At 42.3% G+C, this 119,042-nt stretch overlaps 6 protein-coding genes and 1 long non-coding RNA gene across 9 annotated transcripts; 5 read left to right on the top strand and 2 right to left on the bottom strand.

Annotated features, from left to right (window-relative positions):
• Positions 1-303: 303 nt before the first annotated feature.
• On the bottom strand, positions 304-7,141 carry LOC139560584 (prostaglandin G/H synthase 2-like). The gene is made up of 9 exons (XM_071377481.1): positions 6,227-7,141; positions 5,888-6,004; positions 5,626-5,769; positions 5,235-5,378; positions 4,799-4,980; positions 4,333-4,663; positions 3,774-4,060; positions 2,679-2,826; positions 304-1,804 (listed from the first exon to the last, which is right to left on the bottom strand). The coding sequence occupies exons 1-9, from the start codon at positions 6,285-6,287 to the stop codon at positions 1,395-1,397; spliced, it is 1,824 nt and encodes a 607-aa protein (XP_071233582.1). The 5' UTR covers positions 6,288-7,141; the 3' UTR covers positions 304-1,394.
• A 23,419-nt stretch (positions 7,142-30,560) lies between these two features.
• On the top strand, positions 30,561-33,194 carry LOC139560196 (uncharacterized). The gene is made up of 3 exons (XR_011671883.1): positions 30,561-30,654; positions 30,999-31,068; positions 33,056-33,194. It is a non-coding gene; the product is annotated as an uncharacterized lncRNA (long non-coding RNA).
• Positions 33,195-36,173: 2,979 nt separating this feature from the next.
• On the top strand, positions 36,174-64,958 carry pla2g4aa (phospholipase A2, group IVAa (cytosolic, calcium-dependent)). Of its 3 annotated transcripts, none has more exons than XM_071377474.1 (18): positions 36,174-36,305; positions 38,232-38,326; positions 38,684-38,768; positions 38,939-39,087; positions 39,308-39,421; positions 39,588-39,625; positions 39,757-39,901; positions 40,160-40,296; positions 40,496-40,721; positions 44,097-44,211; positions 46,294-46,431; positions 46,814-46,903; positions 49,697-49,762; positions 49,894-50,139; positions 50,412-50,596; positions 53,043-53,232; positions 58,607-58,764; positions 59,683-64,958. In XM_071377474.1, exons 2-18 carry the CDS (start codon positions 38,294-38,296, stop codon positions 59,821-59,823), a joined length of 2,256 nt encoding a protein of 751 aa, XP_071233575.1. In that variant the 5' UTR covers positions 36,174-36,305; positions 38,232-38,293; the 3' UTR covers positions 59,824-64,958. The 3 variants fall into 3 exon arrangements, with proteins under 3 accessions (XP_071233575.1, XP_071233576.1, XP_071233577.1); XM_071377475.1 differs by having other exon boundaries at positions 36,229-36,305; positions 38,235-38,326; XM_071377476.1 differs by lacking the exon at positions 36,174-36,305 and having other exon boundaries at positions 38,309-38,326; positions 38,934-39,087.
• Positions 64,959-70,550: 5,592 nt separating this feature from the next.
• LOC139560581 (actin-related protein 2/3 complex subunit 5-like) lies at positions 70,551-73,028 on the top strand. The gene is made up of 4 exons (XM_071377478.1): positions 70,551-70,814; positions 71,327-71,398; positions 71,539-71,715; positions 71,931-73,028. The coding sequence occupies exons 1-4, from the start codon at positions 70,674-70,676 to the stop codon at positions 71,991-71,993; spliced, it is 453 nt and encodes a 150-aa protein (XP_071233579.1). The 5' UTR covers positions 70,551-70,673; the 3' UTR covers positions 71,994-73,028.
• A 13,301-nt stretch (positions 73,029-86,329) lies between these two features.
• Positions 86,330-103,527, top strand: LOC139560580 (plexin domain-containing protein 2-like). Its single transcript, XM_071377477.1, has 14 exons — positions 86,330-86,874; positions 88,745-88,917; positions 89,731-89,874; positions 90,091-90,160; positions 90,537-90,659; positions 91,205-91,323; positions 91,431-91,530; positions 92,696-92,791; positions 93,382-93,463; positions 93,627-93,687; positions 93,785-94,025; positions 101,078-101,116; positions 101,363-101,526; positions 101,815-103,527. Exons 1-14 carry the CDS (start codon positions 86,787-86,789, stop codon positions 102,043-102,045), a joined length of 1,731 nt encoding a protein of 576 aa, XP_071233578.1. The 5' UTR covers positions 86,330-86,786; the 3' UTR covers positions 102,046-103,527.
• Positions 103,521-116,459, bottom strand: LOC139559573 (rab effector MyRIP-like). The gene is made up of 12 exons (XM_071375678.1): positions 116,291-116,459; positions 116,086-116,090; positions 115,230-115,319; positions 114,772-114,852; positions 114,566-114,709; positions 114,049-114,130; positions 113,259-113,590; positions 110,677-110,844; positions 108,584-108,745; positions 105,212-105,307; positions 104,979-105,039; positions 103,521-104,328 (listed from the first exon to the last, which is right to left on the bottom strand). Exons 1-12 carry the CDS (start codon positions 116,457-116,459, stop codon positions 104,315-104,317), a joined length of 1,404 nt encoding a protein of 467 aa, XP_071231779.1. The 3' UTR covers positions 103,521-104,314.
• A 1,117-nt stretch (positions 116,460-117,576) lies between these two features.
• LOC139559572 (putative uncharacterized protein FLJ45035) lies at positions 117,577-118,116 on the top strand. Its single transcript, XM_071375677.1, has one exon. It carries the CDS (start codon positions 117,577-117,579, stop codon positions 118,114-118,116), a length of 540 nt encoding a protein of 179 aa, XP_071231778.1.
• Positions 118,117-119,042: the final 926 nt, after the last annotated feature.

Genomic DNA, 119,042 nt, shown 5'->3' with positions numbered 1-119,042 from the left:
GTAAGCATGTTTAATTTGTTCCATTGTTGTTTAACAATGTAATAATAGTGTCTAGCCTCAAAACATGGTTAAAACTATCATTTTGATCTCATGGATGGTCAGTCCTTGCATCTATAGCCTTATCTATGAATTTAAGACTGGTTATACTTCTCCAGCCCCATCCCTCAGCTGTTTACCAAAAACTGGGGCAGGGTGTCCACTTTGTTGTTGTTTGAACTGCAGATTGCTCCTTTTATAACAGTAAAGTCACAATTTACATTCCAATTAAAATGGTATGGCACTTAAGAAAGCATTAAAAGACAATCAATTTATCAATAATTTTATTAGTGTGATTCATTTGCATTCATTCATTTCACTCTGTAATAATACAGTCTCACAAATATTCACTTCACCCATTTGCAATAACATTATATTTGACCAAAAAAAAGACCGACAAATACACCACAGCTGATTTTCCATGCGGTAGTTCAAGTTCTAGACAGACAAACAACATAAAAGTATTTCGGATAGGTCTTTGCTTCAAGCAAGGAGATACCTAGACAGTTGCACAACTGAATGCATTCCACTGAAAAGTCTTCCGCATTTAACCCAACCCCTTGGAATCAGAGAGTTGCGGGGGGCTGCCTAAATTGACGTCCACATCATCGGCACCCGGGGAGCAGTTGTTGGGGGTTAACTGCCTTTCTCAAGGGCAGAATAACGACTGATTTTTCCTCCTTGCCAGCTCGGGGACTTGAACCAGCGACCTTTCAGTTATTGGCCCAATGCTCTTAACCGCCCCATGTAACTCCAAGTTTCACAGTGTATACAGAGAAAACTAACTTACTTTTGTTCATGTTAAGCATTACAAATTAGTAAACGGTTTTCATATTTAAAAACATAATCATGACTAAATAACTTAATCACAACTAAATAATCAACAATACACTAATAAATATTAAATACATAAATTAATAAACAATAAATAACTAAATAAGTCCCTCAAGGATTCCGCGATCCCAAATTATAATATTTATAAATTTGTCCAATCACTGCACTATTTCCTCATAAAACAGTTAAATCATCGAAATATTATTGCATACAAATTACCCATCACTGCAGTACAAAAAGAGGCCTGGCAATTTCAAATAATTACGCACATTTACCGCATAATATGGTTAAATTTAGCCAAATGTCAAATGTTCTCTCTCGTCAGTGCAGTTTTGCAACAAATTGGACAAAATAATTGCATATTGCCATGCTAAATGTCATAATTGCTGCAGCAAAATAAATCCTTTTTGCTTGCAAATATCACAATAAAATCTTAAATACAGCAAAACGACCTAAAATGAGAGCAACTTTAGAACACTAGACACTGCTAAGTGTATTTGAATAAAACCTATTGCTTTAGCTCTTTAAAGCTCTGAAGTCCTTTCTTTCAGCAGAACACCTGGGTTCACGTCACTCGGGTGTGTCTCGCTTGCGTTGGCTGACGCCTGCTCAAACACTCTAAAAAAATCTGGCACTTGAAAAGACACCATAGGACAAGGACCTTTGACATTGCTGCACACCAGCCTCTCCAATGAAGCAGTGTTGACGATGTCAAAGCCCACAATCCCTCCGAACGTGCTGGGCATCCAGTATTCCGGCGAGCAAATGGGGTTTCCCAGGAGACCTTTCAGGGAATAGGGGGAGCCCATTTCGATCATAGTCTCCCCGAAGACAGAGTTAGGTCTGGGGCGCTCCACCAGAAGGCCTGGGTACAGCTCTACAGCATCCACTTCCCCATATAGACTCTCCAGCTCCGCAGCCAGCTCTTTCTCTCCTGCAACACCCACAGAACAACAAAGGGTTAATAAATCTAGCCTGCTAGTCACCAATGATGTATATAAACCCTGGATTGCTGAAGCTATGTATTGGCCATTATAAGGCTTTGAAGCCACCAGTCGGCCATATTGGCACTATCAGTCATCTAGCGTATATACAAGGCATTGCTAGTCACACACGTCTATTAAATCCTTCACTCACAAAATAAAAAGTAAACAAACAACCCACTGGGCACAGACGTCAATTCAACATTGGTTCAACGTAATTTCATTGAACTTATGTGGAAACAACTTGGATTCAACCAGTGTGTGCCCAGTGGAAAGGTGCATGCTATGACAAGTCTGTGTTTTGGTCTTTATAGGAACTCAATGATGCAAGTATAGACACAGTACAGTTGAACCTTGTGTGAATCTCACGTGAGAGTGTAAATGTATATGTGATTGTACGTTGAAGATTACATGTGCAGACTTCAATAATACACCCTCAGGGTATAATAGGCGGCAGCCACTCCCTGCCCACCCTCTATATCAGCAGCTGCCATGTAGGTAGTAACCATGCCAATAACAAAACAGCTGGGCTTGACTGAACCAATCCTGTCGCTTTATCCAGGGACTACTTCAGTTGCCATGCACCTGTGCTTACTAAATGAAACCTTTCACCTAGTTAGACTGAGGATAAATAAATAGCAATAATAAAGGGACACTTCGGGATTTTGGCAATTAAGGCCTTTATGAGTCAGATGAACTCATGGGGATACCATTTTATGTCTCTGGAAAATGGTATCCACGGGCTCGTTCATCTGACTCTGGGAAAGTAGATACAGGGCTTCATTGACAAAATCCCGAACTATCCCTTTAAGATGTGTGTCTCACCTGTGAGATCCTCGAAAGAGGAGTAGGCCCTCATGTTGAAGCGTTTCCTGTAGGCGTTGAGGGACTGGTAACGCATGTCTCTGCTGTGCTCCAGGGCCTTAGCTGCCACGCCCACTACTGAAGGAGGCAGGTTACGTCCACCAGCCACCTGGGAACCAATAGGAATTAAGATTCATTAGTGGAGCTGTATCAGGAGTTTGGGAATTGTTCACTTAGGAAGGACTACCACGTCTAACATTAGGAAGGACTACCACGTCTAACATTAGGAAGGACTACCACGTCTAACATTAGGAAGGACTACTACGTCTAATGTTTGAAATTGGATGTATACTGAGATTGAAAACACACCATTCCCCAACCAGCTCCGTTTATTTGTGACAAAACAGTTCTCACTTAGGCCTCAATGAAATACTATTGCTGTAAGGATGTTCCAGTGTCGAGTGCCCCCCCCATTCCCACTACTCCCCATCAGTGGTGTAAAGTACTTAAATAAAAATACTTAAGTCCTACTTAAGTAGTTTTTTGGGGTATCTGTACTTTACTATTTATATTTCTGACAACTTTTACTTCACTACATTCCTAAAGAAAAGTATGTACTTTTTACTCCATACATTTTTCCTGGACCGCAAATGTACTCTTCACATTTTGAATGCCCAGCAGGACAGAAAAATTGTCTAATTCACACACTTATCAAGAGAACATCCCTGGTCATCCCTACTGCCTCTGATCTGGTTGACTCACAAAAAACATGCTTCATTTGTAAATGATGTCTGAGTGTTGGAGTGTGCCCCTGGCTATCAGTGAATAAAAAAAAACAAGAAAATGGTGCCGTCTGGTTTGCTTAATATAAGAAATTTTAAATTATTTTTACTTTTGATACTTAAGTATAATTTAGCAATTACATTTACTTTTGATACTTATATTTAAAACCAAATACTTTTAGACTTTTACTCAAGTAGAATTTTACTGCGTTATTTTCACTTTTAATTGAGTCATTTTCTATTAAGGTATCTTTACTTTTACTCAAGTAGGACAATTGGGTACTTTTTCCACCACTGCTTCCCATAGGACACCAATGTACACTAGACAACTCACCCTTCCAGCGATCTGCTTGGTGAAGGACTCCACCAGGTTGTTGATGCCGTGCTCTGTAACCAGGGAGTTGTTGAAGACAAACTGGGGGTAGGTGTAGGCGCGGCCCTCGATGTTGAAGGTGTCAGGCATTAGTGGGTGCCAGTGGTACAGGGTATTGAACTCAGCTGCAATACGGTTCTGGTACTGGAAGCGCTGGTTGAACAGGAGCTCCGGGTCGAACTTGAGCTGGAAGTGGTAGCCGCTCAGGTGCTGGACGTAGTCCTCGATCACGATCTTTATGGTCTCGCCTGCAAGGAAGGAAGGAAGGAAGGAAGGAAGGAAGAGAATGCATGAGAAGGTTGGTGAGATATTGCTCAATAAATATCTGACACCCACTAAATATAGTGTTTTGATCTGTTTTACACAGAGCTGTTTTAATCTGTATGCATTGTACGGTTTCTAAAACACTCAAACATTGCCTCACTTTGATCATATACGATTCCCATTATAAGGACCTGAAGGATCTAAGACAGTACAGTAGGCACAGTAGGTGTGTCCAGTTTTAGTACTGATAACTCACCAATTAGGATGAGGCGTGTGGTCTGGAAAATGCGTTCGTCGTCCCATTCGGGATGCTCCTGCATCATGACGTCACAGACGCGGTTGTGCTCTCTCAGCCAGATGGTGGCGTACATCATGAGACCGGGGACCAGGCCGAAAAGCTCGTGGCCCACAGCGAAGCGGTGCTCCTCGAGCACGTGGGGTGGATAGTGCATCTCGACCCCAACCTCCCTTACCAATGGGGGGTAGACCTCGCCATTCACAACCTGATACTTCAGTTTGCCATTCTTGAACTGCCTCAGCTTGTGCTGTCTCTCCAGAGTGTCTCCATAGACATGGTGTAAGTCCACCTGAAACACAGAGGTAAAGAGTGAGTCCAAACATACACTCCAAGCCTAGAAGTTAAAGTCAACCATGAAACAAAATGGAAAAATATTTTCAGATGACAGACCCACTATTGGTTGTGTATTGTAAATTAGACTTACGCCATGGCCCAAGGCTTTGGTGAAAGCTGGTCCTTTCTTGAAGTCTGATTTGAAGAACTGGTGGGTGAAGTGCTGGGCGAAGAAGGCGAACATAAGATTTGAACCCTGAGGATCCGGAATGAACCGCTTCCTCAACATAACCTTCTCCACCACAAGCTTGGCATCTGGAAGCACGGCTCTTCCTATAAGGAGAAGGAGCGATGTTAGCAAAATACTTGGGGTCCTACCTCAACAAAATCTTTATTCGGTTACTAACGACAGTTACAATTATGTTAATTCGACTGCCATATCGTTCAGCCTCGTCTTGGAAACTTCAGAAGGCTGTGACTTTCGACTGGTGGGAATGATTTAGAAACCGGTCTGAAGTTAATTTCTACGGCTTCCATGCTCTTAGAAAAGGAATCCCAAAAGACTGGTTAGGAGGGAGCTCACTTACCTGCAGTTCCCATAGGTGTAGGACAGCCCTTTGGCAATGGGGGAAGGGTCCGTGTATAGTAAGACAGGTTGGAGTAAGCTTCCCAGCTCTTGTAGCCATAATCAGAATTGTAAGTCGGTGGGCTGTCCACCAAATGTGAGCGGGCTATTAAATAGAGAGGCAGAGAGCAACATTATTTAATTTGTTCAGAAACTGAGCTAATAATGTAATCAGTCAGTTTTTCTTACATTAAATTTAACAGAAAAATATTTATAATGTATTTTTTCACTCATATTTCGTTAATTTCTTTCTTTATCTCCACCCTTCCCATATCAGTAAATATCATACAGGTATATCCAAATAATACATTGACTCAACAGTCTTTCAAAAATGTGATATTATTTCAACTTACATGTCAAGACATAGCTCATGATAGCATTTCTCACGAAAGTGATCTTGTTGATGACATTCCACACCCCTTTGTAGTGTGTAAGGAAGTAGTGCACAGTGTTCGGGGCTGGTTTCAATGATATCTTTATCCATGTTAGGAATTCAGCTGCAGAGTGGAGAGGGAGTAAGAAATATTTATAATAACAATATCGAATACTCCTCGTGAATAATGATATACATAATATCGATGGAATTTGTATTAGACCTAAAAATGTTTCACTTACGAGTTGTGCAGTTCTTTCCATAATATCCAGTTCTTGTGCATTCACACTCATAGTCGTCGAAGCCTTTTGAATTACATAAGCCCCTATTTTCACATGGTTGTGCACAGCAAGGGTCCACTGAAAATATATTGCAAAAGTTTAGAAGGCTATACAATGTTGTATTATTGTATCCATTCATCTCTTTTTTCCATTACAAACATTCGAATTTGTATTAAAGCAATTCAGATAAATCGATAACAGTTTATGTAAAAGTATAATTATAAACTATTATTAATAAGCCATATACAATATTTTCACAATATAATATACTTATAAGAGTATCAAAATAAATATTCTCACCTCCTTCGCAGAAATAGATCCAGACGTTAGAGAGCAAAACAACGCAGATTACTTTATTCATTCCGAAAGATTCTATTGAATCGCAATCCGGTGTAAAAGTCCAGCCGACTACAGCTCACACCTGGTGACAGTGATTCTGAAATTCTTGGATGCCCGCTCCATATTTATGTACGACGCTCATTCCAAGCTCTTGCGCAAACTATTACGCTAATAAAGTCAGGGGAACCGGCCAGGACCAGAGGTGAGCGGAAAAATTGGACCAATCATCTTCCTCATGGAGGAATTTGGACTATTCTGAATACAGTTAACATTGACATCCACACAGTGTGGTCATTTAAACAATAAAATACACGTTTCTGTATTTACAGTGTATTCAATCACTGTAGCCAACATCAGGTTGTCTTCTTTTTTTATCATATTGTATAAAGATTGATAACAAAAGTAACACATTTTCTAAAGACTAATCCAAAATCGATAAGTGAAGGCGCAGGAGGCAAAATAAAAAACAGGAAAAACAGGAAACCGTCTCCACACACTTCTTGTCAGATGCTAATTTCTTACAAAAAGCTTTCGGTCAGTCGACCTCATCAGAGCATATCTCCACAAGCAATAGGGACAGTCTTCCAAGGCAATTACCAGTAAATTAAGGCGATCGTTGTTCGTGCAAACTATATATGGACGGTGGGAAGAATTTATTGTCATTTGGCGCCAACATGTGGCCAAATGTGTCATGGTGTTGTAATTACCGACTGGACAATGAATGAAAGTAGAATGACTGACTGTCGAGGTTACAAAAAAGTATGTAATTTGTCTTTTACGTCCTTAATAGCTAACCTATTTTGTTGTTATGTTATTTTTTGTTATTTGAATACTTACTTGCAAGAGTTAGTAACACCTGTTTATGAGTGAAATATGAACTAAATGCAACATGCAACAATTTCAAAGATTTTACTGAGTTACAGTGCATATGAGGAAATCAGTCAATTGAAATAAATAAATTAGGCCCTAATCTATGGATTTCACATGACTGGGAATACAGATATGCATCTGATGGTAACAGATACCTTAAAAAAACGTTGCCTCACAATGGGCCTCAGGATCTCGTCACATTATTTCTGTGTATTCAAATTGTCTTCGATAAAATGTGTTGTAGCTTATGCCTGCCCGTACCGCAACCCTGGGGCACTCTGTTCACAACATTAACATCAGCAAACTGCTCTCCCATACAACGCCAAATTCTCTAAAACAATGTTTATGGCGTTGGGTGGGCGACAGCTCTGGTGGACATTCCTGCAGCCAGCATGCCAATTGCATGCTCCCTCAAAACTTGAGACATCTGTAGCATTGTGTTGTGTGACAAAACTGCACATTTTAGAGTGGCCTTTTAATTGTCCCCAGCACAAGGTGCACCTTTCTGTTTAATCAGCTTCTTGATATGCCACACCTGTCAAGTGGATGGATTATCTTGGCAAATGAGAAATGCTCAATAACAGGGCTGTAAACAAATTTGGGCACAGTATGAGAGAGATATAAGCTTTTTGTGAGTATGGAACATTTTTTTGTGAGTATGGTAACTTTTATTTCAGCTCATGAAACATGGGACCAACACTTTACATGTTGCGTTCATATTTTTGTTCAATATAGATCAGGGTTTCCCAAACTCGGTACTGGTGGCTCTCTTGGGTGCACGTTTTGTTTTTTGCCCTAGCAGTACACAACTGATTCAAATAACAAACTCATCCTCAATCTTTGATTAGTTGAATCAGCTGTGTAAGGGGGGGGCAGGACCGAGTTTGGGATATCCTGATCTAGTGGACTTAAAGGTCCAATGCAGCCGTTTTTATCTCAATATGAAATCATTTCTAGGTAACAATTAAGTACCTTACTGTTTTCAAGTAAAATGGTCATAGCTTATTTTTGTTAGGACTGTCTGGTAGTGGTCTGAGTAGGGAGGAGAAAACTGAAAAGTAGCTGTTATTGGCAGAGAGGTTTGAAACTCTCTTTCTTATTGGTCTGTTAATACATTTTCCACTAGGTGTTGTCAGCAAAAAAGACAGTACAGTTGGCACAGTAGGTGTGTCCAGTTTTAGTACTGATAACTCACCAATTAGGATGAGGCGTGTGGTCTGGAAAATGCGTTCAGCAAAAAACAAACTATGGATGCAGTGGGCTATAGAACAAAAACACTGGACACTGGGGAATTGTAAAAACATTGTCTGGTCTGATGAATCCCGGTTCTGGTTGTTTCACACTGACGGGAGGACTAGCGTATGGAGAAAACATGAGTACATGCATCCATCATGCCACGTGTCAACATTACAGGCTGGTGGTGGAGGTGTGATGGTGTGGGGTGTGTTTTCATAGCACACATTGGGCACCTTGATAAAAGTGGAGGTACGTTTGAATGCCACCGGATATCTGAACTTCATTGCCAATCAAGTGCATCCCTTCATGGCAGCAGTGTACTGTATGTACTTATCTGTATGTACTGTATCTGCAAATATATTTTTACACACAAATGTGGGAAGCATTGGAGTGGAATTCTTTCGACACCTTGTAGAAACCATGCCCCGACAAATTGAGGCTGTTCTGAGGGCAAAAGGGGGTGTAACTCAATATTAGGAAAGTGTATATACTCAGTGTATATAAAACACAGGAAAATGTGCATTTTAATCATTTAGCAGATGGTTTTATCCAGAGTGAATTACAAGAGCAATTAGGGTTAAGAGCCTTGCTAAAGGGCACATCAGATTTATCACATTGTCAGCTCGGGGGATATCAACTACCTACCTTTCGGTTACCGGCCCAACGCACTTAATGCTAGGCTACCTGCCGCCCTCCATTTTGACTGCACTGGGCCTTTAAGTTAAGAGACTAAATATTGACTGACAATTTAGGCTACTAATAGTGATTGACTACAGTATTAGCAGTTAGTAACCTAACGTAGCAGGCGTGACAAAAAAAAAACTGTTGATGGACCAGTCCAGTAAATGTGTAAGAGAAGTTAAGATGGAGTTTTGCCCAAGAGGCCAGGGTTCCGGTTTAGAAGTAGAAGCACGGTTGACTGCTCCTACAGTTTTGCTTCGGTACTGCAGTTTAACTGACAGCCCTGAAACACTAACTCCACAGACAGCCACAGAGAAGAAGTCAAATTAGAAAATTCCTAATAAGACACTTTAGTCATCACCTTTGTGCACAAAACATCCATTGAATTATTCAAATAATTTTCTTTGAGGCCGTTTTTGTCCCCATCACTCATAGCCAAAGATAATATTTTACATGTATAGTCATCCAATGTCTGCCATGTTTTTGAATGACGTGATGACGTCGTTGCTGCTCCTTGTGCGCACTGAGTGCTAGCATTTGATGTTGGTCCCTATAAACCACATCCAACCCGGATATAGACGTTCCATTAATCGGCGTATGCAAACGTGAGTAGATTATCTTGAAAACAACGGTCGGACATCTTGGATGCAGTCTCCAGTTCTTATTATACCTCAGTAATGTCGCCTTGTTAACGTCCAAAAGTGGAAGTCGCTTCACAGGCTTTCCATTTTCTCTGAAAACCGGACGCATCCGGGTTGTTTTCCGACCCGCAGAGGGTGAATAGTTAGTGGGTGTGTTTGATCGGTAAGCCTAACGAAGCCAACTGTAGACTTGGGACTTCCCAAAACCATTCTCACAAAGTTGGAAGCACAGAATCTTCTAAAATGTAATTGTATGCTGTAGCATTAAGATTTATCACTGGAACTAAGGGGCTTAGCCCGAACCATGAAAAATAGCTCCAGACCATTATTCCTCCTCCACCAAACTTTACAGTTAGCACTATGTATTTGGGCAGGTAGCATTCTCCTGGCATCCGCCAAACCCAGATTCGTCCGTCGGACTGCCAGATGGTGAAGCGTGATTCATCACTCCAGAGAACATGTTTCCACTGCTCCAGAGTCCAATAGCGGCGAGCTTTACACCACTCCAGCCGACGCTTGGCATTGCGCATGTTGATCTTAGGCTTGTGTGTGGCTGCTCGGCCATGGAAACCTATTTCATGAAGCTTCCAACGAACAGTTATTGTGCTGACGTTGCTTCCAAAGGCAGTTTGGAACTCGGTAGTGAGTGTTGCAACCGAGGACAGACGATTCCATTCTTGTAGGCCGGCTAAGGAGTATTTGTGTCTGAGGGGTCTTTGGCCTGGTTTTCTAACTACCTCTCTCAATGAGTGCAGTGTATAAAGTCAGAACATCTGCTGTCTCAGCCACTGCCTGTCACCAAGGGAGTACCCCAAGGCTTGATCCTAGGCCCCTCGTTCTTCTCAATTTACATCAACAACATAGCTCAGGCAGTAGGAAGCTCTCTCATCCATTTATATGCAGATGATACAGTCTTATACTCAGCTGGCCCGTCCCTGGATTTTGTGTTAAATACAACAAAGCTTTCTGAGTGTCCAGCAAGCTTTCTCTGCCCTTAACCTTGTTTTGAACACCTCCAAAACAAAGGTCATATGGTTTGGTAAGAAGAATGCCCCTATCCCCACCGGTGTGATTACTACCCCCCGAGGGCTTAGAGCTTGAGGTAGTCACCTCATACAAGTACTTGGAAGTATGGCTAGATGGTAAACCATCCTTCTCTCAGCACATATCCAAGCTGCAGGCTAAGATTAAACCTAGACTTGGTCTCCTCTATTGAAATTGCTCCTCTTTCACCCCAGCTGCCAAACTAACCCGGATTCAGATGACCATTCTACCCGTGCTAGATTACGGAGATGTAATTCATAGATCGGCAGGTAAGGGTGCTCTCGAGCGACTAGATGTTCTTTACCATTTGGCCATCAGCAATGCTCCTAATAGAACACATCACTGCACTCTATACTCCTCTGTAAACTAGTCATCTCTGTATACCCATCGCAAGACCCACTGTTTGATGGTTATTTATAAAACACTCTTAGGCCTCACTCCCCCCTATCTGAGATACCTACTGCAGCACTCATCCTCCACAAACAACACCCGTTCTGCCAGTCACATTCTGTTAAAGGTCCGCAAAGCACACACATCCCTGGGTGGCTCCTCTTTTCAGTTCGTTGCAGCTAGTGACTGGAACAAAAAAAACACTCAAACTGGACAGTTTTATCTCCATCTCTTCATTCAAAGACTTAATCATGGACACTCTTACTGACAGTTATGGCTGGTTCGCGTGATGTATTGTTGTCTCTACCTTCTTGCCTTTGTGGTGTTGTCTGTGCCCAATAATGTTTGTACCATGTTTTGTGCTGCTACCATGTTGTGCTGCTACCATGTTCTTGTCACATGGTGTTGCTACCATGCTGTGTTGTCATGTGTTGCTGCCATGCTATGTTGTTGTCTTAGGTCTCTTTTTATGTAGTGTTGTGGTGTCTCTTGTCGAGATGCGTGTTTTGTCCTATATTTTTAATCCCAGCCCCCGTCCCCGCAGGAGGCCTTTTGTTCTTAACTGACTTGCCTAGTTAAATAAAGGTTAAATAAAATATTAGCTCAAGTAACGTCATAGTCAGCATAGCTAATAGAACTAACGCGTTAGTAAACCCGCTACAATCAGGCAGTAACTTTATTCTACAGTCAGTAAGCAGTTACACCGGCAGGCCCCGGTGGCAGTAAATTAGTAATACCAAAAACTTAACTTGAGTTGGAAGAGTTCCAGTGTTGTGTTGGAAAGTCATAGCCAGCTAGCTAACATAGCATCCCTCTGTTTGAGCATGGTATTTCAGTAGGCTAAACTAGCTAGCTGCATTAGCTAGCAAAGTAAGTGAAACAAATGACACTCTCTCTATTTCTCTCTTGTTTCTCCTTCATTTTGGAAGAAATGAATTTGTTCAAAACTGTTCAACTATTGTCTTTCTCTCTCTTTGAGTCAACTACTCACCACATTTTATACACTGCAGTGCTAGCTAGCTGTAGCTTATGCTTTCAGTACTAGATTTATTCTCTGATCCTTTTATTGGGTGGAAAACATGTCAGGTCATGCTGCAAGAGCTCTGATAGACTGGAGGACGTCCTCCAGAAGTCATAATTACTGTGTATGTCTATGGAAGGGAGTGAGAACCATGAGCCTCCTAGGTTTTGTATTGAAGTCAATGTACCCAGAGGAGGACGGAAGCTAGCTGTCCTGCGGCTACACCGAGGTGTTACCCTACAGAGTGCTATTGAGGCTACTGTAGACATTCTTTGCAAAATCGTTTGTTTTAATCAGTTATTTGGTGACGTGATTCTATTTAGTATAGTTTTATCTTAAAAGGATAACTTGTTAAATGTTTTACAATTTACATTTTTATGCAATTCACTGACTCTGAGGAGCCTCCACTGGTCCACATACTTTTGTAGATATAGTGGTCCTTAGCATTTTTAACAGCTACGGGATCGGTGTCCCCCACAAGGGACGGTTGAGATAACGTGCGCTAATGTGATAAGCATGACGTTTTAAGTAACAAGAACATTTCCCAGGACAGCTTAAATTCTTGTTAATCATAACTGTCCAATTTACAGTAGCTATTACAGTGAAAGAATATCATGCTATTGTTTCAGGAGAGTGCACAGTTATGTAACAATGGCGCCGGAGAAGAAGGCTGACGTTTTACGTGTCCCCAACCGATTGTGCTTTTTTGTTTGTTTATTTGCGTTGCTTGTAACTTATTTTTTAAAACTTATTTTGTATATAATGTTGCTGCTACCATCTCTTATGACCAAAAATAACTTCTGGACATCAGGACTGCAATTACTCACCATGGACCGGCAGAATCATTTTTTTCCTTTAACAAGTCTGATGAGCCCAACGCGAATGATATACTGCTTTCTCGGGAATAGGCCCAGATCCCCGTGATTTTCGTGAAGAGGTGGCGGAGAAAAAGGGGCCAAATAAACCTACACTTCCTTCCATTCTGCTAGCAAACATGCAATCTTTGGAGAATAAAATAGTTGACCCTTGCAGAAGATTAAACTACCAACGGGACATTCAAAACTGTAATACCATATGCTTCACAGAGTCGTGGCTGAACGACGACACTATCAACATACAGCTGGCTGGTTGCACGCTGTACTGGCAGGGTAGAACAGCGGCGACGGACTTTGTATTTTTGTAAATAACAGCTGGTGCACGATATCTAAGGAAGTCTCAAGCTATTGCTCGCCTGAGGTATCATGATAAGCTGTAGACCCCACCATCTACATATAGAGTTTTCATCTGTATTTTTCGTAGCTGTTTTACATACCACCACAGACGGAGGCTGGCACTAAGACAGCATTGAATGAGCTGTATTCCGCCATAAGCAAACAAGAAAATGCTCACCCAGAAGCGACGCTCCTAGTGGCTGGGGACTTTAATGCAGGGAAACTTAAATCAGTTTTACCAAATTTTACCAGCATGTCACATGTGTAACCAGAGGGAAAAAAACTCTAGACCACCTTTACTCCTCACACAGAGATGCATACTGCCCTACCAAGTATAAAGGCAGTAACTGCTCATAGCGTGGAACTGCTTTTATTTACCATGGCTTCACAGTAGCTTATTGCAGTTACTGCTAAGATGACCTCCATTTTCTCCAAAACGCAATACAATAGAGGCAGGATACTTGTCCACATGATAAAGCATGTATTTAATGTAGCAAAAATGACTAACTCATTTTCAACCAAATGAGAAGTTACTACCTTTTTGCTTGGTAGGGAGGCATACAAAGCTCTCCCCCTCCCTCCATTTGGCAAATCTGACCATAATTCTATCCTCCTGATTCCTGCTTACAAGCAAAAACTAAAGCAGGAAGTACCAGTGACTCGTTCAATATGGAAGTGGTCAGATGATGCGGATGCTACGCTACAGGACGGTTTTGCTAGCACAGACTGGAATATGTTCCGGGATTCATCCAATGGCATTGAGGAGTATACCACCTCAGTCATCGGCTTCTTCAATAAGTGCATCGACGACGTCGTCCCCACAGTGACAGTATGTACATATCCCAACCAGAAGCCATGGATTACAGGCAACATCCGCATCGAGCTAAAGGCTAGAGCTGCCGCTTTCAAGGAGTGGGACACTAATCCGGACGCTTATAAGAAATCCCCCTATGCCAGACGAACCATCAAACAAGCAAAGCGTCAAATACAGGATTAGGATTGAATCCTACTACACCGGCTCTGACCCTCGTCGGATGTGGCAGGGCTTGAAAACTATTACGGACTACAAAGGGAAACCCAGACGCAAGCTGCCTAGTGACGCAAGCCTACCAGACGAGCTAAATGCTTTTTACGCTCGCTTTGAGGCAAGCAACACTGAAACATGCACGAGAGCACCAGCTGTTCTGGATGACTGTGTGATAACGCTCTCAGTAGCCGATGTGAGCAAGACCTTCAAACAGGTCAACATTCACAAAGCCGTGGGGCCAGATGTATTACCAGGACGTGTACTCAAAGCATGCGCGGACCAACTGGCAAGTGTCTTCACTGATATTTTCAACCTCTCCCTGACTGAGTCTGTAATACCTACATGTTTCAAGCAGACCACCATAGTCCCTGTACCCAAGGAAGCGAAGGTAACCTGTCTAAATGATTACCGCCCTGTAGCACTCACGTCTGTAGCCATGAAGTGCTTTGAAAGGCTGGTCATGGCTCACATCAACAGCATCCTCCCGGATACACTAGACCCACTCCAATTCGCATACCGCACCAACAGATCCACAGATGACGCAATCTCAATCGCATTCCACCCTTTCCCACCTGGACAAAAGGAACACCTATTTGAGAATGCTATTCATTGACTACAGCTCAGCGTTCAACACCATAGTGCCCTCAAAGCTCATCAATAAGTAAGGACCCTGGGACTAAACACCTCCCTCTGCAAATGGATCCTGGACTTACTTCATGGTAAGGTCTACACTTGTTGTATTCGGTGCATGTGACAAATAAAGTTTGATTTGATTTTTAATGAGTGCATCTGTTGTACATGACTAATCAAATGACCTGTGAAGTCAGTTAGAAGTGTCAGCAGGGATGGAAATTAAGCTAGCCCGAGGCTAGTACTTTTCAGAGTGGGCTAGTAGACAATGTGCCTGACACATTAGTGAAATTTTGCCTTTACAAACATCGCATGTCACAGATTTAGGACCTGAATGTAGAAATTGTGGTCTGCTGGCCAGTGCCAAAATATGCTTATATTACATCCTTGCATGTCATTCCCTTTCAGAAGATCCCCCTGTCACTGTTGGGCCTCCTCAGTGACCTTACAGCTGAGAGTTTTAACTTTCCTCTTGAGAATTAGAATCAGAAGTATATTCATATAGCTCATCGCAATACTATACCTCTTCGGGGCAAATAGTACCATAGACTGTCCTGATTATCTAGTTGAGCATTCCAGATAATTCCTCCATCCCAGCAGAAATGTCCCATCCACATAGGATTTTAGATGTGCAGATAGACCAAAGCCCAGCCTATTTTACCATTAATATAGTCAAGTCTGTGGGTTATGGCATTTTAATATAGATGTTACCATTTTAGTAATCAACTTAGCTAGCTAGTAAAAGTTTAAAAAAAAGTGTATTTCAGATGGGCGGACCAGAAACTAAGTGACAACACTGTGGTCTGTAGCTGCCATTTTCTGGTGGGAAAGAGAAATGGCCCCGTATTTACCAGAAAAGGTAGCTCATCCACCATGACAGAAGAGGAAGATCCAGACTGTTGATTGGGAAACAATAACAAACAAGGAGGCATGAGGATTGGGTGTTGAGTATGATAAACAATGTGTTTTCTGTCCAGATATAGATGGTGATACAGCATTGAAAAAGACCTACCACTGACCAAATGTCTCTTTGTTTTTCAGTCCAACAGGAGTGCATCCCTCAGGCCATGCTGTGCACGGACATCCTGTGCGAGTGTGATACGGTTATGGAGACTACAGCAGATTGAGCCTTACAGACAGGTCAGTAACTCATCAAATATGATACAATATTGTGTAAAAAACTGAATTTGTAGATGCATCGTCATTTTTACTTTATGTCCCCTTCTCCCCATTCTTTGAACATGAGGAGTTACATGACGAACATCAGGCTCACCCCACGAGAAGCAGTCCATGATCAATGCGACCCCCAGCAAGGAGATCTGCTGGAAGTGATGTCTTACACCCAGAGTGAGAGAGTACATCAGTTAAACATCACAGATATAAATTCCCATTGTGCCCATGATAAAATGCAATGTGAATTGTGTTGAAACTGATGTACTCAGACCAGCCTTTGATTGAACTTATGTTAACTACTTTAGTTGGCTGCTTTGACCAAAACATTCATGTAATATTGTAACGTCTCTCGTCGGAAGGCATGGACCAAAACACAGCGTGGTAAGTGTTCATGATTCTTTATTACTCAAAAACACTCAAACAAAATAACAAAGTGAAAAAACAGAACAGTTCTGTCAGGTGCAGACACTAAAACCGAAAATAACTACCCACAAAACACAGGTGGGAAAAGGCTGCCTAAGTATGATTCCCAATCAGAGACAACAATAGACAGCTGCCTCTGATTGGGAACCACACTCGGGCAAAAACAAAGAAATAGAAAACATAGAAATAAAGAAACTAGAATGCCCACCCTAGTCACACCCTGGCATAACCAAAATAGAGAATAAAAGCCTCTCTATGGCCAGGGCGTGACAAATATAACCTATTCTAGGAGCCTATTGTTTGTGTATGATCTTAATTCATTGTTCACTTGTTTTTCAACAATATTAGGTACAGGCAGGGGTGACGGGACTTCAGCAAGTAAGACCTATTCTGAGAGCCTAGTGTGTGTGTAATATAACCTATTCTGAGAGCCTAGTGTGTGTGTAATATAACCTATTCGGAGAGCCTAGTGTGTGTGTATGAACTATGTGGAATATCTTTGGACCATTGGCTTCCCTGAAAACAGGTACTGACAGGAGCAATATGAATCTGTCAGAGGTTGTCATGCTGATGAGGGTGGTGATGGAGGCTTTGGTGGTCCACACAATGAAGAAGCAGGTGATGTGAAGATGTCCCAGTGATGTGGAGCTGACCTTGGACCTGGTACCAGCAAGGATGGTCTTCACGAAGGCTGTAAAATCCTCCCTCCTTTATATAGAAATGATTTGACTTCACTACCTATTCAATGGTAAGGTCCCTTGCACCATAGGGACACTTGACCTCCACCACTGCTGTGGTGCCCACCAGACCATCCGGTGAGGCACGCAGGATCCCAGACCTTCTGGTGGGGCACCCAGGACCCTTTTTTAGCAGCGATGTAGTAACGGACTTGGCCCTAACCACTGCTCCATAATTGCTGACTGTCAACCTCCCTTTACTCATGGTGTGCCAGTTGGGGTTGGTGCGCTGTCCAACTGTTGCCTGCCGTATAGCCTCCTTCTGCTTGAAGGGGACATGCCATTCCACTGAACTTGCCCCGGAGACGGTTCCATAGCCACTGAAAATCCTCCTCTGTGGGCTCTAGGGACAGAGGGTTGTAGTCTTTGGTTGGGTACAGGTCCTCCACGTGGTTGGGCATGGCTGGCTTCCTCCACTCGCATTCGACATCCGTACAGCCGGTATTGTGAACCGCTAAAATAGGCAGCATGGCTACACTTATGAGCTCCACGGAGGCATTTGTATGTGGTAGAGAGAATCTCCTGGTCACCTATAGAGACCTGCCAAGAGGAAGGATGTTAAGTACCACACGCCTTTCAATTGCAGGAGGTTGGTGGCACCTTAATTGGGGAGGACGGGCTCGTGGTAATGGCTGGAGCGGAATCAGTGGAATGGTATCAATTGTATCAAGCACATGGTCTCCAAACATTATTATGAGCCGTCCTCCACTCAGCAGAATCCACTGCTATCAATGCTTGACTTTGAACAGCTTGAAATACATTCATTGTAAGAAATGTGCTATATAGCTAAAGTTTGATTTGATTGATGACATTACAGCTGTAGAATATTTAATAAACTGTAATTTTCACGAGGACAAGTGCAGTTTTCCCATAAACTTTTAATTGATAACTTGGGATTTTATCACTTGACATATTTTTATTTATTTAACCTTTATTTAACTAGGCAAGTCACTTAAGAACAAATTCTTATTTACAATGATGCCAACGGTGGGCCAATTGTGTGCCGCCCTATGGGACTCCCAATCACGGCCGGATGTGATACAGCCTGGAATCGAACCAGGGACTGTAGTGACGCCTCTTGCACACAGATGCAGTGCCTTAGACCACTGCACACATGAGTTCAGTTTGTGAGTGTGTGATAACATGAATAAATATGTATTGGTCAAGTAAAACATATTTTGCAGATGTTATCGCAGGTGCAGTGAAATACTTATGTTTCTAGCTCCAACAGTGCAGTAATACCTAAGAATACAAACACTACACACAAATATAAAAAATGTAAAGAAAGGAATTAAGAAATAACAGAATGAGCAATGTCCGGAATATAAATATACAGTGGGGAGAACAAGTATTTGATACACTGCCGATTTTGCAGGTTTTCCTACTTACAAAGCATGTAGAGGTCTGTAATTTTTATCATAGGTACACTTCAACTGTGAGAGGCGGAATCTAAAACAAAAATCCAGAAAATCACATTGTATGATTTTTAAGTAATTAATTTGCATTTTATTGCATGACATATGTATTTGATCACCTACCAACCAGTAAGAATTCCGGCTCTCACAGACCTGTTAGTTTTTCTTTAAGAAGCCCTCCTGTTCTCCACTCATTACCTGTATTAACTGCACCTGTTTGAACTCATTACCTGTATAAAAGACACCTGTCCACACACTCAATCAAACAGACTCCAACCTCTCCACAATGGCCAAGACCAGAAAGCTGTGTAAGGACATCAGGGATAAAATTGTAGACCTGCACAAGGCTGGGATGGGCTACAGGACAATAGGCAAGCAGCTTGGTGAGAAGGCAACAACTGTTGGCGCAATTATTAGAAAATGGAAGAAGTTCAAGATGACGGTCAATCACCCTCGGTCTGGGGCTCCATGCAAGATCTCACCTCGTGGGGCATCAATGATCATGAGGAAGGTGAGGGATCAGCCCAGAACTACACGACAGGACCTGGTCAATGACCTGAAGAGAGCTGGGACCACAGTCTCAAAGAAAACCATTAGTAACACATTACGCCGTCATGGATTAAAATACTGCAGCGCACGCAAGGTCCCCCTGCTCAAGCCAGCGCATGTCCAGGCCCGTCTGAAGTTTGCCAATGACCATCTGGATGATCCAGAGGAGGAATGGGAGAAGGTCATGTGGTCTGATGAGACAAAAATAGAGCTTTTTGGTCTAAACTCCACTTGCCGTGTTTGGAGGAAGAAGAAGGATGAGTACAGCCCCAAGAACACCATCCCAATCGTGAAGCATGGAGGTGGAAACATCATTCTTTGGGGATGCTTTTCTGCAAAGGGGACAGGACGACTGCACCGTATTGAGGGGAGGATGGATGGGGCCATGTATCGCGAGATCTTGGCCAACAACCTCCTTCCCTCAGTAAGAGCATTGAAGATGGGTCGTGGCTGGGTCTTCCAGCATGACAACGACCCGAAACACACAGCCAGGGCAACTAAGGAGTGGCTCCGTAAGAAGCATCTCAAGGTCCCGGAGTGGCCTAGCCAGTCTCCAGCCCTGAACCCAATAGAAAATCTTTGGAGGGAGCTGAAAGTCCGTATTGCCCAGCGACAGCCCCGAAACCTGAAGGATCTGGAGAAGGTCTGTATGGAGGAGTGGGCCAAAATCCCTGCTGCAGTGTGTGCAAACCTGGTCAAGAACTACAGGAAACGTATGATCTCTGTAATTGCAAACAAAGGTTTCTGTACTAAATATTAAGTTCTGCTTTTCTGATGTATCAAATACTTATGTCATGCAATAAAATGCAAATTAATTACTTAAAAATCATACAATGTGATTTTCTGGATTTTTGTTTTAGATTCCGTCTCTCACAGTTGAAGTGTACCTATGATAAAAATGACAGACCTCTACATGCTTTGTAAGTAGGAAAACCTGCAAAATCGGCAGTGTATCAAATACTTGTTCTCCCCACTGTATATGTATATGATGGTGTGTATAGACATTATGGGCAGTATATGAATAGAAAAGGTGTGTTCAGCAGTAGTTCTATAGGATGAGCCTTGACGAGAATACAGTACATACAGTGCCTTCAGAAGTATTCATATCCCTTGACTTATTCCACATTTTGCTGTGTTACAGCCTGAATTCAAAATTGATGAAATTGTTTTTTTCCCTCACCCATCTACACACAATACCCCATAATGACAAAGTGAAAACAAGTTTTTAGACATTTTTGCAAATGTATTGATAATGAAATACTGAAATATATTTTTTACATAAGTATTCACACCCCTGAGTCAATACATGTTAGAATCACCTTTGGCAGAGATTACAACTGTGAGTCTTTCTTATAAAGCTATGCACAACTGGATTGTACAATTCTTTTTTAAATTCTTCAAGCTCTGTCAAGTTGGTTGTTGATCATTGCTAGACAGCCATTTTTAGGTCTTGCAATAGATTTTCAAGCAGATTTACACTGCCGTTCAAATGTTTGGAAATTCCCTTGTTTTTGAAAGAAAAGCTTTTTTTTTTGTCTATTAAAATAACATCAGAAATCAGAAATACAGTGTAGACATTGTTAATGTTGTAAATGACTATTGTAGCTGGAAATGGCAGATTTTTTTATGGAATATCTACACAGGCGTACAGGGGCCCATTATCAGCAACCATCACTCCTGTGTTCCAATGGCTCGTGTTAGCTAATCCAAGTTTATCATTTTAAAAGGCTAACTAATCATTAGAAAACCCTTTTGCAATTATGTTAGCACAGCTGAAAACTTGTTCTAATTAAAGAAGCAATAAAACTGTCCTTCTTTAGACTAGTTCAATATCTGGAGCATCAGCATTTGTGGGTTCGATTACAGCCTCAAAATGGCCAGAAACAAAGAACTTTCTTCTGAAACTCGACAGTCTTTTCTTGTTCTGAGAAATGAAGGCTATTCCATGCGAGAAATTGCCAAGAAAGTGAAGATCTCATACAACGCTGTGTACTACTCCCTTCACAGAACAGCGCAAACTGGCTCTAACCAAAATAGAAAGAGGAGTGGGAGGCCCCGGTGCACAACTGAGCAATAGGACAAGTACATTAGAATGTCTAGTTTGAGAAACAGACACCTCACAAGTCCTCAACTGGCAACTTCATTAAATAGTACCCGCAAAACACCCGTCTCAACATCAACAGTGAAGAGGTGACTCCAGGATGCTGGTCATCTAGGCAGAGTTCCTCTGTCCAGTGTCTGTGTTCTTTTGCCCATCTTAATATTTTCTTTTTTATTGGCCAGTCTGAGATATGGCTTTTCTTTGCAACTCTGCCTAGAAGGCCAGCATCCTCTTCACTGGAAGGACGCCTGTGTCGTTGCAGTGACTGGGTGTATTAATACACCATCCAAAGTGTATTTGATAACTTCACCGTGCTCAAAGGTACAGTGGGGAGAACAAGTATTTGATACACTGCCGATTTTGCAGGTTTTCCTACTTACAAAGCATGTAGAGGTCTGTAATCAAAAATCCAGAAAATCACATTGTATGATTTTTAAGTAATTAATTAGCATTTTATTGCATGACATAAGTATTTGATACATCAGAAAAGCAGAACTTAATATTTGGTACAGAAACCTTTGTTTGCAATTACAGAGATCATACGTTTCCTGTAGTTCTTGACCAGGTTTGCACACACTGCAGCAGGGATTTTGGCCCACTCCTCCATACAGACCTTCTCCAGATCCTTCAGGTTTCGGGGCTGTTCGCTGGGCAATACGGACTTTCAGCTCCCTCCAAAGATTTTCTATTGGGTTCAGGTCTGGAGACTGGCTAGGCCACTCCAGGACCTTGAGATGCTTCTTACGGAGCCACTCCTTAGTTGCCCTGGCTGTGTGTTTCGGGTCGTTGTCATGCTGGAAGACCCAGCCACGACCCATCTTCAATGCTCTTACTGAGGGAAGGAGGTTGTTGGCCAAGATCTCGCGATACATGGCCCCATCCATCCTCCCCTCAATACGGTGCAGTCGTCATGTCCCCTTTGCAGAAAAGCATCCCCAAAGAATGATGTTTCCACCTCCATGCTTCACGGTTGGGATGGTGTTCTTGGGGTTGTACCCATCCTTCTTCTTCCTCCAAACAGTGGAGTTTAGACCAAAAAGCTCTATTTTTGTCTCATCAGACCACACTTCTTCCATTCCTCCTCTGGATCATCCAGATGGTCATTGGCAAACTTCAGACGGGCCTGGACATGCGCTGGCTTGAGCAGGGGGACCTTGCGTGCGCTGCAGGATTTTAATCCATGACGGCGTAGTGTGTTACTAATGGTTTTCTTTGAGACTGTGGTCACAGCTCTCTTCAGGTCATTGACCAGATCCTGCCGTGTAGTTCTGGGCTGATCATTCACCTTCCTCATGATCATTGATGCCCCACGAGGTGAGATCTTGCATGGAGCCCCAGACTGAGGGTGATTGACCGGCATCTTGAACTTCTTCCATTTTCTAATAATTGCGCCAACAGTTGTTGCCTTCTCACCAAGCTGCTTGCCTATTGTCCTGTAGCCCATCCCAGCCTTGTGCAGGTCTACAATTTTATCCCTGATGTCCTGACACAGCTCTCTGGTCTAGGCCATTGTGGAGAGGTTGGAGTCTGTTTGATTGAGTGTGTGGACAGGTGTCTTTTATACAGGTAACGAGTTCAAACAGGTGCAGTTAATAAAGGTAATGAGTGGAGAACAGGAGGGCTTCTTAAAGAAAAACTAACAGGTCTGTGAGAGCCGGAATTCTTACTGGTTGGTAGGTGTTCAAATACTTATGTCATGCAATAAAATGCAAATTAATTACTTAAAAATCATACAATGTGATTTTCTGGATTTTTGTTTTAGATTCCGTCTCTCACAGTTGAAGTGTACCTATGATAAAAATGACAGACCTCTACATGCTTTGTAAGTAGGAAAACCTGCAAAATCGGCAGTGTATCAAATACTTGTTCTCCCCACTGTATATTCAGTGTCTGCTTTAAAAAATATATATTTTACCCATCTACCAATAGGTGCCTTTCTTTGCGAGGCATTGGAAAACCTCCCTGGTCTTTGTGGTTGAATCTATGTTTGAAATTCACTGCTCCACTGTGGGACCTTACAGATAATTGTATGTTTGCGGTACAGAGATGACGTAGTCATTCAAAAAATCATGTTAAACACTATTATTGCACACAGAGCACATTTTTACTCCTAAACTTATTTATGCTTGTCATAACAAAGGGGTTGAATACTTACAAAACGAATTCATTTGTAAACATTTCTAAAAACATGATTCCATTTTGACATTAAGTGGTATTGTGTTTAGGCCAGTGCCACAAAATCTCAATTGAATACATTTTAAATTCAGGCTGTAACACAACAAAATTTGGAAAAATATTTCTGATGTTGTAGATGTTAAACATTATTAAAGTGACCAGTGTTCAATGACTATGTACATACGGCAGCAGTTTCTAAGGTGCAGGGTAGAGTACCGGGTGGTAGCTGGCTAGTAATAGTGACTAAGTTCAGGGCAGGGTACTGGGTGGAGGCCAGCTAGTGGTGACTATTTAACAGTCTGATCGCCTGGAGATAGAAGCTGTTTTTCAGTCTCTTGGTCCCAGCTTTGATGCACCTGTACTGTCTCCTCCTTATAGATGGTAGTGGGGTGAATACTGTAGGCCTTGGCTCAGGTTGCTGAGGTGGAGAGCCCTGCTGTTGCGGATAGTGCAATTGCCGTACAAGGCAGTGATATAGCCCGACAGGATGCTGTCAATGGTGCATCTGTAGAAGTTTGTGAAGGTCTTAGGGGCCAAGCCAAATATCTTCAGCCTCCTGAGGTTGAAGAGGCATTGTTGCGCCTTCTTCACCACACTGTCTCTGTGGATGGACCATTTCAGGTTGTCAGTGATGTGCACGCCGAGGAACTTGAAGCTTTTCACCCTCTCTACTGTGGCCCTGTCAATGTGGATGGGGTCATGTCCTCTTTGCTGTCTCCTGAAGTCCACAATCAGCTCCTTCGTTTTGTTGATGTTGAGGGAGAGGTTATTTTCATGGCACCACTCCGCCAGGGCCCTCACTTCCTCGCCGTAGACTGTCTCGTCGTTGTTGGTAATCAAGCCTACCACTGCTGTGTCGTCTGCAAACTTGATGATTGAGTTGGAGACATGCGTGGCCACGCTGTCATGGGTAAACAGGGAGTGTAGCAGGGGGCTGAGCACACACCCTTGTGGGGCTGCCGTGTTGAGGATCAGAGCAGCAGAGTTGTTGTTACCTACCTTCCCTACCTGGGGTTGGCCCGTCAGGAAGTCCAGGACCAGAGGGCAGGGTTCAGACCCTGGGCCCCGAGCTTAGTGATGAGCTTGGAGAGCACTATGGTGTTAAAGGCTGAGCTTAACAGCATTCTTACATAGGTATTCCTCTTGTCCAGATGGGATAGGGGAGTGTGCAGTGCGATGGCGTCATCTGAGTCTCATAACAAAGGGTCTGAATACTTATGTAACTAAAGTATCTTTTTATTTTTTTTGTAATAAATTAGCTAACATTTCTACAAACCTGTTTTTGCTTTGTTATTATGGGGTATTGTGTGTAGATCATCATTTTTATTTATTTAAATACGTTTCAGAATAAGGATGTAACGTAACAAAATGTGGAAAATGTCAAGGGGTCTGAATACTTTCCGAATGCACTGTATCCCAGTCCGCTTAATCGAAACAATCTTGAAGCATAGATTCAGATTGGTCAACCCAACGTTGAATGGTCCTTACCACGGGTACTTTCTGTGTAATCTTGTGCCTATAGGAGGTGAGGAGCAGAATGGAGGCGTGATCTGATTTGCCAAAGGGAGGGTCGGGGAGGGCCTTTTAGCTGAACCGGAAGGGGGAGTAGCAACGGTCAAGAGTTCTCAATGAGCGAGTGGTGCAGGAGATGTGTTGATAAAAACTTTGGTAATGTTTTCCTCAGATTTGTTTTATTAAAGTCCCCAGCTACAATAAATGTGGCCTCAGGATATGCGGTTTACAGTTTGCACAAAATCCAGTGTAGTTCCTTGAGAGCCATTGCGATGTCGGCTTGAGGGGGATTATACACGGCCGTGACGATGACCGAAGAGAATTCTCTCGGAAGGTAATGCGGTCTGTATTTGATGGTCAGCTATTCCAGATCAGGAGAACAAAAGGACTTGAGTTCCTGTACGTTACCACAATCACACCATTAGTAGTTAATCATAAACCTTACACCTCCACCTTTCTTTTCCCTGGAGAGTTATTTTGCTGTATGGAGAACCCCGCTGGCTGTATGGACAAGGATAGTATATCTGGAAAGAGCCATGATTCCGTGTAACAGAGTATGTTACAGTTCCTGATGTCTCACTGGAAGGAGATCCTCACCCTGAGCTTGTCTACTTTATTGTCCAGGCACTGAACATTAGCGAGTAATATACTCGGAAGCGGTGGATGGTATGCACGCCTCCTGAGTTGGACTAAAAGCCCACTTTGTTTACCTCTTCTCTGTCGACGGCATCTTGGAGCAGCCCCTAGGACGAGTGGAATTGCCTCGGGGACTACAAACAAAGGAACCAATTCAGGAAAGTCTAATATCTGGTCGAGTGACCACTGATCTAATATCCCAAAGTTATTTTTGCCTATAGGTAATAATGCAAAAATCTTTCTGAGCAAATAATGTAAGAAATAACACTACGCAAAACAAAATACTGCAAAGTTAGCTAGGAACAGGGTGACCATGTCTGTCGGGCCATTTTGTTTCAACATTATGAAGAATGGCAACACTGCCATGTTGACCTGAGCCTTGCTGTTGGAAAACCACATTAATGTCCGACTTTTGGGTGTTGAACATGCAGTCGGTTGCTTTCCCCTTACCACTCAAACGTGCCCAATGGGGACACACTCTTTTCACGCCATTTTGCCCGATGGGTAGTGCTATATGTCATGGTGAACGTGGGTTTCAATGTTCAAGGACCATAGAATTAGGAATTAGAATAATAATTTAATAGGATCTCTATGGCACATTCAACCGAGAACCCTCCACCTTGGACCTCATTCATAACTTTTTCACCGACATCGCTATGGTGGGTTTATACATTATAGTTTACAATTGCACTTTCATATTAGTACATAATTATGCTTTATTTGAACTAATGATAGGTATCTACCAAGTGGCTGAACCAGTTTTCCCAAAAGTGAACGATTTTTAACGTCAAGTTTTGCTTGCTAGCCAACCTACAACATCATTGTCGCTATCAAGCCAATCTTGATGATGGTCAGTCCATTTGCCTTCAAGTGTAAAGGTGGTGGGGCACATTGTCAAGCAGTGCACAAAGAAGAGCATGTCAGTAACGAGTCCAATACCACACAAGCTGCTAGTGTGCAGGAAAACTAGCATCCTCGGTTGCCGGGAGCAGGGCAATTCGGGGGAAATCTGTAGGCTTACGCGACGTACTTGTAGACGTGACAGGTTTCTTGAGCACGCAGTGGGCAAATGTCCAGTTGTAGATCTCAAGATTTGGGGGGGTCGTCGTAAACTGTTTGCTGGATACCGGGAGCCAAGTCAGCACTATCCATGAGTCATTCTTCAGAGAACACTTATTAGGGGAAGAGGAAGACATGCTTTCTACAGCAGGATGGCTTAAGATAACAGCAGCTAATGGGTTGGACATTCCTTACTTAGGTTACCTTTGGTTAGACGTAGAGACCATGGGGATAACTTTACCCGGGTGTGGGTTCCTGGTAGTCAAAGATCCTCCGCAGTCACAGACTACAGTACCAGGTCTCCTTGGAATGAATATCATCAGCAGATGTAGACAACTAGTCCATGCTGAGTTTGACACAACTCTAGACTGTGAGTTGGATTCTGATTAGAGAGAATCCTTTCAGCGAGTACTATCAAGCCAATCTACTAAGCTTACCTGAATGAAATTTATGAAACGAATCAACAAGATTTCATTTCACCGCAATTGGTTAGTCAACATGCAATAATACCTTTATGCTGTTAATCACGGAATTATTTGCGTTTAGATTAAGAAGATCCTATTAACTTCTAGTTGCACACAATCCTGGATCCGGGAGCACCCCCATCAGTAAAAAAGCTGACTAGCATAGCCTAGCATAGCGTCACAAGTAAATACTAGCATCTAAATATCATTAAATCACAAGTCCAATACACCAGATGAAAGATACACATCTTGTGAATCCAGCCATCATTTCTGATTTTTAAAATGTTTTACAGGGAAGACACAATATGTAAATATATTAGCTAACCACGATAGCAAAAGACACAACTTTTTTTCCCACCATTTTTTTCCTGCATAGGTAGCTATCACAATTTCGACCAAATAAAGATATAAATAGCCACTAACCAAGAAACAACTTCATCAGATGACAGTCTGATAACATATTTATTGTATAGCATATGTTTTGTTAGAAAAATGTGCATATTTCAGGTATAAATCACAGTTCTACATTGCAGCTGCAATCTGAAATAGTGCCGAAGCAGCCAGAATAATTACAGAGACCAACGTCAAATACCTAAATACTCATCATAAAACATTTCTGAAAAATACACAGCGTACAGCAAATGAAAGACCAACATCTTGTGAATCCAGCCAATATTTCAGATTTTTTAAATGTTTTACAGCGAAAACACAATATAGCATTATATTAGCTTACCACAATAGCCAGAAACACAAGCCGTTTACCAGCAGCAAAGGTTAGCGATCCTAACAAACCAGCAAAAGATATATAATTTTTGACTAACCTTCATATACTTCATCAGATGACAGTCCTGTAACATCATATTACACAATGCATATAGGATTTGTTCGAAAATGTGCATATTTAGCGGCACAAATCGTGGTTATACAATGTGAATTGTAGCCAAACTTGAAGCAATCTGTCCGGCGCCATCTTGGAGAGGCACCTAATCTAATCGATAACTAATCGTAAACTTGACAAATAAATACAGGTTGGACAGCAAATGAAAGATACATTAGTTCTTAATGCAACCGCTGTGTTAGATTTTTAAAATTAACGTTACTCGACATACAGCGTCCGTTACAGCGAGACCATGCCGAAATGAATGGCGGACTAATAATTTTACATTTTTCCACAGAAATACGAATTAACATCATAAATAGCTCTTACTTTTTGATGAGCTTCCATCAGAATCTTGGGCAAGTGGTCCTTTGTCCAGAACAATCGTCTTTTGGTTGAAAGATGTCCTCTACTCCTGTAGAATTAGCTGCTAACGCCAGCGATGTACCGGAGAGGTGCCCAACTCGCGATAACGCCTGACAAAGAAACTCCAGAAAATCGCAATAAACTGATATAAACTGCTATAAGTCGGTTTAAATTAACTACCTTATGAAGTTTTTAAGACAAAAAAAACAAATTAAATCAGAGCCGGAGATATAGAACTGCTAAACCGAAAGCTTTTCAGGACGCCATGCTGGTGTCCCTCCTGCGTCAGGCCCCGCGTCGAAAAGGTCGGTCCTTCCGTTCCAAGAGGCTTTATACTCCCCCAGATGGTGCTATCCACTCCATTCAAAGTCTCACCGCTTACTGACATCTAGGGGAAGGCGTATGCAGTGCATGTAGCCCCATAGCTTACAAGGGAATTTATAAACCGACCCTGGAACAGAGACCTCGATTTCAGAAATCTCACTTCTTGACAGGAAGTGTGCTGCAGAATGAGTTCTGTTTCACTCAGAGAAATAATTCAAACGGTTTTAGAAACTAGATAGTGTTTTCTATCCAATAGTAATAATAATATGCATATTGTACGAGCAAGAATTGAGTACGAGGCAGTTTAATTTGGGAACGAATTTTTTACAAAGTGCAAATAGCACCCCCTATTGACAAAAGTTAACTGAGCCTACTCTTTCCCCCCTCCCTCTTCAGTGACGGTGATGTGAACTTTAAAAAAATGCAAACCAATACTTCAGTTCAGTATGATCAATGATAAATACAATGATACATGATAAATTGAGTTGTAGACCTAGCTGTAGTAGGACTTGCTGCAAGCTGTACGTGTGTGAGCTTCTCTCTCCCCTCTCTCTCATCCAAAAATCATTGTTTGGTATCTGTTAAAACTGTTAATCTGATGGACTTTAGATGTCCTTGGTCTTATTTATTTGTTTCGGGACCTATAGAGGCATACTTACACAGCAACACTCAAAAAAATGCTGAGTTAAAAACAACCCAATTTGGGTAAATATTGGACAAAACACGTTGGGTTCTTTTGACCCAGCCAGTTGGGTCACTCAGTTGGGTTACTGATACTGGGTTATTGAGCTATGATCCACCGGGTCAAATCAGAAGACTTGAGGCGTTGTATAGTAGGGGCCTGGCTTTCAAATAGTTATTTTTGGCCACCCCTGAGAATAAATGTAATTCTGGTTCATTATTTCTGTTGTATTGTTATCTGTATGTTGAGCAGACACTTTTTTAGCTTTTGTGAGGCATGGCCTATTGGGGGCATGGCTTTCATATTGTTATTTTTGCCCACTCGTAAAGGTAAATGTCATTCCATGTTAAGTTTGTAGACTGCACATTTTCAATTTTACATGTTACATATTTTAATAATATAAATGTAATAACATGATTATTTAAATATTATAACAAAGTGGTAACTGTCCTAACATTGGGATATGCATAGGCACTTGAGGAACTTGTACTCTTGTTTAAGCCACATAAGTGTCTTTGCTCAACCTTAATATGTGATGACAATGCAACAGAACAGATGAACCGGAATGACATTTACTCTCACGGGTGGCTAAAAAGAACTGAAAGCCGCACCGCTACTAAGCAACACCTCAACCCAAAGATGTGACCCAACTGGCAGGGTCAAAATAACCCAAAGTGTGTTTTGTCCACTATTTACCTAGCGCTGGGTTGTTTTTAACCCAGCATTTTTTAGAGTGCAGTCTCATTACTTTGTGTGAATTATATCTCTCAACTTTAATCAATGTGAAATTCAAATACAAAATCGTTTTTTTAGTTCCTTTCTATTATGTGGCTGCATGAAATTTCAAACAAAGTGAATTCAACAATGACATTTATTTACGTCGTCTTTGTGGCTCCCTGATAAAACAGTAACATCTATTACTGTAGTTAGGCTTTCCAACCTGTTCTCTATGTGTAGCCAGGTGGTAAAAGCGCATAGCTGTATTCATTTATATCCACTAGATGGCACTGTCCCTTTAAGAGATTCATTAATGAGGTGTGGAAGCGGTAATGGGATTGCGTATGTGCAGTGTGTGAGAGTGAGAGCAAGAAATTACACTGACTGGAGAGCTGTTGAAATCCATTGTTGGTCCAACGTTACTTTAGGTGGGTAAATAATACTTTTTTATCTTACTCTTGTACCGGAATATAACTTATTTAGCATAATCTGCAATGTATAAGAGTTTATTTTGTAATATATATGCCAGATGGTCATGTTAGCATGTTGATACTCTCAGATTGACATGAGGATGTTAGCTTCTTGCTAGCTGAAACCAGTGCTCTCAGAACAATCAGAACCATGTTGTGGAGTTGATAACATTATTTGAAGCGTGAGTAATTATCAGAATTACATTCTGTTTCATGTAAAGCTTCAGTGTGTTGTATTTTGTTTTTGAATTGTAACTTATCTGTTGATTTCTGTAACTTATCTGTTATTTCTCCCAGTGCAGTATGGGTCAGATGAGGATCTACTGTTCCATGTGGGGTTAGGGTATCATGTGGACAGTGTGTTTGTTGTTTGTAAGTATTCCGATTGTTTTATGACAACATGTATTTTCTTTTTTCATGCACAATGTAATTTTGTTTATGGACATCTTGTACCCAGAAATGTTAGAAAGTCCATTCTAACTGGGAACATTGTGGTCTCTGTATTTTCTTGTGTTTTTCTATAGAGAGCAGAGCCACTACCGTTTATGTATTTCACTTTGTACTTATTGTACTTAGATTGTTATTATGCACTTTACTAACATATTTATTTCACTTGATTGTGATTTAGACTTAACTTTACGGGAACTTCCCCTTGCGGTGATTTCCCTTCTACATTATCCTATTTTAAATGTAAGCTTTGACAGAATAAACAACCCCAAATTAGTTTGTGTCCTGTGCTGGGTTTACTTTCGCCAGGCTACATATGGCTTAGCGGTATGTTGAATAGATTCCACAATCCGGCCTTGAGCAAGTGCTCGGCTTGTTCTCGACATTGTGCACCCGTTTGCGCACTGAAATCTAAGCCCACGGTGACGTATAGCACTGCCCACCAGGCGAAATTATGTGAAAAGAGTGTAATCTAATAATGACCTTAGATCAGTGAGTGAACTCCCTCAAACAAATGGTACGCTCAAGACAACTTGGAACAAGGAAATCTCTGACCTACGACTTCAGTGCGTTTAATAAGACAACTGGGAACTCTGAAACAAAGGAGCTCCGCTCGGACTGGGAAAAATTGTTTTGAACAGTCATCCAACTCGGAATTAGGCTAAAACTTGGGCAACATGGCGCATTCACATGCTAGTTGAAACAAGGAAACTGAAATTTCCCACTTGCTAACTGATTATAGTTATACATGTGCCCAGTGGTGTAGTGGTGCCTGGACAAGTGGGTAGTTTGCTGACCCGGTGATATGTTGGGCAGACCGCACCACCCTCTGAAGAGCCCTGCGGTTGCAGGCGGTGCAGTTGCCGTACCAGGCGGTGATACAGCCAGACAGAATGCTCTCAATTGTGCATCTGTAAAAGTTTGAGGGTTTTAGGGTCCAAGCCAAATTTCTTCAGCCTCCTGAGGTTGAAGAGGCGCTTTTGCGCCTTCTTCACCACACTGTCTGTGTGGGTGGACCATTTCAGATCGTCAGTGATGACCTCTGTCTATGAAACCGCTTGCATGTGCGGTGCGCATTTTAGAATAGTGTTTTCCCGCTAATTGTATTTTGAAACATTCACATGTAGGCCTACTACCGTGTACCTTGCTGTGCCTAAAATGTGAATAGTTTATCAAAATGTAAAGCTAAACATTCCGATCAGCCCTATTAATTGACACGGCTTATACCTCCACTACACTACTTTGATACCTATCAGTGGGAATTAAGAAGTGAGTATACGCAATGCCCACTGAAAAATAAGTGGGTATACGGCGTATACCATCCACTACACCACTGCATGTGCCCCATTCAACCAGTTAGCTAATCAGAAATTTCAGAGTTTCCTAGTTCCGAGTAGCACCTGAATGCGGAATCAGAGCTCTGACATCACAATTTTTCCCAGTCTGAGCTGTTCATAATACCTCAGTGGTCTGAGCTCGTTTTTTCAGAGAACACACTGTGCTAAAGCGAATTTATGCTTGATCCGAAAATGTTGTCGGAGGCTCTGTATGGAGGGTGTGACGCAATTTCTGAGCCTCTGGAGGCATGCAGAGGCCAAATTGAGCTCCATACCGCATCGCCATGCACCTCACAAATTTTGTAACAATGTGGAGGGCTCCATATAGCCCTGCATGGACATGATTGATTGATGGTAGGTGGGGGCAGGAGGTCCTTCATAAACACAAACTCGCTTCCTTGACAACTTCCTTCACAACAGCTGTGCTGAACAGCTCTGCACTGCTCTATGAAGCGCAAGAAGTATAAATATTTTATGTTTAGCTCACATATAATGTAAAAGTATGCATTAAGGTCTCTGTAATATAATAAATAATAATCTATAACTTTCTATTATATATTTTTTACTATGGTGAGGGAGTGCCAAGATGGAGGCTTCAACACAGCACCCCCTATGAATCATCTAGTGTAAGACCAAGGACCTAACTGTGGACTACAGGATGGAGCAGGTCTTAAAATGTTCCAGACACAAGACAGTGCCTCTTCCCCCTCAGGAGCTTGAACATTTTTGGCATGGGCCCTAAAATCCTCAAAAAGTTATACAGCTGTACCATTGAGAGCATCTTGACTGGCTGCATCACTGCTTGGTATGGCAATAGCACCACCTTCGATCGCATGGCGCTACAGAGGGTGGTGCGGACAGCCCAGTACATCAGTGGAGGCTGCTGAGGGGAGGACGGCTCATAATAATGGCTGGAATGGAGTCAATGGAATGGTATCAAACACATCAAAGACATGGTTTCCATGCGGTTGATACCCTTCCAATGACTCAATTCCAGACATTATTAAGAGCCGTCCTCCCCTCAGCAGCCTCCACTGCACGTCCCTGCCATCCAGGACCTCTATATCAGGCGATGTGAAAGGAAGGCCCGGAAAATCGCTAAGGACTCAAGTATTTTATTCTTATTTTTGCACTCTTTCTATGCACACTCACAGGACCCCACACACTACGCACACTAATACTCCAACACACAAACAAACACTCACTCCATAATTTGCTCACCCACACATAATATGCACATACATTTATACTGACTCTCCATACACCCACTCACATACAATCATCATATACGCTGCTACTATGTTTATCATATATCCTGATGCCTAGTCACTTTAGCCCTATGCATATCTACCTCTATCGATCCAGTATCCCTGCACATTGTAAATATGGTACTGGAACTGACACTGTATATAGTATGCTTACTTACTTTACTGTGTTCTTATCTTGTCTGTTCTTGTTCGACCTTATTTTTAGTATTACATTGTTATTGATTACTGCATTGTTGGGGTTAGAGCTTGCAAGAAAGGCATTTCACTGTACTTGTGAATGTGACATTAAAACATGGAAGTTAAAACTATACTGAACAAAAATATAAATGCAACATGTACAGTGTTGGTCACATGTTTCATGAGCTGAAATACAAACAGCTTAATTCTCTCAAATTTTGGGCACAAAATTGTTTACATCCCTGTTAGTGAGCATTTCTACTTTGCCAAGATAATCCATCCACCTGACCGTTGTAGCATATCAAGATGCTATATAAATGGCATGATCATTACACAGGTGCACCTTGTGCTGGAGACAAAAGGCCACTCAAAAATGTGCAGTTTTGTCACACAACACAATGCCACAGATGTCTCAAGTTTTGAGGGAGAGTGCAATTGACATGCTGACAGCAAGAATGTCTACCAGCGCTGTTGCTAGATAATTGAATTATAATTCCTCTACACACAAGCCGCCTCCAACGTTGTTTTAGAGAATTTGGCAGTACATCCAACCGGCCTCACAACCGCAGACCACATGTAACCACGCCAGCCCAGGACTCCACAACCGGCATCTTCACCTACGGGATCGTCTGAGACCAACCACCCAGACAGCTGATGAAAATGAGGAGTATTTCTGTCTGTAACAAAGCCCTTTTGTGGGGAAAAACTTACTTGGGCCTGGCTCCCCAGTGGGTGGGCCTGGCACCCAAGTTTATGCCCTCCCATCGCTGTGCCCCTGCCCAATCATGTGAAATCCATAGAGTAGGGCCTAATTTATTTATTTCAATTGACTGATTTCCTTAACTGTAACTCAGAAAAATCGTTGAAATTGCTGGGTTTATATTTTTGTTCAGTATATATAAATCATTGGTTGTGACTGTACGGTACAGCTATAGACGATATTTACAATTTAACTACCGCGAGAGTTGGACTAAACTATTTGAAGCTACATGATGAGTTTTGACTTGCATTTCACTGTTAGTTTAACACAAAATATGTACATTTTCAGTCAATTAAATCGACAGTTTTTTTTCGATTAAAGTACTTGTTGTTTGTATGCGTGCAGCGTGTAGTTACTGTGATTGGAACCCTGAAATTGGCTACACTAGCCCAGCTACTTCGCATACCGTTGCGGGACCACAGTGCTTGACAAGTAGGAGAGAAGAAACTGTCCCTTGACCAGTGTTGCCGTTCATGCTTGTATCAAGGTGACATCTAGCTGAGTATTTTTTTGTGTAGGCTACTACTATTCTTGAAATAAAACCATGGGAGAGAAAAAAAAATGGCCACATACCACCGGCGACACCGTGACTACAGCTGCCCAGAATGAAGCACTTCACATCAGCAAGCAAGCACCTCGATACAGCACCGGTGCATTAGTTATTCGTACCAACTTGCCTTCTCATCGAAATAAAATCATTGGAGGGGAAAAACTGTCAAAATAAAATAATTGGAGGGAAAACATTTGCCACCACCAGTGACCCCGTGAATTCAGCTGTCCAGAAGAAAGCACTTCACATCGGCAAGCACCTCTATACCACACTGGTGCATTAGTCATTCTCACCAATTTGGCTTCTCGTTGTGCTCCCGGAGAGCAGCGGCGTTAGCCAATTGACATGTCACTATGACGTCCATATGATTAGGATATTAGCTAGCTGTCATCACAGATGAATGGGGAAACCCTAGAGATCCTATTAAATTACTAGAGGGGAGGGGGTGGGCTATGTTATAATCCTCTTCAAAATTCCAGAATGAGGCTAAATCGCAGCCATATTGGTCAGGGGGAAATCCAAAACCAGTCTAAGGGTGAATTCATAATTGCCTACAGTGTGTCAGAGTGCGCTCTGGGTCGTTCATAAATTCCAAAGCGAAACGCGTTCTGGGAGAAGGGTTGAGCAAAGCGTTCTGAATTTACAATGGCAGCCAAGCAACCAAGTTAAGACATGACTGAGAGAACACCTCACTCTGACCATTTTACTCGCCCTAGCAGAGTTCGTTAGGCTGTTTTCATGTTGTGCTGCTGGCAACAATTTAATTACGTTTCTTTACTGATGTTTACTGCCACCATTCATATTCAATGGGTGTTAAACGATGGTAAATTCCGTTATCCTGTGATTTGGAACACCCTCTGACAAGACTGAAATCAGAGTAGATAGCCAGAGTTCATTTACGAACGTACCCGAAAACGTCCAAACTCTCGCGGTACTTCAATGGTAAAGCTCCTCCGTAGCTTTATACCATGTAGTCACAACATCCAAGCAGTGCTCGAGGGCAGTTTCAAACTGGCAGTGCACTTGAAGGAATGCGGTAAATTTGACTCATGACTTGACATTCGTTAAAGGTGAGCTTATATTTCGATTAAGAACTTTACTCAAGTAATGATGATAATGATAGCCTACATTTATAACACATTATGAGGTTCGTAACTTCTTCAATATTTACCTTTTAAAAGTGAGAGTGGTTGGTTGGCTACCTGTCCACATCAGTTCTGGCGGTGCGCTAGCCCTGTATATGCGCCGATGCACGGCGTCCTATATAATATGCGCCGATGCACGGCGTCCTATATAGTGCTAGTGGTACACAAGTTTTGTTTATGGCAGTGTTTTAGTGTAAAATAGGCTTCTGTGAGTAGCCTAGTCGATAGAAAACTGAGAGTAATTTTAAAAGAGTTAAATCGACGTAGGCTATAGACCAAATGCTTTAAAACTCATCACTACACTTTTACAAATTGTCAATCAACTGCAGGCTTTTCGGCATTTTTTTACTACAGGCTAATATTCAGTAGTATGCCTTTTTTTGTTTAGGCTAGAGAATGTAAACAATCATACAGTGGTGGGAAAGTACCCAGTTGTCATACCTTAAAGTAAAAGTGAAAGTCACCCAGTAAAATTATACTTGAGTAAAAGTCTAAAAGTACTTGGTTTAAAATATACTTAAGTATCAAAAGTAAATGCAATTGCTAAAATACACTTAAGTATCAAAAGTAAAAGCATGAGTCGTTGCAAATTCCTTCTGCCGTCATTGTAGGCAGTCATTGTAAATAAGAATTTGTTCTTAATTAACTGACTTGCCTAGTTAAATAAAGGTTAAAATATTAAGCAAACCAGAAGGCACAATTTTCATTTTTTATTAATTTACAGATAGCCACGGGCACTCTCCAACATTTAGACATAATTTACAAACGAAGCATGTGTGGTTAATGATCCACCAGGTCAGAGGCAGTAGGGATGACCAGGGATGTTCTGTTGTTAAGTGTGGGAATTGGACCATTTCCCTGTTCTGCTAAGCATTCAAAATATAACGAATACTTTTGGGTGTCAAGGAAAATATATGGAGTAAAAAGTACAATATTTTCATTAGGACTATAGTGAAGTAAAAGTAGTCAAAAATATAAATACTAAAGTACATATACCCTAAAAACTACTTAAGTAGTACTTTAAACTATTTTTTACTTAAATACTTTACACCACTGAAATCATAGTAGTCAGCAGCACAAAAAAGGTGTGTGTTAATTACATGGTAGTGAGCTAGACCGGTAAGGTAGGCCAACTACCATCTAAATGTATGGTTTTAGTACTTGCTGGGGTATGGACGGGGTCTAAAAAAGGACATTGAAATGTCAAATTTCTGCTGAACACAGTGTTGCATATCTCCAAATCTAACTGAGAATTGGGCAGACTGTGATAATGGAGAGAACGTAGAAAATGTATCAGTCAGTTCGAATAAGCTAATTGCATTGCTATAACCTATTTTTTGTTGACCCAAATCAAATATGGATTCAACGTTTCTGTATCATGACAACAACTTACATATTGTACAAAAGCACTACTGTAATGTTTGAAGGTGTAAACTGAAACATGTCCTGGAGGTCAATATGATTTCATGTTCAGGTAGCCTACCAGTTAGCGAGGCGACTCAGCAACTGGAGGGTTGCTAGTTCAAATCCCAGGTCAGATGGGAAAAATCTAGCGGAAAGTGAGCTGGCAACCGTAGCGTTGCTGGTATCAAATCCTAGATGCCATTGCCTGCTCTTGTGCGCTTGAGGAAGACATGACAACAGCTCCCCAGGCGCACAGTGTGGCGCCCCCCCCGCACCTCTCCAAAAATTAGTATTGTGTCTTTCGGAGGGGTTGGGTTAAAAGTGGAAGTCAAATTTTGGTTGGATCTTGTGCAATTGACCAATAGTGATGTTAATTTCTTCTCCTGAACATTGATGTTGTCAGTGTCCTGTGTTAGTAAAATGTGTTTCCTATCCAATTTTATTCAGAAGGGTCTTCCAAATCTAAAGGTCACCTGATTCCCTCAAAGTACCGTGATTGGCTCCTGAAGATGTCTTCTATAGATCCCTATCAGTACATTGTGGTAAGTAAACATCATGTTGTCATTGTCAGGACATTATAGACAGACAAACCATTTGACATTTTGTATGTCCTGTTATCAAATTGTTACTGTGTTAAATGAGTCACACACAGCTAATCAAAGAGATAGATGAAGACATGTACACACACAATACGTGTTACTCACTGTACTAGTACTTCAGGCTGTTGTTTAAGCTGGTTAAATTCTATGAATGTTCTGCTTGAGCTATTGGATATATTTTGTCCAGTCATTTGCATCCAGTCTGGACGCCTCCTATCTGGGAAGCAGAATGACTTACTGGAAAGTCTCCATTCTTCAAGATTATAATGGGATTTCCTCTCTGTTGTATTGCTTCTGCAGGTGGAACACCAGTATTCCCATAAGTTCAAAGTGACTGTGGTACGAGCTGAGAAGGTGACCAAGGGTTCTACCCTGGGAGACTTTTGTGAGTTCCTCCATCTGTTCAAGATTACTCACTGTGTCCACATTACAGTGTTGTGAGTGTGTAGGTGTGTTTGAGAGATGAGGTGATGTTGCTTCTTCAGTGCCTGTGGTTTTTCTCATGTTCAATCACACTGTCTGTGTGTGTGGTTCTGTGTGTATTTCTAAGAACAGTGGACACTCCAGACCCCTACGTGGAGTTGTTCATCCCAACCACTCCAGACTCAAGAAAACGGACGCGGCACATTGACAATGACATCAACCCCATATGGAACGAGACCTTTGAGTTCATACTGGACCCCAATCAGGAAAACACTCTAGAGGTTAACACTACACTTTGAACTGAGCTACATTACACTACATAACCCAGCAAGCTATGGCTAGACACCTTCAAGCATGATGTATTCTTTCTTTGCAGTAAGATAGTAACTTCAGTTAAGTAGGCATCAATACTTTTGCTTTCAAGAAACCCTATGTTGGGAACCATCTATCAAGATAAATGTAATTTTTTGTATTTCATTGTTTGTGAATTTGCTATTTCAGTTGACATTGATGGATGCTAACTATGTCATGGATGAGACCCTGGGAATGGCCTCGTACTCCATTGCTAAACTCAAAGTGGGACAACCAGAAGTGGTTCCATTCCCCATTGGCAAGGTAGGTCAGTCTTATTCAATTTTACAGATTGCATAGAAAGCACAAGACAGTTGATGTTGTCCACATAGCCTCCATCAAATACATACTGTGTCACAGCACTAAACCCTGTCTAAAAACCCAGTCCTTGTAAATCTCATCAAAAACTTCCTCTATCTTGTTTCCCCAGTTAACCAAGGTGTACTTGGAGATGTCGTTAGAGGTGTGGTATGTATAACTGACAATGGGTGCTTCAATTAATTTTAATTTTTTAGCCGGGAGCGTTGACGTCATTCTCTTTGTGGAGATTTAATCTAAAGCTTACTGACATGTCCGTTTGTCTCCCTCATCTCCTCCAGTTCATCCACAGACCTGCGGTTCAGCATGGCCCTGTGTGACCAGGAGAAGCTGTTCAGACAGGCACGCAGAGACCGGGTGATGCTGGGCATCAAGAAACTACTCAACATGGAGAAAGGACAACGCCTCCCCACCTCATTAAGAGAGGTACAACCATAAACATAGTAGAAACTGAGGCCTTCTATGCATTTTTCGGTGTATCTCAAGTGTCAAGTAGAGAAGGGAGTTTTATTGCTGGTTCAAAAGGGAGATATACAGACAAAATCAGCTAAGATGATTCACAATGAGAGTAGTGATCTCTGACACGTGCCTTGTCATTTTGTGTATGTTTGTGTGCATATTTGTACGCCCGCACATGTGTGTGTGCATGCATGTGTGCCTGTATACGCGTGTGTGTCTATACAGGTCCCTACAATCGCCATCGTGGGGTCAGGGGGAGGGTTCCGAGCCATGGTGTGTTTCTCTGGAGTGATGAAGGCTCTGTATGAGTCTGGAGTTCTGGACTGCGCTACCTACGTGGCTGGACTTTCTGGATCTACCTGGTTAGTAGGAACACTGCTTTCATTCCACTGTACTTATAAGATCATTGGAGAGCAACATACTTCAACTGTTTATAACTACCATTCCTATGCTAGTACGAAAACTGACCAAGTAATAATGTTATTATACACAGAAAGTGATTGTGTCCCCCTCTCTCCTTTCTCTCTCACTCTTTCTCTCTCTCCCCTCTCTCCCCACCAGGTACATGTCTGCGCTGTACTCGCACCCTGAGTTCCCTAAGGGTAAGGGTCCTGGGGAGATCAACCAGGAGCTGATGAGGTGTGTGAGCAGTAACCCACTGAGGCTGTTGCTGCCCCAGAACATCAAGCGCTACATCAAGGCCCTGTGGAGAAAGAAGGCTGCTGGGCAGCCCGTCACCTTCACCGACATCTTCGGCATGCTCATCGGAGAGACGCTCATGCCCGGGGTGAGATATGGGTGCGATATCAGCAAATGTGATATCAACAAAGTAATGATATTAGTGTACCGTCTTCAATACCAGCCATTGTGTTCCTTTGACCGAGGCCCTAACCTGCCTTTATTATCAGTAAATTACATCTGTGTTTCTCCTTACTTCATTTGCACATACTGTATACAGATTTTTCTATTGTGTTACTGACTATACGTTTGTTTATCCCATGTGTAACTCTGTGTTGTTGTTCTTGTCACACTGCTTTGCTTTATCTTGGCCAGGTCACAGTTGTAAATGAGAACTTGTTCTTAACTGGCCTACCTGGTTAAATAAAGGTGAAAAAAACAGTGACTTTGTCACAGAATATTGTATACGAACTTCGGCTGGGCGATATGGCCTAAAAATCATATCTAGATTTTTTTCAAATTCATGGGCGATTCAAAAAATAATAATATATATATACAGTGGGGAGAACAAGTATTTGATACACTGCCGATATTGCAGGTTTTCCTACTTACAAAGCATGTAGAGGTCTGTAATTTTTATCATAGGTACACTTCAACTGTGAGAGACGGAATCTAAAACAAAAATCCAGAAAATCACATTGTATGATTTTTAAGTAATTAATTAGCATTTTATTGCATGACATAAGTATTTGATACATCAGAAAAGCAGAACTTAATATTTAGTACAGAAACCTTTGTTTGCAATTACAGAGATCATACGTTTCCTGTAGTTCTTGACCAGGTTTGCACACACTGCAGCAGGGATTTTGGCCCACTCCTCCATACAGACCTTCTCCAGATCCTTCAGGTTTCGGGGCTGTCGCTGGGCAATACGGACTTTCAGCTCCCTCCAAAGATTTTCTATTGGGTTCAGGTCTGGAGACTGGCTAGGCCACTCCGGGACCTTGAGATGCTTCTCCTTAGTTGCCCTGGCTGTGTGTTGCGGGTCGTTGTCATGCTGGAAGACCCAGCCACGACCCATCTTCAATGCTCTTACTGAGGGAAGGAGGTTGTTGGCCAAGATCTCGCGATACATGGCCCCATCCATCCTCCCCTCAATACGGTGCAGTCGTCCTGTCCCCTTTGCAGAAAAGCATCCCCAAAGAATGATGTTTCCACCTCCATGCTTCACGATTGGGATGGTGTTCTTGGGGCTGTACTCATCCTTCTTCTTCCTCCAAACACGGCGAGTGGAGTTTAGACCAAAAAGCTCTATTTTTGTCTCATCAGACCACATGACCTTCACCCATTCCTCCTCTGGATCATCCAGATGGTCATTGGCAAACTTCAGACGGGCCTGGACATGCGCTGGCTTGAGCAGGGGGACCTTGCGTGCGCTGCAGTATTTTAATCCATGACGGCGTAATGTGTTACTAATGGTTTTCTTTGAGACTGTGGTCCCAGCTCTCTTCAGGTCATTGACCAGGTCCTGCCGTGTAGTTCTGGGCTGATCCCTCACCTTCCTCATGATCATTGATGCCCCACGAGGTGAGATCTTGCATGGAGCCCCAGACCGAGGGTGATTGACCGTCATCTTGAACTTCTTCCATTTTCTAATAATTGTGCCAACAGTTGTTGCCTTCTCACCAAGCTGCTTGCCTATTGTCCTGTAGCCCATCCCAGCCTTGTGCAGGTCTACAATTTTATCCCTGATGTCCTTACACAGCTTTCTGGTCTTGGCCATTGTGGAGAGGTTGGAGTCTGTTTGATTGAGTGTGTGGACAGGTGTCTTTTATACAGGTAATGAGTTCAAACAGGTGCAGTTAATACAGGTAATGAGTGGAGAACAGGAGGGCTTCTTAAAGTAAAACTAACAGGTCTGTGAGAGCCGGAATTCTTACTGGTTGGTAGGTGATCAAATACTTATGTCATGCAATAAAATGCAAATTAATTACTTAAAAATCATACAATGTGATTTTCTGGATTTTTGTTTTAGATTCCGTCTCTCACAGTTGAAGTGTACCTATGATAAAAATTACAGACCTCTACATGCTTTGTAAGTAGGAAAACCTGCAAAATCGGCAGTGTATCAAATACTTGTTCTCCCCACTGTATATATGCACACAGTACCAGTCAAAAGTTTGGACACACCTACTCATTCCACGTTTTTCTTTATTTGTACTATTTTCTATTTTCTACATTGTAGAATAATAGTGAAGACATCAAAACTACTAAATAACACATATGGAATCATGTAGTAACCAAAAAAGTGTTAAACAAATAAAAATACATTTTAAAGTAGCCACCCTTTCCCTTGATGACAGCTTTGCACACTCTTGGCATATAACATACATTTTGATTTGTTTAACCGTTTTTTGGTTACTACATGATTCCATATGTGTTATTTCATAGTTGATGTCTTCACTATTATTCTACAATGTAGAAAATATAAAAATAAAGAAATCCTTGAATGTGTAGTAGGTGTGTCAACTTTTGACTGGTACTGTATATATTTTTTTGTTTAAATGTTTTCTCTATATAAGCTTTGGAAATATGCCCTTTTTGTTACAATTTTACCCAGAACCATTCACAAATAATGACCAACTTCTTGTAGCAGGCATTATAGAAAATGAACACAGGTTTCATAAATACTCTCTGAAGCATAAGCCCATGTGCTAGTGAGTAGCCAGCTAATCTTCATATTTCAAGTCTAGCCAACTTGGATCTATTTGGTGCTAACAAGGTAGAACAGTTCAACTGTTATGAACACACCATCTTGTCCGTCTCCAACTTTGAACAACAGCCTGTTCACTTTGTTTAGATGTTGAAGTCAAGTGGCCTACCTGGATAAGATGCTTATTTCTCAGAATGAGAACGAGTTGCCAATTTCTTATATAAATGATTATTTTTATGCTCATTGCACATTTATAAAACACAGACTAGACAACTAGGACACAACACTATGTGGCTGCGCTCGACAGAAACTGAGCATTTTCCATAATCATGTTCATTGATACTCCTGTTTTAATAGGGTCTGCTCCGTTCTAAATTTTGGGAGTTGAGACAAGGGTATCATTAGAAGGGGAATCGACAGATTCTGTTGGACTAAACTTCAAAAGCAAATAGTGAGTTTGAAAGTGCTTGTTATCAGAGAGGAAAAAGTGATCTTTCATCTTTGTTGCTGTGAGTGGCACGGAGAGGGGCTTGGAATGAATCATATAAATTGTAATTAATCATATAAATTCTATAGATCGTCCAGCCCTACTACAAACCTCTGTTATGACTCTATTAGGACAGGGAACTCATGGTGACAGAGTCAGTGAGGTGCTTACATTTGATATAGGAATGTAGGAATCCATACACAACTTTATCCATACAGGCATACACAACTATATCCACTTCACTTTTTGGGGAGTGTAAGAACAACCTCTCTCTCTCTCTCCAGAGGATGGACTTCAAGCTGAGCCACATGCAGAAGACTGTGAGCGAGGGTCAGAGCCCAATGCCTCTCTTCACCTGTCTGCACGTCAAGCCAGACGTCTCAGAACTCATGTTCGCTGGTAAGACTGAAAGGAAGACTCTCAATTTTTTTGATCCACGCGTTACTAATGGGTTATTTTCCAACGCATCCATCATACTACCAGTTTAGAACAGACGGAAGGAAGTTCAAGCAAGGCATCTTTTTCAAGTACACTTCTTAAAGTGTTGTAACGCCTAGATAAGTCACCTCCCACGCTTTCGGTTGAGCAGATCCAGCTACAGGACTCATGTCTGCCTGAAATGAAGGGAAAGATAGGCAGACAACTTTGAAGCAGTATGCATCTTTGGAGCGGTACACTGCATGGCCTTCCCATTGTGGAGCCATGTGTCAATGTGAACAGATACTATGTTTATGGCTGCATTTGTTTAATTTTATTTACTTTCCTGGATAATATGTAAATGACCCAGTGATACAGAACTGACTTTGGTGTTGGTTGGTTCCATCTGTCAATGTGTTGTCACAGCTCCTTATCTGATGGGTTACCATTTACTTCAGTGTTTCCCAATCCTGGTCCTCCAGTACCCCCAACAGTAACCCTGGTCCTCCAGTACCCCCAACAGTAACCCTGGTCCTCCAGTACCCCCAACAGTAACCCTGGTCCTCCAGTACCCCCAACAGTAACCCTGGTCCTCCAGTACCCACAACAGTAACCCTGGTCCTCCAGTACCCCCAACAGTAACCCTGGGCAACTAATCATCAACCCCTCAATGAGCTGAACGAGGTGTGTTTTTCAAGGGCTACAACACAAATGTGTACTGTTGGGGGAACTGGAGGACCAGGGTTGGGAAACACTGACCCAGGGATGTAGCTAGTTAACTCTAACAGAAACTGTGGACCATGCACTGTTGTGTATCGTTAGTCACCCAATATTGGAATCATGGAATCAAGCAAATTAGCTGTGACTTTGGAATCTTTGAATGAATGAAAGTACAAACAAATTAACGAATGAATGAACCAAGTTCATTTCTGAATGACTGCAGGCATGCATGTAATTATTGTCATCTTTGCGTTTGAGTCTGAGCCATTTGAATACAGGTTATGGTAGTGTTTACCCAGGGCTAGTGTCACGTCCTAACGTGTGTGTTTGTGTGCTGTGTGTGTGTGTGTGTGTACGCGCCTGTGGGTGTGTGCACTGTGTGCGTGTTTGTGTGCGGGTGTGGAACATGCTGAATTATTGCGCAAACATTCCCATCGGTGTCAGTTTCACTAGTACAGATACTCACGCTGATCCATCTCTGTCTGACTCTGTCATCAAGGGAAACTGAAATAGACACAGCAGTGAGTGACATTAGTTCTAAAAAGGGAGAGGACACACCTTAAAGATTCAATGGTTCACAGACACTTAGGTATAGGATGTAGACATGAAAATGGTAATACCCTGAAGTATGACGACTGGGAGTTGCGACCAAAATATCACATCACAATATTTTATTAGCAATTTTGACAGTATGCCGGTATTTTATGTTTCTAAATAAAAGGTTCTAAATGATTAGTGCATGACCCTAGAATGGCAACAAATCAATTCTATTTGATTTTAATAGGCTTTTTCCATGCTGACTGTTTTGTTCTCAACTAAATGAGGACAAAACGGACAGTGAAAGTAGTCCAATTTATTTAGTACTGTATAAAAATAAATTTGTATAGACTGTATTGTAAAAAAATTATATCGGTATGTGGGTCCATACAGGAATACCGATATTCACAATATATCGCCCAGCCTTACTGAGAGTCAATTCATCAAAGTTCTTGTAAGGTTAACCATCAATGGGAAAGCTTCAGTGTTTGGGTATTAATTATGATATTATAGTAAATTGCTTTGCTTTGCATTGCAAGCAAGGGCCCTAATGTGATATGGTTATAATAACCTTGTATTGGGTTAACTCAGCTAGTTTCCACCATTGGAAGGCTTCCGTGAGCTTGATACACAGTAGCAGCCATTTGAGCTAAAACACTGTCCCAACAGTAATTGGAGTGAAGCTGATTATACAGCTGTCAGTCTGGTTTCACAAGGCTAATTCTACAGTACAAAACCACTTATCGTCTGTATCATTATTACTAATAGATGTGTCATATTTCTCCTATTGTGTGTTTTGATGAGCAGACTGGGTGGAGTTTACCCCGTACGAGATTGGCATGGCCAAGTATGGTACCTTCATGTCCCCGGGCCTGTTTGGCAGTAAGTTCTTCATGGGCAGCGTGGTGAGACAGTACGAGGAGAACCCCCTGCATTTCCTCATGGGTAAGACTGGCTGCACATTCAGTACAGATGTAGGATCTTAATTTGAGCCAGGAAAATAATCATGCAGCAACAGGAAATGTGATTTATTATGCAGATTATAATTAATGGACATTTTTGTAGGGTTTGATGTCATGTTGGAAATTTCAAAGTGGAAATTATAAACATCAGAAGCCTTTTTAAACCTCAAATACACTACGTTTTAAAATTTCCTGCATTGCAGGAAAGTTCTCCTGCAACAAGGTGATCAAATTAAGACACTATACACAGTACGATATGCACCTGAGCTTTCATACAGGCATACATACATGAGCACAAACTCACAAACATAGACTAGATACGCATTTGACTACATACACAAAGTTGAATGCTGTGTCTCTTCTAGGGGTGTGGGGCAGTGCTTTCTCCATCCTCTTCAACCGGGTCATGGGGGTCAAAGGGACCACTGGAGGTACCACCATGGAAGAGGAGCTTGGTAAGATTCTGACCAACCATCGTACAAAACCTACCTTTGTCTCTCTGTCTCTTTAAATGCATGCTCTGTGCGTGCATACGTGCGCGTCATGGTTTCTGTTAGGAAAATGTGGCGCAGGACATTTGACCGGCAGTATTTTAATTGACCATACATTTGACAAATGTACTATATGCATTGTGTGCGTAACCTGACTAGGGTGTCTACCCACGGTGCTCAGAATGACAAATCACATTTAGATTATGGTAATTCATCTTAACAGAACATGCAAATCGAGGATACAACAGTGTGGGTCCTTACTGAATTCTGATGTGCACATTGAAGATGTTAGAATAACTGCCACATATACTTTTCCTCAACCAACAAGATGAGTAACAAGCAGCAAAATCACTAGCCTATGTCAATCTACTATCTCCCATAGTAGTAAAGTTTACATATTCTATTGGTCAGCTTGTTATAATGTGCGAAAAAGAAATGTCCTATTCCAAACACTCTGGGTCAGTTTTTGGATGATAGATCCCAAATTCATACAACCAGTAGACCTCAGGTGTCAAACTCATTCCATGGAGGGCTGAGTGTCTGTGGGTTTTCGCTCCTCTCTTGTACTTAACTGATTAATTAGAGGTCACTAATTACTATGGAACTCCCCTCACCTGGTTGTCTAGGTCTTAATTGAAAGGAAAAACCAAAAACCTGCAGACACTAGGCCCTCCATGGATTAAGTTTGACAGGCTTGAAGTAGGCCTAGGCTACAAAAAACTATTTTTAAAAGCAATGAGGCTGATGCAACCGATCAGAACATTTAGCTTAAATTGTTACTAAACTATTATTTCTTCACATTTGTAAGCGCAGTAATGCACAAAAGGCAGTAGTCTACGTGCGAATGTTCGTTCCATAATGCAGTTAGCGGGAAAACACTGTTGTCAAAAACTCACCGCACATGCGAGTGGTTTCATGTGACCAAGATTAAAATATCCATTCGAAATTAGAAAGAGGGGAGATCTAAAGATACAAGAACTAGCATGGGTTGCTAATATGACTAGGTTTGAAAATCAACAAGATAATAATTTTTTTATTTGACAAAAATCTGTTGAAATAACGCAGGATGTATTATATTTTAGAATTGCATTGGGGCATACTTATTTCACTGTACAGCCTTACGTATGGATTGTGGATCAATGACATGGGGTATCAGTCTGTTCAGTGACACCCAGAGAACATTAGCGTTGTAGCTCTCATTGCGGGACTCTGAAACAACTGTGAATTGAGACACATTTATTGTCAACCTATGTGTATTGAACATTGTTCCTGAGGAAAAACAATAGTGTGTGGATGTTTTGGAGTCTGATAACTCTGAGGAGGATGTTGGGAAAGAATTGCTTGGGTATTGAGTAGACTGATACTCCATTTCATTGATCCCCAGTCCTTAGGTAAAGCTGTACAGTTCAATATGAATGTCAATACACGCAATATGCTGACTGGGGAGGTGATTTCACACAGTTACAGTCCCGTGATAAGGTCTACAACGCTAATATTTGCGCAAACTCTTCACAGTTGTGTTCTGTGGGTGTCACCAAGTAGACTGATACCCCATTTCATTGCTTCACATTCCAACCTTGTTTAACATTATCTAGTCTAAATATGTCATGATTCCACAAATTGTAACCTTCTGCATCACTTTCAAAGAGGTACTTTTATATTGAAGGCAAACTGCAAATTACACTATTGTGTCTAATCCTTATTGTGGCTAGCTTCACAACACATAACCCGGTCCGGTCGAGCCTCACTAGCCAGGTGAAGCTAGCTGGTTGCTTATAATGTTGGGCTTTGGGCAACAGGGTTAAGTAGCTGGCTAGCTATTTATTTTCATGAACTGAAGTTCAATTTCAATAGGCGAACAACACGTGGCTACCTAGCTAATACTTACTCACAAGGATTCCGAAATCATTGCTAAGACTAATGAAAATGAATACCGTTTTTACTGGTCATTGTTTTCAGGCTGTTTGTTTGGTGCTAGCTAGGTACCCCAGAAGTTGCGGTCAAACAAATAATGTTTTATTACCATCGCGGTATTGTAAACACATCATTTGTGGCCGGTGTTTGCTTGTTTGCAGGCTTTTTGTATGGCTTTGACAGTGCTACTAATAGTAGTGGTGTCGCTTGGCTTACACATGCAAATTCAGAACACACAACATTCTATAATAGAACTGTGTTATTTGACGTGTCAAATTAAAAGCTTAATTAACGCGTCAAATAGTATTATTTGACATTTATCTTTTTTGACACACAAAGATCCAAACGGAGTTTCATAGTATGTTGTGAAGCTAATAGCAGTGGCGCTATTACCGTGTAACTCCGGTAGGGCAACATGTGTACCGGTGCTCGAAAAGTCGACAAAAGCCAACATCACCCATGACAGAGAACGGTTGATTGTCAAGGGCATTGAATTCCATTATCTTGGCGTTAATAGATTTCGCCTTTGCGTTGTCTCGCTGAAATTTTCTTAGCAACTCTAATGGCACTTTAATGTCTTGCGAAAACTAACTGTTGGTAAGCACATTCACTGAGAACTCCATGGTAGTTCACAGTCACACCAACGTACAGAGTACTCTGTACAGTACTCTGTACGTTGTTGTGAAACTCCACAGGGAATGTGGAAGTCCTGTCAGCAAGCTCATACTGTGGATAGTGAGTCAGTTGAAGTTTTTTTGTCACATGCTAAAGTACAGTGAAAAGATTAAGTTGGATACTGAGTGAGGGTTTGGTTTTCACATGAATGTTGTCACTGTTTTTCAGAGCAAATAAAGCCTCAGCACATTGTGGGTGAAGAGACGCATGAAAATGAGGACGAGCCAAGAAAAGGTACGGTCTACGAGAGAGAAAGGGTGTGTTGTGTGTCTTAGGGCTGTGGTAGTGACATCCCCATTTCTCCCCTCCTCATCCTCCTTTCATCCTCATCTCCTCATCCCCCTCTCCTCCATCCTCCGCCCCAGCGGGTGGAACAGAAAACCAGGAGGCAGAGGAAGAGCTCCAGCGTAATGCCCAGGCCAGCTGGACCAGCAGGATGTTCACCTCCCTGGTGGGGGAGTCCACCCTCTTCAACACCCGTGAGGGCAGAGCGGGCAAGGTGCACAACTTCATGCTGGGGCTCAACCTCAACTCCTCCATGCCTTTCTCCCCCTTCAACAACAGATCATTCACACACCACAACCTGGAGGAGGAACAGGACGCTGTCACAGGTCTGAGATCAGTTTAACGGGGGGTTTGAGTGGGTGGGTCAGCGGGTTAACAGCCAAAGGTCTGTAACAAGTCTATCACCATGATTGTCTAAGATTGGAAACCTGTTGGACTGTTCAGACCCATTAACCCATCTCTATGTAGATGGGTAAAGGAATACATCAACTATCAGATCAAGGCTTTGAATGACTATTATAGACTATTTGTGAGAATGGGTGATTGATTTGATAGATGATTACATTATTTATTGTCCCCTTACTGCGGTCCTCCTCAGACCCAGATGAGTTTGACCGCATCTACGAGCCGCTGGACGTGAAGAGTAAGAAGATCCACATAGTGGACAGTGGTCTGACCTATAACCTCCCGTACCCACTCATCCTGCGGCCGCAGCGTGGCGTCGACCTCATCATCTCCTTCGACTTTTCAGCCCGTCCCAGTGACTCCAGCCCACCCTTTAAGGTGAGCAACGCACACACATTCAAACACACACACACACACACACACACACACACACACACACACACACACACACACACACACACACACACACACACACACACACACACACACACACACAGACAGGCACAGACATACTGTATATACAAACATACTGCACACACACACACACATTTTAAATACTTTATTTGAATCCACAAATTACATTACAGTTGAGAAGGATTCAAACATTTCATAGGTCATGGATATATGGACACTTATGGATACAGAAAGCAGCTTCTTCTCCACCCAGCAAGGCTGCCCATGACAGCTGACACGGAGCAGTACCTCACTATCTGCTTTGCCTTTGTCCTGTACAGGCCTGCAATCTGAAGGCCACGTACTGTCAGCCTATGTACAGTGCATTCGGAAAGTATTCAGACCCCTGCCCTTTTTCCGCAGCCTTATTCTGAAATTGATTTTAAAAAACAATGTCCTCATCAATCAATCTCAGGTGCTTCCGGTTTCCATTGATCATCCTTGAGATGTTTCTACAACTTGATTGGAGTCCACCTGTGGTAAATTCAATTGAATGGACATGATTTGGAAAAGCACACACCTGTCTATATAAGGTCCCACAGTTGACAGTGCATGTCAGAGCAAATACCAAGCCATGAGGTTGAAGGAATTGTCCATAGAGCTCAGAGACAGGATTGTGTCGAGACACAGATTTGGGGAAGGGTGCCAATAAATGTCTGCAGCATTGAAGGTCCCCAAGAGCGCAGTGGCCTCCATCATTCTTAAAAGGAGGAAGTTTGGAACCACCTAGACTCTTCCTAGAGCTGGCCGCCCGTCCAAACTGAGCAATCCGGGGAGAAGGGCCTTGGTCAGGGAGGTGACCAAGAACCCGATGGTCACTCTGACAGAGTTCCTCTGTGGAGATGGAAGAACCTTCCAGAAGGACAACCATCTCTGCAGCACTCTACCAATCAGGCCTTTATGGTAGAGTGGAAGCCACTCCTCAGTAAAAGGCACATGACAGCCCGCTTGGAGTTTGCACCTAAAGGACTCTCAGACCATGAGAAACAAGATTCTCTGGTCTGATGAAACCAAGATTGAACACTTTGGCCTGAATGCCAAGCATCACTTCTGAAGGAAACCTGGCATCATCCCTACGGTGAAGCATGGTGGTGGCAGCATCATGCTGTGGGGATGTTTTTCAGCGTCAGGAACTGGGAGACTAGTCAGGATCAAGGGAAAGATGAATGGAGCAAAGAGATCCTTGATGAAAACCTGTTTTAGAGCACTCAGGACCTCAGACTGGGGTGAAGGTTCACCTTTCAACAGGAAAACGACCCTAAGCACACAGCCAAGACAACGCAGGAGTGGTTTTGGGACAAGTCTCTGAATGTCCTTGAGTGGCCCAGCCAGAGCCCAGACTTGAACCCGATCTAACATCTCTGGAGAGACCTTAAAATAGCTGTGCAGCGATGCTCCCCATTCAACCTGACAGAGCTTGAGAGGATCTGCAGAGAAGAATGTGAGAAACTCCCCAAATACAGGTGTGCCAAGCTTGTAGCGTCATACCCAAGAAGACTCAAGGCTGTAATCGCTGCTAAAGGTGCTTCAACAATGTACTGAATAAAGGGTCTGAATACTTATGTAAATGTGATATTTCCGTTTTTTTTTTTAAATGTATTGGCCTAAATTCCTAAAAAAACAGTTTTTGCTTTGTCATTATGGGGTATTGTGTGTAGATTGGTGAGGAAAAAAGTTTTTTTTAATCAATTTTACAATAAGGCTGTAACATAACAAAATGTGGAAAAAGTCAAGGGGTCTGAATACTTTCCAAATGCACTGTACGTGGCGAGACTCTCAAATATCCATACTACAAGTTTGCACTGATAACCAAGGCTGTTCAGGCGTGGCACGAGGTGCTGGTATTTCAGCAACGTGTCAGAAAAGACCTGCTCCATGTAGGAGTCAAAAGAACAACGCATTTGCAAAATGAGCACCTCCCTCCGGGGCTCCCCCCACAACAAAATCTCTTATTTGGTTTGCAAGGAAACACATCAACATCAAACCAGCCTCCTCTGACAATAGAATGGTTGTGAATAAGCACTGTTACTGTCTGTCTCACCTCACTAGCTATCAGGTCGACGAGGCCGTCATGTCTAACTATGTATAAGTCCTTGTATGAACGGCAACCATTAACAACATGTGAAACAGACTCTCTTTCAGTTGACTCATGTTATACAACGTGATACAAAATGGATTGGATATACAAGCTCATTTTATCTCTCTGCACAACAATATATTTAGACCAAGATTTACTCTGTTTTACAAAGACATTTGAGAATGTAATACATCTATATGACATAACATTTTTTACGACAGTGTGTGTGTGTGTGTCCGTTTATTGACTGTTTTTTGTCTGTTCTTCAATCTACTGTTCTGTGTGTGTGTCAAGGAGCTCCTGCTAGCTGAGAAATGGGCTCGCATGAACAAGCTTCCCTTCCCAAAGATCGACCCCAAAGTGTTTGACCGTGAGGGCCTCAAGGAGTGTTATGTCTTCAAACCCCGCAAGGAAGACAAGTGCTGCCCCACCGTCATCCATTTTGTACTGGCCAACATCAACTTCAGGGAATTCAAAGCTCCCGGTGAGGACTGGTGAAACTGGGATACTACTGTATGGCTGTAGGATCAGGGAAAACTAGGCTGTATCTGAAATGGCATCCTATTAGTGCACTACTTTTGACCAGAGCCCTATGCGGCCCTTTGCCAAAGGTAGCGCACTATACAGGGAAATGGGGTCCATTTTGGACGCACCCTAGGCCTTGGTTTAAAGCCCATAAACTAGAATGTGTTATAATGTGTTATAGGCTCTAACTTTGTCCCAGAGTTTTTCCTGGTGAGCATAAATGTTTGGGAAAAATTGAAGGTCCTAGTTATGATCTATAGACAGGTTGCCTGAAAACAATGCTGAAGGCTGTGTGTTGTTGTTATTCTAGGCGGTCAGATAGCTAGCAACAATGACAAAAAGCTGCCATTCGGGACACGTAGGCGGCTCGTTTCAGCTAGTTGTCTCTTGTTATTGATACCATGTCTTATTTTGAGGTGTTTAACGCAAAACACAATTTATTTGTCACATGCGCTCAATATAACGAGTGTAGACTTTAACGTGAAATGCTTGCTTACGAGCTATTCCCAACGATGCAGAGTTAAAAAAGTATTATAAATAGAAAAATAGTAACACACGGAATAAAATACACAAGAATGAAGCTATATACAGGTAGTACCAGATCAATGTGCAGTGGCATGAGGTATTTGAGGTAGATACAGTGGGGAGAACAAGTATTTGATACACTGCCGATTTTGCAGGTTTTCCTACTTACAAAGCATGTAGAGGTCTGTATTTTTATCATAGGTACACTTCAACTGTGAGAGACGAAATCTAAAACAAAAATCCAGAAAATCACATTGTATGATTTTTAAGTAATTAATTTGCATTTTATTGCATGACATAAGTATTTGATACATCAGAAAAGCAGAACTTAATATTTGGTACAGAAACCTTTACAGAGATCATACGTTTCCTGTAGTTCTTGACCAGGTTTGCACACACTGCAGCAGGGATTTTGGCCCACTCCTCCATACAGACCTTCTCCAGATCCTTCAGGTTTCGGGGCTGTCGCTGGGCAATACGGACGTTCAGCTCCCTCCAAAGATTTTCTATTGGGTTCAGGTCTGGAGACTGGCTAGGCCACTCCAGGACCTTGAGATGCTTCTTACGGAGCCACTCCTTAGTTGCCCTGGCTGTGTGTTTCGGGTCGTTGTCATGCTAGAAGACCCAGCCATGACCCATCTTCAATGCTCTTACTGAGGGAAGGAGGTTGTTGGCCAAGATCTCGCGATACATGGACCCATCCATCCTCCCCTCAATACGGTGCAGTCGTCCTGTCCCCTTTGCAGAAAAGCATCCCCAAAGAATGATGTTTCCACCTCCATGCTTCACGGTTGGGATGGTGTTCTTGGGGTTGTACTCATCCTTCTTCTTCCTCCAAACACGGCGAGTGGAGTTTAGACCAAAAAGCTCTATTTTTGTCTCATCAGACCACATGACCTTCTCCCATTCCTCCTCTGGATCATCCAGATGGTCATTGGCAAACTTCAGACGGGCCTGGACATGTGCTGGCTTGAGCAGGGGGACCTTGCGTGCGCTGCAGGATTTTAATCCATGACGGCGTAGTGTGTTACTAATGGTTTTCTTTGAGACTGTGGTCCCAGCTCTCTTCAGGTCATTGACCAGGTCCTGCCGTGTAGTTCTGGGCTGATCCCTCACCTTCCTCATGATCATTGATGCCCCACGAGGTGAGATCTTGCATGGAGCCCCAGACTGAGGGTGATTGACCGTCATCTTGAACTTCTTCCATTTTCTAATAATTGCGCCAACAGTTGTTGCCTTCTCACCAAGCTGCTTGCCTATTGTCCTGTAGCCCATCCCAGCCTTGTGCAGGTCTACAATTTTATCCCTGATGTCCTTACACAGCTCTCTGGTCTTGGCCATTGTGGAGAGGTTGGAGTCTGTTTGATTGAGTATGTGGACAGGTGTCTTTTATACAGGTAACGAGTTCAAACATGTGCAGTTAATACAGGTAATGAGTGGAGAACAGGAGGGCTTCTTAAAGAAAAACTAACAGGTCTGTGAGAGCCGGAATTCTTACTGGTTGGTAGGTGATCAAATACTTATGTCATGCAATAAAATGCAAATGAATTACTTGAAAATCATACAATGTGATTTTCTGGATTTTTGTTTTAGATTCCGTCTCTCACAATTTGATTTGATTTGATTTGAAGTGTACCTATGATAAAAAATTACAGACCTCTACATGCTTTGTAAGTAGGAAAACCTGCAAAATCGGCAGTGTATCAAACACTTGTTCTCCCCACTGTATGTACATAAAGGCAGGTTAAAGTGACTAGACATCAGGATAAATAATAATAAGAGTAAAATAAAGAACAGAGTAGCAGCATCATATATTGTGTATGTTCTTTGTTTCTGGCCATTTTGAGCCTGTAATCGAACACACAAATGCTGATGCTCCAGATACTCAACTAGTCTAAAGAAGGCCAGATGTATTGCTTTAATCAGGACAACAGTTTTCAGCTGTGCTAACATAATTGCAACAGGGTTTTCTAATGATCAATTAGCCTTTTAATATGATAAACTTGGATTAGCTAACACAACCTGCCATTGGAACACCAGAGTGATGGTTGCTGATAATGGGTCTCTGTACGCCATGCAGATATTCCATAAGAATCAGCCGTTTCCAGCTACAATAGTCATTTACAACATTAACAATGTCTACACTGTATTTCTGATCATTTTGATGTTATTTTAATGGACAAAACATGTGCTTTTCTTTCAAAAACAAGGACATTTCTAAGTGACCCCAAACTTTTGAACGGTAGTATATATATATAAATAGTTGAAGTTGGAAGTTTACATAGACCTTAGCCAAATACATTTAAACTCAGTTTTGAGTGATGCATAGATAATAAACAGACAGTAGCAGCAGCGTAAAAGATGGGTCTGGGTAGCCCTTTGATTAGCTGTTCGGGATTCTTATGGCTTGGGGGTAGAAGCTGTTAAGAAGTGTTTTGGACCTAGACTTGGCGCTCCAGTACCACTTGCCGTGCGGTAGCAGAGAGAGCAGTCTATGACTAGGGTGGCTGGAGTCTTTGACAATTTTTAAGGCCTTCCTCTGACACCGCCTGGTATAGAGGTCCTGGATGGCAAGAAGCATGGCCCCAGCGATGTAGTGGGCCGTATGCAATACCCTCTGTAGTGCCTTGCGGTCGGAGGCTGAGCAGTTGCCATACCAGGCAGTGTTGCAACCAGTCAGGATGCTCTCGATGGTGCAGCTGTAGAACTTTTTGAGGATCTGAGGACCAATGCCAAATATTTTCAGTCTCCTGAGGGGGAATAGGCTTTGCTGTGCCCTCTTCACGACTGTCTTAGTGTGTTTGGACCATGATAGTTTGTTGGTGATGTGGACACCAAGGAACTTGAAGCTCTCAAGCTGCTCCACTACAGCCCCGTCGATGAGAATGGGGGCATGCTCGGTCCTCCTTTTCCTGTAGTCCACAATCATCTCCTTTGTCTTGATCACGTTGAGGGAGAGGTTGTTGTCCTGGCAACACATGGCCAGGACTCTGACCTCCTCCCTATAGGCTGCCTCATCGTTGTCGGTGATCAGGCCTACCACTGTTGTGTCATCGGCAAACTTAATGATAGTGTTGGAGTTGTGCCTGGCTGTGCAGTCATGAGTGAACAAGGAGTACAGGAGGGGGCTGAGCAAGCACCCCTAAGGGGCCCCTGTGTTGAGGATCAGCGTGGTAGATATGTTGTTACCTACCCTTACCACCTGGGGGCGGCCTGTCAGGAAGTCCAGGATCCAGTTGCAGAGGGAGGTGTTTAGTCCCAGGGTCCTTAGCTTAGTGATGAGCTTTGAGGGCACTACGGTATTGAATGCTGAGCTGTAGTCAATGAATAGCATTCTCACGTAGGTGTTCCTTTTTGTCCAGGTGAGAAAGGGCAGTGTGCAATAGAGATCGCATCATCTGTTGGGGCGGTATGCAAATTGGAGTGGGTTGAGGGTTTCTCGGATAATGGTGTTGATGTGAGCCATGACCAGCCTTTCAAAGCACTTCATGGCTACCGACGTGAGTGCTACGGATCGGTAGTCATTTGGTTAACTATTTATTTATTAACTATTTAGCAGTCTTATGGCTATCATGTCACGACTATACTAATATAGCAAAAATCTGTTAGCTAGCTAACCAACAACTGTAACAGTGTATTTGAGAGACAGCAAGTGCTCATTGTGCAAATGTATTTGTTTTATAATACAATTTTGGAGAAGAAATATAGCTTACATGTTGCCATCAATCCTTTGATATTGAGCCAAACACGTCTGTTTTGCCTGAAGGGTTGCGACACACATCGGTTTTGTTACTTAACGACCCATCTGTCTATTGCTACATTAATGACTGCAATGGCTTCATCATCTTCCTCTATTCCATGAATGGGATTTATGTCAGAATTGGTGGATGTTGTCATGGTAGCTAGGTGAAATCCCACCTGTGACTTCATTTGGATCTTTCCCTATCACTAGGGAAATGAGAAGAGGAAACAACTACTGTTTATTGGGACATAGGCCTACAGTATACGTGGAAAGGACAGGAGGGCTATACGGCACAAGGGGTTGTGGTATATGGCCAGTATACCACGGCAAAGGGCTTGTTCGCACTGCGGAGTCCCTGGATACAGTCCTTAGCCAAGGTATATTGGCCATATACCACGAACCCTCAAGGTGCCTTATACCTTTCATAAACTGGTTACCAAATTAAACTGTTGTCTCAAAGAAATGTTTAGTTTGCTGTTTAAATTTAAACTTTCTCACATCACATATTTACACTTCCACAGTAACTGCTCATCAGATAAAACGGCTTCTCGAACATAAACTTCACTGTCTTGTTATCAACTTAAAACTGAAGTATTACTGTAAAGACTTATCTCATGACTTAAAAAGGGTATTTTAGGTATTGACTGGTTGTTCATTCCATCTCTATGGGATATGGCTTACTACGTATCTGATTTTTTTAAATTCCACCTATTGCAGAATTCCAACCTATTGTAGAACAGTGTTGTTTAAACATGTAGGATGCCCACTCTCCTTCTCCCCCCACTGTGTCTCTTAACTTACTTTCAGCAGAATACTATCTTTGAGATTTTATCCTCTACCAATTCCACTCTATCTTTCCGTTTCAGTATCTGCCATTGTTTCGTCATCTCTACACGGACGCTGGAATTTATTTCCTGACATAAGTCACAGAGGTGACTCTCTGTCATTGTTTTTGTTTTTACTGTCTTTCTGATTTGTATTTTAGAAAGGCTTTGTGAGTGAGTTGTAAAGATTATATGTGCATTAAAATAACAACAACCACTCTTCTTTTTGTATTATCCATCAGGAGTCCCTCGAGAGACGGACAAAGAGAAGGAGTTTGGTGACTTTGATGTCTTCGACGACCCCGAGAGTCCGTACTCCACGTTCAACTTCCAGTACTCCAACCAGGCCTTCACCCGCCTCCACGACCTCATGGAGTTCAACACGCTCAACAACATCGAGGTGAGTCTCACACACACACAAACAAGCAAATGCACGTACACACACGTACGTAGCTGTACACACACATGCATGCAGGTGTGCACACGCACACACGTAGTGATGGGCATTTTTTTTTTAATGACTGTTCGAGTACTCACATTATTTTATTTAGAGTACTCGAGTACTCAAATAATAAAAATTTAAATAGAAAATTGAACATAAGGCCCGCACTGTAAAATAAGATTTGCCTATTTATCTATAGGCCTAACTTGTATGATGCTTGGCTTGGTTTCTTTTGTGTTGTGCCCTGCAAATGCACATGTACAAATGGAACACTCGAATTAAAGCAAATTAACGTAGTCCTCAATTAAAAAACTATTCTGGAACAAAATGTCACTTTCCCGTTTCCCCATCAAATCTCTGTGTATCTCACCACAGCCTGGTGTTGTTGACAGTGTGTAACTGCTGCTGTGATGGAGAGACAGAATGTGATATACATGTGTTTATTATTAGCCTGTAGTATGTGATGTATGATCTGTATTTTCAGTACTGTATTTTCTCTGTTCTGTTTCCTCTATCATCTTATGTTGGTCTCTCCCCCTCACTCCCATCTCTTTCCCTCCCTCCCTCTCTCTCTCTTTCTCTCTCTCTCTCTTTCTCTCCCTTTCTCTCTCTTTCTCTCCCTTTCTCTCTATTTCTCTCTCCCTTTCTCTCTCTCTCTCTTTCTTTCTCTCTCTCCCTCTCTTTCTCTCTCTCCCTCTCTCCCTCTCTCTCTTTCTTTCTCTCTCTCCCTCTCTCTTTCCCTCCCTCTCACCCTCTCTCTTTCTCTCCCTTTCTCTCTTTATTTCTCTCTCTCCCTCTCTTTCTCTCTTTCTCTCTCTCTATCTCTCTCTCTTTCTCTCCCTCTCTCTCCCTCTCTTTCTTCTCTGTCTGCTGTAGGTGATCAAGGATGCGATAATGGACAGCATCAGCCAGAGACGGGAGAACCCCTCACGCTGCTCCGTCTCCATCTCACTCAATGAGATTGAAAACAAGAAGTTCTTGAAACGGAACGTCAGCTCAGCTAAGCTCCCCATATAACTCCACCAGAGACACCTTTCCATGACAAGACCTGGAGGTTAAGTTTTTTGATAGAACAAAACGTTACAGCTCTAAGAACAGATAAGAATGGTAACCAACCTATCCTTGTAGCTGCAAGGCTTATCTCTGTTTGAATGGGATATAAGCCTCACTTCAAGCTAGCCTCGTCTCAGACCTGTTTGTGATTTCTTGCCAACTCACGACAATGGCCATGAGAGTTTGAAAGACAGTACAAACTGATCTGAGACCAGGGTGACTTAAAGCAACTATGCAGCCTCTTCTTTTGAGCTCTGTTTGACTATTGTTTGGGAGAGGATGCAGCACACCTTGTTCTGTATATTCCTGGCCTAGCATCTGGGGTGGTGTGGTTAATCTTTAAACGGGTCGCTCACTCTCTCACACACACAAGGACACACACACTCCATCCCTTCATGCAGCAGGCAGAGGAGAGAGGAGAGATCACGCCTGGGAATACATGTTTGTGTGAAGGCCTGCCTAGTGATGCAATGTATCTCTGGCAGGGGTCAGTCGAGGCGTGGCGTTGTCAAGGGATGAACATTTACTTCTAAAACGGATTTTACTGACTCACGTATTTGCTGCAGATCCAAACTTGAAATATCTGTAGTTGAATTAGAATGACTCCTTAACAATGATATTTTCTTTATGCCATTCTAACTATCTTTACCGGTCTCTTGTTCCCTTTTCATCTATGAATTAGTATTTTGTTCCATACATACCAGGGAAGGGTGTTTGGTCTTTTGCTTTATCGTGGAAACATTGCTGAGATTTAGGGCAACCTTGTCTCTGTTGCAGCAGATGGGGAAAAATAGCGTGTTTTCTTTGTCACACTGTGCCTGTACTCTCCCGTCTAGGATTTTGAACCCCGGTCTCCCGGCCCCCGTGTGACAGGAGGGGATACTGACCACTATACTAAGGAGGAGCTCAGGCTTGCCAGTCCACAGCTCCGCCTCTGTAAGGCAATCTGTGCAATCTCCTTCTGTAAGGCAATCTGTGAAATTCTATTGGCACCCGCATTCTGCCTAGGCAAGCGTGCTATTCACAGCATTTACACAATGGAGACCTGGCTCTCAGTTCCTCCTTCCTCTTCTCCCTCCTCCAGACTGTAGAAGTGAAGTGGGGGAAGGGATGATGGAATGTCTCCTCCCTTCCTTTCCCCCTGTTTTACCCAGTGGGAGAGAAGCAGGGGATGTCTGGGGAGGAGTGTTAGCTCACTCCTCCAGGGGAAGGCCTGGCTGAATGGCGTGATGTGAGGGTGAAAAGGCATGTGGGGAGTTGAACAAACCTAGAATTTCTCTGAAGCTGGCAAGTTGAAATGGGCACGCAACACACAGGAAGCTCATTACACACACATTCCATGTTGGGATGGCCCTATGTTATAGACGGTGTCTCACAAAGGAACCTCTTCCTTTGGGTTGCTTTTTGTTACATTACAACCTGTAATTTAAATAGATTTTTATTTGGATTTCATGTAATGGACATACACAAAATAGTCCAAATTGGTGAAGTGAAATGAAAAAATGACAAAAAATCTGAAAAGTGACGCATTCATATGTATTCACTCCCTTTGCTATGAAGCCCATAAATATGGTTTAGTGCAACCAATTACCTTCAGAAGCCACATAATTAGTTAGATTGCACACAGGTGGACTTTATTTAAGTTTCACATGATCTGTCACATGATCTCAGTATATATACACATCTGTTCTGAAAGGCCCCAGAGTCTGCAACACCGCTAAGCAAGGGGCACCACCAAGCAAGCGGCGCCATGATGACCAAGGAGCTCTCCAAACAGGTCAGGGACAAAGTTGTGGAGAAGTACAGATCAGGGTTGGGTTATAAAAAAAGATCAAAAACTTTGAACATCCCACGTAGCACCATTAAATCCATTATTTAAAAAATGGAAAGAATATGGCACCACAACAAACCTGCCAAGAGAGGGCCGCCCAGCAAAACTCACGGACCAGGCAAGGAGGGCATTAATTAGAGAGGCAACAAAGAGACCAAAGATAACCCTGAAGGAGCTGCAAAGCTCCACAGCGGAGATTGGAGTATCTGTCCATAGGACCACTTTAAGCCGTCCACTCCACAGAGCTGGGATTTACGGAAGAGTGGCCAGAAAAAAAGCCATTGCTTAAAGAAGAAAATAAGCAAACACATTTGGTGTTTGCCAAAATGCATGTGGGCGCAAACCCAACACCTCTCATCACCCGAGAACACCATCCCCACAGTGAAGCATGGTGGTGGCAGCATCATGCTGTGGGGGATGTTTTTCATCGGCAGGGACTGGGAAACTGGTCAGAATTGAAGGAATGATGGATGGCGCTAAATACAGGGAAATTCTTGAGAGAAACCTGTTTCAGTCTTCCAGAGATTTGAGACTGGGACGGAGTTTCACCTTCCAGCAGGACAATGACCCTAAGCATACTGCTAAAGCAACACTCGAGTGGTTTAAGGGGAAACATTTAAATGTCTTGGAATGGCCTAGTCAAAGCCCAGACCTCAATCCAATTGAGAATCTGTGGTATGTCTTAGATTGCTGTACACCAGCAGAACCCATCCAACTTGAAGGAGCTGGAGGAGTTTTGCCTTGAAGAATGGGCAAAAATCCCAGTGGCTAGATGTGCCAAGCTTATAGAGACATACCCCAAGAGACTTGCAGCTGTAATTGTCGCAAAAAGTTGCTCTACAAAGTATTGACTTTGGGTGGGTGAATAGTTATGCACGCTCAAGTTTTCTGTTTTTTTGTCTTACTTCTTGTTTGTTTCACAATAAAAAAATATGTTGCATCTTCAAAGTGGTAGGCATGTTGTGTAAATCAAATGATACAACCCCCCCAAAAATCAATTTTAATTCCAGGTTGGCAACAAAATAGGAAAATGCCAAGGGGAGTGAATACTTTCGCAAGCCACTGTAGCTACTCTGCCACTAGCCCTATCATGCAACTAAGTGAACCCATACCTGTAGAAGGGTTAACCCCTTATTTACAGTGCATTCAGAAAGTATTCAGACCCCTTGACATTTTCCGAATGTTGTTACGTTACAGCCTTATTCTAAAATGTTGTTTTTTTATCATCCTCATCAATCTACACACAATACCACATAATGACAAAGTGAAAACAGGTTTTTACATTTTTTTGCATATTTAATAAAAATAAAAACAGATACCTTATTTGCTATGATACTCTAAATTAAGCTCAGGTGCATCCTGTTTCCATTGCTCATCCTTGACATGTTTCTACAACTTGATTGGAGTCCACTTGTGATAAATTAAATTGATTGGACATGATTTGGAAAGGCACACACCTGTCTATAAGGTCCCACAGTTGACAGTGCATGTCAGAGCAAAAACCAAGTCATGAGATTGAAGGAATTGTTTGTAGAGCTCTGAGACAGGATTGTGTCCAGGCACAGATCTGGGGAAGAGTACCAAGAAAATTTCGCAGCATTGAAGGTCCCCAGGAACACAGTGGCCTCCATCATTCTTAAATGGAATAAGTTTTGAACCACCAAGACTCTTCCTAGATCTGTCCGCCCGGCCAAACTGAGCAATCCGGGGAGAAGGGCCTTGGCCAGGGAGGTGACCAAGAACCCAATGGTCACTCTGACAGAGCTCCAGAGTTCCTCTGTGGAGATAGGAGAACTTTCCAGAAGGACAACCATCTCTGCAGCACTCCACCAATCAGGCCTTTATGGTAGAGTGGCCAGACGGAAGCTACTTCTCATTAAAAGGCACATGACAGCCTGCTTGCCAAAAGGCACCTAAAGAGTCTCAGACCACAAGAAACAAGGTTCTCTGGTCTGATGAAACCAAGATTGAAGTATTTTGCCTGAATGCAAAGCGTCACGTCTGGAGGAAACCTGGCACCATCCCTACGGTGAAGCACGTGGTGGCACGGTGGGAGACTAGTCAGGATTGCGGGAAAGATGAACGGAGCAAAGTACAGAGAAATCCTTGATGAAAACGCGCTCCAGAGCGCTCAGGACCTTAGACTGGGGGGAAGGTTTACCTTCCAACAGGACAACGACCCTAAGCACACAGCCAAGACAACGCAGGACTGCCTTCGGGACAAGTCTCTGAATGTCCTTGAGTGGCCCAACCAGAGCCCGAACTTGAACCCGATCTAACATCTCTGGAGAGACCTTGAAAATAGCTGTGCACCGACGCACCCCATCCAACAGACAAAGCTTGAGAGGATCTGCAGAGAACAATGGTAGAGACTCCCCAAATACAGATGTGCCAAGCTTGTAGCGTCATACCCAAGAACACTCGAGGCTGTAATCGCTGCCAAAGGGGCTTCAACAAAGTACTGAGTAAAGAATCTGAATACTTATGTAAATGTGATATTTCAGTTTTATATTTTTTATACATTTGCAAACAGTTTTTGCTTTGTCATTATAGGGTATTGTGTGTAGATTGATGAGGTGGAAAAACGATTTAATCAATTTTAGAATAAGGCTAAACGTAACAAAATTTGGAAAAAGTCAAGGGGTCTTAATACATATATATGTACATGTACTCAATTTCGAGTCTCATAGCAAAGGGTCTGAATACTTATGTAAATAAGATATTTCTGTTTTTAATTTTTTATACATTTTCAAAACATTCTAAACCAATTTTCACTTTGTCATTATGGGGTATTTTGTGTAGATTGAGGGAAAACAAATATTTAATCCATTTTAGAATAAGGCTGTAACGTAACAAAATGTGAAAAAAGGGAAGGGGTCTGAATACTTTCCGAATGCACTGTATAATAGATGATAAATAGTTTACTGGCCTGCTGAGACGTATTCAAGAAGTGGGCCTGGAGTTGCAATGATTTATGAACAGTTTCAATGTGTTTGAAATCTATCTTTGTAAACCTGTAATGTATAGATAATGGTTCATATAAATTAAAGTAATGGGCTCCTATTGTACAGGTAGACCAGGTTGTTTACAAGTATGAATTAATGATAAAGAAATGGGCATCACAAGGACTGGACAATATGTGTGTGAATTTATGTGTTTAGAAAATGGGAGATCTTTTTTTACATTAAAAATGTAACTGCTATTTGCTTTCTACATTAGTGTTTGTGTATTAACTCATTTCATTGGCAATAAATCTTTGACAGAAAAAGTCCACGTAAATTGAATTTTCATTCTTGATGCACTAATATTGTTAAGAAATATAGATGCATTTTTCTGTGAATGTGTATGTTTCTTTAAATATGCATTTGAACATTAAGGTTATGTATTTGTGTGATTGTATACAGTACATGCGATGTATGTAAGTGGAAGGAATCCACACATACAGCTCTTGGTAAAATAGATTTCAAGACAATGATTCAGCTCTATTCCACTTCTCTTCTGTAGTGAACCAGCTGTCTAGACATTGAATTATTACTTACAGTATTCTCCTTTGCTTCCACTAGCACAGACGTCAAAGACTCGCACACTCATCATGTAGAAATTGCATGCCGACTCATTTATTTTTTATGTTTTGAATGGTAAGGCACTTCGGGGGTTTGTGGTATGTGGTCAATATACTTTTACTTGAGTAAAAGTAAAGATACCTTAATATAAAATTACTCAAGTGAAAGTAACCCAGTAAAATACAAATGAGTAAAAGTCTGAAAGTATCAGATTTTAAATGTACTTAAGTACAGTGGTGGAAGAAATACTTAAGTGTTATACTTGAGTAAAAGTACAAAGTAAAAGTAAATGCTATCCATCAAATTCCTTATATTTAGCAAACCAGACTGCACAATTTCCTTTTTATTACATTTTTTGATAGCCAGGGGCACAATCCCAACACTCAGACATAATTTACAAAAGAAGCATTTATGTTTAGTGAGTCCACCAGATCAGAGGCAGTAAGGATGACCAGGGATGTTCTCTTGATAAGTGTGTGAATTGTACCTTTTTCCTGTAATGCTAAGCATTCAAATTGTAGCTAGTACTTTTGGGTGTCAAGGAAAATGTATGGAGTAAAAAGTACATACTTTTCTTTAGGAATGTAGTGAAGTAAAAGTAGTCAAACATATAAATAGTAAAGTACAGATATTTTTACTAAAGTATTTTTAGTTAAGTACTTTACATCACTGTAATTAGTAACACATAAACCCTATTTGTACGGGAATAGTATTACTAGAGAACGTTTGTTATGTAATTATTACTACAGAACATCCTTTATTCCATAGGACGTTTCGGACGAGATTCGTTTTTTCCAACTGCCCCCTGTAATTCAGATTTTTTTTCAATAAATTGACAGTTATTATAGAAGCCTGAATATTTTTATTATAGGCATGAAGATATTTCAATATGTCCAGGTGATAACTCGAGCTTGGTTCCCAAGTTTCTAAACCATATCAAACCCTTTTTGGTATAGTGTCGCCATAATATTTGAATTGAGGAAATCTGATCATAATCATTAGAATATTTTAGCGATCTGCAGTACGCCCTAAATGCCCCATGCCCCCCCCCCCCCCCCCCCCAGCCGTCAGATGTGAGCTAAACAGTGCACTTGCACCTGAGATGCGTTTTAAGGCTATATGGATGAGAAAGTTAACGTATCATTTCCAAACGTTTAGGTCAGTTGTATGCTGCTTAATTTATTAATCTATTAACAGCAAGTGTTGCAAAAAATAGCCGCTAAATTGTTACTGATGCATTTGTCAATGTTCAATTCATATGCACAAAACATAAACAAAAGCATTCACTCTGAAAGTTGATACATGTATTTATTGCTCAAACCGCGAGCAAAACCTGTCTAGGTGAATCACCAAGTACCACCTTGTCTAGGTGAATCACCAACTACTGTATACCCTCAATATGTATTCCATTCATAAACTGGAATAAACTGGAGCGGGAGTGTGCAGTTGACTCATGCCATGTGTTAACCTAGCTGACTAATAAGTAGAGCGGAAGAGGCGAAGCGGAAGAATATATTCCGCCAAAAATCTGCCCGTGTAAAATAAACAGGCCAATTGGGGATTTTTTGGAATGAATGTCTATGAGTGTCGAATTACGTCAGATGTATTCGATGGAATAGAAGTTTCGTACGAATAGAAGTTTCGTAGGCTGTTAAAAATGTACTGATATCAGTGGATGCACGTGGCATTCAGGCAATTTTGAGAAAAACTACTTAGTTGTGTTTGTTGTTCACATACGTATCTGCCCTCTCATTGTCTAGAAAAGTCCCACCTGATCTCCCCTCCTCCCACCTGCCGTCCATCTTTGAGGACATGTGTTTCCATGCACACGTTTGTTTTACTATCCTTGTGAGGACCAAACAATTGATTCCCATTCAAAATCCTATTTTCCCTAAACCTGACCATAACTCCTTAAATGTGATATTTCAGTTTTATATTTTTAATACATTTGCAAACATTTCTAAAAAAACGTTTTTTGCTTCGTCATTATGGGGTATTGTGTATAGATTGATGAGGTAGAAAAAAACTATTGAATTAATTTTAGAATAAGTCTAAAACGTATCAAAATGTGGAAAAAGTCAAGGGGTCTGAATACTGTATAGTATATATTAGACCCAGTTTGCTATGAGACTCAATTTCGAGTTTCATAGCAAAGGGTCTGAACACTTATGTAAATAAGGTACTTCTGTTTTTTTATATACACTGCTCAAAAAAATAAAGGGAACACTTAAACAACACAATGTAACTCCAAGTCAATCACACTTCTGTGAAATCAAACTGTCCACTTAGGAAGCAACACTGATTGACAATAAGTTTCACATGCTGTTGTGCAAATGGAATAGACAACAGGTGGAAATTATAGGCAATTAGCAAGACACCCCCAATAAAGGAGTGGTTCTGCAGGTGGTGACCACAGACCACTTCTCAGTTCCTATGCTTCCTGGCTGATGTTTTGGTCACTTTTGAATGCTGGCGGTGCTTTCACTCTAGTGGTAGCATGAGACGGAATCTACAACCCACACAAGTGGCTCAGGTAGTGCAGCTCATCCAGGATGGCACATCAATGCATGCTGTGGCAAGAAGGTTTCGCTGTGTCTGTCAGCGTAGTGTCCAGAGCATGGAGGCGCTACCAGGAGACAGGCCAGTACATCAGGAGACGTGGAGGAGGCCGTAGGAGGGCAACAACCCAGCAGCAGGACCGCTACCTCCGCCTTTGAGCAGGAGGAGCACTGCCAGAGCCCTGCAAAATGACCTCCAGCAGGCCACAAATGTGCACGTGTCTGCTCAAACGGTCAGAAACAGACTCCATGAGGGTGGTATGAGGGCCCGACGTCCACAGGTGGGGGTTGTGCTTACAGCCCAACACCGTGCAGGACGTTTGGCATTTGCCAGAGAACACCAAGATTGGCAAATTCGCCACTGACGCCCTGTGCTCTTCACAGATGAAAGCAGGTTCACACTGAGCACGTGACAGACGTGACAGAGTCTGGAGATGCCGTAGAGAACGTTCTGCTGCCTGCAACATCCTCCAGCATGACCGGTTTGGCGGTGGGTCAGTCATGGTGTGGGGTGGCATTTCTTTGGGGGGCCGCACAGCCCTCCATGTGCTCGCCAGAGGTAGCCTGACTGCCATTAGGTACCGAGATGAGATCCTCAGACCCCTTGTGAGACCATATGCTGGTGCGGTTGGCCCTGGGTCCCTCCTAATGCAAGACAATGCTAGACCTCATGTGGCTGGAGTGTGTCAGCAGTTCCTGCAAGAGGAAGGCATTGATGCTAAGGACTGGCCCGCCCGTTCCCCAGACCTGAATCCAATTGAGCACATCTGGGACATCATGTCTCGCTCCATCCACCAACGCCACGTTGCACCACAGACTGTCCAGGAGTTGGCGGATGCTTTAGTCCAGGTCTGGGAGGAGATGCCTCAGGAGACCATCCGCCACCTCATCAGGAGCATGCCCAGGCATTGTAGGAAGGTCATACAGGCACGTGGAGGCCACACACACTACTGGGCCTCATCTTGACTTGTTTTAAGGACATTACATCAAAGTTGGATCAGCCTGTAGTGTGGTTTTCCACTTTAATTTTGAGTGTGACTCCAAATCCAGACCTCCATGGGTTGATAAATTTGATTTCCATTGATCATTTTTGTGTGATTTTGTTGTCAGCACATTCAACTATGTAAAGAAAAAAGTATTTAATAAGAATATTTCATTCATTCAGATCTAGGATGTGTTATTTTAGTGTTCCCTTTATTTTTTGAGCAGTGTATATATATACACATTTGCTAAAAATTCTAAACATTTTTTCACTTTGTCATTATGGGGTATTGTGTGTAGATTGAGGAAAAACACATATTTAATCAATTTTAGAATAAGGCTGTAATGTAACAAAATGTGGAAAAGGGGAAGGGGTTCTGAAGCTAAACAGTGCACTTGCACCTGAGATGCGTTTTAAGGCTATATGGATGAGAAAGTTAACGTATCATTTCCAAACGTTTAGGTCAGTTGTATGCTGCTTAATTGGCGATCTATTAACAGCAAGGGTTTCAATAAATAGGTGCAATATTTTTTACGGATGCAGTTGGCAATATTCAATCAATATGCACAAAATATAAACAAAAGCATTCTCTCTGAAAATTGATACATGTAGGCCATTCATGTAGTTTATGGGCAGCACTTGTTTAATTAATCGAATCAGTTATTATTTTCTTGCTCAAACCGCGAGCAAAACCTGTCTAGGTGAATCACCAACTACTACCTGTCTAGGTGAATCACCAACTACTGTATACCCTCAATATGTATTCCATTCATAAACTGGAATAAACTGGAGCGGGAGTGTGCAGTTGACTCATGTCATGTGTTAACCTAGCTGACTAATAAGTAGAGCGGAAGAGGCAAAGTGGGAGGATTTATTCCACCCAAAATCTGTCCGTGTAAAATAAACAGGCCAAGTGGGGATTTTTTTTTGTATGGAGGGCAATGAGAGTGTCGAATTACGTCAGATGTATTCGATGGAATAGAAGTTTCGTACGAATAGAAGTTTCGTAATGTTTAGGCTTTTAAAAATGTACTGATATCAGTGGATGCACGTGGCATTCAGGCAACTTTGAGAAATACTACTTAGTTGTGCCTGTTGTTCACATACGTATCTGCCCTCTCATTGGCTAGAATAGTCCCACCTGATCTCCCCTCCTCCCACCTGCCGTCCATCTTTGAGGACATGTGTTTCCGTTCACACGTTTGTTTTATTATCCTTGTGAGGACCAAACAATTGATTTCCATTCAAAATCCTATTTTCCTTAAACCTAACCTTAACCCCTATCCCTAAACCTAACTCCTGACCCTTAACCCTAACACTAATTTTGACCCTAATTGTAAACCTAACACCTGAGCCTAAAATAGCCTTTTCCTTGTGGGTACTAGCGAAATGTCCCGACTTGTCAGAATTTTCTTTGTTTTACTATCTTTGTGAGCACTTCTAGTCCCCTCAAGGATAGTAAAACCCAAACACACAGAGAGAGTCTGAGTCTCATTGACAACTGGAGAATCTCAATTGTATTTCCTTGATTCTCGCGTCTTCTCTCCTTGCTTCCTTCTCAAAACTCAGTCAAGGGATCCAATTGAGATCCTTTCAACGCTTTGCCACAGTTTACACTCTTAGGTTGTGGAGAGAGTTAGCTTTTTCTCAACCTATACCACCATCTACTGTTATGTATGAGTACTGGCGCATCTAGACATATCACCATAGACGGTATGTGCCTAGCACACATCAACCACTAGAGAGCGCCCTCTATACGGAAGTGAAGCTGTCAGCTCGAGACAGGAAATGAAAGCAGAAATGTTTAAATTGTAAAGCAGCACGAACAGCTTGCAGTATTCCTTCTAATTCTTCTTTAAACAACAAAATATATCTTCAAAATGTCGAAGAATAATGATTCGAACCAATTCAGGAAGGTGGACGTTGACGAGTACGACGAGAACAAATTTGTGGACGATGAGGATAATGGAGAGAGTCAGGTCGGTCCAGATGAAGCAGAAGTGGATTCGCTGATCAGACAATATCCTTTTACACTGATTTGATATACTAAGTGCACTGTTACATTTAATGGAGTGACGTGAAGCCGACACAGTTTTGCTATAATGTTGCAATTCAGACCATCTGACAAGTCATGATGCTACTATGTTGCAGATAAAGTCGATGCTTGTGCGCCTGTCACCAAGTCAGGGCGTGGTGCTCTCATGTCATTGATCCAACGATCTTCCTTTTTCATATAACGAGAATACGTTCTGCAGTCAGATTTAGTGTTTTATTCAGTAAAGGTTTGGTGGTGGTGGTAGTAGTAGTAGGCTTAATATTTTGTTAATGACCTGAAGACAGTCATTTGTTTCAAAGCAGGTTCAGACAAGTTGAAGGACGGTAGGAAGTGAATTCCACCAGTCAATCATTCTGTTAGTCATTGAGATTCTAAAACATTTTTGAAGAGAGGTGAATCAAGAATTACTGTGGCGCTCTCTCATTAGTATAAAACTTCTGTATAGTTTGTCTGTCTTTTCCTTAACACTGATGCACAGGGAACCTGATGGAAGCTTTGCAGGCTGTACTGAAGAATCCCCCCATCAACACCAAAAACCAAAATGTTAAGGTCAGTCTTCATTACAACACAATAGAACCATGTCGAGCGTTAACAGTCCCATGTGAAACAAAACTAGCTTGTTCCTCAAAATACACTTTGAGCTTGAGGCATGTAAAAGCGTGTACTTCCTTCGCTGTGTGTGTGATTAGGATCGTGCTGAAGCCCTGATGCTTAAAGTACTGAGTGCCTTCAAGAGCAGTGACATTGAGAAGGCTGTACAGTCTCTGGATAAGAACGGTGTTGACCTGCTCATGAAGTACATCTACAAGGGCTTTGAGAAGCCTTCTGAAAACAGCAGTGCTACCCTGCTGCAGTGGCACGAAAAGGTAAGACTTATCCTTACTGGTGTATGGCTGGAAGCACTTACAAGGTAGTAGGTGTGTGTGAAACGCACACACTGATGAAGCACATGCATACATTTTTATTAAGAAGTGCTCACTGAAGTACTCTTTACTGTTAGATTGCTTTATTAACTGTTATTTCCATATTCCTGTTATATTGTTATTTGTATTCACTGTATTCATACTGTGTGGGGTTCTAGGCTCTCTCTGCTGGAGGAGTGGGATCCATCGTGAGAGTGCTGACAGCCAGGAAAACTGTGTAGAGCTGCACTGGACCTGACTGACTGCCACAGAGACCACTCTCTTAGGGGATGTGCTGGCACTATAACCCCCTGGGCCTGTACTCATAAAGCATCTCAGAGTAGAAGTGCTGATCTAGGATCAGTTTAGCTTTTGATATAATGATGAATAAGATCACATGGACAGGGTTGACCTGATCCTAGATCAGCACACCTACTCTGAGATGCTATATAATTACGGGCCCAGAACTGGTTCCCTTTCTACGCTTGAAGGAAGTTCGCAGACACCAGACGACCTGTCTCAAATGGCCACTTCTCAGTCCTAAAATGATATTTGATCAGAATCCAACGTTTGTCAAACATTTTGTGCTTTTGTTGTGAAAGAAGATGAGATACTTATATCGTAAGATTTAAATCATCTTCATGTCACAAGGATGACATGTAATAATATGCCATTTTCAGAGATAGATTTTGTGCTATCATGGTGGATAGATGGCACCATACGGTAAGATTTCATTCCCTCTAATGCAGAGCAGTTTGTGTGTGATTATGCTTGAACTAGTTAACCTGGTCCCAGATCAGTGGAGGCTGCTGAGGGGAGGACGACTCATAATAATGGCTGAAACGGATCAAATAGAATGGCATCAAACTATGTGTTTGACGTATTTGATACCATTCCACTGACTCTGCCACTACCACGAGCCTGTCCTCCCCAATTAAGGTGCCAGGTGTGTCCCAGATCTATTTGTCCTCTTTAGCCAACTCCAATGGGCATTAATATACAGCACTAACAGATCTGGGACCAAGTTAGGAACAAGTCCTTTGGAATGTAGTGATGTCATCACATGTTCCTGGACACGTCTGAGGGCATCCTCTTTTATAATGTATTTACAAGTATAGAAAAATATAATCTCTTGACAAATCCATTTGTAGATGTATTGAGGAAATAATGTGTTACTTTAAACCTTCTGATCAAATGACCAAATGCCTTATTGGGATATTCTTTTTTGATATATTTTATATTAATTTTCTGGACATAATAAACAAACATCCACCTAATGAGGTTTTTTTTCTTCATTTTCTGACATTTTAAAATATCTTATATTTCAAAGATGACTGCAAAAACTACATTCCACTCAGAGTATGTGTTTTGTATTCTTTCTTGGAATTCTTTATTCAGATGCTGGTTATTTTTGCAATTCTACCATGATCTTTGTTGTTGTCATATTTGTATCTTGCGAGCCACCACAGATGACTCAGGTGGTAGGTCTCCCACTCTCCTAAAGCTTGTCACCACCCCTCCCCTGGGTCACCTCTCCACCTGGGTCACCCCTCCCTCTCGGTCACCCCTCCCTCTCGGTCACCCCTCCACCTGGGTCACCTCTCCCCCTGGGTCACCTCTCCCCCTGGATCACCCCTACCTCTGGGTCATCTCTCCACCTGGGTCACCTCTCCACCTGGGTCAGCTCTCCCCCTGGGTCACCTCTCCCTCAGCCATCCAGTCATGGAGGAGGATCTGTTCCAGAAAAGGCCTCTTAGTGGGATCCTGCTACAGTCACCAGCTGATCAACTACTCACACTCTGTATCATGATGAAACAGCGATAGGATGGAGATTTGGCCTTTGGGTCTCTTCAATCTTTTTTTGTATTTGATCACCTTTAATCTAGTCTGAGTACCAGTCTTTTTAGATAATATTCCACTCCTTGCCACTCCTGTCATTTGTCCAAGCTCTTTGGAAAATGACAGGAGTGGAATTTTAGCTAAAAAGACTGGTACCCACCTTTAACCCCCTCATGTTTCCATAACCACATCCAAGAACATACTCATACATAGCAACAGAAACGTCTCTCTCTCTCTGCGCACCCCCCTCACCCTTAGTCAGCCTCCTTGTTGAAGGGCAGGCGGCCACACACCAGGCCGTAGAGCAGTACCCGCAGTAACCAGATGGTGGTGACCCTGGTACACACCACTCAGCACCCACTCTGGAGGACAGTACTCTTCTGTACCTGAGAGAAGGGAGGAAAAATTACAGAGAGAATACTGTAAATTACTAATATCCTGTTTTCTGAGACATTTTCCAGATCTTTACAACTGGGTCATGTTCATTAGGGCACACTAACAAAAGTGCTTCTTATTGGACGAGTTCAGATAGCACCTACCTATTTCACTCAGTTTCAGAGTGTTTTTTTGCATTTCGTGCCTACTGAACATAACCCTGACCAGCGATTCCCTTGTTGTCTCCTACCTGAGTAGTCTCTATGGGACAATTCTCTCAGCAGGTCTCCACAGCTGAAGTCGATGAGCTTGACCCGCATGTTGTCTGTCTGCACCAGCAGGTTTTCAACCTTGAAGTCACGGTGCAGGACCCCTCCCCCCAGTCACAGCAATACAGCCAGCACCACTACCTGTAATAACATAATCAGAATATAGAACAGCCAGCACTACCTGTAATAACATAATTATAATATAGAACAGCTAGCACTACCTGTAATAACATAATCAGAGTATAGAACAGCCAGCACTACCTGTAATAACATAATTATAATATAGAACAGCCAGCGCCACCTGTAATAACATAATTATAATATAGAACAGCCAGCGCCACCTGTAATAACATAAATATAATATAGAACAGCCAGCACTACCTGTAATAACATAATCAGAGTATAGACCAGCCAGCACTACCTGTAATAACATAATTATAATATAGAACAGCCAGCGCCACCTGTAATAACATAATCAGAGTATAGAACAGCCAGCACCGCCTGTAATAACATAATTATAATATAGAACAGCCAGCACTACCTGTAATAACATAATTATAATATAGAACATCCAGCGCCACCTGTAACAACATAATCAGAGTATAGAACAGTCAGCGCCACCTGTAATAACATAATTATAATATAGAACAGCCAGCACTACCTGTAATAACATAATCAGAGTATAGAACAGCCAGCATCACCTGTAATAACATAATTATAATATAGAACAGCCAGCACTACCTGTAATAACATAATCAGAGTATAGAACAGCCAGCATCACCTGTAATAACATAATCATAATATAGAACAGCCAGCGCCACCTGTAATAACATAATCAGAGTATAGAACAGTCAGCGCCACCTGTAATAACATAATTATAATATAGAACAGCCAGCGCCACCTGTAATAACATAATCAGAGTATAGAACAGCTAGCGCCACCTGTAATAACATAATTATAATATAGAACAGCCAGCGCCACCTGTAATAACATAATCAGAGTATAGAACAGCCAGCATCACCTGTAATAACATAATCATAATATAGAACAGCCAGCGCCACCTGTAATAACATAATCAGAGTATAGAACAGTCAGCGCCACCTGTAATAACATAATTATAATATAGAACAGCCAGCATCACCTGTAATAACATAATTATAATATAGAACAGCCAGCGCCACCTGTAATAACATAATTATAATATAGAACAGCCAGCGCCACCTGTAATAACATAATCAGAGTATAGAACAGCCAGTGCCACCTGTAATAACATAATTATAATATAGAACAGTTAGCACCACCTGTAATAACATAATCAGAGTATAGAACAGCCAGCATCACCTGTAATAACATAATTATAATATAGAACAGCCTGCGCCACCTGTAATAACATAATCAGAGTATAGAACAGCCAGCATCACCTGTAATAACATAATTATAATATAGAACAGCCAGTGCCACCTGTAATAACATAATCAGAGTATAGAACAGCCAGCATCACCTGTAATAACATAATCATAATATAGAACAGCCAGCGCCACCTGTAATAACATAATCAGAGTATAGAACAGCCAGCGCCACCTGTAATAACATAATCAGAATATAGAACAGCCAGCATCACCTGTATTAACATAATCAGAGTATAGAACAGCCAGCATCACCTGTAATAACATAATTATAATATAGAACGGCCAGCGCCACCTGTAATAACATAATCAGAGTATAGAACAGCCAGCACTACCTGTAATAACATAATTATAATATAGAACAGCCAGCGCAACCTGTAATAACAAAATCAGAGTATAGAAAGGCCAGCGCCACCTGTAATAACATAATCAGAATATATGCCACTTAACAAACACTCTTATCCAAAGCGACTTAGTTTGTGACTTAGTAGCAACTAGAGAGTAGAGTACAGAACAGGGAATCCATACATTTGTAGTAGGTGTATGTGAACACGGTGTGAATTCAACTGACAACCTTGGCATTTCTTGTGCCAAACTTTTACGTACTGAGCCACACAGGACTTCACCAGAGCATCACCTGATGGTCCTGGCCAGACACTCGTTCACCCAGCTTCTTAATGAAGTCAAACAAGTCCATGCAGGGACCGCTCAACCTCCTTAAACCACTCCAGCAGGCCCAGCACATAGCAGCAGGACGGGGGCCATGAGACGATCTGCACCAAGGTCACCTCCAGTGACAAGGCACTCCGCTCCCCAGGCTGGAGGTGAGAGGGGAGGGAAAAGTGGATGGAGAGGAGAGTGGGGTAAGAAGGTTAAAAAAGGTGACTTTCTGTATACTTAACCTGAGAGTCCTTGCAGTTGTGCAAACTGAAACAGGTTACTTACAAGCTTTATGTATGGCTCTGCCATTCCTCTGGTCACATACTTTATGGCCACCTGAGTGAAAAAGCAACATGATGAGAAATTCATATACAGTTGAAGTTTGAAGTTTACATAAACTTAGTCATTAAAACTCGTTTTTCAACCACTCCACAAATTTCTTGTTAACAAATTATAGTTTTGGCAAGTCGGTTAGAACATCTACTTTGTGCACGACACAAGTAAATTTTCCAACAATTGTTTACAGACAGATTATTTCACTTATAATTCACTGTATCACAATTCCAGTGGGTCAGAAGTTTACATACACTAAGTTGACTGTGCCTTTAAACAGCTTGGAAAATTCCAGAAAATGATGCCATGGCTTTAGAAGCTTCTGATAGGCTAATTGACATCATTTGAGTCAATTGGAGGTGTACCTGTGGATGTATTTCAAGGCCTACCTTCACACTCAGTGTCTCTTTGCTTGACATCATGAGAAAATCTAAAGAAATCAGCCAAGACATCAGAAAAAAATAGTAGACCTCCACAAGTCTGGTTCATCCTTGGGAGCAATTTCCAAATGCCTGAAGGTACCATGTTCATCTGTACAAACAATAGTATGCAAGTATTAACACCATGGGACCACGCAGCCGTCATAGCGCACAGGAACGAGACACGTTCTGTCTCCTAGAGATGAACGTACTGTGGTGCGAAAAGTGCAAATCAATCCAAGAACAACAGCAAAGGACCTTGTGAAGATGCTGGAGGAAACAGGTACAAAAGTATCTATATCCACAATAAAACAAGTCCTATATCGACAAACCTGAAAGGCCGCTCAGCAAGGAAGACGCCACTGCTCCAAAACCGCCATAAAAAAGCCAGACTATGGTTTGCAACTGCACATGGGGTCAAAGATCATACTTTTTGGAGAACTGTCCTCTGGTCTGATGAAACAAAAATAGAACTGTTTGGCCATAATGACCACTGTTATGTTTGGAGGAAAAAGGGGGACGCTTGCAAGCCGAAGAACACCATCCCAACCGTGAAGCACGGGGGTGGCAGCATCATGTTGTGGGGATGCTTTGCTGCAGGAGGGACTGGTGCACTTCACAAAATAGATGGCATCATGAGGGAGGAAAATGATGTGGATATATTGAAGCAACATCTCAAGACATCAGTCAGGAAGTTAAAGCTTGGTCACAAATGAGTCTTCCAAGTGGACAATGACCCCAAGCACACTTCCAAAGTTGTGGCAAAATGGTTTAAGGACCTCAAAGTCAAGGTATTGGAGTTACACCAGCTCTGTCAGGAGGAATGGGCCGAAATTCACCCAACTTATTGTGGGAAGCTTGTGGAAGGCTACCTGAAATGTTTAACCTAAGTTAAACAATTTAAAGGCAATGCTACCAAATACTAATTGAGTGTATGTAAACTTCTGACCCACTGGGAATGTGATGAAAGAAATAAATGCTGAAATAAATCATTCTCTCTGTTATTATTCTGACATTTCACATTCTTAAAATAAAGTGTTGATCCTAACTGACCTAAGACAGGGAATTTTTACTAGGATTAAATGTCAGGAATTGTGAAAAACTGAGTTTTAATGTATTTGGCTAAGGTGTATGTAAACTACCGACTTCAACTGTATTAGTGTGCTTTCACTTCTTGGATCATGCAAATATAAATAGCAATACAACATTTGAATTTTCCATCTCACGCAGTTATACAACTATATGACCAGATTTAGAATTCCATAACAAACTGATATAAGCTTCACCTGTTGGCTGTCACTTTTGCGCATGGCGGCATAGACCCACATCCTCCTTTACCCAGCATACTCCCCATTGTGTAGAGAGACTCAAAGTTGCCTGTAACAAAGTTACGCATGAAATAAAGCACAAATCATCACAAATACCAAATATCAAACTCAATAGATACTGTTCATATAATATCAGAACTAGTTATTTAGCCTGGTCCCCAATGTGTTTGTGCTGTCTTGCCGTGTCCTGTGGTCATTGTCAGGCTAATGGAAAGACAACACTAAAGCATCTGGGACAAGGCTAATTCTTCTTCCATTGCATTGATACTGAGTTTAGTCAGGTCATACTTGGGTTGGGTCCAAGATTAAACCTTCAGTTTCTTTAGTCCTAGTTTCCTGTTGTCCTGAGTGAGACTTCTTGTGTGCTACACTGATGTGTCCCCAGTGATGTTGTCTGTGATTTCAAAGTGGACTGTGAGGATGGGTCAGATGAAGAAGCATACTAGTCTCTCAGCTTTATAAAGCTTTCATTCTCTTCTCTGGGTTCAACTCATCTTCTCTTTCAAAACGGCCGACACAGGCTGTAGGAAGCAGTTGTTTCTCTCTTGATGAATAAAAAAACACAATTCTGTCTAATAATTAAACACTTTCTATCCTGTTGGTTTTAGTTTAGTGTTTTTGGTGTTTCTCTAGCTCATCTCAAGCTGTTGGCTAGGTCATATTCGTTAGGGTACACCGTAGCAAAGCATGTCCTAACCCTATATTGTAAACTGTCATGGTCAAAACATATTGATACAGTAGTAGCTAAGACGGGGGGAAGTCTGTCCATAATAAAGTGACACTGCATTCTTAACAACACTATCAACAAGGCAGGTCCTACAGGCCCTAGTTTTGTCGCACCTTGACTACTGTTTAGTCGTATGGTCAGGTTCCACAAAAAAAGGATTTAGGAAAATTGCAATTGGCTCAGAACAGGGCAGCACGGCTGGCCCTTGGATGTACATAGAGAGCTAATATTAATAATTTGCATGTCAATCTCTCCTCCACTTTCAGCCAGGAGAGATTGACTTCATCACTACTTTTATTTATGAGAGGTATTGACATGTTGAATGCACCGAGCTGTCTGTCTAAACTACTGGCACACAGCTCGGACACCCATGCATACCCCACAAGACATGCCACAAGAGGTCTCTTCACAGTCCCCAACTCTATTCCACATCAAGTAACTGATGCAAGCAGTAAAATTAGATTTAAAAAACACCTTATGGGAAGCAACACAAACATACACACACACACATGATAACATACACACTACACACACATACACATGGATTTAGTACTGTAGATATGTGGTAGTGGTGGAGTAGGGGCCTGAGGGCACACAGTGTATTGTGAAATCTGGGAATGTATTGTAATGTTTTAAAATTGTATAAACTGCCTTAATTTTGCTGGACCCCAGGAAGAGTAGCTGCTGCCTTGGCAACAGTTAATGGGGATCCATATTAAATACAAAATACAAAGAGGACCAGGAGAACGCTGCAGCTGGACTGGGAATATCATAGAGTGAGTCCCTGGCATGACACTGTGGGACACCATCCTAGGCCAAACACACTGATTAAGGCTATACGTCAAAACACAATGGTTTTAGTTTCCATTCCCATCCTTCTTCAGCCCAGCACACACTGTTAATAATCCAGGTTATCCAACACAAAATATTTTTAGTATAATTGATTTTCTATGTCACAGATCTTTGTCTTGTTGCGTTACAAAATGTCCTTTGCTGCATCAAATCTATCTGGAATCTAATGTAGAAATGGCCCCTTCAAAGGGTGACACTGCAGGTCCTTTTCATTGAAAAGTGAAAGACTAAAGTTACATACATGGGATGCTTTAGTGAATTTCAGAATGTCTGGAACCCTGTAGTCGATTACTACCTACAGTATACGTGGACTGTTCTGTCGGCCAATGGGGAGACAGATCCATGCTGTTGCGTGAGATACTGCAGCCGGGCAACAGGGGGTACTGTCTGACTTTCTGGTTTCACATGAATGGCACTCACATCGAGACCCTTAAACTCTACAGCAATAACAGGTGGGTAGGATCATGTTGTCCTCGGATGGATGGATGGATGGATGAATAGAAGGAAGGACGGTTGGGTGAATGGGTGGATGGGTGGATGGGTGGATGGGTGGATGGGTGGATGGGTGGATGGGTGGATGGGTGGATAGGTGGGTGGATAGGTGGGTGGATAGGTGGGTGGATAGGTGGGTGGATAGGTGGGTGGATAGGTGGGTGGATAGATGGATGGACAGTTGGGTGGATAGATGGATGCACAGTTGGGTGGGTGGGCGGGTGGGTGGGTGGGTGGGTGGGTGGGTGGGTGGGTGGGTGGAGAGACAGTTGGATGGGTGGATGGATGGATGGATGGATGGATGGATGGATGGATGGATGGATGGATGGATGGATGGATGGATGGATGGGTGGGTGGGTGGGTGGGTGGATGGATTGATTTATTGGTTGATTCATTCATTCCCCCCAGGAAGAAGCATGCGAGTGGAGGTGCTGCTAATGTCTTGTGGACTGAGTCAGGAAGCCAGGGAGACGTGTGGTTCTTGGGCAGTGTATATGTGGATTACACACAGCCATTCTGGGTAAGGTGTCTACAGTAATAACTATTAAGGGAGGCTTTAGCTTTAGTAACAGCTCCTTAAATTGATATCTGTTTTCTGCAGGACATAAAACTATCATAAAATAGACGCAAATGCTCAAAGTGTGGACGTCATTTTGTCCCCAGTTTGATTCTGACTGAACCTCGATTCTCAGACTTCCAAGCCAAGTGATGAGCACTATGGTAATGTGATACCGCTGTGTCACTAAATATACTGTATCTGTGTGATTATATAAAGGCTGTGTTCTGTTCTCTCCACAGTTTGTGTTCAAGGGCCGGGCCCCTGGTCGAGACGTAGCCCCAGATTACATCATCATCACACTCCATGTTACATGGTATCCATGGTCACTCAGCTCTCAGGCTTAGACATTGCAGATACAAGTAAGAGTAGTGGTAAGAGAGTTCATAAGATCTACAAATGCAGATGATATATTTTGGCGTAGTCGACTGGATGGTATTAGGATGAGGTTAGAAACGACCCCTTTCTACCAAGGTATTACTACACTAATGATGCACCTGTTTAATTCAATAATGTAGTGTTGTACTACGGATTTGTTGTATGTGTGGTTGGGAGTGGTTCTCTCTCTGCTGTCATCGCCACTGTTCTCTTTGTACTCTATCAGAAACACTCCACCAAGTATGTCATGATGATGATGATGATATTGATGATGATAACTGTGATGATGAAGAATGTAATAATGAATTTGGCGATGTCTTTAATGATGATGATGATGATGATGACAATTAAGATTAAGACAGTGGTACAAACAATTAATTAATCTCCCCCACAGCCTACCTAAACCTCTGGAAAATGATTTCTGTTTCGATCTTTACGACTGTAAAATAAATATACATTTATCAGGGTTGGTTACTTTCTAAATGTAATACGTTACAGTTACTACTGTAATTACAGTACCTGCCCAAAATTGTAATCAGTAACGTAACTTTTGGATTACCCAAACTCAGTAACGTAATCTGATTACTTTCCCCTTCAGAGGCATTAGAAGAAGACAAAAAACAATCCATCAAACACATTTGGTGTGTCATCATAGTGTTCTCTGCCTTATGGTCGGACTTGCTCAGGTGGAACAAACTTAAACTTGCGCCTATTTTCAATGCTAAATTGAATGTCATAGACAAAACTGAAAGGTGTCATTATAAATGTTTTTGCAGACATCCTTTCTGAATCCAATAAATAATCTTCTAGTTTTTAAAATTTTCTGTAATCTGATTGCAATATTTTTGCTGGAAACGCAACTGATTACAGTTACAGTTTTTTTGTAGTCATGTAGAATACATGTAATCAGTTACTCCCCAACCCTGAGTATAATACATCAAGTAGTGAACACTACCACAAAATTGTATTCCATACTGTAAACAGTGGTATGTACTCATGAATGCCAAGGGAAGCCATGCTTCCCCCAAAAATGTACCCCCCCCCAAATGTATATTTCGTTTCTCTGTGTTTCATAATTTTCCTTCAATTCGCAAGAGGCTGAATGTATCTCACTGGAGAAAGCATCCAAGCGAGTGAAACAGCGCCCCTCTTTCTCAGTATGTGTAGCTCATCTATCTGATGCTGTCTGGTCAAAAAGAGTATGACATTGTTGCCGCCCATAGCATTGAATAAAAGGGAAGCCAGCGAGCATTTGGCCTCCCTTGATAATAAAAAAAATTAAATAATAGCCAATCAGCTTTGAGGTAAACTGAGTGAGCTGAAATGTGAATGGTCCTGGTGCACCAAAACAAAAGTGTCAAGGGAAGACAGTTTGGATTTGGCTTCACACCAATCACACCACATAAAAACCAGAACGTAATTTACAAAAAAACTTGAATTGTTGTGTAGTTGACTACCGGTGGCTAGTTAGCCACTGAATCTAAAATCGTCCCTTTCTTAAATTAGGCATGGATGGATATAGGGATTTGGACTTGTGGTTTTACTTAATTCTCCTTACTGGCCAGTGATTATAACGGCGATTCTGATCCAACCATAAATTCATACATTTTGCCCCTGGCATGAGAGGATGGAAGTTCAATATGTAGCTAGATGTAGTAGGCTAATGTTAACTACCTGGCCTGGCGCATCTTTCCCATGAAAGAAAGTTAGGCTAGCGAGCAAGCATTTTATCCAGGTAACCTAGGACAACAAAAACTAAAAGCGTGTACTGCATGACAGAGTCATCGACCGTTTCGGCAACATGAAAGAGAGGAGGATGTCATTAACATTTCTCTACAAGTAGTGTGAGTCAACATGTTTTTTTTATACTTGCACACACACGCGTACACACACCAATTAGTACCATGGACAGACACATCATATTTAGCTTATGTTGATTGGACAAAATTATTTTTGGTATCTTCACTGTATTAAAGCTGCAATATGTAACTTTTTGGGCGATCTGACCAAATTCACATAGAAATGTGAGTTATAGCTCTGTCATTCTTATTGAAAGCAAGTCTAAGAAGCAGTAAATATGTTCTATGTGTTCTATTTCTATGCTTCCCGTTCTTTAGTTTAGTTTTTGCATCCTTTAATTGTTTCAAACAGTTGAAATACAATATGTTTGGTTATGGATATTTCACAGCAGTTTAGATGGTGCAATGATTCTCTACTCTGTACGTGCTTGTTTTCTCAGACAAACTGAAAGTAGGCGAATTATTAGACTTTTAGCAACCACATTTCTGCATAGTGCAGCTTTAAACTAAGCATAGGTGATTTGAACATGTTGAAATGTGGAAGTTGAAATGATGCTGCAATAGTGGAGGCAGCTCCTGTTTTCTTTTCGACTTGCAGTAAGTCGCCGTGTGTCACGACTTCTACCGAGGTCGGTTCCTCTCCTTGTTCGGGCGGTGTTCGGCGGTCGACGTCACCGGTCTTCTAGCCATCATTGATCTATTTTTCATGTTCCATTTGTTTTGCCTGGTTGTTGCACTCACCTGGTTTCAATTCCCTAATTACATGTTGTATATATTCCCTCTGTTTCCCCCATGTCCTTGTCGAGAATTGTTTATTGTAAGTACGTGTGCTTTATGTGACTGGTGGAATACGGGTTTGGTTGCCCATGTGTTTTGTTATTTTTGTATGCCCGTAGTTATGTACATTAAACGGCTCTGGCTATCTACCAAGTTCTGCTCTCCTGCGTTTGACTTCCACGCCACCAGTTACGCACCCCTGACACCGTGGTTCTAAATCAATGGTTGTTTAGTAGTCCGAAAATGTCCGAAATATTAACTTGCTTGACCATGCTCTAGGTCATGTAACTAACTGTTTGTTACATGCAAAATGATTTTCGGACTTCAGCGGACAGATGTGGCTCTCCGGTTTTGTGATGAAACACTTTAATTTATTCTGCCACTGTGTCTTATTATTGTCTCGGCCTTAGGCCTATATATCACATTGTCAGGGGATATGAACGAACAGGTTAGAGAGCAAACAATGCAATTATCACAACACATTACATAGTAATTATGGCTTTTTTTCCCTGGCCTGGCGTCCACAGTGATTGTCATTATCATAATGAAAGCGTGTGTTTGAGAGCTATATTGGCCAAGTTGTGCTCTGTTTAAAACTATATAAAGATACACAAGTTTGTATTTCTAGGATTCAGAACACTGTCATTCTTCAACACTTTGTATGACCCCTCTTCAGACAATGCAATGAGTCCAGAGTGGTTACCTCTGAGACTTGACGAGGAATAACTCCAAACCGTTCTCATAATGAAACACTACCAAGCACAGCGTCACCTAAAGTGTTTATCTACAGTTTGTATTGAACAGTATTGATATTATAGTCTTAGGAAGCGTATTGATATAAGTTCATTATTTTATTCTCATGGAATTGCATTTACCATCGTGACAAGGGGACAATGTTGATAAAGATCAATAGTATTGTGACGTAGCAGTATAGTCATAATGACATTACAGACGATTATGATGCACTAACAACCATAAATCAGTCAGAGTATTTATTTTTATGTCTTACAAAATTTGATGTGACTCAAACGTTTCACTTTATTGTAATAAATGTTAATTTACAAGTTTCTCCTTCAGTCTTTGCCTCTCTAACCTGTGATATCAGACAACCATCCCCTGCCCCATCCCCAGCCCTCTCTCCAAGCCCCATCACCAGCCCTCTACCTGGAACCAAATAGGGTTCTCAAAGGGTTCTCCTATGGGGACAGCCAAAGAAACCTTTTAGGTTCTAGATAGCACCTTTTTTCTAAGAGTGCACCCCTATCTCCAGTCCCAGACCTCTCTTCAAGCCCCAGCCCACTGTCCATCCATCTCCAGTCCCAGACCTCTCTTCAAGCCCCAGCCCACTGTCCATCCATCTCCAGTCCCAGACCTCTCTTCAAGCCCCAGCCCACTGTCCATCCATCTCCAGTCCCAGACCTCTCTTCAAGCCCCAGCCCACTGTCCATCCATCTCCATCTCCAGTCCCAGACCTCTCTTCAAGCCCCAGCCCACTGTCCATCCATCTCCAGTCCCAGACCTCTCTTCAAGCCCCAGCCCACTGTCCATCCATCTCTCCAGTCTAAGACTCAGTTCATCCAGGCCCTAACACATCCAGCACAGACATGGTAGCAAATACCCAGACTTCCTCTGGTCGTTGTCTCTCTCTCTCTCTGCCAGACAGAGGACCGGAGGCCAGAGACAGGGGACACAGGAGGAATGTAGGACGTCAATGGGAAGGAACTCATTCACAGGGTGTATTAGTACACCATGGGGCTCTTTTGTCAATGCAAAACAAGCGGTATTGCTTATGAAGATAAACTGATATGAAATGCCTTTAGTGGCAATTCAATATGATAGGTCTGTCTAATTTCACACATCATTAGACTAAATGAAGTAGAGTAAGTGGAGTACAGTGTGCTTGCACTGCCCCACAGACAAATCTCTCTCTCTCTCTCTCTCTCTCTCTCTCTCTCTCTCTCTCTCTCTCTCTCTCTCTCTCTCTCTCTCTCTCTCTCTCTCTCTCTCTCTCTCTCTCTCTCTCTCTCTCTCTCACACACACACACACCCTGAGGTTGGAAAGCCCTTTTAGCCTTGTGAGACATGTCACACTCATCCAATCCACAGAATTCTCACAGGAACTCGCTCTCATGCAGGTGAGAAAACACACACACACAGTACAGAGAGAGAGAGAGAGAGAGAGAGAGAGAGAGAGAGAGAGAGAGAGAGAGAGAGAGAGAGAGAGAGAGAGAGAGAGAGAGAGAGAGAGAGAGAGAGAGAGAGAGAGAGAGAGAGAGAGAGAGAGAGAGAGAGAGAGAGAGAGAGAGAGAGAGAGAGAGAGAGAGAGAGATGGTGGCAGACTCACTGTTTTGGTGCGTGTGTACAGAGTTCCCAGCGCTTATGCACTGTCTCCACTCTCAACTTATTAAAACGGAGATGACCATGCAAGAGGGAGAGAGACAATAATAACTTCAGCATCGCACTCAAGTCATTGTCAACATACTTATTATCTTAGACCTACTTAGCTCTATCAAGTGATCACACAACCTTTCCAAGACTAATAGATTTAGCCAATTTGAATTCTTGTTAAATGGGCATTTCCCGGCGACGGGAAGTATTGCTATTGAAATGTTTAGTATTTTATGTTAAAAATGCAACTACTGGATTTTATTTCATAACTTGCTCTGCGTTTTTGTTTGAGAAGTGGACAACATTCTGACGGAATAGTGTCGCCTTGGTACTTCGAACCAAAAGGACCTTGCGCAGATGAAAAGTTGTCCGACTGAGTTTTTTATTTGATAGTGTGCTTTGGGAATTTAAAAGGGAATAAAGAGACTTAGGAACTGATGATGACGAAGACTGTCACATTTATCACCGGAATATTTATAGTTTTCCAGTATCAAATAACTCATGTGGAATTGATGCCTGCCGGTGGTAAGTCATTATTTAAAATAGTCTTTATTTATTGTAAGTCATTATTGGTCTTCAATTCTCTTTGGTGTGTTTTGTTTTTTGAAGCTCAGCCATGTGCACTAAGATTTCTATATAGCCTTGATGTTGTGGCAAGTTGTTTACCTTTTAAATAAATCAAAATATTGAAGGAATTACTGTTAACATTAGACCATAAAAGTACAGGATAAAATGCTGTAATAGGCTACATCACTGCAATACTGAATCCTTAGAGAGTGGACACAGTTCTCTGGCATAGAATAGAATACTTCCCAAGGGACTTTCCTAAGATAAGAGGAGATAAGATAACTTAACAAGATAAGTGGACTTGCTACATAAATGTCACTTTGCTGACATGCATGTAGGTTTATTACTGCTATTAGTGTCCGTTCATGGCTCATTAAAGGGGCAATAAGTAATTGCGACATTCATTTATGTACCCATGGATTCTTGAAGAATATAATTTATAAATGCCTCATGAGCTTAGTTCAATTGTCACACTCCATCAGAACCCAAACTAGAAGCTTGTTTTACTCTGGTGTTTGTAAGCAAAGTAATTGTAAACAAACACTGTATAGCCTCAAAACAAGTTTAGAACTGTAAATTTGATCTCATGGATGGTCAGTACTTGCATCTATAGCTCTGTCTTAGAATTTGACAGTTGCTACATTTATCCAGCCCCATCCCTAAGCTGTTTACCAAATCAGTGGCGGGGTTCCCGCTTTCTTATTGTTTGAACTGCAGATTGCTCATTAAACCAGTTTCTTTTAGGTGTTCTATATGTCTCCCAACCACAATAACACTTCTAAGTCTGCTGATGATAGTAGAACCATATGTGACACACTCTATGGGACTCACAACATGTCTTCCTCCATCATAACTGGTCCATAACCTCTGGGTTGGGCCTGCCAGTGTGAAGAATGTGCGGCAGCCGTTCACTCTCTCCTGCGAAAAGAGGGGGGAGTTTAGTTGCAATGCTGTCCCTGGCAGGATGATTGAGGGAAGGTGGATGTTTGTTTTTCCCAGGGAAGAGAGGTTAGTATGCTGTTTGTGTCTGTCACTTGTTGACACTGACAGGCAGGCAGACGTAGGCTAGTATATAAAGATGGGTTTAGTTCCAAGGACTGTCTGAAGACGTTCAACATGTCATTGTCAACCTCACATAGGAGATTCCTGGGCCCTTTTCAAACACTGGTGAGATGAAACGTAACCAGCACACTATGTTACAGGGAGCCCCTTCTACTCTCCTCAGGGGTCTCCCATCCTGGTGTGCAGGGGTTGGCCCTCTCTAGAGGAGAGTCAGATCTGGATCAAATACATTGTGTGTAAGCTTGATTTAGCTTGACCAGAATTCAGGGTGGTTTGCATTGGTTCCATTGTATTAGGCAATGGAAGGCCTGTCCCAGACCTGCTGTTTTCAACTCTCTAGAGACAGCAGGAGCGGTAGAGATACTCTGAATGATCGGCTATGAAAAGCTAACTGACATTTACTCCTGAGGTGCTGACCTGTTGCACCGATCGACAACCACTGTGATTATTATTATTTGACCCTGCTGGTCATCTATGAACATTTGAACATCTTCTTGGCCGAGCTCCACTCGGCACAGCCTGAAGAGGACTGGCCACCCCTCATAGCCGGTTCCTCTCTAAGTTTCTTCCTAGGTTCTGGCCTTTCTAGGTTTTTCCCAGCCACCGTGCTTCTACACCTGCATTGCTTGCTGTTTGGGGTTTTAGGCTGGGCTTCTGTACAGCACTTTGAGATATCAGCTGATGTAAGAAGGGCTTAATAAATACATTTGATTTAGGCTAAATCAAGCACACCTCATGTATCTGAATGTGTTTTTGTTTGGTCCAGGTCTGGGGAGTGTGTCTGAGGACCAGGGATCCTCCAGCCAGAGGTGGAGTAGGTGGCTGGCCACCCCCAGGCCGGGTGCCCCGAGCTGGGCCAGTGACGACCGCCACGGCCACTACAAGGACCAGGATAACCTACTGACTGAGGAGAGACATGACAACAGCTCCCAGATTGAAGTAGGAACAACAACAACCATTTTAAGGGCCAGGAGTTTTCCTGACATGACCAGGACAGTAATAATGCCTGAGCCCTAGTTAATTAGACCCCAGGGTGTTTCCTGGACAGGTCTTGCGTTTAGGAAAAGTCAGGACCCTGTCATGTTTAATAATGTTTCTTGTTCTGTCATATCGGCATGATATAGAACTCTACACTCTATATCTCACTGTCAGAATCAAGCTTGAAATGATCTCTCATTGTTCAGCACATATTCAGGACTTATAGTGTATAACATCTAACACTGTGTTTCCCAACCTTGGTCCTCCAGTACCCCCAACAGTACACATGTTTATTGTAACCCTGGACAAGCACACCTGATTCAACTTGTCAACTAATCATCAAGCCCTCAATGAGCTGAAGAGGTGTGTTTGTCAAGGGCTACAACAGGGTTGGGAAACATTGAATTCTAACATGAATGTTGTTTATCCCAGGAAACACTGAATTCTAACGTGAATGTTGTTTATCCCAGGAAACACTGAATTCTAACATGAATGTTGTTTATCCCAGGAAACACTGAATTCTAACGTGAATGTTGTTTATCCCAGGAAACACTGAATTCTAACATGAATGTTGTTTATCCCAGGAAACACTGAATGCTAACATGAATGTTGTTTATCCCAGGAAACACTGAATGCTAACATGAATGTTGTTTATCCCAGGAAACACTGAATGCTAACATGAATGTTGTTTATCCCAGGAAACACTGAATGCTAACATGAATGTTGTTTATCCCAGGAAACACTGAATGCTAACATGAATGTTGTTTATCCCAGGACATGAACCATAGCTACTACACATCTAAGATCTACGGGGCTACAGAGACTGCTGGTAAATATCTGTGGGTGGACATAGATCAGCTGGACCCAGGGAAGGGGAAGATCCACGGCCTGCTGTCCAACACACACAGACAAGCAGCGGTACGCAGCCTGAGGGCAGGGGATATCAAACCATCAAGGACAAGGGCATGCTCCTGTTTAAATCAGCGCCTAGCTCTTACATTTATCAGGAGCCGACTGCTACCTGTATGACTTCTACAATATCAGTGATGATCACTCATACCTTGTGTCTCCTTGTCTTGTCACTGAAACCCATCTTTGTTTTTGTGCTTTTTCTCCTTTCATTTCTCCTTTCAGAGTGTTCATCTGTCCTTTGACTTCCCGTTCTATGGTCACATACTGAGAGAAATCACAGTGGCAACTGGTGGTACGTCAAACTCTGATGAATGAGAATGAATATGTGAGAGACTACCACCATTATAAGGGACCTCCACCATCACTTCCTGAAATAAGAGGTGTGTGTGTGTGTGTGTGTGTGTGTGTGTGTGTGTGTGTGTGTGTGTGTGTGTGTGTGTGTGTGTGTGTGTGTGTGTGTGTGTGTGTGTGCGTGCGTGCGTGCGTGCGTGCGTGCGTGCGTGCGTGCGTGCGTGCGTGCGTGCGTGCGTGCGTGCGTGCGTGCGTGCGTGCGTGGGTGTGTGTGTGTGTGTGTGTGTGTGTGTGTGTGTGTGTGTGTGTGTGTGTGTGTGTGTGTGTGTGTGTGTGTGTGTGTGTGTGTGTGTGTGTGTGCGCACCCCCTCCATCAGGTTTCATCTACACAGGCGATGTCATCCACAGGATGCTGACGGCCACTCAGTACATCGCCCCTCTGATGGCCAACTTTGACCCCAGTATGTCCACAAACTCCACCATCAGTTACTTTGACAACGGTAAGACATATAGACATAGAGCCAAACAGGCAATTGTGTCTCCATAGATGTTAAGCCCTGCTCAGTCAATCAAAGGTTTTCTAGAAAAGTCAAGGACAACTAACTTTATCCATGTGCAGTGAATTAACATAGCTACTGTCTTTGTGTATCAAGCACAGCCTTGGTGGTTCTAACCAGCCTGTGTGTGTTTCTCTGTCTGTCCTCTAGGTACAGCCTTGGTGGTTCTAACCAGCCTGTGTGTGTTTCTCTGTCTGTCCTTTAGGTATAGCCTTGGTGGTTCTAACCAGCCTGTGTGTGTTTCTCTGTCTGTCCTTTAGGTACAGCCTTGGTGGTTCTAACCAGCCTGTGTGTGTGTTTCTCTGTCTGTCCTTTAGGTACAGCCTTGGTGGTTCTAACCAGCCTGTGTGTGTGTTTCTCTGTCTGTCCTTTAGGTACAGCCTTGGTGGTTCTAACCAGCCTGTGTGTGTGTTTCTCTGTCTGTCCTTTAGGTACAGCCTTGGTGGTTCTAACCAGCCTGTGTGTGTGTTTCTCTGTCTGTCCTTTAGGTACAGCCTTGGTAGTCCAGTGGGATCAGGTTCACCTGCAGGACAGTGTCAGTCAAGGCCCATTTACCTTCCAGACCGCTCTGCACAGCGACGGACGCATCGTCTTCGCCTACAAAGAGGTGGCGCTCATCTTCCTCGCTAACTATGACTTATTCTAGACAAGTAGAGCTATTTGCCATTAGCTTTAATTGTAATGAATGTGTATACCTCATTGTCCTGTGTGTAGGTTCCCATTGACATCAGTGAGATCAGGTCAGTGAACCATCCTGTCAAAGTGGGCCTCTCAGACGCATTTGTGGTGCTTCATGAGATTGAGCAGATACCCAGTGAGTACCATCATACTTCACTACTCTACTGAGTGTCTCTGTGTGCCCCCCCCCCCACCCGCATCCCTGGTCCTTTACATTTACATTTACATTTAAGTCATTTAGCAGACGCTCTTATCCAGAGCGACTTACAAATTGGTGCATTCACCTTATGATATCCAGTGGAACAACCACTTTACAATAGTGCATCTAACTCTTTTAAGGGGGGGGGGTTAGAAGGATTACTTTATCCTATCCTAGGTATTCCTTAAAGAGGTGGGGTTTCAGGTGTCTCCGGAAGGTGGTGATTGACTCCGCTGACCTGGCGTCGTGAGGGAGTTTGTTCCACCATTGGGGTGCCAGAGCAGCGAACAGTTTTGACTGGGCTGAGCGGGAACTGTACTTCCTCAGAGGTAGGGAGGCGAGCAGGCCAGAGGTGGATGAACGCAGTGCCCTTGTTTGGGTGTAGGGCCTGATCAGAGCCTGAAGGTACGGAGGTGCCGTTCCCCTCACAGCTCCGTAGGCAAGCACCATGGTCTTGTAGCGGATGCGAGCTTCAACTGGAAGCCAGTGGAGAGAGCGGAGGAGCGGGGTGACGTGAGAGAACTTGGGAAAGTTGAACACCAGACGGGCTGCGGCGTTCTGGATGAGTTGTAGGGGTTTAATGGCACAGGCAGGGAGCCCAGCCAACAGCGAGTTGCAGTAATCCAGACGGGAGATGACAAGTGCCTGGATTAGGACCTGCGCCGCTTCCTGCGTGAGGCAGGGTCGTACTCTGCGAATGTTGTAGAGCATGAACCTACAGGAACGGGTCACCGCCTTGATGTTAGTTGAGAACGACAGGGTGTTGTCCAGGATCACGCCAAGGTTCTTAGCACTCTGGGAGGAGGACACAATGGAGTTGTCAACCGTGATGGCGAGATCATGGAACGGGCAGTCCTTCCCCGGGAGGAAGAGCAGCTCCGTCTTGCCGAGGTTCAGCTTGAGGTGGTGATCCGTCATCCACACTGATATGTCTGCCAGACATGCAGAGATGCGATTCACCACCTGGTTATCAGAGGGGGGAAAGGAGAAGATTAATTGTGTGTCGTCTGCATAGCAATGATAGGAGAGACCATGTGACCCTCCAGTAAGATTAGATCTGACTGCAGTCTGACCACCATTGACCACCTTCTCATTATGCCAGATGTTCGCAGGAGGACCATCTACGAGTACCACAAAGTGGACATCCTCAAGTCCAAGATCGCCAACTCTACAGCGATTGAGATGCTTCCTCTGCCCAGTAAGTTTATAGCCCCGTTTATACCTTGTTCTAACCTGTCCTGTGTCCTGATCTTGTCAACATTCTGATTGTGCCCACATTTTCAGATGTGTGTCTACACATAGTGTTAAAATGTGTCTCTTATCTGTCCACTGTGTCCACATTTTGACCCGATTTCCTGGTCTATTCCTGTATGTAAATCCTTTGACAGATATTCTTTCAAAATAATATTTATTTATTTTAAGAGATACTGTATATTGATGCCATAAGTCATTTGTGCCACCTGTCAATGGTTTTAGAGGTCCGTATATTGATGATTTGAATGGTTTTACTCTCCAGATCCGAATACACTTGTAAGATATCCAGATACAGTGGGTCCCTGAATACCTTTGGAGGTGTTCAGGAAGATCTGATCACAATCAGTCTTTTAACCGTCTACACCTGTACAAAAATGTTGGCACAATCAGAATCAGGGCAAAGGACACGTGTTAGAACCAGGCATAAACGGGGCTTAAGTCTATAGGGTTCTTTACAGTTAGATCTATGGTAATGATTTGTGCTGGGCTAGAGCAACTTTTGGTGTACTAGGATCTCGCTTTTTTTTCTCTCAGCTTGTCTTCAATTCTCCAGCTGTGGACCTTGTGTGTCATCTGAGATCGGCTTCAACTGCAGCTGGTGCAGCAGACTGCACAGGTAAAAGTCCAGGTCAAGTTTGTTATTGCCATTTGTAGGTACAGAATGCATACAGTGGAATTTCGCTGTGACAAGAGTTCAAAGAGAAATGTAACAACCTATCTCTCCCAAATCAGCACCATGTTGTGTCCTAATGGTTGTTCTGTTCTGTTATTTATAACAGGTGTTCCAGTGGCTTCGACCGGCATCGTCAGGACTGGGTAGATAAGGGCTGTCCTGAAGCGGTATTGAACAGTTCACTATTCACTTCATTTGTTTTCTTCGGCCTCAAGGAAACTCATTCAAAACTGGAAACTAATTAACGTTGTCTTGATTTCACAGAGGAAAAACCAGAGCTGTGTTCAGATGGTTCACACCAACACCACAACACCTTACAATGTGCCTAACGCTCACAATACAACCACTCCAGTTGCCATGACAAGAACAGTGCCACAGCGGACTACCACCTCCATCACCACAACTACCTCCTCTATCACCACTACCACTACCACTACTACAACCAGAGCCAGACCCAGCACCACTGTCACCACTGCCCTCCCCTCCACCAGTGCTCCTACGGTGGGTAAGTAGTTGTACCACTACCTGGCCTTTTTGATCAAAACACAATTACCATTTGGTGTGATGGGGATGCTAGGATGGGTGAGTGACATTTACCAAACCCTTTTACAATTACTTAACATTTACCAAGCCCTCGTGGATTTACAATTACTTAAAGTTTACCAAGCCCTCGTGGGTTACAATTACTTAACATTTACCAAGCCCTCGTGGGTTACAATTACTTAACATTTACCAAGCCCTCGTGGGTATACAATTACTTAACATTTACCAAGCCCTCGTGGGTTTACAATTACTTCATATTTACCAAGCCCTCGTGGGTTTACAATTACTTAACATTTATCAAGCCCTCGTGGGTTACAATTACTTAATATTTACCAAGCCCTCGTGGGTTACAATTACTTAACATTTACCAAGCCCTCCTGGGTTACAATTACTTAACATTTACCAAGCCCTCCTGGGTTACAATTACTTAACATTTACCAAGCCCTTGTGGGTTACAATTACTTAACATTTACCAAGCCCTTGTGGGTTACAATTACTTAACATTTACCAAGCCCTCGTGGGTTACAATTACTTAATATTTACCAAGCCATCGTGGGTTACAATTACTTAATATTTACCAAGCCCTCGTGGGTTACAATTACTTAACATTTACCAAGCCCTCCTGGGTTACAATTACTTAACATTTACCAAGCCCTTGTGGGTTACAATTACTTAACATTTACCAAGCCCTCGTGGGTTTACAATTACTTCATATTTACCAAGCCCTCGTGGGTTTACAATTACTTAACATTTACCAAGCCCTTGTGGGTTACAATTACTTAACATTTACCAAGCCCTCGTGGGTTTACAATTACTTAACATTTACCAAGCCCTCGTGGGTTTACAATTACTTAACATTTACCAAGCCCTTGTGGGTTACAATTACTTCATATTTACCAAGCCCTTGTGGGTTACAATTACTTAACATTTACCAAGCCCTCCTGGGTTACAATTACTTAACATTTACCAAGCCCTCGTGGGTTACAATTACTTAACATTTACCAAGCCCTCGTGGGTTACAATTACTTAACATTTACCAAGCCCTCGTGGGTTACAATTACTTAACATTTACCAAGCCCTCGTGGGTTACAATTACTTAACATTTACCAAGCCCTCGTGGGTTACAATTACTTAATATTTACCAAGCCCTCGTGGGTTACAATTACTTAACATTTACCAAGCCCTCGTGGGTTACAATTACTTAACATTTACCAAGCCCTCGTGGGTTTACAATTACTTAACATTTACCAAGCCCTTGTGGGTTACAATTACTTCATATTTACCAAGCCCTCGTGGGTTACAATTACTTAACATTTACCAAGCCCTCGTGGGTTACAATTACTTAACATTTACCAAGCCCTCGTGGGTTACAATTACTTAACATTTACCAAGCCCTTGTGGGTTACAATTACTTAACATTTACCAAGCCCTCGTGGGTTAGAATTACTTAACATTTACCAAGCCCTCGTGGGTTACAATTACTTAACATTTACCAAGCCCTCGTGGGTTACAATTATTTAATATTTACCAAGCCCCCGTGGGTTACAATTACTTAACATTTACCAAGCCCTCGTGGGTTTACAATTACTTAACATTTACCAAGCCCTCGTGGGTTTACAATTACTTAAAGTTTACCAAGCCCTCGTGGGTTACAATTACTTAACATTCACCAAGCCCTCGTGGGTTACAATTACTTAACATTTACCAAGCCCTCGTGGGTATACAATTACTTAACATTTACCAAGCCCTCGTGGGTTTACAATTACTTCATATTTACCAAGCCCTCGTGGGTTTACAATTACTTAACATTTATCAAGCCCTCGTGGGTTACAATTACTTAATATTTACCAAGCCCTCGTGGGTTACAATTACTTAACATTTACCAAGCCCTCCTGGGTTACAATTACTTAACATTTACCAAGCCCTTGTGGGTTACAATTACTTAACATTTACCAAGCCCTCGTGGGTTTACAATTACTTAACATTTACCAAGCCCTCGTGGGTTTACAATTACTTAAAGTTTACCAAGCCCTCGTGGGTTACAATTACTTAACATTCACCAAGCCCTCGTGGGTTACAATTACTTAACATTTACCAAGCCCTCGTGGGTATACAATTACTTAACATTTACCAAGCCCTCGTGGGTTTACAATTACTTCATATTTACCAAGCCCTCGTGGGTTTACAATTACTTAACATTTATCAAGCCCTCGTGGGTTACAATTACTTAATATTTACCAAGCCCTCGTGGGTTACAATTACTTAACATTTACCAAGCCCTCCTGGGTTACAATTACTTAACATTTACCAAGCCCTTGTGGGTTACAATTACTTAACATTTACCAAGCCCTTGTGGGTTACAATTACTTAACATTTACCAAGCCCTCGTGGGTTACAATTACTTAACATTTACCAAGCCCTCGTGGGTTACAATTACTTAATATTTACCAAGCCCTCGTGGGTTACAATTACTTAACATTTACCAAGCCCTCCTGGGTTACAATTACTTAACATTTACCAAGTCCTTGTGGGTTACAATTACTTCATATTTACCAAGCTCTTGTGGGTTACAATTACTTAACATTTACCAAGCCCTCCTGGGTTACAATTACTTAACATTTACCAAGCCCTCGTGGGTTACAATTACTTAACATTTACCAAGCCCTCGTGGGTTACAATTACTTAACATTTACCAAGCCCTCGTGGGTTTACAATTACTTCATATTTACCAAGCCCTCGTGGGTTTACAATTACTTAACATTTACCAAGCCCTTGTGGGTTACAATTACTTAACATTCACCAAGCCCTCGTGGGTTTACAATTACTTAACATTTACCAAGCCCTCGTGGGTTTACAATTACTTAACATTTACCAAGTCCTTGTGGGTTACAATTACTTCATATTTACCAAGCTCTTGTGGGTTACAATTACTTAACATTTACCAAGCCCTCCTGGGTTACAATTACTTAACATTTACCAAGCCCTCGTGGGTTACAATTACTTAACATTTACCAAGCCCTCGTGGGTTACAATTACTTAACTTTTACCAAGCCCTCATGGGTTACAATTACTTAACATTTACCAAGCCCTCGTGGGTTACAATTACTTAACATTTACCAAGCCCTCGTGGGTTACAATTACTTAATATTTACCAAGCCCTCGTGGGTTACAATTACTTAACATTTACCAAGCCCTCGTGGGTTACAATTACTTAACATTTACCAAGCCCTCGTGGGTTTACAATTACTTAACATTTACCAAGCCCTCGTGGGTTTACAATTACTTAACATTTACCAAGCCCTCCTGGGTTTACAATTACTTAACATTTACCAAGCCCTTGTGGGTTACAATTACTTAACATTTACCAAGCCCTCCTGGGTTACAATTACTTAACATTTACCAAGCGCTCGTGGGTTACAATTACTTAACATTTACCAAGCCCTCGTGGGTTACAATTACTTAACATTTACCAAGCCCTTGTGGGTTACAATTACTTAACATTTACCATGCCCTCGTGGGTTAGAATTACTTAACATTTACCAAGCCCTCGTGGGTTACAATTATTTAATATTTACCAAGCCCCCGTGGGTTACAATTACTTAACATTTACCAAGCCCTCGTGGGTTTACAATTACTTAACATTTACCAAGCCCTCGTGGGTTTACAATTACTTAAAGTTTACCAAGCCCTCGTGGGTTACAATTACTTAACATTCACCAAGCCCTCGTGGGTTACAATTACTTAACATTTACCAAGCCCTCGTGGGTATACAATTACTTAACATTTACCAAGCCCTCGTGGGTTTACAATTACTTCATATTTACCAAGCCCTCGTGGGTTTACAATTACTTAACATTTATCAAGCCCTCGTGGGTTACAATTACTTAATATTTACCAAGCCCTCGTGGGTTACAATTACTTAACATTTACCAAGCCCTCCTGGGTTACAATTACTTAACATTTACCAAGCCCTTGTGGGTTACAATTACTTAACATTTACCAAGCCCTCGTGGGTTTACAATTACTTAACATTTACCAAGCCCTCGTGGGTTTACAATTACTTAAAGTTTACCAAGCCCTCGTGGGTTACAATTACTTAACATTCACCAAGCCCTCGTGGGTTACAATTACTTAACATTTACCAAGCCCTCGTGGGTATACAATTACTTAACATTTACCAAGCCCTCGTGGGTTTACAATTACTTCATATTTACCAAGCCCTCGTGGGTTTACAATTACTTAACATTTATCAAGCCCTCGTGGGTTACAATTACTTAATATTTACCAAGCCCTCGTGGGTTACAATTACTTAACATTTACCAAGCCCTCCTGGGTTACAATTACTTAACATTTACCAAGCCCTTGTGGGTTACAATTACTTAACATTTACCAAGCCCTTGTGGGTTACAATTACTTAACATTTACCAAGCCCTCGTGGGTTACAATTACTTAATATTTACCAAGCCCTCGTGGGTTACAATTACTTAATATTTACCAAGCCCTCGTGGGTTACAATTACTTAACATTTACCAAGCCCTCCTGGGTTACAATTACTTAACATTTACCAAGTCCTTGTGGGTTACAATTACTTCATATTTACCAAGCTCTTGTGGGTTACAATTACTTAACATTTACCAAGCCCTCCTGGGTTACAATTACTTAACATTTACCAAGCCCTCGTGGGTTACAATTACTTAACATTTACCAAGCCCTCGTGGGTTACAATTACTTAACATTTACCAAGCCCTCGTGGGTTTACAATTACTTCATATTTACCAAGCCCTCGTGGGTTTACAATTACTTAACATTTACCAAGCCCTTGTGGGTTACAATTACTTAACATTCACCAAGCCCTCGTGGGTTTACAATTACTTAACATTTACCAAGCCCTCGTGGGTTTACAATTACTTAACATTTACCAAGTCCTTGTGGGTTACAATTACTTCATATTTACCAAGCTCTTGTGGGTTACAATTACTTAACATTTACCAAGCCCTCCTGGGTTACAATTACTTAACATTTACCAAGCCCTCGTGGGTTACAATTACTTAACATTTACCAAGCCCTCGTGGGTTACAATTACTTAACTTTTACCAAGCCCTCATGGGTTACAATTACTTAACATTTACCAAGCCCTCGTGGGTTACAATTACTTAACATTTACCAAGCCCTCGTGGGTTACAATTACTTAATATTTACCAAGCCCTCGTGGGTTACAATTACTTAACATTTACCAAGCCCTCGTGGGTTACAATTACTTAACATTTACCAAGCCCTCGTGGGTTTACAATTACTTAACATTTACCAAGCCCTCGTGGGTTTACAATTACTTAACATTTACCAAGCCCTCCTGGGTTTACAATTACTTAACATTTACCAAGCCCTTGTGGGTTACAATTACTTAACATTTACCAAGCCCTCCTGGGTTACAATTACTTAACATTTACCAAGCGCTCGTGGGTTACAATTACTTAACATTTACCAAGCCCTCGTGGGTTACAATTACTTAACATTTACCAAGCCCTTGTGGGTTACAATTACTTAACATTTACCATGCCCTCGTGGGTTAGAATTACTTAACATTTACCAAGCCCTCGTGGGTTACAATTATTTAATATTTACCAAGCCCTCGTGGGTTACAATTACTTAACATTTACCAAGCCCTCGTGGGTTACAATTATTTAATATTTACCAAGCCCTCGTGGGTTACAATTACTTAACATTTACCAAGCTCTCGTGGGTTACAATTACTTAACATTTACCAAGCCCTCGTGGGTTTACAATTACTTAACATTTACCAAGCCCTCGTGGGTTTACAATGACTTAACATTTACCAAGCCCTCGTGGGTTACAATTACTTAACATTTACCAAGCCCTCGTGGGTTTACAATTACTTAACATTTACCAAGCCCTCGTGGGTTTACAATGACTTAATATTTACCAAGCCCTCGTGGGTTACAATGACTTAATATTTACCAAGCCCTCGTGGGTTTACAATGACTTAACATTTACCAAGCCCTCGTGGGTTCCAATTACTTAACATTTACCAAGCCCTCGTGGGTTTACAATGACTTAATATTTACCAAGCCCTCGTGGGTTTACAATGACTTAATATTTACCAAGCCCTCGTGGGTTACAATTACTTAATATTTACCAAGCCCTCGTGGGTTTACAATGACTTAATATTTACCCACCCGCTCGTGGGTTACAATGACTTAATATTTACCAAGCCCTCGTGGGTTACAATGACTTAATATTTACCAAGCCCTTGTGGGTTTACAATGACTTAATATTTACCAAGCCCTCGTGGGTTACAATTACTTAACATTTACCAAGCCCTCGTGGGTTTACAATGACTTAACATTTACCAAGCCCTCGTGGGTTTACAATGACTTAATATTTACCAAGCCCTCGTGGGTTTACAATGACTTAACATTTACCAAGCCCTCGTGGGTTTACAATGACTTCATATTTTAAAAGACTGAAGTGGTGCAAGAAATAGAGTAGAAACACATTCTAGTTCATTCCTGCTTACACAATCCAATGCTTTGAAACCCCTGATGGGAAGTGAAGAAGTGCACACTTGGAAGTGAACAAATGCAGACTTCAGGTTGAAGGATGTAGAATGGGAGTTGGGCTGCTGTTTGTGTTTGCTCTAGCTGCTCAGGGACGTAGAGATGACGAGGGTCCGGTCTGCAGCTATTTCCCAGCCTGCTGTCAGATAATTGTGCAGCCGCTTATACAACGCAATGACAAATACTACACACTGGCACCATACTGCACACGTGGATCTTATTTGCTGAATGATGCCTCTCACTAGGTATCTGTCTATGTCAGACTGGGGAGGGTGGAAGGTATGTTCTCATCGTATACTGTTTATGAACGCATACAGTACATGCCTATATGGCTCTGGGATAAACATTAACTACAGGCCTCTGACTTGCCTCAGAAAGCTGGTGACCAGTTTTGATTTAATTGGGCCCTCACTCATCCATATGTATTTTTTTCTTTCAGATGACACTAAGATTTCCCTGCACACAGAAAAAGAATCACGTAAGTGGTTGCCAATCTCTTGAGTGGTTCCAACATTCTCATGAATAATACATGATGATCACGATAGGCAGGATTTGCACTTTTGAGACTATTATATTGGTTTCATTACACTGGCAAGCTACATAAAACACACCTAAAGCATTTTTATTAAAACAAATATTATTTTGACCCAGATATGAGCGACAGCCCAGCAAACAGTAAAGATTCTACAACGTTAGGTAACGTTCGTTACTTGTCCTCCTCCAGCTGCTGAGGTGGACGAGCCAGAGGAGGAGCAGAGAGAGGTGCGCTTGCAGACTGGTCTCCTGGTGGGCATCTCGCTGGTCATGATCACCATGGCAGCAGCCGTCATAGCAACGGTGTACATGTACAACCACCCGACCTCAAGCGCCAGCCTATTCTTCATAGAGGTAAGTAGGCCTACTGCACCCTGCTAGCCTGGCTGGCACTCACAAAGATTTGTATGTCTTTATTTACAACTTGATTTGGTCAGGGAAGTCATTGAGAGTACATCTAATTTAATGTATTTTGTTAAGGCTTAACACATTGTGACATTTACGTCATTGAAGACCTTCATCAGACAACATCAGACATTGTTTATGCCTATATGGAGTAGTTACACATTTTAGGGAAGCTCCTCTAATACATTTTGTTTAGCACAAATCTCCTTTCAGTTCTTCTACCTGTGCTTCCCACAGAGGCGGCCCGCACACTGGCCAGCCATGAAGATGAGGTTCTGCCGCAGCTCAGGGAACCCTGCGTATGCCGAGGTGGAGGATCCAGGGCTGGAGAAGGACGATCTGGTGGTGATCGACCCCAAACACACCTTCGTCATCTCCGGCCACGACCGCAGGGAGAGCTTCATGGACAGCAAGGATGGCTTCATCGTCCCCAACCAAAGAGAACGGTTCCTGTCAGACCATTGCTGACCGGACCTGACTGGATCTAAACGGATCTGACTGAACCGGACCTGGCCAGAACTAACCAGACCTGTCCATTCAGGAGGCTTTGGGGAGGAACTAGTATTTAATACTGTGGAAGGAGAATGTATACTTCCGTTACCTTGCATTCCAACTAAAGTGCATGAATAAAGGAACAGACTGGATTTGTAAGAGACCGTATTCAGACACTTAGAGGACAAATGGAAGTTTGTGGGGCAAAAAAGGTTATTTTTTGTTTAAACCAACACGTTTTGGCCTTCTTCAGTTCTACCGTGGAAGTGGAATTCCTTGAACTAATAGAAGGCCTTTTATTTAGCACGTAAAAACATCAAGGTTCAGAGCTGCTGAGGAAGAAAAACTAGCTGATTTAAAAAAACAATTAAATATATAAGCTAAGAATGTCATAAGCATGTTGACCAGGTTTTGTTTTTCCTGGTGGAATGCAGTGTTACAGCTGACTGGAGATGGAAATGGCAGTGCCTCAGGAGAATCTCAGGCCTACTCAGAGTGACTAAACTCAACGACAGCTACAGGACAATCTTGAACAATGTGCTGATGATTCTCTACTGTACATATGCTTAACCTGCTGTCATTTTCATGACATTTGAAACATTTGTGATTTGTGTGAGAATGCTGTGATTGCAGAGGACAGGACACATAATAAATTAAACTGGACAGATTAATTAACCTATACCTCTCAGGTCATTTAGTAGTGTTTACTAAATGCAGGCCTAAGTGCAGGTTGTGGAGGAAGGATGCTGTTGAATGTCTATGGAAAACAAAGGCAAGAACACTGCTTGGGTGAAACAAGTGGATGTTAGAAGATGCTCTTGGAAGCACTCATTGGAACATAAAGGCTGTGTTTAGACAGGCAGCCCAATTCTGATATATTTTCCACTAATTGGTCTTTTGACCAATCAAATCAGATCTTTTCACATTAAATATTTTTCAGCGCTGATCTGATTGGTCGATTGACCAATTTAGTGAGAAAAAAAAAGATTAGAATTGGGCTCCCTGTCTAAATGCAGCCAACGAACTATTGAAGTCTGTTTCCATAAAGATGGCCTTTACTTCTCTAGTAAGAAGCCCTGGGAATATTTCAATTGCATACTCCTCGTGTCCTCTCTCATCTCCTTCTCAAAAACCCATTGGAGGGGTGGGAGAGAGGACGCGAGGACTATGCAATTGAGATCTTCCTCCTGTGTGCAGGTCCCAGGCTCCATCAGGACAGGAGGAATGTCAGACACTGGTGCCACTTCCTCGGCTCAAAAGCCCAAACAAACGTATTTTTCCAACTCCTTAAACTGTAAGGTTAGGCAAGCTCTGTGTGTGCATGAATCTCAAGATTGATTACTTCAAGGCTTTAGTTCATGACTTTGTTCATACAATTGTAATAGTGGACATCTACAGGTAGCCTACACAGTGAAACATCTATCTGTAGGAGCACAATGATAAGCCAAAAGTAATACAATTTTTATTTTATTGTACATAATTTACAATGTAAATTCATACATCAGATGCAGAAGGTTACAAAGAACTAACAACCATATGATACTTTCTGTATACCTGAAAGTATAATATTCTGTGTGACCCATATTCAACAGATAATTAATACAGTATAAGACAAATCACTGCTGATTGTTTTATTGATATTAGGAATGTTATTTTGCACGTATTTCAATAATTGTCTCTTTTATGTAATGATTGTTCCCACAACAATGATAGACCAGTGTCTTTTATAAATATTTATCAAATATGTTAACTGTTAAAAACATGTTAAAACAAGCAGTAGTATAAATCATAGCTTGCCTTTCAGACAATAGCCACACATCTGTTAGAGTTACATCTCCATCGTCATAACAACATTCTCATTAAGCTATAGAAAAATGGCTCTGGTCACCGATTGGTTGAAAGGTCCAATAACAAAGAGATGATTGACATTTCACTCAACAGCATATTTAAGATAAAGATTCTATAAAAACTGCTTTGTTTCTTAACTTAATACATTTCAAATTTACATAAAGTATGTAGCTACTATCTCTCATTATTAAGAAATGTACAACTCTTGTCTTTATCCACAGTGCCAGAAGTAGTGGTAAAACTGTCAGTCTGTACTCTGTAGTGTCTTGGTGGCAGGGTAGCAAGCCCCTTACTGGACACTGATGGCACCGTCCTGACTGGACAAGGGGCTCAAGGCACTGGTGTGGGGGGAGTCAAGGGGTCATGGCAGTGGGTCAACATGCCCGGTCAGTCCGGCTTAGGTTTCTTTATCTGAGAAGAGATAAGGCATGTTGGTCAAAATACAGAACAACATGAGACCACACACTCTATTGAATACAATAACTAATGTGATTCTAGTAAATGTGTGACTATCTTGCCAAAATAATGGAAAAACTTGAATGAGGGATACAAAGTATATTGAAAGCAGTTGCTTCCACACAGCTGTGGTTCCTGAGTTAATTAAGCTATTAATATGCTATCATGTTTAGAGTCATGTATAAAAATGCTGGGCAGGCCATTATTTGGCTACCATGGCTATGCCCTCATAGGATGACAATGCCCCCATCCACAGGGCACGAGTGGTCACTGAATAGTTTGATGAACATGTAAGCCATATCCCATGGCCATCTCAGTCACCAGATCTCAACCCAATTGAATACTTATGTGAGATTCTGGAGCGGCCCGTGACAGCATTTTCCACCACCATCAACAAAACACCAAATAATGGAATTTCTCATGGAAGAATGGTGTCGTATCCCAACAATAGAGTTCCAGACACTTGTAGAATCTATGCCAAGGTGCACTGAAGCTGTTCTGGTTCGTGGTGGCCCAACGGCATCCTAAGACACTTTATGTTGGTGTTTCCTTTATTTTGGCAGTTACCTATATATGACATATATAATGACATATGTATATCTAACCCTTCAAGGGTGGAGCAGGTAGCCGCCTCCTCGTTTGCCGTGAAGAGTCCAATGTTTGTGGCTGCAGAGAGTCACGTGACACTTAATTAGTTTGTTAGAAAATCACAAGGTATGTGTTTGATAAACGCTGGTAGTGAGTGACAAGTAGGGACCAGGAGTTTTTCCTGACCCCAAACTGCTGACCAGGAAAACCTCCTGGTCTTAGTCCTAAGTGGCCTGGTCTGGTCCAGTACCTTAGGCTGTTCTTGGGGCTTAGAGAAGCGGTTCTGTGAGACCACGTTGAGACCTGCGATCTTCAGAGCTGCGATCCTGGCTGTGATTTCCGACACCTACAACAAAGTAGAAATATTCATATTATCTGACTCAGATCAACTTAAAAGGACTTAAGAGGCACAATTTAATGTGTATGTTTTTGACCACTTTCTAATTCTTTCTTTCAAACATTTTATATTTTTTATTATGTGATAATCACCAACATTCAAACATACAAACACATACAATTTTCTAATTCTAATTTCACCATACCCAATGTAAAGTCCCAGGTAAAAACACCTGCTTTCTCAATTTTTTCAAAGCAAAAGACTGCGTCTGAAATGCCACAATGGGCTCGGGTCAAAAGTCTTGCACTTTTATACGAAAAAAAAAATACATTTCAATATATTTAACTTTATGTCAAATGTATTTAAAATACATGTACTGTACATACATATAATACCTGACAATTCCAGAAATGCATGGCTATGTTTGCAGGGTGGCCAAAGTGGTTCCTAATTCGGCATATGACATAGTTTGGCCCTTGCTCTTTATGTATTTATCAATGGAGATACATTTTTTTGGGGAAACCAACCCCAAAATTTGGCAGTGATATAATTGAAATTGTTATGGTGGGTAAGAAAAAAAAGATATACAGTATTTTGATTTCCCCTCATTTTAACAATCTGTCATTAAGAGCACATTCTCATCGTAAGAAGTTATTAATTAAAAAATACAAAATGACTATAGTAAGTGTCCCCCCCACCCCCTCAACAGTCTTTACTCTGCCTCCACCCCAAAGGACATTTATTTATTCACTGCTACAGTTGTTATGATGTACAGTACCAGTCAAAGGTTTGGACACACCTACTCATTCAAGGGTATGTCTTTATTTTTACTATTTTCAACATTGTAAAATAATAGTGAAGAAATCAAAACTATGAAATAACACATATGGAATCATGTAACGAAAAAAGTGTTAATCAAGAGTTTGAATAATCTCAAATATAAAATATATGTTGATTTATTTAACACTTTTTTCAAATCTGATCATTGCTAGACAAACATTTTCAGGTCTTGCCATCGATTTTCAAGTAGATTTACATCAAAACTGTCCTTGGCCATTTAGGAACATTCACTGTCTTCTTGTTGATAAGGAACTGAATAATATGTGTGAAATGCTTGATAATGTATGTGATATCAACAGAGAAGTATATTTTCTGGGTGATTTAAATATTGACTGGCTTTCATCAAGCTGCCCACTCAAGAAAAAACTTCAAACCGTAAGCAGTGCCTGCAACCTGGATCAGGTTGTCAGTCAAACTACCAGGGTAGTTACAAACAGCACAGGAATTAAATCATCAACATGTATTGCTCACATCTTTACTAATGCTGCAGAAATGAGCTTTAAAGCTGTATCCACATCTATAGGATGTAGTGATCACAATATAGTAGCCATATCTAAGTTCCAAAGGCTGGGCCTAATATAGTGTATAAGAGGTCATACAATACGTTTTTAGTGATTCTTATGTTGAGGATGTAAATAATATTTGCTGGTCTGTGGTGTGTAATGAGGAGCAACCCAACGCTGCACTTGACATATTCATGAAATGTCTTATTCCAGTTACTAATAAGCATGTACCCATTAACAAAATGAGGAATTGAAAAATGGTCTGGTTGAGCGGGATGAGGAAAAAGGAATGGCAAATAAGTCTGGCAGCACAACCGATTTCAAACGTACTGCAAATTGAGAAATCATGTGACTAAACTAAATAAAAAATTAAAAAATTAAAAAATACACTATGAAACACAAATAAATGATATAAAGAATGACAGTAAAAAGCTTTGGAGCAACTTAAATTACTTTTTGAAAAAAGGCAAACTCAGCTCCATCATTTATTGAATTCATTGAATCATTCATTGAATCAGATTCCTCATTCATCTGATTCTGCCAACTATTTTAATAATTTTTTATTGGCAAGATTAGCAAACTTAGGCATGACATGACAGCAACAAACGCTGACACTACACATCCCAGTATATCTGACCAAATTATGAAAAACAAGCATTGACCTTTTGAATTCAATAAAGTGAGTGTGGAAGAGGTGAAACAATTATTGTTGTCTATCAACAATGACAAGCCACGAGGTCTGACAACCTGGATGGAAAATTACTGAGGAAAGTAGCGGATGATATTGCAACTCCTATTTGCCATATCCTCAATTTAAGCCTTTTAGAAAGTGTGTGCTCTCAGGCCTGGAGGGAAGCAAAAGTCATTCCGCTACCTAAGAATAGTAAAGTCCCCTTTCCTGGCTCATATACCTGACCAATCAGCCTGTTACCAACCTTTAGTAAACTTCTGGAAAGAATGGTGTTTGACCAGATACAATGCTATTTTACAGTAAACAAATTGACAACCGACTTTCAACACGCTTTATAGGGAAGGACATTCAACAAGCACGGCACTTACACAAATGACTGATGATTGGCAAAGAAATTGATGATAAAAAGATTGTGGGGGCTGTTTTGTTAGACTTCAGTGCGGCTTTTGACATTATCGATCATAGTCTGCTGCTGGAAAAACTTATGTGTTATGGTTTTACACCCCCTGCTATATTGTGGATAAAGAGTTGCCTGTCTAACAGAACACAGAGGGTGTTCTTTAATGGAAGCCTCTCCAACATAATCCAGGTAGAATCAGGAATTCCCCAGGGCAGCTGTTTAGGCCCTTTACTGTTCTCAATCTTTACTAATGACACGCCACTGGCTTTGAGTAAAGCCAGTTTGTCTATGTATGTGGATGACTCAACACTATACACGTCAGCTACTACAGCGACTGAAATGACTGCAATGTAACAGTATAACTTTAAACCGTCCCCTCGCCAGTTTCAGAGCAAGTGACGTAACTGATTGAAACGCTACTAGCGCGTACCCGCTAACCAGCTAGCCATTTCACATCCGTTACACAACATTTAACAAAGAGCTGCAGTTAGTAAAAAGCATTGTATTTGGGACAAATCATTCACTAAACCCTACACCTCAACTAAATATTGTAATGAATATTGTAGAAATGGATGTCCACATATTTTTAGTCATGTAGTGTATTTAGGCTTGTCATGACAAAGGGGTTGAATACTTACTGACCCAAGACATTTCAGCTTTTCATTTTTAATACAGCTTTTAATTTTTAAATACATTCCAATTTGACATTATGGGGTATTGTGTTTAGGCCAGTGTCCAAAAAATCTCAATTTGATCCATTTTAAATTCCGGCTGTAACACAACAAAATGTTGTGAATACTATCTGAATGCGCCGTATGAGACACAGAGGACATCCAGACTTGAACACAAACCTGGAGGTCAGACTGCTGGACCTGGGCGGAAGCCGTTGCCACCTGCTCCTCCAGGTAGGACAGCTCCAGGTCTGAGGTGGCACCGCCGACGGCCCGGGCACAGTCCTCCAGGTCGCCAAGCTCCGCCTCCAAACCGTAAGCTGTGCCCGCCACCACATACACCTGGTGGGCACAGTTCAGTTTGTACAGACAGACTGTGGTCATTTCAGTTGTATAACATTAACAAAGGTTAGCATCACACACCATTCTTAAACCCACAGTGAACGTAAGATACAGTGCATTCGGAAAGAATTCAGACCCTTGACCCACATTTTGTTACGTTACAGCCTTATTATAAAATGGATGAAAAAATGTTTTTCCCTCATCAATCTACACACAATACCCCATAATGACAAAGTGAAGACTGTCACGCCCTGACCTTAGTATTCTTTGTTTTCTTTATCATTTTGGTTAGGTCAGGGTGTGACGAGAGTGGTATGTGTGTTTTTGTCTTGTCTAGGGTTTTTTGTATGTCTAGGTGTGTGTGTCTAGTCTAGACATATGTAGGTCTATGGTGGCCTAGATTGGTTCCCAATCAGAGGCAGCTGTTTATCGTTGTCTCTGATTGGGGATCCTATTTAGGTTGCCATTTTCCATTTTGGTTTGGTGGGTTAAAGTCTATGTGATGTTGCATGTCAGCACTCATTGTTTATAGCGGTCACGTTCGTTTTGTTGTTTTGTATTTTCGTTTGTTCAGTATATTACTTTATTAAGTATGTATTCAAATCACGCTGCGCCTTGGTCTCCTCTCTACGACGTTCATGACAAAGACAGGTTTTAAAAAACAGAAATACCTTATTTACATAAGTATTCAGACCCTTTGCTATGAGACTCGAAATTGAGCTCAGGTGCATCCTGTTTCCATTGATCGTCGTTGAGATGTTTCTACAACTTGATTGGAGTCCACCGGTGGTAAATTCAATTGATTGAAAACGATTTGGAAAGGCACACACCTGTGTATTTAAGGTCCCTCAGTTGACAATGCATATCAGAGCAAAAACCAAGCTATGAGGTTGAAGGAATTGTCCGTTGGCACAGATATGCAAAGTGTACCAAAAAAATGTTTTGCAGCATTGAAGGTCCCCAAGAACACAATGGCCTCCATCATTTATTTATGTATTTTTTTAACCACCTTTATATACTACAAACAATGTTTTGGTACCCTTCCCAAGATCTGTGCCTCGAACACAATCCTGTTGTGATACAGCACGGGATCAAACCCTGGTCTGTAGTGACGCCTCTAGTACTGCGACGCAGTGCCTTGGACCGCTGCGCCATTCGGGAGACCCCAGCCTCCATCATTCTTAAATGGAAGAAGTTTGGAACCACCAAGACTCTTCCTAGAGCTGGCCGCCTGGCCAAACTGAGCAATCGGGGGAGAAGGGCCTTGGTCAGGGAGGTGACAAAGAACCCGATGATCACCCTAACAGAGCTCCAGAGGTCCTCTGTGGAGATGGGAGAACCTTCCTCAGGACCTCAGACTGGGGCAAAGGTTCCTCTTACAACAGGACAAAGACCCTAAGCACACAGCCAAGACAACGCAGGAGTGGCTTTGGGACAAGTCTCTGAATGTCCTTGAGTGGCCCAGCCAGAGCCCCGACTTGAACCCGATCGAACATCTCTGGAGGGACATGAAAATAGTTGTGCAGCGACGCTCCCCATCCAACCTGACAGAGCTTGAGAGGATCTGCAGAGAAAAATGGGAGAAACTCCCCAAATACAGATGTGCCAAGCTTGAAGCATCATACCTAAGAAGATTAAAGGCTGTAATCGCCGCCAACGGTGCTTCAACAAAGTACTGAGTAAAGGGTCTGAAACCGGTTTATTTCAGCTGTGTATTTTTATTTATTTTTTAACAAAAACTTGTTTTTGGTTTGTCATTATGGGATATTGTGTGTACTAGATTGATGAGGGGGAAAACTATTTAATAAATTTTAGAATAAAGCTGTAACATAACAAAATGTAGAAAAAGTCAAGGGGTCTGAATACTTTCCGAATGCATTGTATTTTGAAAGAACGAACTGACAGACAGACAGACAGGCAGACAAACTGACATTCTCTTCCAGTCTGCTGAGTTGTTTGTCCAGCCTCTTTGTGTCAATGTTGGGGGACAGTGAGGGGGTGCAGTCATCTCCCTCCACCCCCTGGAGTCGGTCCTCTGTCGCGTTTAACACCTTCAGCACCTCAGTGGTGATATTGTGCAGTGACACCTCCGAGTACCTCTACACACACACACACACACACACACACACACACACACACACACACACACACACACACACACACACACACACACACACACACACACACACACACACACACACACACACACACACACACACACACACACACACACACAAAGGTTTGGATTAACACAACTTTTAGACAAACCCCAAAAGCCTTCTGTTTATGCGTGTAACACATCCATTAATGTGAGAATAAGAGTTTTAAACGAGCAGAGAAAAGCCAAAGAACAAAGATGAATAAATAGTGTTTCATTGATTGGTTGATTGATTGGTTGGTTGATTGATTGGATTCATAGCGCTATCCCAGTTGCTCTTGGTAAAGGCCAAGATACCAGTTAGTTTGTGATGTCACCTGCTGTAGCAAATCATAAAGGAACTGGAGTGTGTTTTCTAGGCCCTTGTCATTAGGACTATCCTAACATGAAGCAATGCAACAAGGAAGGACAGAGGAAGAGAAAGGAAAAGACAAGTAAGGGAAAGTAAAAGAGTCTAGAGTAGCAAGCACATCGTGTTACAGCTGTTAGTTGCTTTCAGGTTAGAAATGTCAGAAGAATTGCATAGCCATATACTGTATCTCTAGAGGTAAAGCTAGGTACTTGGTTTCTTACATTCAGTATCTCCTCCTGAACACAGGGGAAACCCTTTCTACAGGTTTGACTCCTGTCTTATGCAAAGTGCCAAACCTGCCTGATAGCTGTTCTAGCATTAGTATCTTATTCATTAGATATTAATCTACCTCTTCCTTTGACTATTTTTCTCTAAATGTTATGTTATTATTTTCCTCTCCTCTCTCTTCTCTTTCTAGGTCCATCACCATCTCTCCCTCCATTCCACCCAGTGTGTTCACTAGGCTGCAAGTGATGTTATCAAATAACACCTTCTTCCACAGTGTCCACACTTTCTGTTCTTTCTCGCTCTTGTCCTCCCACTGCTGTCTCTCCCATCCCACCGTCCACCTTTATCTCTGCTTCCCCTAGCCTCTTTCCTTCCTTCCCTCCTTCAAACATCATCTCCATCATCCTCTGTACCGTCGTTTCCCTCTTTCTCTTCCTCTTTCTCTACCTTTGTGTCTGTCTCTTCATGTTGCAGCTCTCCCTCTTTCTCACTCTCATCCTAAAAGTCAAACAGTCTCACGTCTAGTTCGCTGATTCTATCACACCTCTTCTCGTTCATCATCCTCCCCTCCACCACCATCATCACTCCCAGGTGCCAGGGCTTCTCCATCTCCACTTGTCCCCTCCTCCTCTCTCCCTCCATCTCTCCCCATCTTTCTCCATGCAACTTTCCCCCCCTTTCTCTACATCTCTCTCCGACCACCTCTGTCACTATCTCTGATAACTTAATTATGTCTCCTACACTCCTCTCTGCTCTCTCCTCCTCCTGTTAGACGAGAATTGGGAGGCGCTAACGAGACTGGCCAGGTCTCTCAACTTGGAGATCAGTTCCTATTTATCTCCCTTCATCTCCCACAGAGCCTCCGCGACTGTCTCCTACCTCTCTCCTCCTCCTTCTCTCTCCTCTTTCTCTTCCTCCATCTCTCCTCCCTCTCTCCTCCTCCTCTCTCCTCCTCCTTCTCTCTCCTCCCTCTCTCCTCCCTCTCTCCCCCTCCTTCTCTCTCCTCCCTCTCTTCCTCCATCTCTCCTCCCTCTCTCCTCCTCCTTCTCTCCTCCTCCTTCTCTCTCCTCCTTCTCTCCTCCCTCTCCTCCCGCTCTCCTCCTCCTTTTCTCTCCTCCCTCTCTTCCTCCATCTCTCCTCCCTCTCTCCTCCTCCTTCTCTCTCCTCCCTCTCCTCCTCCTTCTCTCCTCCTTCTCTCTCCTCCCTCTACTCCTCCTTCTCTCCTCCTCCTTCTCTCTCCACCATTAAAACCCACTCTATCCAGATCATCCTCTGTGAATGAAAATGTCAGCTCTTCCTTCTCTACATCCCTCTCTCTTTCTCTCTTCTCCTCCATCTCTCCATCGCTGAGACCCACTTGGTCAAGCTCGTCCTCTGTTGATGACAACTGTGTGAATTGGCAAGCCAGCATATGCATCTTGATGGTCAGCTCCTCTCCTCCTTCTCCCTCCCTCTCTTCAGCTCTCTCCTCCATCCTCTCTTCCTCCCATTCCTCCTCCCCCTACCCACTCTGTCCAACTCATCTTCAGTGGATGAGAACTCTGTGCCTCTGACCTGACTAGCCAAATTGACTCTCCTCCTGTGTTGACTCTCCTCTTCCAAATCCCTCCCTCTCCTTTGTCTTCTTCTCCTCTTTACTCTCTTCCACTCTTCATCTCCATCTCCACCTCCATATGCCATAACCTCTCTTCCTCCCGATCTCTTTCTCTCTTCAGGGAGGCGAGATGAAGCTTCTGGAGCTTCGACCCTTGACCCCCAACCTGACCTTCTCCTACCTCAGACTCGAAGTCGAGGGTGTTCGTGCTGGCGTGGTGGCCCAGCGAGGGTGATGGGATGCTGGGTTGCTGGCCAGCAGAGGCCTGGGCGTCTGGAGCCTCTGACCCCTGGTTGTTGTTGGCGTTGGAGGTCATCTTCCTGCGTATCTCCAGCAGGGCAGCGTCCCAGGCCCCCTCGGCGTCGTACGAGCACATTTCGTCGCAGGCGGATATCGCATCGAATTCCCACTCCAGGACACTGAATACCAGCGACTTCCTCTTGGTCAGCAGGCTGGACCGAGAGAGCTGGGTGCTCTGCAAGGCGATCCAGTTCCCGTCAGGGCTCTTCAGCACTGAGGACGCACCTCACACACACCAGGGACAGATACCACACACACAGAATTGTGTGGATTGTGTTGCATTCACCACAGACAGACATGTAAACACACACACGCATGCACGCATACACAGATACACACAGATACACACACACACACACACACACACACACACACACACACACACACACACACACACACACACACACACACACACACACACACACACACACACACACACACACACACACACACACACACACACACACACACACACACACACACACACACACACACAGCAGATAGACAGGCGGACACACAACCACAAAGGAGGGAGCCTTTAGCCACCAGTCTCTAGCTAGAGTACATCACCAACAGGTAACTCTGAAACTTACTACATAAGGTGTGTGTACTAAAGACATTTTGTAAAGATGTGTGTGAATAGTAAATTGCATTGGCCAGCAGGCTCTTACTGGAGTTGTCCAGGCGGTCAATACTCTTCCAGCTGGGCAACCCTGCCGCTCCTCCCTCCTCTTTCAGCCCCTGCTGAGAGTCCTGGGAAACCCCAGAGCACTGCATCACAACGTTATCATCCAGAAGGGAGGCAGAGCGAGACCGCCGAGGTAAATACACACACTTAAATATGGGTAAAGAGAGGTAAAGATAACCAACCAAGTCACACTCCATATACTGTATTATGTTCTGGTCTTATGTGACAGACTGGGTTTTTAACAGTGTTAGCCTGCTAAGCTAAAGCCTGGTCATCAGCCAACACAAGTCTTCATGTTGGGCAAACCATAGTCTCGAGTCACCATGTCTCGTTTATCACGCTGCTTTCTGAACGAACATGAAGAAAGAAGCCTGGCTATCGAGGTTCGGCCACCTGGGTCATCTGCACACCACAATACTGTGTTAGCCCTCTGAACTGAAGCCTGGGCAAGGTTACTGATCACATCAGTGTAGTTCCCTGAACCACCTTACGCTCCATACCTTGGCGTGGACTGATGTGGTGGTCTGGGGCTGGGAGCTGGGGCAGCTTGAAGCCAAAGGCTTTTCACCACTCTGGTTGCCTGGGGGCCAGTCCAGGTCACAGTCTGGCTTCATCTCAACCAGGTTCTTCTTCCGCCGGATGATCTAGGATGGAATTGAGTTGAGTTGAGTTTAATTGAATTGAATTGAAATTAAATGGTACTTACTTTCTGTACGATGGTTGTGGCCAGCTCCTCAATCAGTTCCTCCCTGTGGTCCCGCAAATACCTTGCTTCGCTCTGCATATCCTGGAGAGAACAACAGCGAAGTCAGATAGACAGTCGATAAATATAAAATAATAAGATCCTGTAAACTGTTTTTAAAAGTGGTTTCGGATATGCAAGATTTTACAGGTGTCAGTCGTTGTCTCTGATTGGGAGCCATATTTAGGTAGCCTGTTTTCTATTGTGTTTTGTGGGTGATTGTTTCCTGTGTTAGTACCATACGGGACTGTTTCGGTTTTCATTTATTTGCTTGTTCTTTTGTATTCATTCTTGATTAAATTATATGATGGAAATGTACCACGCTGCATTTTGGTCCTGCTCTCCTTCCACCAACGAAAGCCGTTACACTCTGAGTCATATGAGTGACAGACTGACCGACTGACTGCCGCAGAATATGTTACCTGATTGTCGGTGTATCCCTCTGCCTTGTAGATGGCCTCGTCGATGGCCTCCTCTGCCACCCTCAGTGCCACTGTGAAGGTATTTGCCTTCTGAAAGGGGAAAGGGGGTATAAATAAGCTTACATTTATTGTTAACTGTAATTGTTTTAGCTACACAGAGTATACCAAACATTAGGAACACCCCCCCCCCAAGCCTCAATTTGTCGGGGCATTGACTCTACAAGTTGTCAAAACCGTTCCACAGAGATGCTCGCCCGTGTTGACTTCAATGCCTACCACAGTTGTGTCAAGATGGATGGATGGAGTTTGATACACACTAGAAACTGTTGGGCTTGAAAAACCCAGCAGCGTTCCAATTCCTGACAGAAACCGGTGCACCTGGCACCTACTACCATACCCTGTTCAAAAGCACTTACGTCTTTTGACTTGCCCATTCTTCCTCTGAATGGCACACATACACAATCCATGTCTCAATTGTCTCAAGGCTTAAAAGTCCTTCTTTAGCCTGTCTCCTCACCTTTATCTACACTGATTGAAGTGGATTGAACAAGTGACATCAATAAGCTTGGTTCCAATAGTTAATATTTTTTTTCGAAGAGATTGTCAGTTGGATAGAGGTTTTATATATCTTACCTATCATATGAATATCCTGTCCTAGCTTAAATAGGATTTCCTCAACATTGTTCTGATGTCCAAAAGATTTCAGATCTATATTTTGTGACATAAACCTTTTAAGACGCATGTATTTGAAAATGTCTACATTGGTCAGCCCAAAATGGCTTTTTAATTCTGTCACTTAGACTGAATAACAGACCAACAAAAAACAGTCTGCTCCTTCAATAAAGACATTAAATACTTGCACTTGAAGTAAGAGGAAATTAGGAATGTAGAGTATATACTGTATAGTTATTTAACTACAGGTACCGTAGATGTGAGCAAAAATAGCTGTAAGTAGCGGTAGAAGTATTGTTGTCCTTTAGTTTACTCCAATTAGGGTTTGGATGGTAGGGTATATAAAAAAAGACATTAAATACTTAAGAATGGGAAAGACAGAAGCCTACATTCACTATGTCTGAAAAAGTCTTTGTCGCTACAGCTGCTGCCCTCATTCCCGATGCTCTCCTCATACATGCTGCCCTCATTCCCGATGCTCTCCTCATACATGCTGCCCTCATTCCCGATGCTCTCCTCATACATGCTGCCCTCATTCCCGATGCCCTCCTCATACATGCTGCCCTCTTCACAGAGACATGACACACAGGACAGGCATGGGTCATGTTCAGCAGGCCACAATGTAGCAAAACAGTTTGAAACAGGAAAATAAAATGGGTGTTTCGTATTGGACAACTTCAGGTAGGACATCATCTGTTTCATATCTCTTTCTCCAGGTTTGTGCCCACTGAGCGCATGCAGAGCATTCAAACACACAGAAACACTTCAAAAACCTCCATAATGGTTCAAAGAATTTTGAGCATGACATTGCTTGATTAAACAATGATACTGTAGGCTCAGAGTAATTGCAGTCGAATTAGGGGTTTGCCTGAGCAGAGGTATTTTCTGTACCTAGTCATAGATTCTCAGTCTTCTTTGAGCTCTATTCACATCCTCGAGATATGCACACAATGCTGTGGTTATTTATTGTTATATAACTGCCTTACTGGGTCTTCTGTCAGGCCTTATCAGCTTTATCCCTGTACTGTGCAGGTCCAGTGTAGAAGTAGTTCAGATTGGGGAACAGTAGGGTAATCTACAGTCCTTTTGAAAGGAAAGGTGGTTGAGTGACATGAACTAGATTTGAGAACAAATTAGCGACTCTATTGCTAACTGGCTGTGTCCACACACCATGCACACACACTCTTTCCTCCACCTCTCTCCTCTCCTCCTCTCTCTCCCCCTCTCCTGCAGGTCACAGAGGAGGACTGAAGGGACTATAATCCAGACAGTAGTGCAGCAGCAGCAGTCTGTTATCTACAGTGCAGCTCTTCCTCCATTCTTAATGCTGCCTGGCATGACTCAATCAGCAGCCCCCAGCCTGCTTCCCTAGGCTCTCTGTGTGCTCTGCAGAGGTAGTTAGACAAATTTCAACACACTCGCGTGATGAGTAACCGTGCTTAATAAGGCCCTAATGCCTAGGTTTTAGCTCAGTGGACTAACAAAGTATTGTCGTGACACACAGATGCACCGGGTTCCAACCCAGTCAGTCACACTCGCTATGCTTCAATCAAATCCTATGGCCTAACCAGGCCGCCAGCACAAGCCTCTTTGTACTGCCAGAAAGCACATTTTGGATGACTTAACTTTGAACTTCGAGCTGACATTCATTGTTGTTTACTGCTACAAACTGGCTATGCAGAACTATGCTACCATTCTCCTTCTTGTGGTTTTTGGAGAAATCCCCGAGCATATTGAGTCACTAACCTATGGCTCTCTGTGCTACGGCTCTGTGTGCTACAGCTCTGTGTGCTACAGCTCTGTGTGCTACGGCTCTGTGTGCAACGGCTCTGTGTGCAACGGCTCTGTGTGCAACGGCTCTGTGTGCTACGGCTCTGTGTTCTACGGCTCTGTGTGCTACGGCTCTGTGTTCTACGGCTCTGTGTTCTACGGCTCTGTGTTCTACGGCTCTGTGTTCTACGGCTCTGTGTTCTACGGCTCTGTGTTCTACGGCTCTGTGTGCTACGGCTCTGTGTTCTACGGCTCTGTGTGCTACGGCTCTGTGTTCTACGGCTCTGTGTGCTACGGCTCTGTGTGCTACGGCTCTGTGTGCTACGGCTCTGTGTGCTACGGCTCTGTGTGCTACGGCTCTGTGTGCTACGGCTCTGTGTGCTACGGCTCTGTGTGCTACGGCTCTGTGTGCTACGGCTCTGTGTGTAAGAGGTACATGTTATGACAACTTACACCAGCAGTGACGACTAAAGCCTCTACAAAAAAAATCTGCAAGAATTAGAATCTCAAAGAGCCAGTGGAGTTTATGCATTAGTGATACTTAAGATTGATTATTCTATTGATCACCTATAATGAACAGTGGAATTACAAGCAAAGGCTTGGAAATGACTACCTAGAAATAACAACATTCTGCTCTAGCACGTCAAACATGGTAGAGCATCCTCCTCTCATCTGGTAAATCAGGTCCAGCGAGAGAGAGAGAGAGAGAGAGAGAGAGAGAGAGAGAGAGAGAGAGAGAGAGAGAGAGAGAGAGAGAGAGAGAGAGAGAGAGAGAGAGAGAGAGAGAGAGAGAGAGAGAGAGAGAGAGAGAGAGAGAGAGAGAGAGAGAGAGAGAGAGAGAGAGAGAGAGAGAGAGAGAGAGAGAGAGAGAGAGAGAGACGAGAAACGAGAGAGAGAGAGAGAGAGAGAGAGAGAGAGAGAGAGAGAGAGAGAGAGAGAGAGAGAGAGAGAGACAGAGAGAGAGAGACAGAGAGAGACAGAGAGAGAGAGACAGAGAGAGAGAGACAGAGAGAGAGAGAGAGAGAGAGAGAGAGAGAGAGAGACTTTCTCCTTTACTGTGATAAATATTCCTCACCAAGAGATTCATTATTCACAGAAATGACTACATTTATTCCAAATTTTAACTTATTAAACCCAGAGGAAAAACTAAAAATACTCATGGGCGAAGGAGCAATGGCTCCTCTTACAGCCAAATATGTATTTGCCTGCCATAGCCTGAGGGACACTGAAAAATAACATCTGCATAGTAAGCAGTAACTTACTTATTATGACTGTTATTGTTTTTACTGTTATTGTTATTAGTATTATTATTGTTGTTTATCATTCCAAATAGTAATGGTATGGGTGGTAATGGTAATGATAGCAGTTTAA

Source organism: Salvelinus alpinus, chromosome 30, assembly GCF_045679555.1.
Source record: "Salvelinus alpinus chromosome 30, SLU_Salpinus.1, whole genome shotgun sequence".
In the NCBI taxonomy this organism is placed as follows: domain Eukaryota; kingdom Metazoa; phylum Chordata; class Actinopteri; order Salmoniformes; family Salmonidae; genus Salvelinus; species Salvelinus alpinus.
Note: the sequence above shows the minus strand (reverse complement) of the source record. Positions and strands in the feature narration are given on the sequence as shown.

Coding starts and splice junctions, on each gene's coding strand:
- LOC139560584 (XM_071377481.1), bottom strand. CDS start 6,287: ATGAATAAAGTAATCTGCGTTGTTTTGCTCTCTAACGTCTGGATCTAT. Junction 6,005..6,226: donor GATCTATTTCTGCGAAGGAG/GTGAGAATATTT, acceptor ATATATTTTCAG/TGGACCCTTGCTGTGCACAA. Junction 5,379..5,625: donor CATGAGCTATGTCTTGACAT/GTAAGTTGAAAT, acceptor TCTATTTAATAG/CCCGCTCACATTTGGTGGAC.
- pla2g4aa (XM_071377474.1), top strand. CDS start 38,294: ATGTCTTCTATAGATCCCTATCAGTACATTGTG. Junction 39,902..40,159: donor TCCCCACCTCATTAAGAGAG/GTACAACCATAA, acceptor GTGTCTATACAG/GTCCCTACAATCGCCATCGT. Junction 50,597..53,042: donor ACTCCAGCCCACCCTTTAAG/GTGAGCAACGCA, acceptor GTGTGTGTCAAG/GAGCTCCTGCTAGCTGAGAA.
- LOC139560581 (XM_071377478.1), top strand. CDS start 70,674: ATGTCGAAGAATAATGATTCGAACCAATTCAGGAAGGTGGACGTTGAC. Junction 71,399..71,538: donor CCAAAAACCAAAATGTTAAG/GTCAGTCTTCAT, acceptor GTGTGTGATTAG/GATCGTGCTGAAGCCCTGAT. Junction 71,716..71,930: donor TGCTGCAGTGGCACGAAAAG/GTAAGACTTATC, acceptor GTGGGGTTCTAG/GCTCTCTCTGCTGGAGGAGT.
- LOC139560580 (XM_071377477.1), top strand. CDS start 86,787: ATGATGACGAAGACTGTCACATTTATCACCGGAATATTTATAGTTTTC. Junction 91,324..91,430: donor TCGTCTTCGCCTACAAAGAG/GTGGCGCTCATC, acceptor TCCTGTGTGTAG/GTTCCCATTGACATCAGTGA. Junction 92,792..93,381: donor TGAGATGCTTCCTCTGCCCA/GTAAGTTTATAG, acceptor TTTTTCTCTCAG/CTTGTCTTCAATTCTCCAGC.
- LOC139559573 (XM_071375678.1), bottom strand. CDS start 116,459: ATGTATGAGGAGGGCATCGGGAATGAGGGCAGCATGTATGAGGAGAGC. Junction 114,853..115,229: donor AGGGATACACCGACAATCAG/GTAACATATTCT, acceptor TGTTCTCTCCAG/GATATGCAGAGCGAAGCAAG. Junction 105,308..108,583: donor TCCAGCAGTCTGACCTCCAG/GTTTGTGTTCAA, acceptor ACTTTGTTGTAG/GTGTCGGAAATCACAGCCAG.
- LOC139559572 (XM_071375677.1), top strand. CDS start 117,577: ATGCAGAACTATGCTACCATTCTCCTTCTTGTGGTTTTTGGAGAAATC.